Source organism: Schistocerca serialis, chromosome 5 (genome assembly GCF_023864345.2).
Source record: "Schistocerca serialis cubense isolate TAMUIC-IGC-003099 chromosome 5, iqSchSeri2.2, whole genome shotgun sequence".
Classification (NCBI taxonomy): domain Eukaryota; kingdom Metazoa; phylum Arthropoda; class Insecta; order Orthoptera; family Acrididae; genus Schistocerca; species Schistocerca serialis.
Genome location: NC_064642.1, coordinates 267,532,361 through 267,676,539, shown reverse-complemented (window position 1 = coordinate 267,676,539; position 144,179 = coordinate 267,532,361). Strand labels below are relative to the sequence as shown.

Sequence of the window (144,179 nt, the reverse complement as noted above, 5' to 3'; positions counted from 1 at the left end):
ATATATACAGCACAGAGAATATCTTTCATGTAACAATAACATCGTTGGTGTGAGTGAACGCAATTGTAGAGCTAAAGGCAAAGAATTAATTGAAAAGTACGTGTTGACCCGCAAATGCCAGAGTATTTTGGATCGAAAATGTTGTAATATGTGGCTAGGCAAATTATAAGTGGACGAGCAAGTATGTGGGCACAGCATATGGTCGTAAGAAAGTTTTGGTAGTAATGAAGACTACTATATGGCCCAAAATTTCTCAAAACCACTCGCTAATCAAGAAGAGCCTGTTGCCAGTAATGGATGTCATAATAAGCACTACTTCACACTAAAAGCAATGCACTGCAAAGCGAGATCCAGCTAGTGTTTCGTAGCTGTGTAAAAGGCATGCTAGCGTCTTGGTAAAGACAAAGAACAAATTTTATCGAGATAAACTTCATTGAACTGAGTCATTAGCCATCATATCTTTTAGCTATAAATTCCGAGAAAGTTACAAGTGAAAGAAATAGTAAAAATAAGGCAAATATACTTAAATTTACAGTTGACTTCGAATCAACTAATTATTGTGTTCAAAATCAGAAGTAACTACAGTGGTTCAGATAATAATGCATTGCTACAGCAAACAATCTACTTAAATTAAAAATCATTTGACTGAAATTCATTTTTTGTGAAAAAAGTGTGCTGGCTTTGATGTGGTCAATGTAGGTTTTTGAATTATGTTACACTCTGTCAATGATATTACATGTATAAGTCTACATAACTTTAGTACCGAAAAATAGTTGTTGTCATAGATGAGTTATTACGGCATTAATATGTGATGCAATCATTTGCAAAGTCATAAATAAAGAACAATAATCAGTTTTTGTCACGATTGAGCATATTTTCAGACAGACAGCATTATAGTGAGCTACATAACATATTATGGTTTTCGTAAAGCGCTTTTAATCAGTGATTATCATTGGTGATCGTTATGGTAACTAGCACCATCACATTCCAAAGTAATGTCTTTTTTGTTCGTCTCATGTGTGTCTTTTACATGTAAGCTAGCATGTGCGCATTTTGTCAAGTTGCTAGTTGCTGCTTCGTCTTTGCCGTGTATGTGCATGATTTCGAACTCTTTACCATCGTTCACCAAATTTAACTTTTGTTTATTTTTGGTGGTGACTACAGTTTTATTCTGCAATCTAATTTCATGTTAACTAAAATCTGGTATTCAAAATTATGGCTAACTACAGTGAAACCTAACCTTAGTTTATTACCCCTCTTTTTTACGTTTTGGTTGTTGTTCACAGTAACAAGCACTTGTGTGACAGCAATCAGATTGTAACTATCTGTATTCTATCGATAAGTATTGATCTCCAGATTTGATGCTTTGTGTCAACTGACAGAAAAACATAATGTACACGTGTCACAATAAAATCTTACATATACATTAGAGTACAGGTAAGTTATAAACTCCATTATCGCAAATTTTGCTGTGCAATATGGGGGTTGTGCCACCCTGTGCTTCTATGATGATGTAGGAAAAATTAATACAGCAGTTTTTAAGTGTTTGCGTCAGACAACATAAATATTCTCCCTCTTATATTCATAATAGCATTTCGTGGAGTAATGTAGTGACCTTGATCAGATGCAGAAAGAATAGTATTTGTCGGTGGTTTTATCTAGCGTGAGGGAGCTTTATGGGCTACAGAGCTACCAGAATATTGCAGGACACGTAACGAATTTGAAAGTAGATTTCTAGTCAAAAATTGGTCTACTGAGGTACAGAAACAACTACAAAAAGAGCTTTTAAACCTAGAACCAATTCAGGCATGCCAGCACAAGATTTGGTATTGGGGTAACCCTTTGTCGACCCCAGATGTGTTGAGAATAAAGGGAAAACCAGCCTCACTCATCTAGGAAGAATTGACCAATGTGTAGGAATTCATGTTTATTGTAGAGTCTATCGACTTAATATGCGAAGGCGTGAGATGTAACGACAATAACAACAATCACAGTACAGAGCAAAACCACCGAGCAAATCATACTTGTCATCGTAATGCGCCAGGAGAGCAGCGCTGTAATAACCAGAATAATGATAACGATCAGTTCCATAGTAATAATTTCCACATGTGTAAAACAGAAACATCATAATAACAAATATAATATGGATTGCTCGAATTACAGTAATAAAAATAGGTGGCATGCTCATTCACAGTGGTACCACGCAAACCAAAATTGGCATGGTCTCAGCCCAGATACGTACGTCGCAGATGATGGGAACTGACCAAGGAAACTAATTGTGATCACATTAAGCCCCAAAATGGTGGCCGAGTGATGGAGTAGGGGTACTAGCCAACCAATGCAACTGATTATTTGTGATGAAGGATGTAACAATTGAGACGAGCTATACTCTGACACAGCTGACTGCGGCAGTCGACACAAGACAATGTCACAGTCCGCATTAGAGGGAATGTACCAACCACGATTGTTTTACACACGGGTGCTGTGGTCGGCGTGATCTCGATTGACTTAACTAAAAAGTGTGTTTGAAGATCTAGATGTGCCTACCCTTTCCATTGGTAAACTGTTGGATTCTAGAAGCAACAGGCTAAGATAGCTAAGTGTGAATTGCCAAACCTATATCGCTATTAAAATAGCAGATTATCGACTTCAGACACATAATACATTTCTGGTTGCAGACTGCATTTTAGGGATGGAGTCCCTTCATCGGAGAAAGGGAAATATTGACCTCACCTCAGGGCCATGTAAATTAGTAATTGATAGAATGGAGATGGAAGTGGGCGTAATAAAAACAGAAGCCAATGATGGTAAATACTTCCCCTGCCTTAAGGTGGAATTTACAAGCAGAGTGACACATGGCTAAATTAGGCAGCAACCTGAGGCAACTAATGCCATCACTATGAACGAGTAAGTAGTAAATAAGGTAAAGAAATCCCTGATCTGAGGGATGAAAAATGCACAAACTTGATGGAAAAGCAGCAGTGCCATTGGGGGCTAGGGAGGATTCTTGTAAGAGACCAGGATCAGTTGTTACGATATTTATAGTGGTAAATGTCGTATGAAAATCAAATTATCAGTTTAAGTGCAAGAAGGACTATAAAAAATAACTGAAATCGGCAACGATTTATAGCCGTTTTCCAAGTTACATCGTGGTTCGGAATGGACGTTTAGCTGTAGGTCTCCCTATAATTGCGTGGCTACCTCAGTTCAAAAGTTGAAGGATGGGAATGGCATACCACGTCCAACAGAACCACGTCTAGTAGAGCACTGTGGTGTTCAAAACAATCTTCGGACTGATGACTGCTTGACTTATATTCTGAGAGAGACCAAACTGACTCACTCCAATGCATAGAACATGGGAAAACCGATTTTTAAGTTAAGTGCATATTGAGAATTAAGCTTCAATTATAATTCAAATTTCTATTCATCATAATGTTACTGTGGTGTTTATAGTTTAGCTGAAACAGAGAACAATGTAACATTTGTGCTTTTTCAGGAGTTAGTCACATTGTCAACTGAAAAATGTCATTTTTTATTTCACACTAACTTCTTATGTGGCTAATAATCACAATAAATGACATCATAGCTCTCTGACACTTGATATGGCGTCTTCAAAGATCTTTCTGGACAAAAAAATCATTATGACTCATTTCAACTACTTCTTTGCTTCTCAGCAATGAATTATATTGTATCAATCTTGTGGTGAGAAGACGTTTTTTGTCTTTCTCACTTTAGATTCAGTTACACTTCAGTCGGAGTCATTTGGCAGATTGTATCGAGGTATAAAAATTTTTAAGTCAGTAACATTCGCTTTTATTGCATAACTTTGTAGTAGCTTCATCATGGTTAACACAGTTTTTATGTCTCGATTCTGACCCGTGCAATTATTTGAGTAGGTCAGAATATGTCTGTAATCTTTTGTTGTTTGTTATTTGTTGTTTGAGGGATTATATTTTCATTTACACGAAGCGTGTTCATAGTTGCGAATGTGAACAACGGTCAACTGTGTAAGGGAATGACGACAACGAAAATTTGTGCCAGAAAGGGACACGAACTCGCATTTACACGAGTGGTTGCCTTAATCGCTTTGGCTATCCGTGCACGATTCACGGTCAGTCGCAAACTTCCATACGTCGTTCCTGCATCACAACCTGTACGTATACACACATTATATAATTTCTGTTCAGGAGAAGATTTTTTAATTGAAAGCTGCTGTCTAGTATCGGCAGATAAATACGATATTGCGGTGCCCGTGTTGTTAAGAAGGAGACCGGCACTGCAATATTGTTTATAGCTCTTTTTTGCGACACCAAAGAACCTTCTGTTTCTGGTCAAACATACACGGACCCTTTGTTGGTACTGAAATCATGACACCCGAAGTCGTATCTATATTATTCTCGTTTATAACGCGCAATGCGTATAAGCATTTAGAGGTAATACTAAAAGCGGTATGAAATGAGGCGATCACGCAAAGTCAGTATTAAGGAGGGCGAATGGAATATTTAAATACGGAGATGCAAACGCTGTGAAGTTACATATAAGAAAATTGGTGTTAGACACTTTGACCTCCAAAAGCTGTAATAAAATGGTCAGTTTCCGTGGCAACTCAACGTTTTGTTATCTATTGGTGCAAGAATTAATGAATGGAGTTAAACGCTTTGGTCTCTGAAAATATATGTTTCTGAGTTTTCCGTAATCAAAAGTAGCAAAATTTAAAAAAAAAAAATGGATTTAGTCGGTTTGGCTTCTGAGTGGCAATCTAACAACGGCCTTACAGATTTTTTTCTGAGGACAATGAGGATATTACATAATACGTATGTGAACAAATATAGCTACATCTGCCAGGAAGTTCCATACAGTTAAATCTAACTACTATGACCTGTTGATGACTTGCTAAGTCGAAACAGATTATGACACCGTTTGTGTTTAAAGAGGCTGATTAATATAACAAAATAATTAGAACCCAAAGTGTAAGATCAGCAAATAATGCGAGTTCCGTGTGTCCTTCGCTTGTGGCACTGCAGGGAGAGCTTTCTTCAAGTATTACGTATAAGTTGCGCCGATAGTTGCATATTGTGGTCGTTACTTCGAAGAATAATTTGATGTAGACTCTGCGTGAGATGTGTCAATAGTTGTATCAATTCGTTGTGGTCTTTACGTCGAAGAATAGTTCGATTTAGTTCTCCACGGATGTGTACCCCGTCGCATAACTAATGTAACCTACAGCCACTTCAGCCTTTTTACGATACCCTCTCTCTCTCTCTCTCTCTCTCTCTCTCTCTCTCTCTCTTTCTTACACACACACACACACACACACACACAGACACACACATTTCCTTCCATTACCAAATTAACTATTCCTTCACGTCAATTTATCCCTTCTCCAACCAAGTCGTACCATAAAGTTTTCTCCCCAGTTCGATTCAGTACTTCATTAGTTACTCTACCTCCAGCCTAATCTTCAACGCTCTTGCGTAAAACTACATTTCAGAAGACTGGTTAGGCGCGCATAGACGATTTTTCAGTTGGCGCGACTGAATAACCGCTGTCGTGGAAGTGCATTATGTTGAGCACACAGCGACGGGAAAATGACAACCACTTTCAGTACAGCCACCTACTTCATCGAAACAGATTGTTCGGTGGTTCTTTTACTACAAAGAAGAACGAGAAAACAGCGCAGATATCTTTACAGGGTGCATCTAATTGTAAGTCAAAGACTGTGAAAAGCCAGTTTTACAAATAACATAAGGACTTACAAAATCGCCGAAATAAATGCTTTCAATACTATCGAATGAGTAAGAATAGTTTTGACGCACTGCCTCAAGTAATACGACCGAAGTAAGAAAACAAGAAACGAGATGGAGTAAGTCTGTACCACCTGAGGAGCGCTTGGCAGTGACCTTGAGGTTAGCACGCATTATTTCATTTAACAGTTTTTATTGCCCTTTTACATAACTGTTAAGTTACATCAAGAAAATAACTACTACAAGTCGAAATTGGTGAGCTTGTTCCCTGTGAAAACAGCAAAACCAAGCTGCGCATAGAAGTTTCTGATTTCCTGTTGCGGTTGTCAGCAGAGAGGAACAAAAACATGGTTTGTGAAGGCTCCGTTTCATTTAGCGTATTTGACGACCACGGCTGAACGAAGGAAGTCGCAGGTGAACAATGGCGGATTTACATATAGGCCCACAAGGCACGGACCTAGGGGCGGCACCTTAAGGGGGGCGGCATTTTTTGCTCCGTACTCATTTTAACATTTTACTTTTTAATATAACTGCGCTTACAAACGACAAAAATTTTTAATATTGTTAAACAACTTGCTAAATAAGCCAAGAATGAAATTCGACAATACACGCTTGGAAATATATATAGTTTACTTGGTAACTGAATGGAAATTAAACATTGGGCTTCTGTCTGGTATCATCTTCATGACTGTTCAAAATATTTTGAAGTAAGCTGTCAGGACGGCAATCTACAATACAATGTCTGAAACGTTATTATTACGAGAATGTTGTCGGCATCTATTTAACCCTATCATATTTTCCCCGTGAAAATACCGGGACCCCTGAAAAGCTGTGATAAACTAATCATCAGTTCCTTAAATACTGTAACATGTGTGGGCCTCAGTATGTGAGACCCGGCTCTACTTACATTTCTTGTAGAAATTACGGGGAAGTATCAAGTCAACCCTCCATTATTGTAATTAATGTGAAAGCTCTGTGGTCTTCAATACCTGAGCTTTGATTTAATGACATCCGTTCAACAAAACATGTTGCTACTGGGAATGTTTTACATTTTTGAACATATGTTTATGCGGAAAGAACATAAGCACAATATCTAATAATGTGTGAAATACACTTCACAACAGTTTTAATTTTTTTATTTATCTACCTAGTTACCTTTTTTGGCGAAAAAAGAGGAAGAAACCAACTTTTGTTTGTCTCATTTATTGTGCTGCTGCCTGCACGGTATCAAGGTTCCCACTCTGCAATTGAATAGTACGTGTCACTGCAAATTTTATATTAAACTTCTTAGCTAATCTATTTTTCTTCGAGGAAAGGTTATTTTTATTTGAAGTTGGAACAAAAGGTGTACTTGCGTGTAGACATAACAGCAGTGTTCACACAAATGACAACACACCGCATCAACTGCCAACAAGACTACTTAAACTTTGTAGTTTGTCTTCTCTGCCCACAGAAACCGCTAAAATGCTATAAGAATAAGTGGGATAAGAGTCTATCCAGAATACCTTACTGCAATAAGTTGAAAAATTAGTACAGATGATATTTATGGCACTGCGGCTGTTGTAAAAGAGGTACATACAGACGAAACAAAAGTTAAAAATGAAGAAAAGCAAATTGTTCCTGATTTAGAGTTTCAGGAAAAACTAAGTATCGAGTCAGACATTACAAAAAGAAATAACCTCGTTAGTGATGATCCTGCAGTACGGTGTGTCAATGAATCAAAAGTCGACATTCTCTTGCAACGTGGCATTAATCAAAATTGTAACGGTGATTTTTCTAATTGAAGAAGATCAATAGGCGATAAAACCAGATATTTGAACAAAAATGTATTTTACCGTAAGCAACATGGAGTGATTTTCTAGTGTACTCCTGTAGCACCGGTGTTGTTGTTTGTGCACCATGTAAATTGTTCGGAGGTAAGGCCACGATTGCTACTAACGGTACTGCAGAGTGGAAAAATATTTATAATATTTTATCTCATTATGAGAATTCACTTGAACACAAAAATTCTGAGTTATCACTCTTAACAAGAAAAAAGTCACCTGGAACAATAGATAACCATTTCGAGTCATATGTTGAGACAGAAAAACTGTACTGGCGCAGTGTGTTGAAAAGGGTGTTCGCAGCAGTGAAGAAGCTAACAAGTCGTGGACTTCCTCCACGTGGACACGTTTAAAGATTCCATTCATTACATAATGGTCAATTTATGATGTCTCTTGAACTTGTAGCCGAGTTTGAATCTTTTCTCGCAGAGCACATTGAACGATATGGAAATCCAGGGCAGGGACATACAAGTTATTTTTCTTCAATAATCTGTGATGAAATAATAGAGCTTCTTTCTGAACGAATAAAAAGAATTATCATAAGTGAAACAAAACAGGCCAAATATTTCTCTATAACATTAGATTGTACTGTGGACATTTCACATACTGGTCAATTATCTTTCATATTAGGATATGTGAACGAGAATGGTGAACCTGTTGAACGTTTCCTTCTGTTTTTACCAAATCCGGGACACAAGTCCGAAAACTTAGCTGAGGACGTACTAAAAGTCTTGTCTATAAATTCCACTGATATTACTGAGTGTAGAGGCCAGTCATGTGACAACGCAAGCAAAATGTCAGGAACCTACACTGGTTTGCAGGCACGCGTTACAGAACGAAATCCGAAAGCGCATTGTGTGCCTTGTGCAGCACATCCTTTGAATTTAGTTGGCCCCTGTGCTGCTTGTCGGGAAGCGTGTTCATTTTTCAATGTAGTGCAAACCCTTTATAATTTTTTCTCTGCTTCTACACAGTGTTGGGATTAACTTCTTTCTTTCATGAAACCAGGAAGCAAAATGGTAAAAAGTTGATCAAAAACACTTTGCTCAGCAAGAGAGGAAGCGTGTGTAAGTCTATATGCCCTCGCACATATTGCCAATAATACGTTTGAAAAACCCCTTGTGCGAAATGAGACTTCAGCTTTATTGAATCAACTCAGCAGACTAGACATGCTCCAGAGATTTAATAGTGTAAATCTGAAATTTTGAAGCGTAAATATTGAGTACTTTCAACATTGCAGCCCAGTCAGAAATCGTGATAATGTAATATATAAGAAACTATCAGCCTCCATTGTGTTAATGAAAACAGCCTTTACCTAGGTTCAACCCAAGTAATTGAGCCTTCTTCAGAAGATAAACCTGATTCTATAATATGTCTACGAGGGTATGGTCTAGAAATAAAACTCAAACAGCCTGAATAGGCGTAGGCACATTTTAAAAATGCAGTACGCGTGCGGTGAGTTTCACGTGAGCTCCCGAAGCCCACCGCACGGCGTCCATGGAGACGAGGCGCTCGCCGGAGTTTAAGTCTTGGTGGTGACTTAGTACCTATGTACCGCATTTTTAAAATGTGACTGCCTATTCAGGCTGTTCTAGTTTCATTTCTAGACCATACCCTCATAGACATATTATAGAATCAGGTTCATCTTCTGAAGAAGGCTCAATTACTTGGACTGAAACCTAGGTAAAGATTGGTTTCATTAGCGCAATCGAGGCTGATAGTTTCTTATGTATTGTAAATTCTGATACTGAAATAGTGCATGTATTACGTGAATCACGTGTAGGATTTATTGCATCTCTTAGTGGCATGTTCGACTATTATGAAAATAAATCCATAGAGATTGTGACTGATATGGACTATGAATGCACCTATAAAAGATCATGAAAACGTAAACTTCATGATGACGAAGAAGAGGACTCTGAAGAAGTTTTTCGAACTGGAAGGGAAAACTTAGGAGTCGATACATTTCTCTCAGTACTCGACAACTTGTACACCGAATTAGTGAGGAGGAAGGAAAGCTATACGAGTAGAACACTGTTGGACTCCTTCACAGTTTTCAGTAACCTTAAGAACAGTTCACCTGACGATATTGCTGAACGTGTAACAAAACTCCAAGGGTCATATGACACAGATTAAGAGTCTTCCTTCCCTAGTGAATGTGTACATTTTGTGGAACTTTTGAAATCTTTACATATTAATGATATACCAGTCGAAATAAATAAATTTTTACGAAAAGAGAGGTTACAGTCCGTGTTTCCGAATGTTGACATTGCCCTTTGATTATTTCTATGTATGGCACTTACAAATTGTTCAGCAGAACCCTAGTTTTCGGCTCTTAAAAGACTGAAATCATACCCACGTTCTATGTTGTCTGAGCTGAGATTGAACGCCTTGTCTATTTTTCACATCGAAGCCGACCTCCTAACTGATAACCGTCTCAACTAAGAAGATATGATCAACGAGTTTTCTGCCGCCAAAGCCAGATGCAAACTTTGCTGACTGGTGAATTGTTTATTTGTTCATATTAGTTTCAAAAATTTAAGATTATAATGTGATTTTTATTATAACTTAGAGCACATTCATTGGATTTACAAACTACGTATTACCTGTTTATTTTACAATTGCCAATGGCAGAACGCGGAACTAAACCTCGTTTACGTGCAGACGTGACCGAAGGCGCCCGACTATACTAAACAGTACCCGAATGACCCAGGCCGCTCGGCGCTGTACAGGGTGCACATAAAGTCCGAGAACACTTTCAATTATTTATTGCACAAGAACCAAACATTGTACAGATATCATACATATGTCATTTTGAAGAGAAACCGTGATAGTATTTCTTCATGTATACCGCCACAGCGTATTTTGGTAATCTGCCAACAGTCAGCGCTAGTCGCAAACATTTCGAGTTCAGGTGCTGACCGAGCTTTCTGTGTGTTGGAATTTGACAAAAACAAGTGTGCTGCAGCTGTTCAACAGGTGTTTAGAATCAAGTACGGTAAGAAGCCACCAACAAGGAAGGCCATTTACCACTGGCACAACAAATTCGTTACGACGGGTTGCTTGTGCCCGTCATAGAGAAACGGATGTCCAGTGTGAGTGAAGTGAATGTGGAGTGCGCTCGAGAGACATTCGTAAGGAATCCAAAGAAATCGGTGCGTCGTGCATTCCGTGAATTCGAAATGGCTCCAATGACAGTGTGGAAAGTCCTGCAACAGGAGCTGTCTATGAAACCGTTCGAATTGGATCTAGTGCAGAAGCTTAATGACGGCGACAAACGCAAGCATTTTGAGTTTTCAGAATGAGATTTTCACTCTGCAGCGGAGTGTGCGCTGATATGAAACTTCCTGGCAGATTAAAACTGTGTGCCCGACCGAGACTCGAACTCGGGACCTTTGCCTCACGCGGGCAAGTGCTCTACCAACTGAGCTACCGAAGCACGACTCACGCCCGGTACTCACAGCTTTACTTCTGCCAGTATCTCGTCTCCTACCTTCCAAACTTTACAGAAGTTCTCCTGCGAGGCAAAGGTGCCGAGTTCGAGTCTCGGTCGGGCACACAGTTTTAATCTGCCAAGAAGTTTCATTTTGAGTTTTGTTTGCAGTTGCAACAATTGAATGAGGATGGGAATGGCATTGTTGATCGCTTAAGTTTTAGTGATGAAGCCACTTTTCAGACTAATGGAAAAGTGAACAGGCATAATTGTCGAATAAGGGGTACAAAGCATCCACGCAAAAGGTAAATGTTTTTTTGTGCCTTGTCAAAACTGTACGAGCCATTTTTCTTCGCCGAGAGCACTGTCACTGGATATTAATATTTGGACATGTTGCAGCAGTGGCTGATGCCTCAAATGCAATCGGACTCTCCGTTCATCTTTCAACAGAATGAGGCTCCACCCATTTTCGTCGTGAAGTTCGTGGGTACCTGAACACGGAGCTGCCGCATCGATGGATCGGCTTTGCTACCGAAGGGGATAGATGTTTCATGAAATGGCCTCCCGAATCACTATATCTCTCCCCGTGCTACTTTTTTCTGTGGAAACACATTAAAGATCTAGTGTGTGTACCGCCTCTACTACGTGATGTAGCAGAGCTCCGGGAGAGAATACGAGAAACGACTACCACAGTCGACGATGCCATGCTGGGTCGGGTATGGCAAGAATTCGATTACTGTATTGACGTCTGCCGAGTCACTCATGGTTCGCATATCGAATGTTTGTAAAAAAAAGTTTCTGAGTTTCTCTTCAAAATGCAAAGTGTATGACATCTTTACAGTGTTAAGTTCTTGTGCTATAAATAATTGAAAGTGTTCCCGGAATTTATGTACACCCAGTACAGTCAAGTCATGCTGATAGTGTAGTATATTACAATTTATGTGTATTCTTGACATCTGCTGAAATCTATAGTTATCACGGAAATATACGTTATCGGAGAGCACACTCAGATGAAAAAGTGTTAATAAATAACGTAATTCAATTCTGTCGATAAATACGAAAAGCGTTGCTAATACCGTTAGAAAGAGCTATGGTGAGAGCAGTAGCTGCAGTACAAAACTGTTCAGCCCTTACATGGATTAAAGATATTGTTACTCTTATTGTGCAGCATTTAGCTACACAGACCCCCTTGCTTTATAAGTTTATTAATTTATAAAACAAATTAGATTTTCCGCGTACTAGTCTTTAAAATTTTGTAATAGCAAATCCAGTCCTGTATTTGTTCGTCCGTATTTAGTTATTAGTTCGTGCACCGAAATCTCTATTTCATTTTCATTTCTTACGCTTTCCAATAGATTCACGTATTAATACAGAACGTGCTTTTTTTATCTGCTACTCATTCAAGTTATTAGATCGTAAAACGAAAGTTTAATTTTAATTTTGAACGCATCTCTGTAAAAATGCTTATTAATTTCTAATTTATGACACGTTCGCTTCAGTTTTTAGATCGTAACACAACATTTTTATTTTGATTTTAAACGGTTTCGTGTAAAAGAACATATGAAAAGTGTATATATAACTAAATCCGCTGTCTCCTACACGATCTGCTGAATTTTTAGGCCATTGTGTTGGTTTTTATTGTCTTTCAACAGAATAATGTGTTAACACAACGCAGTGTTAAGTTTGTTTCATCCGCTACCGTACACCAAGTACAGTTTAAGAACCATATTACATTTTATTGAACGCGACTAGACCACTGACGCATCCTTCAGAACAACGAACAACTCCCAGCGCTCCCACCCAAAACGGCAATTGTGAAGTGATCGGGTGATAGTTATTATTTAAAAGATTTTTTTTTTTTGGGGGGGGGGGGGGGGGCGAGGGGTGTGTCTAGGGACGCAAAACTTTTAAATCCGCCACTGCTGGTGAATAAGTTACTTGAGTGGTGGTGTTATGACGCATGTACGGATGCTGTGGAAAAATTGGTAGGAGCTGATAATATCTGGAATTCCTCATCACGTTCAGCATTTCTACCTTCGCATAATGTTTTTGTTCTTCGTTTAATTTCGCCAGCAATAGGACAAGCTCCAAAGCAAAATTTTTGCCCTCGCTAACTTCTTCGTTTTGTTTCTCTGTTAAAATGTTGAAGAGAGAGCCCTCGTATGAAGTAACCTCCTTGGCTTGTCTTTTAGTAGTACGTCTTACTTTTGTGCTCTGTGCTGCATCGTTGTTGCTTTGTGAAGACGACCTGGGGGCGAACATCTTTCATTATTTCCTCTGCTACTTTCCAGAATTTCGATGTTGCTGTTGATTGATCTGCCTTCCATTTGAAGAAGCGGAAACAACATTGCTTAGAAGTACTGATATTTTCCTCGTTTTTTTTGCAGCCTCGCCAGATGGAGACTTATTCTGTGGTGCCACTTCCCGCAACCGAATCCTTCAGGTTCTTTCACTTCTTTTGAATTTCTTTACCTGTCGTGAGTGAGATTAACTGTGTATGTAGCCTAATACTCCTATGGATAAATATCACGCTTCCCACGCCCGGGTTCCCGGGTTCGATTCCCGGCGGGGTCAGGGATTTTCTCTGCCTCGTGATGGCTGGGTGTTGTGTGCTGTCCTTAGGTTAGTTAGGTTTAAGTAGTTCTAAGTTCTAGGGGACTGATGACCATAGATGTTAAGTCCCATCGTGCTCAGAGCCATTTGAACCATTTGATAAATATCAATGCTGTTACAGAACATTAATTCTGGGAAAACCTTTCGCTTGTTACACTACGAATGTCCGGTAGGAGCCATTACTATAAAAGAAATTGTGAAGGTTGCATGCGAGCAGTTGTGGAGATGTCTACAGACTCTTCATATGCCAGAAAAATCTCAAGATGACTGGATAATTACTGACATACAGTTTTTAAACGGAAATGACTTTCCAAATTGCATTGGTGTTGTTGACGGAAAACATGCCTGACGGTGAGAAACCTGTTAACAGTGGCTCAGAGTTTCATAATCAAAAGAATTTTGGCTGAAAAGGTCAAGAATATTTCATCGACCTATCGATGTGGATGTCAATTTTTCAGACATACTATAAAAGCACAATTTCGTAAGAAAAAATGAAAGTGTACGGATCGAGGACGAATACAAATGCTGTCTGCAACACTGTGAGTCTATAGGAATAAGAGCTGATACGTGTAGTACGCAGATAAGGGATTATTCGGCAGACTACTTTGTGACATCACAAAGGTCGGTACCTTGGCAATATGACAAAATTTGGATGGTAGTACGGTGATGTCTACAAGAATGAATAAAATTAGTGAACTGTGATATACCTGTGTTATACTTTTCTGGTTCGGACAATTCAATCCGATTCCGAATAATGCTGCGGCACACTTCTCCCCACAGTTTCTGTTTCAAATTGCTATCACTGTGTTCATTTATTTTCCTGCTGTAGGAAGCTGGCCTCTTTTCTACATATGCAGTTAGCCTTATTGAATAGACAACACGACATACAATGTCATCCGTAGCGTAACTTTCGTTATCAGATATGCTGCTGGCGCACAGAACGTGATTGCCTGTAATACAATGCGAGAGCGACTGTTAAGTCAGCGCAGCTAGTGCGCGCGGGCCCATGCCAGTGGGTGTGATTGATTCAACATTGGCGAGTATCGTCTCACTTGCAATAGGGCAGGGTGTGTCTTTTAAATCGACAGTGCTGTTTTATCGCAGGTGCGCGCGCTCGTATTCCAACCACCGTGTTTCATTCTTACGACAAAGAAATTGCGTGACGAAAACACGCCAGTGCACGCCTAGCCGTATCCCCTCCTCCTGTATGAACTTTTTATCACCCATCTTTCGCTTCCACGTAATGCTACGAACCAAGCAAGTAAATTCAGAAAGAATTTTCGAACACTTAAACTGGGCTCGTGACCATATCGGTTGGAACCTAGACGACTGGTGAACCGTTGACCGGTCAGATGAGCCCCGATTTCAGTTTGTAAGAGCTGATGGTAGAGTTCGTGTATGGCGCAGACACAACGAAGCCATAGAACCAAGTTTCAAGAAGGCATTGTGCGAGCTGGTGGTGGCCCCATAATGGTGTGGGCTGTGTTTACATGGAATGGACAGTGTCCTCTGGTCCAACTGAGTCGATAATTGGCTGGAAATGGTTATGTTCGGCTAGTTGGAGACCATCTGCAGCCATTCATGGACTTCATGTTACCAAACAACGATGGATTTTTTATGGATGGCAATGCACCATGTCACTGGGCCACAATGTTTCTCCGTTGGTTTGAAGGACATACTGAACAATTCGAGAGAATTGTTTGGCCACCCAGATCGCTCGACATGAATCCCAAAGGACATTTATGAGACACAATCGAGACGTCAGTTCGTCCACAAAATCCTGGACCAGCAACAGTTTCTCAACGATGGACGGCTGCAGGAGCAGCATAACTTGGTATTTCTGGAGGAGATTTCCTATGACTTATTGAGTCCATAACCATCGATTTCTTGCACTACGACGGGCAAAAGGAAGTCCGACAAGATATTAGGACGTATCCTATGACTTGTCATCTCCGTGTAGTAAATTGGTGACGAGTCTGATTCACGTGTGCAACGGTCGGGATGCATCGATATGGATGACCGCTTTATGGATTTATAGCAACAGGTGCTCCTATTACAACGGCAGCAGCAACGGCATCAACAGCATGCTGGGCCTCTGTAGCTGTTGGCATCTCGAGAGCAACCCCGGGAACAGGCGCCGCCGACTCCTGCCGCCCTCCAGCTTTCGGACCCTTGGCATAGATACAGATGTGGGATAACTACCTGAGACGTTCCTTGCTCTACTACAAGGTAGGGGAAGTGGTTGACCTTGTAGATATGACTACACTCCTCCTCTCTTAGAGATCCTTTCTTCAAAATGTGGTGCAAAAGTTTTTTGCGCTCATGGACTCAGTTGTTGACTGCACATTTTGAGCGTAAATTGTATATTGTGGCAGTACGCCCTACGTTAAATCAGCGACAAAAGCGTGTTAACGAGTCATACACGGAACGGATAACGGAATTACAGGGTTTGTCCCGATGATTGTAGTCAATATGGCGTACTTTACGCGGACTCCAGTATACGCAATGAAATTATTCGCTTGGCTCTAGATAAGTCTTTTCAGGTGAAGGACATAGAGTCGTTTGACCCTTCCGTAGCTGACGTGGCACTGTTAGTATGGTCATAAGAGCTTTCGACGGCGTCTCAGGAAGCTTTTATTGATGAATGCCGCATAGTGGAAATGGATTATAGTTATTCCCGTTGTACGTCGTCGGAATAACAGCAGGGTCTCGTTCCCGGGGTCGGACGTGCTTGGGTCACTTTTACTCTCGCACCTGTCCGATTAAACACCTTAATACGATGGATGCAGAGATCAGGTTTTCCCCGCCGTCGGCCCGGGTTCCTAGTGGTCGTCCCAGTTCTTGCTCCAGTACGGTAGACACTAATGGCCGTCCTCCTTACGTGTCGGGCGGTTCCTTAAATTCTAGGGCATGCCGCGGTTGCCGCCTCCAGCAGAAGTGGCAGAGATGTCCACATTTAACGACAGTTTTTTTAATGTTCAACCGCAGGGGCTAAATTGCTGCAGTGTTGACCACTTCTATACTAACTTGCTTTCCGCACCATACTCAGACATCCAGGAACGGCTCGTAAGCTTGTGCTGCAACTGTCTGTTTTGGTATGCTACGATAAGTTTCACCCTGATGCTGGGGCTGCGGCCTCGTTAGTGTATGTGGCTACATATATGGAGATAGGTAGCTCAACAGTACACTCAGTTACCAGAACAGTGGTTTCTTGCAGCTGCTAACGCATTGCGTTGAGGGGTTGGTTGTGGCGGCAAAATATAAGAACGTGGAGCGCCAAGTTGGTTCAAATGGCTCTGAGCACTATGGGACTTAACTACTGTGGTCATCAGTCCCCTAGAACTTAGAACTACTTAAACCTAACTAACCTAAGGACATCACACACATCCATGCCCGAGGCAGGATTCGAACCTGCTACCGTAGCAGTCGCGCGGTTCGGGACTGCGAGCCTAGAACCGCTAGACCACCGCGGCCGGCAGGAGCGCCAAGTAACATTATTAGTTCTCGATTCTACCTTGGCATCGAATATTTTTGTGTCAGTCGCTTTTGCAGCATTTGATTTACGAGCTGTTGATCACGTTAATTTTGTGCCTCCAGTCATTTCTCTTCACGACCTTGAGTGGGTTTTGCAGCCAGATAAACAGTTATTTGAGTCAACGTTGGGTAATGCAAGAGATTTTATTGCTCACATTCAGCTTAAGCCGTCCATAACCCCTAAATTTCGCAGTGCTCGACCTTCGCAGTTTTCCCTGAGAGATTTCATTAAAGCTAAATTAAACAGGCTCCAGGACTTACGAATTATTTCATCTGCAGAACTGAGTCATTGGGCAACGCTGTTAGCTGTGGTTAAAAAGCCCGATGGCGCAAACTGGCGAGGTTGGCTGGTGGACACTAGTCTTCGAAGTCTGATTTGTGAGATACCTATCTGCGGTTGCCCGTCAATCATGAGTCACAGCAGTTGCTCGTTATTAATATGCCGTTTGGCCTCTAAAGGTTTACCAAGTTACGTTTTGGTGTTGCGTCAGCACCAGGAATTTTTAGCGTTTTATTGAGCAGAAAGTTCGCCGTTTCCCAAATGTGCAACTTACCGCTGGCCGGTGTGGCCAAGCGGTTAAAGGCGCTACAGTCTGGAACCGCGTGGCCGGTACGGTCGCAGGTTCGAATCCTGCCTCGGGCATGGATGTGTGTGCTGTCCTTAGGTTAGTTAGGTTTAAGTAGTTCTAAGTTCTAGGGGACTGATGACCTTAGAAGTTAAGTCTCATAGTGCTTAGAGCCATTTGAACCATTTTTTTTTTTTTTTTTTTTTTTGCAACTTACCTGGCTGATTTAATTGTCATGGGAGCAATCTGGAAAGAACATTTGCAAAACTTACAGGCAGTGTTTCAAGCGCTAGAGGACAGTGGTCTGTGTCGTAAGTGTAGAAAGTGTACGTTTTTTGCACCCGGTCTCAGTTACTTAGGGCGTGTCATTAGTAGGGAAAGCATTAAACCATTCCACAACCACATCAAAATGACTGACAAATTTTCCTTCCTTAGAACTTGAAGAAGCTTCAGTCATACCTTGGAAAGGTAAATTACTGTAAGAAATACATACCATACACATTGATGGTCTCACAACCTTTGAATCAGCTTCGTAAGAAAGTTGTGAAATTTGTTTGGTTCGACATTTGTCAATTAGCTTTTTTCTGACTAAAAAATTGTTAATGCACTGCTCTGTAGATGTAAGTTGGACGAGGATGTTAACTGTCAGGATGCGCCATACTAAAACTCGACCGAGTTTCCAAAGTGATTTATTATTTTCAGCTACAGTGCCCCCATTGCTCTCAGTCTGTGTCACCAGGTCCTGCAATGCTGAGGACACCACTTTGCTGTCTGTGAAATGGCTTGGCATGGAATGGCTGCCTCAGCAACCCCTGCAACGTACTGCGGCGTGCCGGCCATGTACAGCCGTGGAGTTTTGACGACGTCAAGATGCACCGGCAGCTGACTCAGGGCCTTCGACCCCATTACCTCAGCGCCACTCGCTGGGAGCTGCAGGGAGGCCCGCTATGTGCTTCTTTGCCGTCGTGGTTAACAACAAGCGCCTGAAATCGGACAGCCAAATCTGTGGCCCTCACTTTGGGATGCCTCCGGCATGTGATGGGAGCCGACAGGATTGCCCGCGGTAGCACGCCATCGAGTGGCCCGCTGCTGGCGGGCTATGGACCCCACATTGGCCTCAGAGGGACTGGAACGCTGGCGCCCCATCTGATGCTGCATGTAGCCAGTGGTATGACACGCCCCACCATCCAGGAAAGCTGCCACACTTGAATCCCCTAATACGTGGCTGTGTGCCTCTGTTTCGCTAACGCACTGCTCCGAGTCATGTACTGATAAAACCTAGGTTGGGCCAGTGGGATCCTTCTGCCTGTAACTTGCGCCATACAAACCCATGCGTTTACTCTTTTCAGTGGTTCTATGGCCCTGTGGCCTCCATTCTACTTCACAACCGCTGGTAAGTGTAACTTACTTTTAATAGGCCTGCGCCTGGCTGTGACTTGTGCGCTTAGATATATTGCACCGAATCTAACTTTTTCCTATGTTAAACGGTGGTGTCACTACAGTGCTAACAACTGCCCCACCTTGCTCGAGGCTTGGCCACGTTGGTGATAAGGGACTACACACTGTGACACTGCCAGTCTCTTCGAAATATTGGTCGCTGAATAAAAAGTACGTTCAGAAACGACGAAAGCGCGTTATCGCGTACGGGGGTGGATATCAGATAGGACTGTTCAATTTTCTGGGCGAGTGTTTCCGTTCGTATCTAGCTGGATGGTGCGTTTTCACACAAATTTGAGTGTGGTGTTTTGGGATCAGTCTTTCCCTGATGGCTTTGAGCTGCAGTCCTGTTTTTGTTGCTGTGGTGACTGTCGGTGGAAGCTGCTAGGAGCCAGTGGGAGGCAGCAGTTTGGTTAGCGGGGAATATATTCCAGGCCAGTTGTCGCAGTTGGGAATCTTTCTAGAGGCGACTGGGTTGTGCACGGCTTTTAACTATTCACTTTTCTCGTGGGTTAAAGCGACCCTTATTTAAACTGACTGGGTAGAGTGGTACTGCAGAGAACTAATGGAGGCCTATCAACAAACGCTTTCGTTTAAGTCACGTGGAATATGATGCAATGGTATGGACGGTGTGAAGAACGAACGAAAGGAACGTTTCAGTTTGTGTACTGTTCACAATAAAAAATGTAACCAACGCAAATTAGTGAAACTTCCGTTCGGTGACCGTATAAACCATTTTCCTATATGTCTGTACTTATATACCCGCCTTGGAGTTGCGCTGCGTTGGATATGTGCTACAACTACGCCCTCAAATGGAATTTTTTTTTCTCGGGACCTGCCATTACGGCAGTTTCAGTTGTGGACTGTCAATTATGACGATAGCACTACACCCAGTCCCCGAGCGGAGAAAATCTCCGCCTGCCGTGGAATCGAGCCTGGGCCTCCTCGGTTAGCAGTCTGTCCACTGACCACGCAGCTGCCGAGGCTTACCAGAAATCTTCTCGATCACCCCAAATAAGTTCTTCATTAAAAATGCCTTGTCCTAAGAGCACCTAAAAAGAGATACCACATGGAAATAGCGTTCAAACGCGGGGTTAACAAATTTTTTTCGACACAGTATAGTGTGGGAGCAGGTCCCCTCATCGTCAGTAAACTGCGAGTCGAAAATATTGATTGTATTATTTGTTAGAGTAAATACTACATCACAAAGTTGTGCGGGTATTTTGGTCATATATTTGTCAGTTTCAACTAAAAACTCGACGCCATCTGTGAGATATCAGAGTTTTGAAAAGCGAACTCACCGTCGATTGCGGCGACGCACAGCATCTGTATTAGGTCGCACACAGGAGCTCCACCTGAAAGGAAGAAATACACCATGTGTGTCTCCCTGACATACAATTATCGTGTACCGACTGGTCAGAAAAGTTGGAATGCTTCACAGTCGTATCTGTCGAAGAAAAGCCTTATCTCTATAGTGTTGTAAATAGTTAAATACGTAAAGAGCAAGACATTTACTCATCTGATTACGTGAAAAACGATGAATGCGATCAAATCTATGTAATGAACAACGTTTGTAAAATTCTAACGTCATAAATAACAAATTCAAAGCAACCTCGAGAATGTAAAAATGTTAAACAACATTGTGCAAACGCTGCATATTATTGTTCATTATTTACCGAGAAAATTCTATACAGATTGTTGACAAAAAATACGATTGACAAGAATGTGGAGTGAAGTTGATGAACGATTATTATGCATAAATTACTTCAAGCGCTTGTTAAATGCTACATATCATTACTGTTACTGTTTAACTTTAGTAGTAAGCATCGTAAATACATATTGGATTACTGTTGGGATTCCTACTGCGAGAAACCTCTTTTTTTTCTTCTTCCTCTTCTTCTTCTAACGTGGCTCTACAGCCCATTGTGTATCTTCGCCTCTTGTAAGATATTCCACCAAATGTTTCAATTCCATGCAGTGCTTTCCAATTCCTGTATCCCATTCAACATAAGTCTTCTTTGACACTATTTATCTACTTGGTTTTCATCGGTGACGTCGCCGTTGCGCTCTGGGATTTCGCGTCGGTATCTTCTCGGCATCTCTTCATCACCCATCCGTGCCACTTTGCCGACCCACCTCAGTATTGCTGACCTTACTATTTTTGTGACAAGTGGCTCTTTATATTTGGCATAAAGCTCATTGTCGTATCGTTTTCTTCACCTCCAACTTTCGCAGCAGGGGGCTACCATTCTGAAGAGTACATCTCTTCTAAAGCTATACAGGATGTTGTTATCACCTACTGTTAGTGGCCGCATTTCTTGTTAATATAGTAGTGCGAACTAAGAACTTGAAAAAACTAGTACTATTCGAGCAAAATAATCTCTATTGGCTGCCATTACCCATTGTTTAACTTCGCACGAGATATTGTTGTTGTACGTCACATCGATCATGATATTTAAACTCTTCGATTTTCTCAAATGTACAATCCGATAAAGTTATTCACTTTGCCATGTTTCTGACGTGTGCTCTTCCAAAAGCCGTATACTCTGTCTTGACTGGCTGGCGGTCAGTTCCGTGTCCTTAGCAACCTGTTATAGTGCAACAAATGACTCCTATTTCCGAGGTCTTGCGACTACATGTCATCGGCGAATAATAATATTTGCAACGGTTTCTGGAAGACAGCCCACCTTGCCAGCATGTTAACGTCTCTCGCCGCATGTTACACTGCTGCATCAGAAAGAAAACATGCCAGTGAATCCCGTTGGTGCAAATCATTGTGAATATTCTCAGGCATTCCCTTTTCTCTCAGCGCAGCATATGATTTGTCTCTATTCACACTCTCATGTCAGGCATAAAAGTCGATACGAGGAACATTAGGACAGCAGCTTGGTTGAGTGAATACGGCCATCAGCTAGACGCTTACTGACACCTTGCGTTACTATTGTGGGTCAAGTTGCTGCTTCTGCTGCCATTTGTAGTTGAGCTGCTTTGCGAGTCATGCCAGATTACAGTCTAGCATGGTATTTGTAACTTCACGTCGGATCTGCCCACCTCATTGTACAAAACGCTTGTTATGTCGCAGACCGTGTGAAAATACTCACGTATCGAATGCGAGCATACGAGTATACTGGTTCTGGAGCTCTTGTACTTGAGTAGCATAGTGTTAAGTACCCAGCTGACACGTACTGTGGCTTGGCAAGATACTTTTCTGCTCCGTAAAACAATACTGATCTGCCTTAGACACAGGAAAATTTTAGTCTGTTACGGTAAATAAGCGGTAGGTAGAACCGGAAACATTTGGTTTCTCTGGCATATACAAAAGAGCACTACAGCTTTCCAAGAGATAAATTCATTTTGCTACAATGTTAACAGTGTATTTTCAGTATCCGAACTTATATGACAATTTCTATTATTATACTTTTTACATTTGTACGCTATTGGAACTGAGACGTTATCATTTTTTTCTGTTTTCGCTACGCTCTTGCACTCTGACTCGTACTTTTGTATTGTACATTCATCCTATTTTGATGCCTGGAGTCGATTACTTGTAACTTGTTTTGCAACTTTCAACGCTGGATGCATGAAGCAGAACAAGCTGTAGTTTTGCTTTGGTTTATTTTTATAGCACTTCTATGGTCCTCTACTCTTTGTTTACAATTAGCTGGTGCCCCAGTGTCGTTAATTAACACCTTAAACTGCTGTTCTACTTATTCTTTATTGTGCGACCATTTTAGGTCAGAAACCATTTCCCAGCACAGATCTTTGTTAAGGGGCTCCGGAAAGGCTCAAAATCATGAAAAGTTCAATTTTTACTTTTTTGCGTTTTCTGAATCTGCAGACTATTACCTTTTAATAGATATATAATTTATTCAATTCCGAAGACTACAACTATTTTTAAATTTTTTTTGAAATGTGTTCTACATGGGCGTGACCCACTGTGGCGCTGTTAAACTGCTGTCAAATGGTGTTATTATTAACGTCCGTGTTCATCAGGTACATTTTAGTGATGTGAGATAAAGTAAGTGTTGTGGCTAACCTGTGATGGTTCAATGTATATCGCTGGTGTGATTGTCGATTGTTTCATTCTTATTTACTCTGTCGTTATCTCGAAAATATACGTAATTAATTCTGTTTCTTGAGTCTCTGTTTTGTTGAAGTATAATAATGAGTAAAAGTAAAGTTATTAGAAATCCTCTGAAGGCTTTTAAGAAAAGGAGAAATGTTGGAAAGCCAAATGTATGTGTTATTACTGTAAACAATAAAGACGATAACCAAGTGAGTGAATCTAACCTCTCAAGTACACCTGCCCATAGCAGTCAAAGTGGGAAAGAAAATACTTCACAGAAGAAGCTTGGTTCAATGAGTGAAAACTATGAATGTTTTATGGGCGAATCGGATGTGAATGAAATATTTGATATGTCGGTTCTCAAAGGAATTTTTTCAAACTGTGTAAGATGTATTCATTGTAGTGAAGTTGGTCTGGAACTCTCCATAATAAAGCACGTAGGACTTGCTAGTGAAATACAACTGAAATGTGATAAGTGTTCATACATGACCACCTTTTGGAACAGTGTTGCAGTAACTGCAACTGAAGAAAATGGTAGCAAAATCTACGAATACGACAACGAGCGATGCTTGCTTTAGACAAGGAACGCCTTCGGGCTGCAGACAGGGCTGTAAAAGTCTAGAAATACAAGCAAGAGTAAACAGGAGGAGGAACAAGAGGAAGCTGGAGGAGGAGTTTGCAGAGGATGAAGATAATCCATCCTATGGACCTGGAATGCACTAAAAAGTTAATCCAATCTTTGTCGCTCGATTCCCAAAACTTTTATTTTCTCATACTAATTACATGTTTTCTAAGGATCTTCCAAACATATTTGTTTCAAACTTTCAGTAAATGTTACACAGTACCTTCTGCATAATTTAACACAGCCTTTTTCCAAAAAACTGTATATTTTTGAATATATAAATAAAAAGTTGCAAAAAAATGTTGTGAATTTTCATTACAATTGAAAAAAAATCATCTTTAATAACTGAACTAAAATTTTGTAAAATCCCTGTGTTAAGTTGTAGCCCATATTCCAATAAATAATCTGTAAAATGTTCAACTTCCTACCTCAAATACTTTGTGAGGAAAGATGTAATTTATAAGCGTTATTTTAACATTGCAGGTATAGGACGTTCCGGAGCCCTTTAAAACAAAAATTACATACATTACAGATATGAAACAAGTTTCAGTGTCAAATATATATTATTTATTAGCAGATGTTTAATGAATCAGAGGTAGTTGCATGACTAAACGTTATTTATGAATAATACATTTTTGAGACTGTGGTTTTTTCGATGTATAAACAGCGCAAGTTGACTTAAGTTTCACGTGCCGTTACGAAAGTTTTGTGTCTTTGTGAGGTTAGTAACTGTGAGGCTTGGTACAGAATCTGACTTTACACACTTAATCCGAAGTATTACAGTCGATTCATTATTGTCGATTCACTCTCACAATCATTTTAGCTTATTAAATGTTTTGTGTCGTGCACGGAAACTTTGTACGGAAGACCAGGACGTATTTGCATTTTACTTAACATGTGTCGTTTGTGCACTCGGAGGGCATGTGTTATTTTGTTCAATTGACTTCTCAAATCAGTTGCATGAAGTAGTATCTCAAAATGTTGTCCCTGATTTGGATTTCCTTCGTTATTTGTTTGTTATTTAAGTGCATTACCTGATGACTCGCGGCCATCACATGGTACTTCACATCGAAGATAGCACTCCCCGTCTTGAAAATTAAGTGGCCCGTTCTATGCATATATTTTTCAGTAAATGGGGTATATGTGACTACGGTGCAACTTGCAGAGATGCAGTACTTGATTCTACAGAAGTGTATATGTTTGACGATTCAAATTCGATTGTTATAATTACAAATCGATGTTCAGATCCACAATGCACAGTAACGAACAAGAAGTCGAGTTGCTAAAATACATTAGCAGTTGTTGGAATATTAGAGATGATTTTTCATATTCATTTATTCCTGTCGCTCGGCCTGCTGTTTACCATTGAATTACTAAAGTGTGAACTGTTCTGGTAACTTTCGTTCATCGTATTGTAGTGAGACTGCAATCACCTTAAAAGATGCATATTATAATTAAGAACGTAATGAAGTGCAGTAGCTACGTTTGCAGCGCTAACAGACATTTACAAATCTCGCATTTCCTTTGCGAGATTTTTGACAGCCATGAAAATTTTTGCCAGATCATGCCATAATCAGTGTTATCCAGTGTCCCACTTATGAAACGATTGCTTGCGCTACATTATATGGTTGGTCCATTACATGTTACTCTTTTCTTCTTCTTCTTCTTCTTCTTATCCTTCTTTCAAAAATGGTTTAAATGGCTCTGAGCACTATGGGACTTAACTACTGAGGTCATCAGTCCCCTAGAACTTAGAACTAATTAAACCTAACTAACCTAAGGACATCACACACATCCATGCCCGAGGCAGGATTCGAACCTGCGACTGTAGCGGTCGCGCGGTTCCAGACTGTAGCGCCTAGAACCGCTCGGCCACCCCGGCCGGCATCCTTCTTTCCCCTTGCATCTATACTACCAATATGTCTTTTACAGAATGATGAGCCTCACCAGTCCTTGTTTCCTAAATATCTTCTTCCATTTGTTTCATAGTAGGATATTTTTAGAGTTTTGTTTCCTTTGTTTCTACACGTTGAACACTTTTTTCTTACTTTCTTGGACTTTGAAATTAAGGCCTTCTATTTTCAGTCCTCTTTAGCCTTCACTTATGAAACCAGTTAACTCAATTGAAAATCTCACCTCTGCAATCTAAGGTGTCATGCATCACATTTTTGTTTGTAATCAACTGTCATTACCATGCATGACATTGACATGTTCAAAAAATGGCTCTGAGCACTACGGGACTTAACATCTCAGGTCATCAGTCCCCTAGAACTTAAAACTACTTAAACCTAACTAACCTAAGGACATCACACACATCCATGCCCGAGCGCCTAGAACCGCTCGGCCACCAGCGGCCGGCACATTGACATGTACATCAGCTTTTAAATTTTTATTCATACTGTATATCTAGTTTTTATTTTATTTTAAAAGTACAACCCAAACAAAATTTGGTGTCTCGAAGAGAATGACCTCCTGCATGCCAGCCACTATGGATTCTGCGGACACTGATCGTGCAAAAACCACACTAGCACTTTTCTTATCTGGATGTCAGGAATCATGGCAGTCAGGTAGATGCAGTATGTCTTGATTTACGAAAACCATCTGACTCAATAACACACCAATGCTTCTTAACGAAATTACGATGAACAGGGTATGAAACCAATTTTATAACTGGATGGAGGATTCCTTGGTAGGGAGGATGCAGCATGATATCTTGGATGGAGAGTAGTCAACGGATGTACATGGAACATCACGTGTGCTGGAATCCTTGCTGTTCATGTTGTATGTTAATGACATGGCAGACGTATTAACTGTAACCCAAAACTTTTTACGCTGAATACTGTTCGATGAAGTACTGTCAGAAAAGAAGCTGCCCAAGTATTCAGACAGATCTCGATAAGATTTCGGAATGTGCAGAAACATAAAACTGTTCACTTCACAAAACGCAAAAACGCTGTGGTCTGCTATAATATCAGTGAAGCGCAACTCTAATCAATAAATTCATGCAAATATCTGGGTCTGGGAAATTAGTTACTTAACCAGTTTGTGCCTGACAGGGAGCGGGCAGTGTTTTGTTTGGAAGAGCACGGTTGATGGATCCAATAACTGCTGTTTTTTGTTTAATTATTTATTACTGAAGATACAGTGAGGCCAAAGAGTAGGTAAACTGAAAGAATGAAAAGTTTTCCATTATTAATACAACGCCATCATTTCAATACGTCAACCATCAGTGTATTCTAAACTTTTACCACTATTATTCTTTATTTAAAACTGTCCTGAATGGTAGTTCTTTCGTTGGTCTCCTTTTTGTTTAGAACTAGTTTAGCGCACGCTGCTTCGCTCGCGTAGACTGTATGATTTGAAGGTATTTTTTTTTATTTAATCGAATTTTTATGTTGTTCCCAAAATGCAACACCATCTAAACTTTTCACACTAATTAAGGCCAAATAAGCATGATCATTTCCGAATGTACTTCTGGCCAAAAAGCGATTATGGTATATAGAGTCCAAAGTTTTTATTAATTATGCCTTTTGCGTTGTCGTGCAGATATTTCCATAGCAACTTTCATCCCATAACAAATACTCCTTTACGTACACACACACGCACACACACGCACACACACACACACACACACACACACACACACACGCACACACACAAATATATATGGAAGTGTTCAACCACATGAGAAACGTTATCCACGACCTGCAACAAATGATACCCAAGTAGGTGTTTTAGCTGCTGTCGCGCATAATCCGCACATCAGCAGCAGGCTAACTGTGCGAGAATCGGGAATCTCAAAAACGCGTCTGTGCTGAGAATGCTACATCAACATCGATTGCACCCGTACCGTATTTCTATGTACCAGGCATTGCATGGCGACGACTTTGTACGACGTGACAGTTCTGCCACTGAGCATGGGAGAAATTACTGGACGATGACAGATTTTTTGCACGCATTCTATTTAGTGACGAAGCGTCATTCAAAAAACAGCAGTAATGTAAACCGGCATAATATGCACTACTGGGCAACGGAATATCCATGATGGCTGCGACAAGTGGAACATCAGCGATCTTGGCGGGTTAATGTATGGTGCGGCATTTAGGGAGGAAGGATAATTGGCCCCCATTTTATCGACGGCAGTCTAAATGGTGCAATGTATGCTGGTTTCCTACGTAATGTTCTACCGATGTTACTACAAGATGCACGACAGAGTGGCGATGTACTTACAACATGATGGATGTCCGGCACATAGCTCGTGTACTGTTGGAGCGGTATTGAATAGCATATTTCATGACAGGTGGATTGGTCATCGAAGCACGTTCACCGGATCTGACGTCTCCGGATTTCTTTCTAAGGGGAAAATTGAAGAATATTTGCTATCGTGATCCATCGACAACGCCTGACAACATGCGTCAGCGCATTGTCAATGCATGTGCGAACATTACGGAAGGCGAACTACTCGCTCTTGAGAGGAATGTCGTTACACGTATTGCCAAATGCATTGAGGTTGACGGACGTCATTTTGAGCATTTATTGCATTAATGTGGTATTTACAGGTAATCACGCTGTAACAGCATGCGTTCTCAGAAATGGTAAGTTCACAAAGGTACATGTATCACATTGGAACAACCGAAATAAAATGTTCAAACGTACCCACGTTCTGTATTTTAATTTAAAAAACCTACCCGATACCAACTGTTCGTCTAAAATTGTGAACCATATGTTTGTGACTATTACAACTAAAATATTCACATTTCTTTACGTACTACACGAATATGTAATAAAAATGGGGGTTCCTATTTTAAAAAACGCTGTTGATATCCGTTTAACCTATGGCAGCGCTATCTAGGGGGCCAACCATAGCGCCATCTGGTTTCCACCTTCAAGCTATACGAGTTTCATTCTTTGTAGGTTTTTCGTTTGACGCTTATTTCGTGATATATATATATATATATATATATATATATATATATATATATATATATATATATGAATGAAATACCAATTTTAATAAATTTAGGTTTAAAATTTTTTAATGTAACGAAACATTTTCTTAAAAATTTTCATCCCCTATTGCACTCTCTTAGAGTTTTAATTTCCACAAACACAGTAATACGTACTTTTTCTTCATTTCTGACCGAGAAGTCAAATACCGGTTATCACAGATGTAGCCTTCAAAATCGTTTAGAATTTCTTTAGTAATTGTTTATTTTAATAAATCTTTCAGCCATTATTTTACCCCCTTAGTGGTCGAATTTCCAAAAAACTCTAAACCAAGTATTTTTTACTTTCTGACAGAGAGACCATCTACTGGATTTCGTACTTCTAACTTCAGAATTCCCTTAAAAGTGACATACTTTCAAAAATATGAGAACGCAGGTTTCCTCGGCGAATCTTGATTATAAAATCGTCTTGGGTTGACAGCCGACTTAATGCCTTGTTCTCTATCTGGAGAATAACGCATTAGCTGGAGAACAACGCATCGGCTGTCAACCCGAGAATATTTTATCATACTTTCAAAAAGCCTTTCGTCCCCTACTTCACCCCCTAAGGTGCGGAATTCCGGACTATCCCTTCTTAAACGATCCCTACAGTGTAAGATCCACACCCTCTCCAAACTCCAATTTTCTGTCGTTAGCAGCTTGGGCTGGTCGATGATGAGTCAGTGAAACAGTCTGACCCTATTTCATCCCCTTAGCGGTTGAATTTCCAAAAACAGAGAAACCCTTATTTTTTCATCTCTAACCGAGAAGCCAATTTTCAATAAATTAGTTTTAAAATGCTTTCGCAATGAAATATTTTCATAAAACGTTTGGCCCTCTGTTTCACCCGCTTAGGCGTTGCATTTCAAAAACAGTGATGTGCGCATGTTTTATTTCTAACTGAAAAGCCAAATCGAAATTTTCATAGATTTAGCTTTAAAAAAGCTTTCATAATAAAACATTTTCAGAAAAAAATCTCTTCTCTTATATTGGGGGTTCAGTTTTTAAAAACACTGAAACATGTATTGTTTTATTTGTAACCGAGAAGTCAAATAGCAATGTTCGTAGACGTAGCTTTAAAATACTTTCGTATTTCTTAAATAATGACATATTTTCAAAAAGGCTTTCACTCGCTATTTCAACCCCTTAAGGTTAAATTTCAAAAAAATGCTGAAACATGTATTTCTTTGATTTCTGACCGAGTAATCAAATGTCAATTTTCGTAGGCCTACCTTCAAAATTGTCTTAATAGCGACATGTTCAAAATAAATAAATAAATAAATAAAAAACAACCTTCATCCCCTATTTCACCCTCTTAGGGATGGAATTTTCAAAAAATCCGTTTTTAAACCACACCTACAGCACCAGATCGACGCCTTACAAGTTTCATTCTTAGCGATTTGGGCTGGGCGATGCTCAGCCAGTCAGTCAGTACATTGCCTTTAATACGAGGGTTGGAACGTAAATAGTGGCAACTATTTATTCACAACCGATACATGTTTGCACCTGTTACTGTCCTTCAAAGAAGTCAACAGCTTTGTGGAGAACCTGTTACCAGCGATGTGGAAGGCGTAGTACACCGTTAGCAGAGCCTGTTCTGTTGATGGTGCGAAAGGAGCGGTCTAAAGTTATGGTGATTCTCGTGTATGACTGTGATGGTGTTATGCTAACGCATTATGTTCCTCCACGGCAGACCGTCAATGCACAGTATTACTGTTCGTGTTTGAGCACCTGCTACGAACAGCTTTGCGAAAGAAGCGGCGACACTTTCTGTGCAACCCCCCATCATTTTGCACGACAATGCGCGAGCGCATACAGCGCAAGCTTTGGCTGCTCTTTTCGGTCGATGGGACTGGGAAGCACTATACCATCCACCATACTCCCCGGACTTAAGTCCTTGTGACTCTGATTTGATTCCGAAGATGAAGGAACCACTTCGTGGCATTCGCTTCACAACTGTTCCAGAGATTCGACAGGCAGTAGACCGCTCCATTCGCACCATCAACAGAACAGGCTCTGCTAACGGTATACTACGCTTCCACATTGCTGGCAACGGGTTCTACACAACGCTGTTGACTACTTTACAGGACAGTAACAGGTGCAAACATGTAACTCTTTTGTATCGGATGTGAAAAAATAATTGCCATTATTTAAGTTCCAACCCTGGTATATAGACATAAAACCAAGAGAATAACTACGTTTATTGCACAAAGACTGTTTATGCGAAATGTCTGGTATTGGACGAGCAGCTATTTTGTGGCTGAGAACTTTAAAATAAGAATTTGTCAGTCTATGGCGATTCTAGAAGCAAGGCTTTGTATAGACTTCACAACGGGTCATAAAGCGACTAACACCAAGTCGAAATTATAACATATGTGGATGTGATTCAGATGTGTCTATTACTGACTCATATATTATTGACGGTACGTTCTGCATCGTAAGAGCAGAAATCTGTTGTAAATTTAAAATTCTCAGCGCTTTCTGAACCATTAAACTTTTGCTTTCGTCATTAGGCAGCGATATGAAGCTAGAATTATTCGTGTCATGTACCACATTTCTGGCAGTGTTCTGCCCGTAAAAGGACCGGCTCTGCAGCTCTCAATCACAAGGGTTTATCGTCAGCTGACACGGGAACACTGCACACATGTTGCAGATTATCGACCTTACCTGTACACACATAAACAAAAGCATTTTCACCTATACATTGGGCATCCAGTTTTTTTATCTGTGACAGATGGCCCCAGAATCAAATGAAAGGTAGTTCCCATGCCATGGTTCCGACCAGGGTTACGGGTAATATCCCTGGTAGTAAGGTAAATACTGCAACTGGAAACCCCCTTACAAATTTCCGCAATTGCGAATCCTTTTGCCACACTACCGGATCGCTTGGTGTTGATTGAAATGTCGTTTACACTTCAACGAATCGTTACTGGAGCAGTCAGCTATAGACAATGAAAAACAGGCAAGAAAAATGAAAATAAAAATAAGTAAAAAATCACAAACAATGTGTCTTTTTATGCAATCTTAAGTTTTCCCGGCGTATTTCCAATTTAAACAGTTCCCGGTCGGATACCCGATAGCTGTTCAAATGTCTTTTTCTTCTGGGTTCACAGTTAGCCGGTAGATGTTACGGACTTGTTTTCTCTTGGACGACACTGTGACTGTTCATTTATAAGCCTGATATCGGAACATGTTTTACGGACTGATCTTGGAACGTCTCTACATCAATTTTATCTTAAGCCAATGACGGCTGTACTGCTGTAGGCTTATGACTGTATCTATCTGTACCTACGGAGTATCTACTGTGCTTTAATAGTTAAGTTGATTTTTTTTAATTCACTTGCTTCCGGACCGTATCACTGCAGCTGTGTCAAAATAGTAACGTAAATTATGACAATGCAAATGTAAGGACAACACAACACTCAGTCCCCGAGCGGAGAAAAATCATCGCCCCAAGCTTTCACTTTGTAATTAATAATTCGAATGATCGATGTGACACATTTTTCTTAAATTTTTCTTTAAATTATTCTCAACGAATTTTCATGCTGGATAAGTTACACTTGGCAGTTAATGATTCTATGAGCGCAGTGGCGCGTTTCTTTTAAATACAAAATTTTATTTAAATGGTACTGGACAGATTTCATGTGGCTAAGCTTTCGCTGAATAATTAGTAATTCTGTGAATCATGCAGCCTTTTTTTAAATATTTTACTTTGATATAAATCGCTGTTAATACTAAAATTCTGGGTAATTTCGATGTTGGTTAAACTTTTGCATAAAGTCAGCAATTTCTTAAATAATATGATGTGAGCCTGTAGACTTCTTGTTGCTTCTTATTCACGTAAAAATTGCTTAATTTTGCCCATTTGGTAATTGATGAAAATTTATGTTAGTAAATTTGTTATTATAATGAAAGCTGTGAAGGATGTGGCTGTTCTGGGCTAACCCCTCGACTCCACAGCCTTGTGTGCTGACCTGTATCACTTGTCCTTATTGAGGTCATTTCAGTGACGTACATATACAGACGAACAAATTATTACAGTTTCATGCAAATTGGATAACTTATTCAGGAGAAAGAGCTTTACAAATTGAGGAAGTCAGTAACACGTCGGTCCACCTCTGGCCCTTATGCAAGCAATTGTTCGGCCTGGCATTGACTGACCGACGTGCATGTCCTTCTGAGGGACATAGTGGCAAATTCTGTCCAATTGACGCGTCAGATCGTCAAACATCCCGAGCTGGTTGGAGGGTCCTGCCCATAATACTCCAACCTTTCCCAATTGGAGAAAGATATAGAGACCTTGCTCACCAAGGTAGGGTTTGGCAAGCATGAGGGCAAGCAGTAGAAACTCTCGCAGTGTGTGGGCGAGCATTATCTTACTGAAGTGTAAGCTGAGTATGGCTTGTCATGAAGGGCAACAAAACGAGGCGTAGACTATCGTCGATATACTGCTGTGCTGTGAGGGTTCCGCGGATGACAACTTAAGAGATCCAGCTGTGAAATGAAATGGTACTGCAGACCATCAGTCCCGGTATTGGGCCGTATGGCGGGCGACAATCAGGTTGGTTCTCTGGTGAGACTCATCACTGAAGACAGTTATACTCCACTCAATGAGAGTCCAGGCCAAAAGTGCCTGACACCACTCCAAACGGGCTTGTCGGCGTGCGCCGGCCGTGGTGGTCTAGCGGTTCTAGGCGCTCAGTCCGGAGCCGCGCGACTGCTACGGTCGCAGGTTCGATTCCTGCCTCGGGCATGGATGTGTGTGATGTCCTTAGGTTAGTTAGGTTTAAGTAGTTCTAAGTTCTAGGGGACTGATGAGCATAGATGTTAAGTCCCATAGTGCTCAGAGCCATTTGAACCATTTTTTGTCGGCGTGCAGAGATCAATGGCAGTCGGCGCAAGAGGCACTGTGAGCTCAGACACCTATCTGTGAGCTGCCCATTAATGGACCTTGTGGTCGCTGAAGCACCAGTTGCACGTCGGTTAAATGATAATGGTGAATCTGGATCTGTGAGTGCCTCTCTGACGATTGCTCGGTGCTTACATTCTGTCGTCTCTCATGGTCGATCACTACCTTCTTGATGATATGCTCGGCCGTAGTTCACCCATTCCCGCCAAAATAATCGAATGGTGGCATAATTCCTATTCAGACGTCGAGTAATTCACCAATTACTGCAACTGTTTTTTTTGAGCTAAACTACTTGTCGTCTCTGAAATGCTCACATGTGCGTGCGTTGCTTACGTGCTTATGCATAGTTACTACCCAAGTGAGGACACGAAATGAAATTCGCATATTCTTTATGCCTTGGACTCTGTGTGTACCCCGTTTACTATCCCTGCCAGCTGCCTGGTGAAATTGGACTGACCCTATTTCATCCCCTTACCGGTTGAATTTCCAAAAACGGAGAAACCCTTAATTTTTCATCTCTAACCGAGAAGCCAATTTTCAATAAATTAGTTTTAAAATGCTTTCGCAATGAAATATTTTCATAAAACGTTTGGCCCTCTGTTTCACCCGCTTAGGAGTTGCATTTCAAAAACAGTGATGTTCGTATGTTTTATTTCTAACTGAAAAGCCAAATCGAAATTTTCATAGATTTAGCTTTAAAAAAACTTTCATAATAAAACATTTTCAGAAAAAAATCCCTTCTCTTATATTGGGGGTTCAGTTTTTAAAAACACTGAAACATGTATTGTTTTATTTGTAACCGAGAAGTCAAATAGCAATGTTCGTAGACATAGCTTTAAAATACTTTCGTATTTCTTAAATAATGATATATTTTCAAAAAGGCTTTCACTCACTATTTCAACCCCTTAGGGTTAAATTTCAAAAAATGCTGAAACATGTATTTCTTTGATTTCTGACCGAGAAATCAAATGTCAATTTTCGTAGGTCCACCTTCAAAATTGTCTTAATAGCGACATGTTCAAAATAAATGAATAAATTAAAAAAACAACCTTCGTCCCCTATTTCACCCTCCTAGGGATGGAATTTTCAAAAAATCCGTTTTTAAACCACACCTACAGCACGAGATCGACGCCTTACAAGTTTCATTCTTAGCGATTTGGGCTGGGCGATGCTCAGCCAGTCAGTCAGTACATTGCCTTTAATACGAGGGTTGGAACTTAAATAGTGGCAACTATTTATTCACAACCGATACAAAAGAGTTACATGTTTGCACCTGTTGCTGTCCTTCAATGAAGTCAACAGCTTTGTGCAGAACCCGTTACCAGCGATGTGGAAGGCGTAGTACACCGTTAGCAGAGCCTGTTCTGTTGATGGTGCGAAAGGAGCGGTCTAAAGTTATTGTGATTCTCGTGTATGACTGTGATGGTGTTATCCTAACGCATTATGTTCCTCCGCAGCAGACCGTCAATGCACAGTATTACTGTTCGTGTTTGGAGCACCACCTACGAACAGCTTTGCGAAAGAAGCGGCGACACTTTCTGCGCAACCCCCCGTCATTTTGCACGACAATGCGCGTGCCCGCATCTCGTGGTCGTGCGGTAGCGTTCTCGCTTCCCACGCCCGGGTTCCCAGGTTCGATTCCCGGCGGGGTTAGGGATTTTCTCTGCCTCGTGATGGCTGGGTGTTGTGTGACGTCCTTAGGTTAGTTAGGTTTAAGTAGTTCTAAGTTCTAGGGGACTGATGACCATAGATGTTAAGTCGCATAGTGCTCAGAGCCAATTGAACTATTTTTGAACGACAATGCGCGAGCGCATACAGCGCAAGCTTTGGCTGCTCTGTTCGGTCGATGCCTACTGCCTATTGCTGTAGGCTTATGACTGTATCTATCTGTACCTACGGAGTATCTACTGTGCTTTAATAGTTAAGTTGATTTTTTTTAATTCACTTGCTTCCGGACCGTATCACTGCAGCTGTGTCAAAATAGTAACGTAAATTATGACAATGCAAATGTAAGGACAACACAACACTCAGTCCCCGAGCGGAGAAAAATCATCGCCCCAATCTTTCACTTTGTAATTAATAATTCGAATGACCGATGTGACACATTTTTCTTAAATTTTTCTTTAAATTATTCTCAACGAGTTTTCATGCTGGATAAGTTACACTTGGCAGTTAATGATTCTATGAGCGCAGTGGCGCGTTTCTTTTAAATACAAAATTTTATTTAAATGGTACTGGACGGATTTCATGTGGCTAAGCTTTCGCTGAATAATTAGTAATTCTGTGAATCATGCAGCCTTTTTTTAAATATTTTACTTTGATATAAATCGCTGTTAATACTAAAATTCTGGGTAATTTCGATGTTGGTTAAACTTTTGCTATATATTCAGCAATTTCTTGAATAATATGATGTGAGTCTGTAGACTTCTTGTTGCTTCTTATTCACGTAAAAATTGCTTAATTTTGCCCATTTGGTAATTGATGAAAATTTATGTTAGTAAATTTGTTATTATAATCAAAGCTGTGAAGGATGTGGCTGTTCTGGGCTAACCCCTCGACTCCACAGCCTTGTGTGCTGACCTGTATCACCTGTCCTTGTTGAGGTCATTTCAGTGACGTACATATACAGACGAACAAATTATTACAGTTTCATGCAAATTGGATAACTTATTCAGGAGAAAGAGCTTTACAAATTGAGGAAGTCAGTAACACGTCGGTCCACCTCTGGCCCTTATGCAAGCAATTGTTCGGCCTGGCATTGACTGATCGACGTGCATGTCCTTCTGAGGGATATCGTGGCAAATTCTGTCCAATTGACGCGTCAGATCGTCAAACATCCCGAGCTGGTTGGAGGGTCCTGCCCATAATACTCCAACCTTTCCCAATTGGAGAGAGATATAGAGACCTTGCTCACCAAGGTAGGGTTTGGCAAGCATGAGGGCAAGCAGTAGAAACTCTCGCAGTGTGTGGGCGAGCATTATCTTACTGAAGTGTAAGCTGAGCATGGCTTGTCATGAAGGGCAACAAAACGAGGCGTAGACTATCGTCGATATACTGCTGTGCTGTGAGGGTTCCGCGGATGACAACTTAAGAGATCCAGCTGTGAAATGAAATGGTACTGCAGACCATCAGTCCCGGTATTGGGCCGTATGGCGGGCGACAATCAGGTTGGTTCTCTGGTGAGACTCATCACTGAAGACAGTTATACTCCACTCAATGAGAGTCCAGGCCAAAAGTGCCTGACACCACTCCAAACGGGCTTGTCGGCGTGCGCCGGCCGTGGTGGTCTAGCGGTTCTAGGCGCTCAGTCCGGAGCCGCGCGACTGCTACGGTCGCAGGTTCGATTCCTGCCTCGGGCATGGATGTGTGTGATGTCCTTAGGTTAGTTAGGTTTAAGTAGTTCTAAGTTCTAGGGGACTGATGAGCATAGATGTTAAGTCCCATAGTGCTCAGAGCCATTTGAACCATTTTTTGTCGGCGTGCAGAGATCAATGGCAGTCGGCGCAAGAGGCACTGTGAGCTCAGACACCTATCTGTGAGCTGCCCATTAATGGACCTTGTGGTCGCTGAAGCACCAGTTGCACGTCGGTTAAATGATAATGGTGAATCTGGATCTGTGAGTGCCTCTCTGACGATTGCTCGGTGCTTACATTCTGTCGTCTCTCATGGTCGATCACTACCTTCTTGATGATATGCTCGGCCGTAGTTCACCCATTCCCGCCAAAATAATCGAATGGTGGCATAATTCCTATTCAGACGTCGAGTAATTCACCAATTACTGCAACTGTTTTTTTTGAGCTAAACTACTTGTCGTCTCTGAAATGCTCACATGTGCGTGCGTTGCTTACGTGCTTATGCATAGTTACTACCCAAGTGAGGACACGAAATGAAATTCGCATATTCTTTATGCCTTGGACTCTGTGTGTACCCTGCCAGCTGCATGGTGAAATTGGACTGCAGCGTTACACATTCATCCATCAGCCGTCAAAGTTTACAATTTTCCATTTTCCGTCCATATTTGTATGAAAATCAATTTGTGACCAATTTGAATAACTCTTTCGCATTGCGTCTCGTTCTTTGTAGGGTCATCGGGATTCTGATTGGTCTGACGTAATGTACCTTGAAATCCTCTCCTGTACCAACCTTTTCATCTAAGAGTAGCACTTGCAAGCTATGTCCCCAATTATTTTCTGGATGTATTCCAATCTGTTTTCCTCTACTGTCTTAGCCTCCAGTACCACGGAAGTTAGTCCCTGATGTCTTCACACATGTCCTACCATTCTGTCCCTTCTTCTGTTAGTTTTTCCCATATATTCTTTTCTTCACCAATTCTTCAGAGAACCTCCTCACACCTTACCATATCAGTCAACATAACCGCTGGTTATAAATAATATGTCCCTTAAAAATTCTTTTATTTTCAACCCCATCAACCAATAACAGCACATATTTACTGTTTATAAAGTGCTAGCACTTGAACTTGCAGCTGCAGAATCTTGTAACTGTCAGCTGTATTACAGAATGTGCCCACCAATATACACACACAGTGCCACAGAGTTGAACTTCTAAAGATAAATGAATAGAATACGTACTTGAGAGTTGTTGCTATAGTCGATCCACATACTCATGTGTTAAGATCTGAAGCAAGAAACGTCATGATGAACCCACCTGATCCTAGACAGTCATCACGTGAGCACTGAGAATGCTGGATGTGTGCTCTGACCAATCTAGCTTTGAGATGTGAATGATCCCCTAACCAGAGGACCTACAAATCACGTATTTTCCACACATGAACTTTTTCATTTTGCTACAACAAGACGCCACGTCATAGAGATATACATTTGCCCCATATACGCCACAAAATAAACCACAATTACGCCGCAGCTACGCCACAATTACACCACGTATACGCCTCAGTTACGCTACAGTTACGCCACACACCTCAATTATGACACAATTACACAGTTATTCAAGAAATACATTATGTATATACACCATACATACATCATACATGCACTGTGCATACACCATATATACACTGAACAGATGTCGCGCCACACATGACATGAGCGCATTGCTTTCACTTTGCTTTTGAGACATAGAGACTGTTTCCAAGTTCACGACAGCCACCTTTTGCTTCCCACTAAGTGATGCGCTTCTCGCTAAAACAGGCACAGCAGTGCATTCCTGTGGGGCACGAACCAGTAGCTGGCCACAGCACTTCACGGCTTACACAAGTCGCCTAGAACACTGAAAACTTGAAATATGTAACACTAATGCTACTGCATAATTTACTGACCGGTGGCCTTTGTAGTCTGGTCCCTTAACACTCCTCCCCCCCCCCCCCCCCCGCACTATTGGTTTAGCTGCTTGAGCATACACTCATTCTAAGATATAAATGACCACTGTATTTAGTGTCAAAAATAATGACGTCATTCCTTATATCGAAATCTACTCGTATCCCCCCCCCCCCCCCATGAACCATAGACCTTGCCATTGGTGGGGAGGCTTGCGTGCCTCAGCGATACAGATAGCCGTACCGTAGGTGCAACCACAACGGAGGGGTATCTGTTGAGAGGCCAGACAAACGTATGGTTCCTAAAGAGGGACAGCAGCCTTTTCAGTAGTTTCAGGTTCAACAGTCTGGATGATTGACTGATCTGGCCTTGTAACACTAACCAAAACGGCCTTGCTGTGCTGGTACTGCGAACGCCTGAAAGCAAGGGGAAACTACAGCCGTAATTTTTCCCGAGGGCATGCAGCTTTACTGTATGGATAAATGATGATGGCGTCCTCTTGGGTAAAATATTCCTGTGGTAAAATAGTCCCCCATTCGGATCTCCGGGCGGGGACTACTCAGGAGGACGTCGTTATCAGGAGAAAGAAAACTGGCGTTCTACGGATCGGAGCGTGGAATGTCAGATCCCTTAATCGGGCAGGTAGGATAGAAAATTTAAAAAGGGAAATGGATAGGTTCAAGTTAGATATAGTGGGGATTAGCGAAGTTCGGTGGCAGGAAGAACAAGACTTTTGGTCAGGTGAATACAGGGCTATAAATACAAAATCAAATAGGGCTAATGCATCAGTAGGTTTAATAATGAATAAAAAAAAGTAGGAGTTCGGGTAAGCTACTACAAACAACGTAGTAAACGAATTATTGTGGCCAAGATAGACACGAAGCCCACGCCTACGACAGTAGTACAAGTCTATATGCCAACTAGCTCTGTAGATGACGAAGAAATTGAAGAAATGTATGATGAGATAAAAGAATTTATTCAGATAGTGAAAGGAGACGAAAATTTAATAGTCATGGGTGACTGGAATTCGATAGTAGGAAAAAGAAGAGAAGGAAACGTAGTAGGTGAATATGTATTGGGGGAAGAAATGAAAGAGGAAGCCACCTGGTAGAATTTTGCACAGAGCACAACTTAATCATAGCTGACACTCAGTTCCAGAATCATTAAGAAGGTTGTATGCATGGAAGAAACCTGGAGATACTGACCGGTTTCAGATAGATTATATAGTGGTAAGACAGAGATTTAGGAACCAGGTTTTAAATTGCAAGACATTTCCAGGGGCAGATGTGGACTCTGACCACAATCTGTAGGTTATGAGCTGTAGATTAAAACTGAAGAAACTGAAAAAAGGTGAGAATTTAAGGAGATGGGACCTGGATAAACTGACTAAACCAGAGGTTGTACAGAGTTTCAGGGAGAGCATAAGGGAACAATTGACAAGAATGGGGGAAAGAAATACAGTAGAAGAAGAATGGGTAGCTCTGAGGGATGAAGTAGTGAAGGCAGCAGAGGATCAAGTAGGTAAAAAGACGAGGGGTACCAGAAATCCTTGGGTAACAGAAGAAATATTGAATTTAATTGATGAAAGGAGAAAATATAAAAACGCAGTAAATGAAGCTGCAAAAAGGAATACAAACGTCTCAAAAATGAGATCGACAGGAAGTGCAAAATGGCTAAGCAGGCATGGCTAGAGGGCAAATGTAAGGATGTAGAGGCTTATCTCACTAGGGGTTAGATAGATACTTCCTACAGGAAAATTAAAGAGACTTTTGGAGAGGACAGAACGACTTGTATGAATATCAAGAGCTCAGATGGAAAACCAGTTCTAAGCAAAGAAGGGAAAGCAGAAAGGTGGAAGGAGTATATAGAGAAACTATAAAAGGGCGATGTACTTGAGGGCAATGTTATAGAAAGGGAAGAGGATGTAGATGAAGATGAAATGGGAGATATGATACTGCGTGAAGAATTTGATAGAGCACTTAAAGACCAAAGTCGAAACAAGGCCACAGGAGTAGACAACATTCCATTAGAACTACTGACAGCCTTGGGAGAGCCAGTCCTGACAAAACTCTACCATCTGGTGAGCCAAATGTATGAGACAGGCGAAAAACCCTCAGACTTCAAGAAGAATATAATAATTCCAATCCCAAAGAAAGACGGCGTTGACAGATGTGAAAATTATCGAAATATCAGTTTAATAAGTCACGGATGCAAAATACCAACGCGAATTCTTTACAGACGAATGGAAAAACTGGTAGAAGCGGACCTCGGGGAAGATCAGTTTGGATTCCGTAGAAATATGGGAACACGTGAGGCAATACTAACCCTACGACTTATCTTAGAAGCTAGATTAAGAAAAGGCAAACCTACGTTTCTAGCAATTATAGACTTGGATAAAGCTTTTGACAATGTTGACTGGAATACTCTCTTTCAAATTCTGAAGGTGGCAAGGGTAAACTACAGGGAGCGAAAGGCTATTTACAATTTGTCCAGAAACCAAATGGCAGTTTTAAGAGTCGAGGGACATGAAACGGAAGCAGTGGTTGGGAAGGGAGTGAGACAGGGTTGTAGCCTCTCCCCGATGTTATTCAATCTGTATATTGAGCAAGCAGTAAAGGAAACAAAAGAACTATTCGGAGTAGGTATTAAAATCCATGGAGAAGAAATAAAAACTTTGAGGTTCGCCGATGACATTGTAATTCTGTCAGAGACAGCAAAGGACTTGGAAGAGAAGTTGAACGGAATGGACAGTGTCTTGAAGGGAGGATATAAGATGAACATCAACAAAAGCAAAACGAGGATAATGGAATGTAGTCGAATTAAGTCAGGTGATGCTGAGGGAATTAGAGTAGGAAATGAGACACTTAAAGTAGTAAAGGAGTTTTGCTATTTGGGGAGCAAAATAACTGATGATGGTCGATGTAGAGAGGATATAAAATGTATACTGGCAACGGCAAGGAAAGCGTTTATGAAGAAGAAAAATTTGTTAACATCGAGCATAGATATATGTGTCAGGAAGTCATTTCTGAAAGTATTTGTATGGAGTGTAGCCATGTATGGAAGTGAAACATGGACGATTAATAGTTTGGAGAAGAAGAGAACAGAAGCTTTCGAAATGTGGTTCTACAGAAGAATGCTGAAGATTAGATGGGTAGATCACATAACTAATTAGGAGGTACTGAATAGGATTGGGGAGAAGAGGAGTTTGTGGCCCAACTTGACAAGAAGAAGGGATCGGTTGTAGGACATGTTCTGAGGCATCAAGGAATCACCAATTTAGTATTGGAGGGCAGCGTGGAGGGTAAAAATCGTAGAGGGAGATCAAGAGATGAATACACTAAACAGATTCAGAAGGATGTAGGCTGCAGTATGTGTTGAAGAAGCTTGCACTGGATAGAGTAGCATGGAGAGCTGCTTCAAACCAGTCTGAGGACTGAAGACCACAACAACAACATACTCGTATTTACAGTTCTTGATAAACTATTGGCCGGCCTCGGTGGCCGAGCGGTTCTAGGCGCTTCAGTCCGGAGCCGCGCTACTGCTACGGTCGCAGGTTTGAATCCTGCCTCGGGCGTGGGTGTGTGTGATGTCCTTAGGTTAGTTAGGTTTTAGTGGTCCTAAGTTCTAGGGGACTGATGACCTTAGAAGTTAAGCCCCATAGTGCTCAGAGCCATTTGAACCATTTGATAAACTGTCCAACCAGTCATGTGAGAACTTCCACACAATAAACATGTCAAAGTGTACAATAGCAAGACAGTTATCTTGTAAGTATTAGGTTCGATGATGAATAAAAAATGGTGTTGATCGTATATAATATGTTTAACTATAACATTTTTTTCGTACAGATGAGGTGCCACCATCGCAACAGCAGCATCAGCAGCAGCAGTCGCTTGCCGTGGAAACAATGTTAAATAACCATACCTACAGATTAACAAATATGGTACTAATTACGTCAATGTGGGTATGAAGTTGAAGCGTGCATTCTACCCAGTGATGGTATTTGAAAAACCACGATTTAGTAATGCCAAAGTAATATTACCCTTGGGTGAGTTGATTTGTCTATGTGGTATTTCAATTCACATTTCTGCATTGTTCCATGGACTTCCTCTTTGTGATACTACGTGAACGGACAATCTCTGCAAAAAACTTCCCATAAAAAGTTAACAGGGAGTGCACACATCTACAGGAGCATGCCTTTACAAATCTAATGCTTGAAATAGCTACACTCAACAGCAAGATCTAGAGTATTGGGTAAGTTGGCAGCCATATGTTTACTGGTTCTCTGGGAAACTGTGAAGCAATCTGTTGGAGAACTTGCTGACCATCAGAAGAAATCACACTTCAACTCTGCGATACATGCTGTGCATCAGTACATGTGGAAATGCATGAAACAACTGTGCCAGGTAGAAGCACAGAACCATGATCTTACGTAATTAGTTTCGTATACTCTGCTATCTGTACGAATTTATAAATAACAAAACTGTGTAAGAGCTAAACATGTGTTACATATTTCTCTACGAAACCTCCTATACACGAATGTAAACAAATAGTCATCACCACCATTAGGTGGATGAAACAACATTGTCACAAAGGTCTGGTAGTAAGCGACTAGTCCTGTAATGATACTGGAAACAACGAGAAGAAGATTAATGACTCATAGCTACGTGATAATATACATGCTTTGGGGGTCAGACCCTCTGACTGTGGGAAAACTAATCGTACTCCATTGCTGTTTGCACATTACGAGGGAATTTGCTTTAAGCAAGTCTATATATTTTCAAAAACTCTGTTTCAGCATTTACATCACTTACTACAGGAGATTTTGCACGCATTGATGGAGTTACCAACAGACATTCAGTGAAAGTAGTGAACTCCATCACCTGAGATGAGAAAGAAAACGCAAACATTATGTTCGTATAAGAGAAGACTAACTACGCCGACTACAGCGCCCTCTGTCCGACGCTGTGGAGCTCAGGCAGTGCCGTCTGGATTTCGGCTATCTTTCATCAAGAGCAGACGGCCTGGAAACTACTTCTACTACCGAATGGGCTAGCTTGCTATTGAGACTTTGTATTAGTTACTTTCAGTTGAAGTTTGGACAGCAACGAATATTTGATACTTTTGAGATTATACAGAACAGTCATCCTAACTTCATAGGATTAGACATGGACTATAGCTTCGCACCTACGTGCTCATCCTAGCCAAAGTTATGTATGCGATTGATATTTACTTGTGTTTTTGACTCTATTAAAAGAGTTACAGTTACATGCAGTACTGAAGTGCTTCACCTACCCTGCTTCTTCTCGCTTCCTCCACTCTCGGACTATATTACAGAAGCAGTTCACAGGAGCAGACCCACGCACCGCCTACCCAGGCGGGAATCAAATGATAGGTAAATATTTTTATTTTGGCCATTGTATGAAAGCCTATGTCTTTTATTTAAGCCAGACATATTCCGGGATTTCAGAACAATTGGTACTGGATCATGCAAACTTTGTTATCGCATTTAAACAGGGTAATATGAATATAAAACATATTTACCAAGTGCATGCAGGAACTGAAATGACATTCAATGAATTTATAGCCATGTGCGTGGACTGCCGTAATCATGCACAGTGTCGGTTTCTGGTTATCAAAAAAACCAGAAAACTGAATATGGACGATGTAGACGAAACTTTCAGGAGATACTTTTTGAACGATTGTGTACCAGTACACAACTGGGTAAGTAAATTTTTTACAATGGACAAATTCGCACACATGCCATGCACTCATTCTGAGGGGGTGGTGTGCAGACCAAACATGAGTTTTTACATTGATGCAAACATTTAAGCAGTTAACACAAAATTAAAAGAACTGGACAGCCTTATCAAGGTAGTAACTACAAAAGGTGAGATGTTAAATCATAGAATCCAATGACATGAACTGTACGTCGACGGAAAAATTGATGATGTCAACACAAGACTAATGGATATGCACGCCTTTATCAAGGCAGTTGACTCCCATTACCACTAGCAGTTTCAGAGTATATATAAGTTGTGTGCTATCTCTCAACCACTTTAGTATACAATAACACGTCAGTAACAGGTAAACTTGCTAAGACACAGAAAGTTTTCGGCATAAATTACGACTGTTGAAATTCGAGCAGTTGCAGCAAGACCTTCTCTGTGAATCCTTTAAACCGGTAACTGAAGGTCAGAAAAAAATCCCACACACAAAAGTAGGCGGCAGAAGAGGTGAAGAAGAAGAAGAATGTGCTATTACCGATTTGTGACGCTGGCGCCGTGGCAGAGCATTGCATGAGAGGGCGCGAATCTCTAGTCTTCCAGGGGAACAGCCCTTTGACACACATTCTGCAGGATGGAAACAAGCTGGCAGTGGCTTCTTTATAATCTGGGTAACATTCACATGCTCATCCATGGGTCCAGTAGAGCTCGTGGAAGGCGGCATGACACCCAAGGAGTATTGTACACTGGTTGCAGACCACGTACGCCCTTTCATGATGAACATGTTTCCCTTGCGTTTTTTCAACAAGATAATGCCCCATGTCACAAGGCCAGGAGTGTGATGGACTGGTTTGAGGAGCACAGTGGCGAGTTACAATTGATGTGCTGGCGTCTCAGCTCGCCAGGTATGAACCTGATGAATACATCTGGGATGTGAGTGAACATGGCATCAGTTCCACACCCCCTTCCCCGTAATTTATGAGAATCAGATGTCTTGTGTGTGCAGATGTAATGCTAACTCCCTCGAGCGATCTAACAAAGTCTCATTGCTTCCGTGTCATGAGGAATTGCTGCTGTCATTCGTGCAACGGCAGTTGCATTTTCCAACAAGATAATGTGCCATGTCAGAAGGTCAGGAGCGTGGTGGAGTGGTTTGAGAAACATAGTGCCTAGTTCCAATCGATGTTGTGGTCTGTCAACTCGCAAGGCGTAGACTTGATGAACACATTTGGGATGTGACTGAATGTGGAGTCAGAGCTCATCACCTCCCCCCCCCCCCCACCCCTTGCCAGAATTTACGGAAATTAGGTGACTTGTATATGCAAATGTGGTATCAATTCCCTCCAGCAACCTAGAAAAGCCTCATTGCTTCCATGCCGTAGTATGTTGCTGCTGTTACCCATTTCATGACACATTGCTTACGTTATCCATAGTGGCTATTAAGTAGGGGGTCATAATATTTTGGCTGATCAGTGTACCAGTTTCGCTTCTTCCATTGCAAGAGTATTAGAACGAGTCAGAGGTGAACTTGTGGCAACAATGATAACACCATGGGCAGGTCCGACTATAATGCATTTGTAGCCTCAGCTTGGTCCCTCGACAATTGTGCATTCACAATGAGTGGGTCCATCATAGAGGATGCATTTGCCCCAGCCTGGTTTGTCACGTTCTAGACCATACCGACATTTACATCGGTCTGTACATAGCAGCAGTATCCCATGGCCAACTGTGTTACAGATCACTGAGTAAATCACACAGCTTAATTGGACTACTCATGTTTGCTGGCGCTTTTCGGGACAGGATCTTATAAGCTTACATTGACGACACTAATGCAGGCAACTGAAGTCCTGCCATTTTTCTCAATGTCTGTCAAGCAATTTTGAGTAGGGGGCTCCCTGAAATCGTTAACAGCACACATTACCCTGCCATTTGGTACAAGGCAGTTCTGTACTGTAAACTCATGAACCCCACCGACCCCCCCCCCCCTCCCTCACCCCACCTCCAAAGATTGTAGAGTCATAGACCATTTTTCAGGAAAACGGAAAAGAGACTCAGACAAGGTGCTCAGCTGTGAACTCCATGTCGATGTGTCCTCGCATATTTTTGACCCAGTCAATGCACATTCCAGTTTTATTCCACTCCTGAAAGATATTGCCACTAAACAGGAATCTATTAATATACAGAATCTAGATGAGGGGTATTAATTTCGCTTCACATGGTTCCCTCGCACTAGTGACATAAATTACACAAAATATGCACATATTATGGATACATACAAAATATCTAATGTCTTCAGGCATCACAACTTCAACGGCATCTCAATCCCCATGAAAATCGATGGCATACCAATATTCTAGAGATAGAGCAAAGATTATCCAATTCATATTTAATGCCTGGAGGTAGATAAAACAAAGCCAGAAGAAGATGTCGAGAAGCACACTGTGCAGAAAGAAGTAAAGCATAAAGTAGTTGGAACCACTTTACTTTCCCGAAGTAGCCAGTCAGTGCCCCTAACACGTTGATTTGTTGATATTCCCCAATGGTGAAAAGCAACACTATGTCTGGATGAAAAACATGCCCCATCTACGTTCAGCACATCTATCAAATCATGATGGTTCCTTCAACAATCTATCCCATTTGGAGTGTCCTAATTGTAGTAAAAAAGGGAAATCGACAGGAAAAAAGAACCTACATGTGGCTGCAGATTCTGGTGAAGGACATGTGTCAGAGGCAGACCGGACATGTCCAGCCCATATATATGACACACACACACAGCAGAACACCTATAGTTCCATTCCCGAGCTGATGACAACACTGTGAAGATTTATTCTGCACTACAGAATCCTTCAGCAAAGACTCGCTTGTGGATGAAACGTATTAGAAACACTCATGGAAATTCCTTCAGGCAGTGTCCGCAGGTGGGCTACATTGATTTAAATACCGAAAAAGGGGCTCTCACAACGTGTGATTTTGAAAACGATTTTTGTAAATTAATGAATAATTTTGTTTTTGGCAAAACCATGGATAAAGTTAGAAACCACAGCACACTTCCCTCCAGCACTAAATTGGTGATCCCTTGATTCCTCAGAATGTATCCTACCAGCTGATCCTTTCTTTTAGTCAGGTTGTACCAAAAATTTGTCTTCTTCCTAATTCTCTTCAGTATCTCCCCATTAGTTACGTGGTCGACCCATCTAATCTTCAGCATTCTTCTGAAGCACATTTCATAAGCTTCTACTCTCTTCTTGTCTAAACTATTTATCGTCCATGTTTCACTTCCATAAATAGCATCACTCCATACAAATACTTTCAGAAAGGACTTCCTGACACTTAAATCTACACTTGATGTTAACAAACACCTCTTCTTCAGAAACGCTTTTCTTGCCATTGCCATTCTACGTTTTATATGCTCCCTGCTTCAATCATCATCCGTTATTCTTCTTCCCAAATAGCAAAACTCATTTACTACTTTTAGTGTCTCATTTTCTAATTTAATTCCCTCAGCATCAGCTGATTTAATTCAACTAAATTCCATTATCCTCGTTTTGCTTTTGTTGATCTTCATCTTGTATCCTTCTTTCAAGACACTGTCCATTCCGTTCAACTGCTATTCCGTGTCATTTGCTGTCTCTGACAGAATTACAATGTCATCGGCAAGCCTCAAAGTTTTTATTTCTTCTCCCTGGACCTTAATTCCTACTCCAAATTTTTCTTTTGTTTCCGTTACTTTTTGCGTAATATATAGAATGAATAACATCGGTGACAGGCTACAACCCTGTCTCACTCCCTTTTCAACCAGCGCTTCCAGGCCGCGCTGGGTGGCCGCGCGGTCTTAGGCGCCTTACCACGGTTCGCACAGCTCCCCTTGTCAGAGGTTCGAGTCCTCCCTCGGGCATGGGTGTGTGTGTTGTCCTTAGCGTATGTAAGATTAAGTTAGGTTCAATAGTGTATAATCCAAGGGACCGATGACCTCAGCAGTTTGGTCCCATAGGAACTTATCACAAACTTCCAATTCTCACTACTTCCCTTTCGTGCCCCTCGACTCTAACAACTGCAAATAGCATTTCGTTCCCTGTATTTTAACCCTGCCACCATTACAATTTGAAGGAGAGAGTTCCAGTCAACATTGACAAAAGCTTACTCTAAGTCTACAAATGCTATAACGTTGGTTTGCCTTCCCTAAATCTATCTTCTATGAGAAGTCGTATGGCCAGTATTGCCTCTCATTTACCTATGTTCTCTGGAATTCAAACAGATCTTCCGCGAGGTCGGCTTCAGCCAGTTTCCCATGTTCTATAAAGGATTCGTGTTACTATTGTTGCAGAAGCAGCTGAGTAGCATAGTCACCGCGGTGGAGTGGTTATGACACTAAACTGTTACTTGGCGGGTCGTGAGTTCAAAACTCACCTAACATGCAAAATGTTTATTTCCGTATTCGGTTTGAGTACATTCTAAAACTATCCACAAATGTCAGGAATCATTGTACTGGAATGTTCTGTAATTGCATATAGACCGTATGTGTTCTGGCCGGAGTCAGTTCGCTCCGCGCTCTTGTATGTGCATGTGCTGAATAAACCTCCGTTAAGTGAAGTTAGTGTTCGTCATTCATCTAATTACACCTTCTTCTACTTGACAATATTTTGCAGCCGTTACTTGTTAAACTGATAGTTCGGTAATTTTCACACCTGTCAGCACCTGCTTGCTTTGTAATTGGGATTGTTATATTCTTCTTGAAGTCTGAGGGTATTTCGCCTGTCTCATACATGTTGCTCACCAGATGGAAGAGTTTCGTCGTGGATGGCTCTCCCAAGGCTACCAGTAATTCTAACAGAATGTTGTCTACTCCCGGTCCCTTGTTTAGACTTAAGTCTTTCAGTGCTTTGTCAACTTCTTCACGCTGTATCGTATCTCCCTCCTCATCTTCCTCTACGTCTTTTCCATTTCCATAATATTGCCCTTAAGTAAATTTCCCTTGCATAGACTTCCTTCCACCTTTCTGATTTCCCTTCTTTGTTTAAAACTGATTCGCCATATTAGCTCTTCCTGTTCGTACAGGTGATTCTCTTTTCTCCAAAGGTCTCTTTAATTTTCCTGTAGGCAGTATCTATCCTACCCCTAGTGATATATGCTTCTACATCTTTACATCTGTACACTAGCCATTTCTGCTCTGTCTCCTCCTCATCTGCGGAGCTAGTTGTCATATAAACTTACACTGCTGTTGTGGATGTGGGCTTCGTTTCTATCTTGGCTACAACAATGCATTCACTGTGCTGTTCATAGTAGCTATATTTTTACTCATTATTAACCCTATGCCTGCATTACCTCTGTTTGATTTCGTATTTATAACCCTGTGTTCACCAGGCCAGAAGCCGTGTTCCTCCTACCACCGAACTTCACTAATTCCCATTATATCTAACTTTAACCTATCCATTTCCCTTTTTAAGTTTTCTAACCTACCTGCCTGATTAAGGGATCGTACATTCCACGCTCCGATCCATAGAATGACAGTTTTGTTTTTCCTGAGTAGTCCCCACTCGGAGATCCGATTGGGTGACTATTTTACCTCCGGAATATTTTACCCAAGAGGATGCCATCATCACATAACTACACAGTAGAGCTGCAGGCCCTCGGAAAAAGTTCATTAGTTACTCTATTTTGTTATATCATTGTTATTATTTATAAATCACTAAAGAGTACGAATGACGAGACTGACGCAATTCTCCAAAAGGAATTTATTATATCTAATTGTTGGTGTTGAGATGTGAGGATCTGCACTTAATGTCAGCTGATTATTTACAATGTGTATTTACATCTGCACTGCTTGCTTCTTTTCCTACAAGAATAGACACTTTGAGACATCGATTTACAGTAGGTGGGTTCACATCTGAATAAAGTGCTAGGTGTCTGGATAGGTATGTCAGCATTTTGGTCTATCCTTCCAATTTGCCAGTTTTGTACACAACTTGATAAATGACATAATAAATTATGGTCCTTTCACTACTGAGCACAGACCTTGAATGATCCCTGTTGCCGGCCGGAGTGGCCGTGCGGTTCTGGGCGCTACAGTCTGGAGCCGAGCGACCGCAACGGTCGCAGGTTCGAATCCTGCTTCGGGCATGGATGTGTATGATGTCCTTAGGTTAGTTAGGTTTAATTAGTTCTAAGTTCTAGGCGACTGATGACCTTCGAAGTTAAGTCGCATAGTGCACAGAGCCATTTGAACCATTTTTTTTATCCCTGTTGACTGATATAGTGGACCCGTCACAGGCGATTGGGCGAGAGCATGATGTTGTTTATCATGAACAAAGTGGGGGAGGGGAAGGGAAGGGGAGGGGAGAGGGAGGGGAAGAGAAAGGAGGGGAGGATAGGATGGGGTGACCTTGAATATAACAAGTGCAACTGCCTCAGCTGTAGCCGGATACTGGATGCTGACAATGGAAAAAAAGTGCTGATGTCAGCAATTTTTACTCATGTGCCCACTGAACTCCTACTACAACAACAATTGAAAGCTGTCATTGAATAAAACGAATATTTGCAATAAGAGACAGGTTGGTTTTCACATACTTATTATTCTAGTGTTATTGCAGATTGCAGCAATTCCCCTACAATTCACTAGTCGTTCTATATTGCGAACAATAAAACCTTCCTTTGTTAAGATTGCAGTTCCCAAGTCAGAGCCGCTTCCCGGATTTGCTATGATATTATAGCCAGGTACTTTTACTAAATTGATTTCTGCTACCTCTTGAAGCAGGACATTTATGTCGTCGGCGTATAAAAGGTCTTTGATGTTGCTTAGCTGGAGTGAATTGTGGATCTGATTTATATTTAAGATGGCAGTTTTATAAACTCATCTGTGGTTGTGGTGTAATGGAATTAATATTCTTATTTTTAACAAGTGTCAGAGTCCTCCTGTTTGTCTGTTTCCTATATACCCATGATCTTGCATCCCTTTTCCTCTTCTGTTACTGTCGAAGGATGTCCATTGCTTCTGGAAGTCCCTGGAACGTCCCTCATTTCAGCGTCCATGTCTCTGTCTTACACTTCCGCTGCCCACTCATTTGCGTTGAGAGCCTTTGGTGCCACGTTGAGCCGTTGTTCTTGTTTCTGTGAAATATGTTCAATATCGTCGGTATTGTTTGCAGACGTCTTCGTGCTGACTTCTTGCCTTTTCTTAACCGTCATTACTGAAACCTCCTCAGTCTGATATAGTTGCATTTAGTTTTTGTGTATTTGTTTTGCGCTTTCCCGAAGCAAAGCCGCTCTTGTTGTTCCTTGGAGCTTTACCATATTTTTTACTCTCATTGGTGTTCAAAATTTCGTGTTAGGTTCGTGGTGATCTTGTTCGTCAGTTATTCCCCTTTCTGTTTGCATAAGCAAGTTTGTTCTGTAGATGTCGTTTGAGAGGTTCCCACTACTTTAGGGCCAGTTAACGGCTCGTCCATCCTCTTAGGAATTCCCATAGGAGTCTCAGTTTCTTTCTGAACATTACCTTGAGGACTATGTTCTACACAAGGATCCCTGTTCAGTTGTTCTGTCAACTGACCAGGTACAGCAGCTACATCAGTAGCAGGCAAAGCTATACCCTCCGGTCGTTTCACTGTTTCTCCTGTCAGCAGCTGCGCAAGTCGTCTCCGGGTGCACTCGGAATGAAGATGACCTGTCTAATTGCAAATTTCGCAAGTCCTTGGTTGTCTGTCAAAGACTGCGATTCTTCCAAAATGAAAAACGTTAATACGAGGGTATATGAGGGTACATGTTGTTACGGGTTCACCTTCATCTGCGTAGCACCGTCCAGAACTGGAAAATCCATCGTTTTTCGGCAAAATTGTTTAGAGCTTTCCCACAGGGACAGTTACTAGATTTATCTTGTCTGCAAGTACTTCAAAAGATAACTCAAACGTCCTAATTGTTTTAATTCCGAGAGCCACAGGATCGACAGTTACTTCACCAATTAAGTAAGAACTTCAGCGAACCGCCGGTTGAACCCACAATTTCCTCGAGTAACTAGGCATTTCTCAATTTCAAATATATGACACTACTCGCAGTCCACAAGTAATTTCTAATTTTATCTTTAGATCGAATTTTAACAACTTTTTCCAGCCAACACTAGACTTTGAATGACTGAGGTAGGGGAAAACTCCGAACGAAAGTAAATTTCAGTGTACCTTTTCTTATAATTTTGGCCATTACTGCGTGTTCTACCGTTTACAGAATATTCAGGATACAGCAAAGCGATGTTGGAAGTTCATCGACTTACCCTGTGGATGTAAAAATGCTGCCGCAGCGCGAATTACGCCGGCTCGTCCCCAAGTCACCACCACTGCCGGCAGACTGCCGTCCATTAGCTCTCGAGTTACGAAATTCTTTTGGCCTATTTAAAAATTACAGACTTGAGGGTACTGTTACGTCACAGAATAAGTTTGTTGTCCATGCTTAAATTATTTAAAGTCCTATCCGACGAGCTGACAACCGAGGAAGGTAGCTGTGTGGGCTAGCGTATCATCGTAATGCCAGTAAGACGTACCACTGATGTAACAGACTTCAGGGCACTAGGCGAGCTTTGCCACACAACATCCGTGTGAAGGAAGCAGAAACGCAACGCCGCACTGCTACATAATGAGGTATTATGAAGCAACACTTCTTAACTTCAGCCGCAGTACTTAGCACACTGGAATCGCATTCGGGTTCACTCCCGCGTCCGGCCATCCTGATTTAGGTTTTCCGTGATTTCTCTAAATCGCTCCAGGCAAATGCTGGAATGGTTCCTTTGAAAGGGCACGGCCGACATCCTTCCCCATCCTTCCCTAATCCGATGAGTCCGATGACCGCGCTGTCCGGTCTCCTACCCCAGACAACCCAAACCCCTTAACTTCAGCGCCAGAACGCTGCAGCATTAATCAAACATTGAGAAAAACCCGAACTCAGCAATCCAGAATTATTACTGAATTACGACAGCCAGGCAAGGAGCGCCGACGAGACTGATAAATGGGGACAAATGCGATCTTGCACCCAGAACCAACACGTCATAGGCGTCGGACTGGCCCTTTAAATAACGGGGCTTTCAGAGCTTAAATACACATACAGTCGCGGTGCCAATCTGTCTGTGTCACTGTAACAGAGAGAACGATAGTCTGTTGAGCTTCAGTGACCCCGCATCAAGGTGACTGATGATGGTGCGGCTGCTACACACTAGCTGACTATAACACAGGATAATAGTCAACCTGCCGCATACCACAGCGGCGATCTGCCGTTGCTGCTTACTGGGACATAGCAGACATCTTCCACTGAGGGTAAATTGCGGATGATTTGCACACCGATCAGGTGCAGTGCATTCGCACAGCCCCATGACCGGCCCATGAACATTTGCTTCAGTTCTGTCGAACCGTAGTGGATGACGAGAGCCTAGTCTTCACGACAACTGACATTTTAGACCACACAGTCTATTGTTTTCACCTGAGCAAGTGATGGGCTGTCTACGGTAGCAATGAGGTGAGGGCCACACTGTACTGCAGAACACGTGGGCGGGCAACGCCTTCCCGTCCCCATATCACCGAGAGCACAGCCCGCGGCGGTGCCTTACTGACCTGTGCGAGGTCCACGAGAAAAAAAAAATAGCTCTGAGCACTATGGGACTTAACATCTATTGTCATCAGTCCGCTAGAACTTAGAACTACTTAAGCCGAACTAACCTAAGGACAGCACACAACACCCAGTCATCACGAGGCAGAGAAAATCTCTGACCCCGCCGGGAATCGAACCCGGGAACCCGGGCGTGGGAAGCGTCCACGAGAAAGACAGGCCGTGGCATGTACGTCACGAAGGTAGTCCTGAACTCGCTCGCTCGCTCAGCTCAGAAGACAAAATGCGTTGCTAAACCTGTTAACTCGCAGCTGAGCGTGTAAGTACTAAAGAGAATTGCATCTTCCACTGGAATCTGCTATTATGAAGTCTTACTGATTAACAGTACTACAGAAAAATTTAATTTAAGATCAATACTGCATATAAATGTTATAACGGCTTGTTTATAGCATTTAGTCTCTTCTGCTTAACAGTACTCATTACATGCTGGAAGTGGTGCCTTATGCAACTGATAATAATTTCAGCATGATTTCATTTTATTGTACGCCAGTACAGCCGTAACAGATTATAAGTAAGCCCACGTACTTCCCATCATTATAGGACTAATCACAGTAAGATTCCATAATAGCGGATTCCAGTAGAAGATTCAGTTTTCGTCTGTACGGACACGCCTAGTTACGAGTTAACAGGTGTAGAAACGTAGTTTGCTGATTTGAGCGAGCGAGCGAGCGCAGGACTACCTTCGTGACGTACGCGCCGCGGCCTTTCTCGTAGGCCTCGGACCAGTGATGGTGACGCCACGATTCAGTGACGAGACTTGAGCACTTCTTCATGGTATGTGCTTACGCCCGACGACTTTCCGACACCCTGAGACATTTATAACATTGTAAACTCAACCTGAGAAATATTAGGTTGGTGTATAATTGGTAGAGTTTTTGTTTTGCATGTTGCCACTCCCTTTGGTATGGGTTTATTTACCAATTCTCACTTTTATTTGTAGTTCACTGTAACTATTTGAGTTTACATAAAGTCGTTTTGTGATTTGGAGATAGTGAGTGGAGCTGTGGATGCTAGAAAGTGCAGTGCGAAGTGGAGGGATCGCAACATTTCCAACATAATCTTCTTTTTGTGTTGAATAGAAGGGTGAGGGCAGCGGAGGCAGCCAGAAAAAATTGCGTCATGGGGTAGTTTCACTGAAGAAAGCACGGCAAGGAAATGGTTTTCTCGTTCTAGACTGGATAGTTTTGACAGTAGTGATTCTCCACATGCTTGAGTCCTTCGGGGTTTCATGGAGATCGTTTGAAATCATTAATCAAAAATAATCCGCGTCAGTGTATTCCAGATCTGCAGATCTGGCAAATGTGACGAACTGTGATCATTCAACCATCGTGCAACATTTGCATGCAATGGGGAAGATTAAAAAATTAGGTGTATGTGCACCGCATGCTCTAAGCCAAAATCACAAACATAAGCAGGTGGCGATACAGTATCTCTGCTTAATCGTCATCGATTGGCTCCTGACCTACACGGATCGTTACTGGCGACGGGAAATGGTGTCTTTATGCTAAAATAAGGAAAAGAAAGGAGTAGTTGAGCCCAAAAAAATCAGAAGCTCCCAGTACAAAGAACTGCGCAGATCGACAAAAGATAATGTTACACATCTGGTGGAACAGCGACGGTGAAGCTATTATTGCTGCCATTCATTGTAAACAGCCTGGAACCGCGAGGCTGCTACTGTCGCAGGTTCGAAGCCTGCCTCGGGCATGGATGTGTGTGATGTCCTTAGGTTTAAGTAGTTAAAAGTTCTTGGGGACTGATGACCTGAGATGTGAAGTCCCATAGTGCTCAGAGCCATTTGAAACATTTTCTTTTTTTTTGTTGGCAGACTATTTTAAGTATTGAAGGAGAATATATTATTGATGACTGAAACCCCTGTTATGTATATATGCTGTGTCTATTAAACTCATAGAAATACGGTACGGACTTGTGCACCAACGCAATGAATGCTAGTGCAGATGCCACTATGTCACTGACGCCTTCTATGCCCCGCCTCCCGTCTGCAAGGTGGCCCCAGCTTTCTGGGTCACAACACTGCTGTCAGGAAATGGTCGAAACATACAGTAGGCAAACTATGTGTACTTGTGGCGTTTTGTTGCATCACCACGTTGGGGTGTCCAATTACCATACGATAAAAATTATGTGCAGGAAAGGTGTTTGAATAGTAAAACCAGACAGTGGATCACAGTCTGCATTGTTACAAAGAGAGACGGCGGTATCTGAGTGAAAAAAACAAAGAAATAATGATCATCGTTGCGCTAGTGTTGGCTGGGCTGAAATATGTCTCAGTTCTTTCGGGTCTTCGGAATAAAGGCTCCGGTGAGTTTAAAAAAAAAGCATCGGAAGTCACACTACAGAAGGACACCGCATCTGTTGGTTACCGTTCACTGGCGCTTACGTTCTAAAAGTGAGCCTAAAATGTCCACGTGAATAGATGAACAAGGGCTGTCGTACCGTAGAAGTAAGGCATACAGCCGCAGCGGCGCCGGATGTGCTGGCCGCGGCAGATCGCGAGGCAGAGGCGCACGTCGTAGGCGCGGCGGCCGCCGTCACCGTCGCCGCCGCCAGCGGCCTCTTCGTGCGGCTGCGGCCACTCGTCGGAGAGCAGGCAGCCGCGCCGGCGCCACGACACGCCGCGCACGCCGTCCGCCGCGTGCGTCACCTGCGGCGTGACGCTGAAGCGCAGCACGGGGCCGCCGGCTGCGGGCGACAGCAGCGCGCCGCGCGCGCCCGGGTCCGGGTACGACAGCGGCGAGTGCACCACCACCTGCCGGACAGAGCGGGGTCGCATCCACGACTGTGAGGGCAGCTGTTGGATAGGTCAGCGCGTCAATAGGCGAGAACAATAAAATTCCAGACGTCTTCTGTGACGTCACAAGGGGAGCATACAACCAGTGCGCCACCCAGAAGCCTTTTCTGCACGACTGTATCTTATCAACACTATCTGCAGATCTGTTAGTGGACGCTAATATGTGGAGTGTCAACACTTGAACTTCATGATGGCATGAACTCCGCCGGGGACATTTTCTATCAGGTGTTTGATTGTCAGCGGAGTAATGGCAACCTATTTTTCCTCCAGGGCCCAAACACTACCGGCCATTAAAATTGCTACACCAAGAAGAAATGCAGATCATAAACGGGTATTCATTGGAAACTCTTTTGTCAATTAACACCATAGGAGAAATACGAAATGACTGGAAGTAAGATGAATTAATTGCTTCCTTCTTGTTGATTCTGCATTTCCCTTCCTCATCACTTGATTGAGTTTAACAGTGTTGGCACTTGCAGTTGTATTATATTTCAAAGACAGACAGCTTCACTCCTCCTACTTCAGAACCTGTTGAAATTTGAATATAACTATAGTTTAGTGGGTTATTTACTCACCCCTCCTTGGGGCGCCAGAAGAAACGTCTTCACTGGTCACCGGGGCTTAATTCAAAGTCTGGAGACTTCCCGGACCGTGGTGAGATACCAACCTGACTATCTACCGCCATAAGGCCCGACAACCAGGAACAATAGTCTGGAGTGCCATTTCTTTTCATAGCAGGACGCCTTTGGTTGTCATCCGCTGCACTTTATAGCACAGCGGTAGGTCGATGATTCTCTAAGTCCCGTTCTGTTGCCCTTCACAGCAAGCCATATCCTTGGCTTACATTGCAGCAAGATAACGCCCTCTCACACGGCGAGGGTTTCTACTGCCTGTCTCCATGCTTGCGAAACCGTACCTTGGCCAGCAAGGTCGATGGATCTCTCCCAAACGAAAAACGTTCGAAGTGTTAAAGGCAAGGCCCTCCAAACAGCTCGGGATTTTGATGCTCTAATTCGCCAGTTGGACAGAATTTGGCACGAAACCCTTCAGCAGGACATTCAACGACACTGTCAACGTAAATCCGAACTCCTTGCATAAGTGCCAGAAGTGGACCTATTGACTTGCTCTGTTTGTGAAGCTCTTTCTCTTGAATAAATCATCTGATTTTTCTGAAACTCATAAATTTTTTTTGTCTGTTCATGTACATCACAGCTACCGATTTCCGTTTCATTTTAATAATTCTTTCATGATGCGTCTTTCTTTTATTGTTATACGGGGTGTAAATTTTAAGTTAACAAACCAGAATATCTCGAAAATAAGCTTCAACGAAAAAATGTGTAGAATCCAAAGTTAATTTTTTTCGAGGGGGATATCTGCTGGTGCTAAAATTAGCCCGCCACCCCAGCCCCCTGGGAGTGAGGGGAGGCCAGTTCAAAATTTCGAATGGAAACTCCCATTTTTTATTGCAGAATCAGATCCTACATTAAAAGAACTACGTAAATTTTGTCTGAAACATTTGTTTTGATTCTTGCTAGTGGGCGCTGTAATTCAAGAAAATCTATGTTCTCATTTTTGCGTGGGAAGGGGTTACGGATAAATAAAAATACTTATTTACTTTGTAAATTTTGATTCGCTAAAACTAAAATTCTCCCTCTCTCCCCAAAGTTCGGGGTCTGAGAGAGAAGAATTAGAGTTTTACAAATGTTGACCCAAATATGAATTTGTTCCGCAGATTCGGATAAGCTTTGTTTGTTTCGTGGTCGTGAGGCCACACAATTATCAATCTAATCATATGACTAGCTAACTAACCAGACATCCTACTTACTAACGAGTAAACTCATTAACTAAATAAACTGACTCCATAACCATTTTGGACGCAAAAATGAGAAGATGGATTTTATTGAATTACAGCGCCAACTACCAAGAATCAAAACATATGTTTCAGACAAAATGTACGTAGTTTTTTTATGTAGAATCTGATTCTGCAATAAAAAAATGGGGTTTCCGATTTGAAATTTTAAACTTGCCTCCCACCCCACCCCCAGAGGGCTGGGGTGGCGGACTAATTTTAGCGGCACCAGATGTCCCCCTCGAAAATAATCAAGTTTGGATTCTACACATTTTTTCTTGTGAAGCTTATTTTTCGAGTTATTCTGGTTTGTCAACTTAAAATTTACACCCTGTATAGTGAATTTTACACCATGACATTAATGTTGGACAGGTGGACTTTTTTTATGTTTGATTGACATTTGGTGTACGTACCATGCAGCTAGCTCGTTATTACGAAAGTGGTAGCTTGGGTGAAGCTGAAGTGATATTCGAGAAAGATTAGATGGTGAATATGTATTTCAGTGTGTCAATGTAGTGGAATAGGTGGGGAGGTGGGTTTCTCATATGAGCTGTCTAAATAAGGTATTGCAGTTGTGTTATAGCGGATCTCTGGGGCCATTTATGTACAAAGACTCCTCACATGCAACAATGACTACGGATATAGGTAATGCGCTATTTTAATAGTTTCAGGTATTTGTGAGTGTTGGGCGCTTGAAACAGAGGAAGAGTACAGCATAAATGGTAAGATAGGACTCGTTTTCTGTAGACTGGTGGTTGAAATCATCATCCAGCCATCGAGATTCCTCGTGATTTCTTTAAGTTATTAAATGCAAGTCCCCTGACCTTAGGGTGTGCTCCGTCGATGAGAAGACGTACCCTGACGCCGACGCCGGCGTCGCGCTGCATGCCGTCGGGCAGGGCGTCGCCTGGGTCCTGCGCCGCCAGCGCCACCAGCAGCGCCGACCGCACCCCGGCAGTCGCCGCCGACAGCAGCCGGCACGAGGGGTCGCCCCGACGCCACGCGTCGATGTCGCTGCAAGCGGGGGGAGAGGGGGGGGGGGTGAGGTAAGTGACAGTGATGGACCGCAGTAGGCCTCTCTCAACTACGCCTTCCACATCGCTACGGGTTCTACACAACGCTGGTGACTACTTTGAAGGACAGTAACAGGTGCAAACATGTAACTCTTTTGTGTCGGTTGTGAATATATACACTCCTGGAAATTGAAATAAGAACACCGTGAATTCATTGTCCCAGGAAGGGGAAACTTTAATGACACATTCCTGGGGTCAGATACATCACATGATCACACTGACAGAACCACAGGCACATAGACACAGGCAACAGAGCATGCACAATGTCGGCACTAGTGCAGTGTATATCCACCTTTCGCAGCAATGCAGGCTGCTATTCTCCCGTGGAGACGATCGTAGAGATGCTGGATGTAGTCCTGTGGAACGGCTTGCCATGCCATTTCCACCTGGCGCCTCGGTTGGACCAGCGTTCGTGCTGGACGTGCAGACCGCGTGAGACGACGCTTCATCCAGTCCCAAACATGCTCAATGGGGGACAGATCCGGAGATCTTGCTGGCCAGGGTAGTTGACTTACACCTTCTAGAGCACGTTGGGTGGCACGGGATACATGCGGACGTGCATTGTCCTGTTGGAACAGCAAGTTCCCTTGCCGGTCTAGGAATGGTAGAACGATGGGTTCGATGACGGTTTGGATGTACCGTGCACTATTCAGTGTCCCCTCGACGATCACCAGTGGTGTACGGCCAGTGTAGGAGATCGCTCCCCACACCATGATGCCGGGTGTTGGCCCTGTGTGCCTCGGTCGTATGCAGTCCTGATTGTGGCGCTCACCTGCACGGCGCCAAACACGCATACGACCATCATTGGCACCAAGGCAGAAGCGACTCTCATCGCTGAAGACGACACGTCTCCATTCGTCCCTCCATTCACGCCTGTCGCGACACCACTGGAGGCGGGCTGCACGATGTTGGGGCGTGAGCGGAAGACGGCCTAACGGTGTGCGGGACCGTAGCCCAGCTTCATGGAGACGGTTGCGAATGGTCCTCGCCGATACCCCAGGAGCAACAGTGTACCTAATTTGCTGGGAAGTGGTGGTGCGGTCCCCTACGGCACTGCGTAGGATCCTACGGTCTTGGCGTGCATCCGTGCGTCACTGCGGTCCGGTCCCAGGTCGACGGGCACGTGCACCTTCCGCCGACCACTGGCGATAACATCGATGTACTGTGGAGACCTCACGCCCCACGTGTTGAGCAATTCGGCGGTACGTCCACCCGGCCTCCCGCATGCCCACTATACGCCCTCGCTCAAAGTCCGTCAACTGCACATACGGTTCACGTCCGCGCTGTCGCGGCATGCTACCAGTGTTGAAGACTGCGATGGAGCTCCGTATGCCACGGCAAACTGGCTGACACTGACGGCGGCGGTGCACAAATGCTGCGCAGCTAGCGCCATTCGACGGCCAACACCGCGGTTCCTGGTGTGTCCGCTGTGCCGTGCGTGTGATCATTGCTTGTACAGCCCTCTCGCAGTGTCCGGAGCAAGTATGGTGGGTCTGACACACCGGTGTCAATGTGTTCTTTTTTCCATTTCCAGGAGTGTAGTTGCCACTATTTATGTTCCAACCTATGCTTATATGTGTGTATGTGTGGTGAACTAAACTTGCAATAGAATTTAACTTGGTGTATTTTAGTAACTATCTGATGGCATTAAACCTTCCGATCCGCACAATTTTAAGGGTTGATTCAGGGAGGAGAAAATAGGCAACTGTAATGTCAAAAAAAGTTTTGCATCACCTCGGTTCCGAGAGTTCCTGAACCTGTACAGAAAATTGAAACAGAGATCAAGATAAACATCATTTCCGCCCTTTTTGTTGAACATGAAAACCACACATTGCGTGCTGTACCACCACACAGCGAGACCTTTAGAGGTGGTGGTCCAGATTGCTGTATACACCGGTACCGCTAATACCCAGGAGCACGTCCTCTTGCTCTGAAGCATGCCTGTATTCATCGTGGTATACTATCCACAAGTTCATCAAGGCAATGTCGGTCCAGATTGTCCCATTCCTCAATGGCGATTCAGTGTAGATCCCTCAGAGTGGTGAGTGGGTCACGTCGTCCATAAACAGCCCTTTTCAATATCTCCGAGGTGTTTTCGATAGGGTTCATGTCTGGAGAACACGCTGGCCACTCTAGCGACGTCGTTATCCTGAAGGAAGGCATTCACAAGAAGTGCACGATGGGAGCGCGAATTATCGTCCACGAAGACGAATGCCTCGCCAAAATGCTGCTGATATGGTTGCACTATCGATCGGAGGATGACATTCACGAATCGTACAGCCGCTACGGTGCCTTCCATGACCACCAGCGATGTGCGTCGGCCCCAAATAATGCCACCCCAAAAGCGCAGGGAACCTCCACCTTGCTACACTCGCTGGATAGTGTGTCTAAGGCGCTCAGACTGACGGGGTTGCCTCCAAACATGTCTCCGACGATTGTCTGGTTGAAGGCATATGCGACAGTCATCGGTGAAGAGAACGTGATGCCTATCCTGACCGGTCCGTTCGGCATGTTTTTGGGCCCATCTGTACCGCGTTGCATGGTGTCTTGGTTGCAAAGATAGACCTCGCCATCGACGTCCGTAGTGAAGTTGCGCGTCATGCTGCCGATTGCGCACAGTTTGAGTCGTAACACGACGTCCTGTGACTGCACTAAAACCATTATTCAACATGTTGGCGTTGCTGTCAGGGCTCCTCCGAGCCATAATCCGTAGGCAGCGGTCATTCACAGCAGTAGTAGCCCTTGGGCGGCCTGAGCGAGGCATGTCATCGCGCAGTGGTTAGCACACTGGACTCGCATTCGGGAGGACGACGGTTCAATCCCGTCTCCGGCCATCCTGATTTAGGTTTTCCGTGATTTCCCTAAATCGTTTCAGGCAATTGCCGGGATGGTTCCTTTGAAAGGACACGGCCGATTTCCATCCCAATCCTTCCCGAACCCGAGCTTGCGCTCCGTCTCTAATGACCTCGATGTCGACGGGACGTTAAACACTAACCACCACCACCGCATGTCATCGACAGTTCCTGTCTCTCTGTATCTCTTCCATGTCCGAATAACATCGCTTTGGTTCACTCCGAGACGCTTGGACTATTCCCTTGTTGAGAGCCCTTCCTGGCACAAAGTAACAATGCGGACTCGATCGAACCACGCGATTGACCGTCTATGCATGGTTGAACTACAGACAACACGAGCCGTGTACCTCCTTCCTGGTGGAATGACTGGAACTGATCGGCTGTTGGACCCCCTCCGTCTAATAGACGCTGCTCTTGCATGGTTGTTTACATCTTTGAGCGGGTTTAGTGACAACTCAGAACAGTCAGAGGGACTGTGACTATGATACAATATCCACTGTCAACGTCTATCTTCAGGAATTCTGGGAACCGGGGTGACGCAAAACTTTTTTTGATATTTGGAATTGTTTCGAATTTACAAAACGTTTGAGTCCCTACAGGCCTGCTTCCTGTCACTGTTTTTACATTTGTTGTACTCCTGGTAGCCACCAGTTGTTTTGAAGCGAGGCATTTACTCTGATTATTTTAGTAGAATTGTGAAATATCTTTATCTATTTCTGTTGGTGTTCTTTTTATTTTCTTTGTGGAAATATTGGTTCAAATGGCTCTGAGGACTATGGGACTTAACTTCTGTGGTCATCAGTCTCCTAGAACTTAGAACTACTTAAACCTAACTAACCTAAGGACATCGCACACATCCATGCCCGAGGCAAGATTCGAACCTGCGACCGTAGCAGTCGCACGGTTCCGGACTGAGCGCCTTAACCGCGAGACCATATGGAAATATTTCTATGCCTTCTGAGGCTCTGTATTGATCTTGACCTTGAGCAGTACTTAAAAATTTAAAGCAATTCCTAAGCCTTCTGGTACTTGGTGATTATTGATTTTGATCTTGTTGTAAATTTTTTAAGAGAGTTTTAAAGTAAGTTCTAAACCCCCTGTTTGACTATTGATGTTGATCTTATCGTAAAGTGTTTTTTAAATGAGATGAACTTCAAAGCAAATTTTCAAACCCTTCTGGCGCTCTGTGATTTTTGGCTGTTGTTAACTGGCTTTTCGATTCATTCTATTGCAAAGGGAAAGTTTAAATATTTCCAAGAAATAAATCTAGATGTTGTCAACCACAACTGAAGTTGAACCTAGTGCTTGGCCCTTCTGTGAATTCCTGCCGCACCAATAAAAGAACGTTTCAGTTTTGTGTACCATGGCGAATCTGTTCCTTTTGTTATTAATTTTCTTGGTATGAAGCTCATCAATACCATCAATGCTATTTCTTTGAGTCACATCTGATCCATCATAACATAGTTTTAAAGGATTGGAGCTTGTCTCTTAGAAAGACGTCAAAGAAATTTTTGTCTGCTGTTTTAAATAGGTATATTTTGTGTTTATCTTTGGTGAATTATGAGGTTGTTGTCTCGCTACAGCGGGCTTGTGGTAACTAATCCCTGTACCCATCGTGACGCTCTCTGTCTGCTCAGGATGCGTGTGGCTAGAAGGTCTGGTATGCTGTAACGTTCTCTCCCCCTGCCTGGATCCTTCCGATGATTGTTGCGAGATGTTTGCTTTCAGACTTCCCATGCCGTAGACGCCGATGGAACATAAAACGTGATTCAGCTGTAAAGGCCACCTGTCGCAACTCACTGGACGTCCATTAGCGGCATTGGCGTGCAGAATGCAACCTTCGTCGCCAATGAACAGTAGTCAGCATTGGTACACGAACAAGGTGCTTTCTGCAGAGGCCCATACGAGTACTTAGCAGCTTTCGCTGAACCATCGTTGAGGGGACACTGTCGGTAGCCACTTGGTTCATCTGATCAGTCAGTTGCTCAACAGTTGCACGTCTATTCGCCCATATACATCTCCGGAGCTGTCCTTCACCCCTGTCTTCTATGACACATAGTGTACCACAGTTGCCTCGGTGCCGGTTTTGGATAACGCGGTTTTTTCACGCAACGTGAACCTTAACCACGGTGCCACGCGAACAATTTACAGACTCAGCTGTTTCGGGAATGCTGTCACCCTTGGCCCAAAAGCCGATGACCATGATAAGTCACGCAGTTTCCGCATTGTGACGACGACTGCACTGTTTTCCGTGTACCTCCGACACGCTTTATGTACCTTCCATTGCTGCCACTGCTGCCACCTATCGTCTGTACGTGGTTATTGCACGTTGACGTCGAATGCGGCGGTGGTTACATTAATGCGTCTGCACCGTGTAACAGACTGCAGTTTTGTGTGTGTGTGTGTGTGTGTGTGTGTGTGTGTGTGTGTGGTAGCTTTAAAACTCCACAATGCGGATGTGATGAAAGACGAGTCAGTAAATCCAGATATATTGAGAGCATTAATGAATTTTGCATCTAAACTAGCTTCAGATTTGAAGACACGCTTAGAAAACAGTGTAGCCTACAAAGGTGCTTCTAAGGCCATTCTGAGTTAGATTCTTGACAGCCTACTACAAATATACCATAAAGAGGTAAGGACGGAAATTAGAAAAGCTTCCTTTGTAGGTGTCATGTCTGATGACATAACTGCTTCGGAATGCACTCAAATGACCCCTGCTGCCGGCCGAGATGGCCGAGCGGTTCTAGGCGATACAGTCTGGAACGCCGCGACCGCTACGGTCGCAGATTAGAATCCTGCCTCGGGCATGGGTGTGTGTCATGTCCTTAGGTTAGTTAAGTTTAAGTAGTTCTAAGTTCTAGGGGACTGATGACCTCAGGCCGGCCGGTGTGGCCGTGCGGTTAAAGGCGCTTCAGTCTGGAACCGCGTGACCGCTACGGTCGCAGGTTCGAATCCTGCCTCGGGCATGGATGTGTGTGATGTCCTTAGGTTAGTTAGGTTTAATTAGTTCTAAGTTCTAGGCGACAGATGACCTCAGAAGTTAAGTCCCATAGTGCTCAGAGCCATTTCAATCATTTTTTTTACCCCTGTTTTGCGGTGTGTATTGAACCGAAAAATATTCGAGCGTTTTTTCCTTATTCCAAAAAATCAAACTACATATGACATATAAAACAACATTTTAGAATAACTGGACATACTCCTTCGAGGAAATGGACAAAAACTAGTAGTTCAAACTTTTCAGGGTACAAATTTCATCAAAGAAGAAAAAGTATAAGTTCAAGCAAAAATAAAATCAGGTTATAGTAATGAACACTTAATGCTTCTTATGCATGTCAACTTAATCAAATAACGAGAAAAACAGCAAGTTTTACACGAAGGGGAATAATATTTCTCTCTCACCTTCTGGCTATTCCAGCATTCTTAAGATATCACAACGCCTGTCAATTTTCAAGAAGCATATGGACATCAGTACTCCACATCTATACTCTAAAAGGTTTTCTAACATGAGTGCTTCTCAGGAGTCTGTGATTTTGAGTGCTGGAAGCGAACTGGGAAAATCACCAGTGTTGTACCTGATTATCAGATACGTTTATCATACAAACGTGTTCAACAATTCAGACGTTTTACTATATTTCATTTGCATAGCTTCCCGTGGTCTCTTTTCTTTTTTTTCTTTTTTTTTTAATTGCTCGGTCAAAAAAATGGTTCAAATGGCTCTGAGCACTATGGGACTCAACTGCTGTGGTCATAAGTCCCCTAGAACTTAGAACTACTTAAACCTAACTAACCTAAGGACAGCACACAACACCCAGCCATCACGAGGCAGAGAAAATCCCTGACCCCGCCGGGAATCGAACCCGGGAACCCGGGCGTGGGAAGCGAGAACGCTACCGCACGACCACGAGATGCGGGCTTAATTGCTCGGTCGATCAGTACACAAGATACAATACAAGTGCAAGAGTTCATGAGTTTTCAGGGTCGTATCATGTAGCTTCTTTTATATGTGCAGGTATTTTCAAAACAAAAGCACTAAACAAAAAGAAATATTTAGCGGCCATAAAAAGAGAGAAGCGTTGAAAATCTAGAACATGGTGTGTAACGGTATAGATACAGATATTGTGATAATTAGTACCTTAATGTACGCACTTCAGATTGCTAGTCGTTTTTCTCTAGGTCCAGTAGTCTTAGAGCAAACACGTCACGTAATCTACTATCTGATGTTTTCTGTACTGTCGTAACTGCGTTACGAAGTGGACTTTGCGTGTTAGTGTAGACTGTTTTGTGTCCACGAGTCCACACTTCAGTACCTGATAGGCTACCCAGTGGAAAATAAGCATTAATGGCTTGCTTGAGCCACCCGTACTTGGAGGTACTAACCAACCTAAAAATACACTGTTCATAATAGCTATAATTATCAGTCTGCAAATGAGGTAAATAATCGAGTAATGTTGTTCAATACAGGGTGCTCAGTCATCAGTAGAAATATCTGCCCTTATGCCTCTAACACCTTGTATAACGCATGCACATAAGTGAAAATCCGTCCTCTACCGTGCAGCTGCTGTTTATTTACCACTGTCCAAAACTTTTGGCGGGGACCGTATTGAATGAGTAGCAGTAGCCATTCTCAGTGGGCAAGAGCCGGAACATCTCGCAGCAGTTCATCCGCTGCCGCAACCAGGAGCACAAGTGGAAGAAAGACCTGCAGCTGGGCAGAACCTGCATCGGAAAAGGAAAGAGGCGCAGTTATCAGCAGCGACTGCCAATGTAAGCTCCTCACAAGACCTTTTTAAACACTCTGATCTTAGTGTTACCAGAGAGTTGATGCAAGATGCAGTCACAATTGCAAAAATGTTTTAGTTTACATGTAATAGTTTTGCACATATTGAGGGGCACTCAAATGAAAAACAAACTCCCGCTACAACGTAACCATGGAATGGTTTCATTCAACAGTAATTACCGCACGCTTTAAGATGTTTATACCTCTGGGGTTCCTGTTTCATAGAATGTGCCAGTCGCTGATGCATCCACGACCGCGCCAACTCTTGGACTTCCTCGTGCGACTGAAACTGACGTCTACTGATGTCTTTCTTCAGGTTGCCGAGGATGTGAAAATCACACGGTGAAAGATCCGCGCTATACGGAGGATGTTACTGCGTTTCTCAACCAAATCGCTAAAGTATAGCCTTCGTCCGACCGGCAGTTTGCGAGTCGACTGTTATCATGCAAACCATGCAACAGCATTATTCCGTACGACAGCATTCCGAGAGACAGAGGGTAAAAGGTAGAGCCAACAGTGGGTGCATCCCACATCCCCACCACAAAAGAAATCCCGAGCTGTTCACACAAGCTCCGGTAAGGTCACGATAACCTTCTTCGACGGCAGGGATCTTTGCACGAGAGTGGAAGAACAAGCAGAGCACAGCGCCATGAAGACACTTTCCAAAAACTGATTCACTATGAAATCAAATCGCCCAGGAACAATGTTGGGCGGAGTCATCGTGTTGCATGATAACCACTATTCACACATCCTCTAATTTTCACTTCTTCTGTGACCTGAAGAAAGACATGCGTGGCTTCGGTTCAGTCGGACGAGGAAGTGCAAGAGTAGGCTGTGGTTATGATCTGTCAGCGGCTGACGCATTCTATGAAACAAGAATTGGCCGTCTCGTCGCCTAGTGGGATAAAAGTCTTAGCTTGTGTAATGACTATTTTTCAATGGAACCATTCCTTTGGTTCATTGTGGTGGGTGTTCGGTTTTTATTTGACTTCCCCTTTTAAATCACAAGTTTGCACATAGTATTTGCTTTCATCAACTACATTGCACTTTTTTAATCGTTTGTATGTTCAGTCATGGAGGTAAAAAGAAATGGACTGTTGGTAGTTCCTGAAAAATGGGCATGATCATGTCCATAATGTATAATATGCTGGAAGCAGAAATACTTATCACAGTAGGCACACCTTATTAATAGCTGCATTGTCTTCTAAGTCACACTGATTATCAACATAAAAAAAAACGTTCGGACAATGTTTTAAACCTCTCTGGCCTGACGTATTCATATCGACCTCGTTGCGTTACTAGTACGTAGGTGAGTTATTTGTCCACCTAGGCCTAGTACTGAGGAGAGATGAATTCGTTGCACGGCTGAACACTAACGGGGACAGGGCGCGGCGTGGCCAGTCTGGCCAGCTGGCAATTTCTGGCCAGCCACATCCAGAGGCGAGCAGTGTCACCGGTAACGGCTAAACCACAACACTGGGAAATTGGACGGCTGACGCTCGCAGCCTCTGTGCAACAGGTAATGCTCCAGGAAATGGCGGAGTGTCAGACGATCTTAAAGATGGGCAACTCTGATAGTCAGTCCCAGTTGCACATTAAAGCGAATCTGAATACTTGTACGATCTCAGAAGAATCGGGAACAGCCAGTGGCACAACAACATTTCAGTTTCTATAAAACAACAGAAGTTCATATTTCATAATGAATAAATACTTACACAACGAACCTCTGAACCGCTTCATGCGATTTTGCGATTTCAACATACCATGTCTCAGATGATAGCATTGCACTGTAGCTATTATTCCAGGAAGTTACTCATCCGTAACTATTTTATGTATGATTTACGACGTCTTTTGTATCTTTTTCATTACTATGCAGATGATTGTCAGAACATCAGATTCTCCATTTTTACACAGCAAATGAAAACAGAACCGTTACCTCATGTTCCATCATGTTTGTGTTTTTATTTAATGAACAGTTTACTATTTGCCAGTAACTTTATTTAAATATTGATTCCAAGTGCTATTAAAAAACTGCGCAAATCCGAGAGTCGTCAGTCACATGTGTTAGCGCACACTACAATTGGAAAGAGAACCAAAAGACGCTTCCACAAAGAAGGAGTGAATAATTGTTTAAACAATGCTTAATGACAATCTGTATTATTTAACATTAGCATATTTATTTATGCACAGGACTTTATTTATAATTCTTGTAAACTGCATCAGTGAGACAGAATGTTTATAACACTTCTTTATTTAAATAGTTGTAATATGACAGAAAGTTTATAACATTTCATTATTTAAGTATTGTTGTAATATATTAGTTTAATGTGGGAAAGTGGTCAAGATGAATCATATCATGTCTGTAGCACATAAGAACGATGTATTATTGATAGTGACGGCCTACAGGCAGTAGAAAAGTCTACAGTAGCGGAACACTACGGGAGTCAAGCGTAGACTGGCATTTTCTCGAGTTAGGAGTTCAAGGAAGCGATTCTGCACACTTTGTGTTGAGTCTGGAAGGAGGCAGACCTGCCTGTAGTAACGAGGGATATTTGATCGTGGAGGTGTTTGATTCTGGGCAGTGAATGACCGCTACCAAACTTTAGCTTTTGAAGGTACTACATTTCGAGTGGTCTAAATATGCTCCGTAGCAGGACTTCAAATTTCATTACTTGATTGATTTACAGATCTTAGAACTGATAGAGTGTGAGTCACTGCTCTTTGCATCATATGTATTAGTTTGTGATTGATCATGTTGAACTCTGAACTGTTTTGAGCTGGTGAATCATTCGCGTATTAGGATCACGAAATTAACTTAGTTTTCGCGTACTTTTGATGACTACTCAGTTTGAGGATTTTGCTACCATTTTCGTAAGGCTCTCAGCGTAACGTTACAGCATTTGGTAAAGGTATTTTCTGTCTATATTTTAACTGAATATCGCAGGACCACTTCCCGTTTATTTAAGATGCCTTTTCTCAAATAAACTTTATTCAACACAATTCTCTGTCGTCTACAACAATTACAGTTGTTTATATAGAATCCCTTTATTAAATTATTCAGTTATCTTTTATTTTACAGTTACGTGTATTTTATTAACTCGCAATTCTAGTCACTGCACAGACTATTGGATTGCAGTATCAAAGTTACAGGTTATTTTTTGCAGCGTATTAGCTGCGGGGTATGAAAGCAGATGTGCGCAGCTCAACTCTATGACCATATTGAGCTATTATTTTTCAGACAAAACCCTGCGTAATCCAGGTACCTAAGGTATGAGCGATATCAAGCAAAGTCGCAAATGATTTGCTGTTTGGATGTGCAACTGCATAGCTGTAACCGTTGGGTATCGTCGCAAGCGTCCATACTGCCACCAATAAGAAGACCGAGAGCACTGCAAAACGCTTTGTTCGCGCTGGCAGCATGTTTAAATTACACTGATGGCTTAAAAAAAACAGGAATTTTGTGAGATAAGCGAAAGTTGGTGGGCGTGTTTTTATATCTGAATGATGACGTCTCTTCAAATTTCGCGTCAGTCGGATACGAGTGACGCTAGTAGCCCACTATGAGAATGCAAATCAGGTTTGCTTTAAATATGCACTGTAACGGTCGTGAGCGTTAGTTACCTTTGAAATTGGACGTCGTGGGTTGACGTCAATCAAGTTAGTCAAGTTTAAAGCGACAATGACGCTATTATCAGAACCTCATTTAGTCTGAACGAGAATGTGCAGCCGCAAGAGGCCTACAGTTCGGACGGCCACGTGGCACTACCGACAGGAAAGACCATCGTTTTCTGAATGTGGTTCTGGTGCAACGCACTGCATCTGTTGAAGCGATCCGAGTAGCAGTTGACACCACAGTGACGCAACGAACTGTTACAATTCTGTTACTGCAAGGACAGCTTCGAGCCAGACGCCTGTAGGGTGCGTTCCTCTGACCCCAAACCATCGCCATATGCGACTTCAGGGGTGTCAAGCGAGTGTTCATAGGAGGGCAGGATGGAGGTCTGATGAAATCTGGTTCTGTGATGACCATGTATTGGCTAGGAAGCCAGCTGAGGGCCTGCATTAACTTGACTGCATGGTAGACACACTGGACCTACACCTGGAGTTATGGTCTGGAGTGCTACATGACAGCAGGAGCATTCTACTGGTTAGTCCACTGCATATTTGTTCGTCAATCTGTTGATTCGACATGTTGTGCTGCCTTTCGTGAACAGCTTTCCAGGGGGTGTTTTCCATCAGGATAAAGCTCGTCCATGCCGTTGTTGTGACACAACATTCTTTACAGTGTGTCGACATGTTTCTTTGGCCTGCTCGATCACGAGAGCAGCCTCCCGTCGAGCACATATGGAACATCATCGGACTACAACACCAGCGTCACTCACAAACAGTATTAAATGTCAATGTGTTGATCGACCAAATGCAACACGTATGGCACTCCATCCCACAAACTGACTTCCTGCACCTGCACAACACAATATATGCATGTTTGCATGTTTACATTCAACATTCTGGCAGTTACACCTGTTATTATTGTACCAGCATTTCACATCTGCAATGACTTCTCGCGGTTACATCAGCTACTGATCTTGCAGTGTTAACGTCTTAAATATGTTGCCTGGAAAAATGTATTTCTGGAGGTTCATTACTGTAGAATAATTATTTTTGGTCTTGCGAATTTTTTTCGTAGGTGTATTTTCTTACTTGGAGATGTGTGCCACGCGCGGGATGCCGTGCGTGGTTGACAAAATCATAGACGATACCGCAATTATAGCCTTCTGCTGGTGGTGTGATTGAAGTGGAAACGCGATGGAACAACCACACCTAAACCAATACCAGGCAGACCGAGTGTACTGACGGACGTTGGGGAAGAGTTGGAATGTCGGATTCGTTCCAGACCCCAATACCGAGAACACTGACCTGTCTCGCTTCGGCACTTGAGGAAGAATGGACTGCCAATCCTCGACAGACATTCATACACCTCATTGAAAGTGTCCCCAGCAGAGTTAGACCTGTCGTAAAGACGAAGAATGGCTACAACCCACATAAATGTGCACTAATAGATGTCCGCATTCTTGTGATCAGATAATATATTCTACATCTGTACTTCGCAGGCCACCTTCTGATGTGCGGCGGATGATACTTTGTGTAGCACTGTTCCAGTCGCAAATGGTTCTCAGGAAGAGTGATTGTTGATTTAATCATCTAGTTTTTTATAATGCTACCACCTAACAACTTCCAACGAACTTTACAGATAATTTCAAATCCCTACGAAACCTTTTCTTGCTGACATATCTCCCAAAATTACAAAGTAAAAAATTTTACCGCTTACTACATTTTCACCGTTCATACAGTAAAACTGACGCATCAGACATGACGGTTTAATTAATTACTGCTTTATTACTAACTTTATTCGTAACACATTTGCGGACAGTATTCGCATAATCCACTGAACAAAAAAAAAAAAAAAAAAAAGGCTCTGAGCACTATGGGACTGAACTGCTGTGGTCATAAGTCCCCTAGAACTTAGAACTACTTAAACCTAACTAACCTAAGGACATCACACACATCCATACCCGAGGCAGGATTCGAACCTGCGACCGTAGCGGTCGTGCGGTTCCAGACTGTAGCGCCTTTAACCGCTCGGCCACTCCGGCCGGCAATCCACTGAACATACTTGCAAAATTATGTAATTGTGCGGCACGTACTTCAGGAGATATGGAGTAATAAATAAATGTTGACATGTTTGGAAAACTATCTTTTGCTTAAAACTGACTACAAATTATCCAGAGTATTGTTAATGATAAGAGCACTTCGCAATTCAAACATTTTCAAAGCTTGGTCGTTCTTATGTGCTTAACGTCACCTATTTAAGACAGTAACTCTTTTGTAGTCAGACATTTGACGCTGTTTCGTAAATGGGGTTTCTCTAAAGAATAGGGGGTGGGAGTTTTAAGGGCTGCAGCTCTAAACCGATTATAGCTAGCTTTGATGTCATTATCTTTAAGGCATACAGAAAAATAAAGAAAGTGAGCCGCGTGCGCTTTCGATAGGCAGTCAACGGCGCAATGTAACTTCCCTGCCAGTTGCCAAGCAACGCTCTGCTCAGTGTACCAGTGCGCTGTTGCGTTGTTTTATCTTCTCTCTGGCGCTGCTCAGCTCAGTTGCTGCTCAGCACGGACCATAGGAAGGCCATCGAGCAGCTGTGAATGTTAGTTACGTTCATCTTGAAAACTGTGAGCACCTGCCTGAAACGGTCGTACTTTGAGTGGAGGTCTGCGTTGCCAAATTTAGTTGGCTGGAAAATACGGCACTCAAATTGCAAGACAGCCGTGCTTCGCCACTGCTGTTTGTCCCTGTGAAAACACAGGCTGAATCGAGCAATTGCATTGCGCTTCTGTGCGATTGTGGTGTTTGCCCCTTTGCATTCTAGATAATTAATAAAGACTGCGAGTTGTGTCTGACACATGCGTTAAGCATATCGACAAGATCAATAACCTTGCCTTAGCTGAGGCCACTGAAGTATTATGCTTCTAATTGTATTTATACACCCTTTTTTATCGAATTTCTAAGAGTGCAAGTTATACTTTATTATGAGTTTTATCGTTTGGTGATATAAACATTCTGTATTGATTGGCGCTCGATTGCGATGTGTAATTTGGAGTATTGCTGGCGCTGGCTTGGGTAAAATATTCCGTTACTGGGAGCCATCTGGGCCTTTTGGTTCTAATTTATTGATACATTCTTCATTGTTTCTCATTTTTAAGTTCAAAATGGTTCAAATGGCTCTGAGCACTATGGGACTCAACTGCTGAGGTCATTAGTCCCCTAGAACTTAGAACTAGTTAAACCTAACTAACCTAAGGACATCACAAACATCCATGCCCGAGGCAGGATTCGAACCTGCGCCGTAGCGGTCTTGCGGTTCCAGACTGCAGCGCCTTTAACCGCACGGCCACTTCGGCCGGCCTCATTTTTAAGTCGAAAGTTGATTGGAAAATCAGTCGTAAAGTGAACTGTCATTGTTCACTAATGGATATCAGTTGGGCGCCATGCCTTGAAATTTTCTTGTACAACAAGTTAATTATTCGTGCCCAGACGCGTTACTGTAACCGGTGGGGTCTCTTTTCTTGATCTGCACTTGTACATATTTGTACTATTGTCCACTGTTTTTATAATGTTTTGTAATTATGGCTCACTGCTTGACCTGAGCCGATGACCGAACCTTCTCTTCCATTAGCATGTAATTTGGCTAATGAATACTCTTTTTTTCTGTTTTAGTATATATCTGTGTGTCCAATACAGTTGGGAGCTGAGACGCTCGGGAGCTTGAGGCTAACTGATGTAATATTGTACAAGTTAAATCCCTATTGATTGTACACGTTGAAGCTCTAATGTGCCAAACAATAAATGATTTATACAGTAATTGCCCTGATTCGTTTTTATGAATAAATGTATTTTCTGGTACAGATGCTCGTTACACAGCACCTTAGCGCTACCAGCTAGTTCAGAAACTAATTACTCATTGATTACCATTCCTTATTATCTCAAAATGCTCAGTTTAGGATCCTCTGCCATCTGTCTGGTTTTGAATCCACATGAGCACGAGTCTTAAATATTTAACTGCCATCTCCGAAAAGCAAAGTTCCTTAACAAGTTCTTTTTTGTTTCCAGGTACATTTATGCAGTCCTGGTACACACTGAATTCCCGTGTCACAGTACCATAGAACGTCAATAGAGTGTTGTGCGATAATTCGTTTTCGGCGGTAGCGTAAACCTAGACGATTTCTTTATCCGTCAGAAATGTGCCCTCACACAGCTGTAACCTTTCTTCTGCTGCAAACAAATTATCGTACGATACTCCATACTATCAATGGACTGTGCCATTTTATTTTGGCCCTATGGTGGCCTGCAACAGTACTGTACCGAGAGGATTCCAATTTATACAATGACTGCAAACTTATGTCTGTAAACAAACAAAAAAATTACTTACATGTCTTTACATTCTCGAGATGGTAATTAAAACTTTATGAGTAACAATCGCGTATTACCGTACGTTCACTGCTTGACTGAAAAAGTGAAGCACCCAGAAGATATCGTCGGACGTCAATGTAATTTCATACATGCACATAGCATTGATGGGAACGTACGTAAATGAATAGAGTCGCTATTCTCTATGAGAGACAGAACGACCAGGAGAGTGCATTAGTATTGTTAGCATTTAGTGTTATTGCCAGACCTTGGGTGTGTAAGGGGACTTGAGAAGCATCATATGTTGAGTGATCAATGAAAGGACGGAGAGGTGCCACATGCTCGTATGCTGTGAACGTCTGACAGAGATGGACACGTCAGTGTGGGTCTCCGTTTGACCATCAGATCGAATTATGCAATGTCTAGATTTATGGGGCATTCAGATGTGGCAGCAGCCCAATGTTGGCATTTTGTGAGTGAATTCCTAAGGGACCAAACTGCTGAGGTCATCGGTCCCTAGACTTACATACTACTTAAACTAACTAATGCTAAGAACAACACACACACACATGCCTGAGAGAGGACTCTAACGTCCTGCTGGAGGGGCCCCGCAATCGGTGAAATAGCGCCTAGAACCACGCGGCCACTCCACTCGGCCCAATGTTGGCATTCATGGGGACATGAGGGCATGCATATTCGTCGTCAAGGTTCCATTCAACCACATCTGACAATCACAAGGGAGGATAGTCAGGTTGTGCACCAAGCACATCGTAACCACTTCATAACTGAACCTGTCAGTAACAGGTAATGGACTCCCTGAAAGTTTCTCTGTCATGCCACGCCATGGTTCTGAAACTAGCAGCAGTCGGAGTAGGGAGTTACTGCCCTATGTGAAGTCTGCCAAGAGGACAACACAAATGGCTGCTGATGAACGGCATCCCATTATATTCAGCTACGGATCACGGTTTCTAGTATGATAACAGAAGAAAAATAAATTAAGTGTATTTCAATTTATCCAATTTTAATCTGATAATTATATATACTAGAATGTCGTGTTCCCAGTTTGCCACAACTTTGCCACAGGAAACACGAAAGCGGTGGAAGACGTCCGTCTTCTGGTCGGCTCCTGATCGTTGTCAGAATGAGGCTAGTTTTTGATTACGCAAACAAAGAACAACCCGGATTTCTTTACGTAATTGGTATGAATTTTATAATTACCTAAGGGACCCTTAACAATGAACAATACACAAATTGCATTTGCAAATGAAATCATTAATAAATGGGGCAGCTGTGAGTTGTATAGAGAGAAGGAGCGCCCTTCTGTCTACGACCAGGATGCCGCAGTATTCTCTGCTGTAGTAAAGGCTGTTTGACATTTATAAAAATAATATGACATGGAGGTAAAAAAATAAAGAAAAAGTATAGTATAAGAAATCTGGTAAAAACTAAATATATTCAAATAATTCTCACAAGCAATTAGGGCTTATTTATAAACAGCATAACTTACATAAGTAATTTTCTGACTGTATGGTGCGATCAGATTTCAGCCTGTCCTGTGCTAACTTCTTGGTTCACGTTTTTGTCACAAATTACAGTCATTACTTTTCTCCTTCCTTCGAGACAATTATTTATTAATCAATAACTGTTGTCTGCACGCTGGCAAGACCGCTCACTTTTATGGCTTAAAGACGACCTTCTTTACGCTTTCGCATTACAAGCAGAAGTACGATAAAATCTGAAGATCTACAAAGGATTTTTACCGTCATATTTTTTATTTAAGTTGAAGCGGAACGCACAGTTCAGCTTCTGTAAAATGTTTCTTTGACTGCACAATCGATATATTAGCGTTCGCGTTAGATGCGCATCTTTACAGTTACGTGATTATGTACAACAAATGTCTTTCAAAGAATAGGTCTCATCTCATAAGTTGATCATTTAATACACAGCTAGGTGAATGCCTTCCCAAGGGTACTCACAGCTTTCATACGACGGGAAGCCCAATAATATTACAGGTTCTGTACTACCGCAGATGACCATTGCAGCAAGTATGGCGGAGACCTACGTTTTGTTTTGTTTTGTTTTACGGCGCAAAAACAACTAGGGTCATACGCACCCATGTCAAAACTGTAGAACATGAAGACAAATAGTGGAGCTAGAAACGACTAAACGTCAATCCCAATCGATGGAAGAGAAGACAGCTAAAAGCAGGGACGTGGAGAAACGAAGATCCAGAGCTAAAAATTAAATTGCCTTCGCCATATTGCTTCGACCGATAGAAACTAAAACGCGGTCAACAGCCCGCGCGTCGTTCGCTAAAACACAAACGAGAACGTAAGCGGTCAAAAAAAGGGCATTCCGACAGGAAATGCCGGACTACCAAAAGTTGAGTGCAATGTGTACAAAGTGGTGGGTGATCACCACCTAACAAATGGCGATGGCTAGCAAGACAGAGCCCAATACGCAAGCTAGAGGGCCAAGAGGAGGTCGTCCAAGGCCCTCGGAGAGGCTTAATATTCCGGAGGTTGTCTGATGACGGAAGGATAAGTGGTGATGCCAAAGCGACACCACCTGCTGACAGACAGCAACACAGATATCATCGAAGGGAATATAGGCACCCGCGGGCTGAGGACTAGGACTGCAGCCTTGGCAGCAACGTCAGCGGCCTCGTTTCCCGTCAGGCCGACGTGACCAGGAACCACATAAACATCCTTCAAGAGTGAGGAAGTGACAGATTTCCTGGAATCGTTGCACAAGGGAAGGACGGTGTACAGGACACAGAGGCTTCGAAGGGCACTCAGAGACTGAGCAGATGACACAAGTGAAAAGCCTGTGTCGCCGGATGTACTGCATCGCCTGATACAGGGCGAAGAGCTCTGCTGTAAATATTGAGCAGTGCTTCGGAAGCCGATACCGAAAAACGTCGTTGCGAATGACGGAGGCACACCCGACGCCACGGTCAGTGTATACACAGGTGCTATCGCGAAGTTCCATATGAAGGTCGTGAAACTGAAGGCCATAGAGCGAGGCTGGAGTAGTGTCCTTAGGAAGCGAATGAAGACCAAGTTGAACAAGGGCCGCCGCACGAAGCCAAGGTGGTGAAGGGTTCACACCCACCAGGACCTGGCTAGAGGCCTTATTCTTCCCATGTTTTGTAGAGGCAGAGAAGTGGCGTCACGGTGTGAGGACCGACTGGGTGTGACCTCAGGTGATGGCTGCTACTGATCAAGTGAGCTCTGACGGCAGAACGGCATGGCGAGGACATCCTGCATCTTGATGTGTTACCTCCCATGCGACAGTACCGTGGTGTAATGTATTGCGAATACATAGAAAGAAGGATCCTTCATTGTATGATTATATGATAGCGGAACAAACACTGGTAGCAGTTACTTCTGTAAAATATCTGGGAGTATGCGTGCGGAACGATTTGAAGTGGAATGATCATATAAAATTAATTGTTGGTAAGGCGGGTACCAGGTTGAGATTCATTGGGAGAGTGCTTAGAAAATGTAGTCCATCAACAAAGGAGGTGGCTTACAAAACTCTCGTTCGACCTATACTTGAGTATTGCTCATCAGTGTGGGATCCGTACCAGATCGGGTTGACGGAGGAGATATAGAAGATCCAAAGAAAAGCGGCGCGTTTCGTCACAGGGTTATTTGGTAACCGTGATAGCGTTACGGAGATGTTTAATAAACTCAAGTGGCAGACTCTGCAAGAGAGGCGCTCAGCATCGCGGTGTAGATTGCTTGCCAGGTATCGAGAGGGTGCGTTTCTGGATGAGGTATCGAATATATTGCTTCCCCCTACTTATTCCTCCCGAGGAGATCACGAATGTAAAATTAGAGAGATTAGAGCGCGCACGGAGGCTTTCAGACAGTCGTTCTTCCCGCGAACCATACGCGACTGGAACAGGAAAGGGAGGTAATGACAGTGGCACGTAAAATGCCCTCCGCCACACACCTTTGGGTGGCTTGCGGAGTATAAATGTAGATGTAGATGTAGATGTTATTTTTTAACTGTGCAGTGTTCGTCCGCACAGGACACTTGTTGCTAAAAACTGTCCTCCTGATACTGAAATACCCCCCCACCCTGGCCTGTAAGATACCCAGTTCAGTGCCCAATAGACCATGTCTAGGACCAGCTCGAACCTCAGTTCTATCCTAGAGACAGTATCGAGGATATCAAGTTAAAACAGTTGTGGACCAGCTTGCCGTAGGAGTGGATACAACGGAAACCCAAAGGAGTCAGTGCACACATCCAGTCCAGAGAGGTCATACTGATAAGTCGGCTCATACTGTCAAGTTATTTCTAAGTTTGTCTCGACATTGCAATCACTGAACATCACATACCCACTCAAGCTATGAAGTTAAATTTCGTTTCCTCATCCCTTTATGCGTGCTTCATATTTTTTGTCAGGTACTGCATTTATACTGGTATCGATTGTTATTGCCTAACGTAGCATTGCACAGTGCCGGTAGCTGCAGTGACACGCTCACCTTGAGCATGAAGTCTGTGACGTTGAGGTCGCGCAGGTGGTAGGCGAGTGGGCCGGCGGCGCGCACGAACGGCGCCAGCCTCTTGAAGTAGGGGAACTGTTGCAGCGACAGCGCCGCCAGCGCCGCCTCCACGCGCGCCGTGCTCGCCTCCTCCGCCAGGCCTCTTTCCTCCAACCACCTGCACAGGAGGCTGGCTGCCCACCTGCTGCTAGTAGACAGCGAAACGCCATGTGATCCAGGACAACCTCAGCCGCCTATCGCTACCTGAATCTTTCTGTAGTTTGATACGTTCTCAATGGTGGTTAAATGATCTTGTGACTTTGGAACACTTGCGTATAGCCTGGGAACTTGAAGGCAGAAGCCTAGCCACGATGGTTTGATACCATAAAAAAGACACCTGCAGCAATGTGCTGGCTGGTTGGAGCCCACCTTACGCAGCACTGCTGGGGGCGTCTACCACGCAAGTTCGCTCTGTGCTCGGGTTATGCTGGGGACAGCAGCGCAACACAACTCCTTGCCGCCAAGGTCCGTGAGCTCGAATCCTGACCATGCCCATGGAACACGGACGCCGTGATGCAGCGTCAGGTTGTTCGTCTTGCTAAGCTACCCTACCCAACCGACATCTTATAGTCCTTGCCAAACTATCGAGAAAATACTCCCCATTTGGGAAAGGCAGCCGGCCGCGGTAGCCGAGCGGTACTAGGCGCTGCAGTCTGGAACCGCGTGACTGCTACGGTCACGGATTCGATTCCTGCCTCGGGCATGGATGTGTGTGATGTCCTTAGGTTAGTTAGGTTTAAGTAGTTGTAAGTTCTAGGGGACTGATGACCTCAGATGTTAAGTCCCATAGTGCTCAGAGCCATTTGGGAAAGGAAAAAGCCATCCGACAACTTAAAAACGGCTCTTCCAACAGTCTGTAGCAGTCACTGCACACGAGGCCGCCACAAAACTGTGAGTTCGATTAATTTGAAAAAATGTTAGTCCGGAACCACGCGGCTGCTACGGTCACAGGTTTGAATCCTGCCTCGGGCATGGATGTGTGTGATGTCCTTAGGTTAATTAGGTTTACGTAGTTCTAAGTCTAAGGGACTTATCATCTCAGATGTTAAGTCTCATTTGAACCATTTGAACATAATGTTACAAACCCTGTCAGGTGAACGAACTGGCGGCATCCTACTGCTGGAATATTAAAGATGTTGCCTGATTACCTAACTGTCGCTTCCTTTCCTACCCTCAGATTAACAATTTCTTACTTTAAGAGAATTTTTCCTGTCACCATGAACATGGCAGCGTCACGCTTCTCGTCGCACTACAGATACTTCTACTGAAACGTTCTGTATGAGTGTAATAGCACAGATGGAATGGTTAAACACAAGAAACAGTTAACGTAAATTTTAAAGTAATTCATATTCTACAACGGAAATGAAATTTGAGGCAGCCTTTAGATTATGGGAGCTACTAATCCACAATGCTGAATTATCCACAGAACTAACCCTTTCAGACACAAGAGATTATTTAAACTGAAAAGTTTCAAAAAGAAGGAGAACTTCGCTTACTGTAGTCCGTAGCATCTTAACGCGGAATGACAAGATTCCAGCAGACAAAGTAACTGCCATACTTGTATAGAAAACGAAGGAAATTAATCGAATTTGAAATGTACTCACGAGAAAATTACACAAAGAGATATAATGGAAGTTATTGACTAGCCACTAGGGTCCTAGAGATTCGTTGTAAGGTACAACGTAGACGGTAGTACATACTGGCTTGGCGACTGCATGTACTCCTACATTGTCAGCAACTCATGGCGTCGACCACACACATACGTGCCCTCAATTCTGGCGTCGTCAATGCTGCATTTTCATGATGTGACTGAATTAATAGCAAGCCTGGACTCAGCTAGTCTTACTTCAAGGTAACGAACATCGCAGCATGCGCCAATGTACATGTTAACAAAGAACTAATGAGCAACTGCTTCATGAAAAACGAATGAGACATGTCTGAGTATTGAATGAGGTGGAGTGTGGTGTCTCCGCCAATTTTATAGCCTAGCCTTATGTTTCCACAGCTAAAAACATTACATTTCCGACATTATAGAGAGGCTCCATTGTTCTAATCCTGTTACACTACTGGCCATTAAAATTGCTACACCAAGAAGAAATGCAGATGATAAACGGGTATTCATTGGACAAATATGCTAGAACTGACATGTGATTACATTTTCACGCAATTTGGGTGCATAGATCCTGAGAAATCAGTACCCAGAACAACCACCTCTGGCCGTAATAACGGCCTTCATACGCCTGGGCATTAAGTCAAACAGAGCTTGGATGGCATGTACAGGTATAGCTACCCATGCAGCTTCAACACGATACCACAATTCATCAAGAGTAGTGACTGGCGTATTCTGACGAGCCAGGTGCTCGGCCACCATTGACTAGACGTTTACAATTGGTGAGAGATCTGGAGAATGTGCTGGCCAGGGCAGCAGTCTAACATTTTCTGTATCCAGAAAGGCCCGTACAGGGTCTCAAACATGCGGTCGTGCATTATCCTGCTGAAATGTATGGTTTCGCAGGGATCGAATGAAGGGTAGAGCCACGGGTCGTAACGCATCTGAAATGTAACGTCCACTGTTCAAAGTGCCGTCAATGTGAACAAGAGGTGACCGAGACGTGTAACCAATGGCACCCCATGCCATTACGCCGGATGATACGCCAGTATGGCGATGACGAATACATGCTTCCAATGTGCGTTCACCGCGATGTCGCCAAACTCGGATACGACCATCATGATGCTGTAAACAGAACCTGGATTCATCCGAAAAAATGACGTTTTGCCACTCGTGCACCCAGGTTCGTCGTTGAGTACACCACCGCAGGCGCTCTTGTCTGTGATGCAGCGTTGAGGGTAACCGCAGCCATTGTCTCCGAGCTGGTAGTCCATGCTGCTTCAAACGTCGTCGAACTGTTCGTGCAGATGGTTGTTGTCTTACAAACGTCCCCATCTGTTGACCCAGGGATCGAGACGTGGCTGCACGATACGTTACAGCCATGAGGATAAGATGCCTGTCATCTCGACTGCTATTGATACGAGGTCGTTAGGATCCAGCACGGCGTTGCGTATTACCCTCCTGAACCCACCGATGCCATATTCTGCTAAGAGTCATTGGATCTCGACCAGCGCGAGCAGCAATGTTGCGATACGATAAAACGCAATTGCGATAGGCTACAATCCGACATTTGTCAAAGTCGGAAACGTGATGGTACGCATTTCCCCTTCTTACACGAGGCATCACAACAACGTTTCACCAGGCAACGCCGGTCAACTGCTATTTGTGTATGAGAAATCGGCTGGTAACTTTCCTCGTGTCAGCACGTTGTAGGTGTCGCCACCGGCGCCAACGTTGTGTGAATGCTCTGAAAAGCTAATGATTTGCATATCACAGCATCATCTTCCTGTCGGCTAAATTTCTCGTCTATAGCACGCCATCTTCGTGGTGCAAAAATTTTAATGGCCAGTAGTGTATATCTTTATGGCGAATTAGGATTCGCTGTTTTCGAGTATGAAACATATGTAGCGCTGGGTCATTCTGCAATTTTTCTGTTGCGGTAGTAAGAACAAAAGAAAGTTGGCTGTTGTAGAAGTACACCTTCAGATAATCATTACCAAGTAAAGTTCATACACTGCACTCTATGTGCCCGTAGTTTTAGTTATTTGTATGTAAACGATATGGATGTTGCTCATCGGATTTCATTGCTCTACTGGAATACTGGCAATCCTTTGTAAGTAAATAGCATATAAAATTTGGATGGGGCGTATATGCTATAGAGGATTGTAGTTTTTGTTGAAAATTTATTAGTGGCAATAGGCAGTATCAAACAGCAACACTCTACTAAAAATTAGAACTGAGTGGCGTACTGTAGACTTCCTCTTGATGGAAATCTAAGTTGCACATCTGATCCCATTGTTCTACCGGAATAGTTGCTATTCTTCAATTTGCATTTCAAAATCAGGAGGGTGTGTAAATGCTGTAGAAGACTGCCGTCTCTAGTGAGACATTTGTTAATGGTAGGGGAGGCAGTACCACACAGAAATATTCTGCTAAAGAAAGGAGACTAACAGTTGCAGGATACTTTACTAAAAACGGGGGCTGACAGGTGTCAAGTAGATGATCTTTGTTAGCACAGACTTGAACACAGGCGACATGGGTATTATTCGTAACTGCTATATTAAGGATGGCGCAACACACGTTTCCTCAATCCACGAACTTGTTAAAATGATATACCATGCATCGAATTCTATATTGAGACTTACATTCTGGAGGACGATAACTGAAATCTGCATATGGCCATCTAGCTTTAGGCCCTCTGTGATATCCTTAAATCGCTCCAGGTAGATGCCAGGACAGTTCCTTCGAAAGGGTACGGTCGATTTCCTTCCACACCCTTGAAACAATCTGAGCTTGATGACATGTTGAAACCTAAACTCCTTTCTTTTAAAAGACAGTTGTGTATAAAGTGCTATATGGGAAATATTTTGTAACTCATTAATGAGACTTCCAGGACTGAAGCTGAATTATCATAATAAGCTCACTAAAGATTTGCTTGTAATTTTAATGAAATATTCTGAACAGTTCGTGCGTATTAATTGACAGTGAGTTGGAACATTTAAGTTTTCGATTGCAAGAAGGTTATTTTACACGTGAGTTACAATGTCCCTCACCGTTTACTTTGTGGGAAAACTGCTACTTTTTGCCCTAGCCTCTACTACAACAATGAAGAGTGTTCAAATTCTCGATGCCTCTCTAGCTGAGTGCTACTGAAACTGTGGCTGTGATTCAAATTCCACTGGAGAAGTATGTTTAAAGCATAAATAAGTGACGGAGTCCCACGATACCCCTCAGTTCGGATTGCAGTGCTGTGGGCAAAGAAGTAGCTTTTCATAATGGTCAGATGACTGGTGGAGTTCGCCAATCTTCACTTATTATTAATTGTTAGTTCTTAGGTGCTTCTCTGTCGCTTTTTCCCACTATTTTTGGATGGCGGAACTGGAAGAATGGAAACACTGATTTTTCAGTACAGAATATTGGTATTTACAAAAGGTAATCTTCACAGTAACAGCATAATAGACAGCCAAAATGCTATCAACAAGAAGCTGGTGAGTGTAGATGTAAATCTGCGGATATGGGACACTGCGGTGGGTGGAGGAAGAAGTGGGCGTGAACCATGGTGTGGTGTAAAGTAACACTTGTTTATCAAATTTACAACGATGTCACAGTCTGCTTCGAAAGAAATTAAGTTGTTGGCAGAAAGATACAAGCATAGACGTTTTGCTGTGATTAACTGGCATATAATGGGTCGGAGTTGTGCTTGGGGTGTGGTGTTTCTCATGCTGCTCACCTATTGTTGAGCAATTCTTTCGCAGGCAAAATTTAAGTCTGGGCTATATAATTTGACGTTGTGGTAACTTGGCGTTATGAATCATCAGCGTATGCATAGTCTCTGCATATTATTCTAAAACCATCCGCCCATCTGTGCCGTCGCACTACAGCTCTGTCATATGAGTATTACGGTAGCCCAAACGTGTCGTTCATAAGAAAACAACAAGCTCTAAATTAATAACACTCCGTGAAGGTGCTGCGTAAAATCTCTGCACCACGCTCAGCTTAATGAAACTGTTTCTTCCTCTCTTAAGTGTACTGAACGTTGGAAAGCTCCTTAATAAAGGCACTTTTCACTTTTCTCGACAAACCAGCAGCAGAGAATACATTGTAATCATAACGAGTACATGTACAGATTGAATGTCAGTTTTGCTTAAGCAAGATTTATTTTAGACATTACTGTCAGCGTTTTGTGTTCCTTGTTGCACGTTCCGATAACAACTGCTTATTCTTTCATGTCAGGCGAAGATGGAATACCGTCACTGGTTTCATATTCAAAGCCTTTTCGACCTGCATCTTCTGTCACTGCATTTGGTTTCTGGACAGTAGCCTTTCGTTAGTTAGAACTTAAAGTTGTTCACAGCTGACGAAGTGTCCCTGTGGATATTCATGTTTTGCAATCAGTGCTCTGTTGTTTGGGGCTGGAACCTATGACAGCGATTTGAAGAAAAATATTCCCTAAGTCTATATAATAAAGATGTGTTGCCTACTCAAGATGTTCACAGTACAACCACTCGAGATACTCGAAAAATATGAACCGCGTCTGATGAATGAGTGTTTGAGTTTTAAGGATGCTGAAGACATAAAAACACAAATAATTGTGACAGTTGTCGACTTATGATGGTTCAAAATGGTTCAAATGGCTCTGAGCACTATGGGACTTAACATCTGTGGTCATCAGTCCCCTAGAACTTAGAACTACTTAAACCTAAGTAACCTAAGGACATCACACACATCCATGCCCAAGGCAGGATTCGAACCTGCGACCGTAGCGGTCGCTCGGTTCCAGACTGTAGCGCCTAGAACCGCATGGCCACACCGGCCGGCGCTTATGATGTTTAGTATGCAGTTGATGCAATGTGAGTATTATTAGTAAAGATGTTCTAGGCCTTAAATCTAGTTACAGGAATGCTAATAACATCCATTGGGATTTACTTTGGGCATTTCCGTCCTCAGCAGCTGCATCTTAGACACCCCAGCTGTAGTTACTACCAAGCCCGCTGAGTGAACATTCTGTTGCTATTCTTGTTACTGGTAGTATAACTGAATCTGGACAACAGCATAGAATATGCTTGACAACTTTGTATCGACGAATTATTTTCTGGATGGCACAGAATCATCGTGCTAAATTAGCTTGATTTTTTGTGGCACTTCCATGGAATACTTTGAGTTATTTTCACTTAACATGTGATATCGGGTCCTCAATGTATGGTTTAGAGACCAGAAAGTTGTTCTGTGTGGAATTATGAACTAACCTTATCTTTCACGTTCCGATTTATCTGTTGCAGCCACCACTCGGCTATCAGGGCAGATTCTGCTCTTTGCTGACTCTGAGAAAACACATTTCCCTATTAAGTGAAGGCTGAGTTCGCTCATGATTCCAAATTTTTTGCCTTTCTATGACAGAGCTACAAGGAGTCTGATCGAAAATCATTAAGGAAATCTTAAGACAATTTCTCCATCAAAAGTGTCCCGATACTTCCAGTACTACATAGTGTAAGGACGAAAAACTTACGATACGGTACAGTTGATACTGACCGTTTCCGCTTTTAGTGACACAATTTCTGGTTTTTGTGAATACACAATTTTATTTTCCATACTATTTTGGTATGACACAGGGCAGCAAATAAACACAGACCGCTTGGGAGTACAAAGTGAATAATATCGTACTAATTCATGTCGATATAAGCACGCTCGTTTTACAGATGAAATGAAGTCCCATGCTTCTTTACAGAGCGTAGGGGAACGATGCGGGAGACCCGCACCGCTTTACTAGGCAGGGTCCTACTGGAAGTGGTTTGCCTTTCACCGACCGTGATGGGGATAAATGATGATGATGGTGAAGACGACAGAACAACACCCAGTCATCTCGAGGCGGGAAAAATCACTAACCCCACCGGGAATCGAACCCGGGACCTCGTGCTCGGGAAGCGAGAACGCTACCGCGAGACCACGAGCAGCGGACCGTTTTACAGCTACTTTATGTTTTACTGAAACAGACTTTTGTTGTAAGGTTATCATGGTTGTATTTCATTTGTATTAGTACAGTGCTTATTTTAATAGCGTTTTCATTAGTTTGTTGAACACATGTTCTTTCACGTTAACTATAACTATCTGACAACGCTGACATAGTTTACAGAATCCACATCTGTAGATTGGTTCAAATGGATCTGAGCACTATGGGACTTAACTGATGAGGTCATCGGTCTCCTAGAACTCAGAAATACTTAAACCTAACTAACCTAAGGACATCACACACATACATGCCCGAGGCAGGATTCGAACCTGCGACCGTAGCGGTCGCGCGGTTCCAGACTGTAACTCCTAGAACCGCTCGGCCACTCCGGCCGGCCACGCCTGTAGAAGTGGCAGCTAAGCGACTATTCATGTTGGTATGTAGAATGTATGGGTCTGGCGATGTACCATTTGCCTTTCGAAAAAACATCACTTACGTAATTCCGACAATTTGCAAGAGCCGACAAGTGCGAGAATTATCGCACAAACAGCTTAACAGCCCATACATCCAGATTGCTTACAAGAATAATATACAGAAGAATGGAAAAGAAAATCAAGAAACGTTCATTGAGTTTGTCAACCTGGAAACAGCGTTCGGCAATGTAAAATGGAGCAAGATGTTAGAAATTCTGTGAAAAATAGGGGTAAGCTGTAGGGAGAGACGGGTAATATACAATATGTACAAGAGCCAAGAGGGAATAATAAGAGTGGACGACCAAGATGTAGCCTTTCACCTCTACTGTTAACTCTGTACATCGAAGAAGCAAAGAAGCAATAATATAAATAAAAGGAGTGGAATTAAAATTCAAGGTGAAAGAATATCAATGATCCGATTCGCTGATGACATTGCTGTCCGGAGTGAAAGTTAAGAAGAATTACATGATCTGCTGAACGGAATGAACAGTCTAATTAGTACAGAAAATAGGCTGAGTTTAAACCAAAGAGAGACGTAAGTAATGAAAAGTAGCAGAATGAGAACAGCGACATCGTGATTGCTGATCACAAAGCAGATGAAGTTAAGGAATTCTGCTACCTAGGTAGCATAATAACCCGTAACGGACAATGTAAGGACATGAAAAGTAGACTAGCACTGGTAAAAAAGCCATTCCTCGCCAAGAGAGTCTACTAGTGTCAAACTTTGGTTTTAATTTGAGGCAGAAATTTTTGCGAACCTTCTTTTGGAGCACAGTAGTGTATGGTAGTGAAATATGGACTATGGGAAAACTGGAACACAAGATAATCGAATCATTTAAGATATTTTTCTACAGAAGAATGTTGAAAATGAGGTGGACTGATAATGTGAGGAGTGAGGAATTTCTCCGGAGAATCGACTAGGAAAAGAATACATGGAGAACACTGACAAGAAAAAGGCACTGGATGGTGGCCTGTCTGTTAAGGTATCACGGAATAACTTCCATAACACTAGAGGAAGCTGTAGAGGGTAAAAAATGTAGAAGAAAACAGATATAGGAACACAACCCGCAAATAAATGAGGACGTAGATTGCAAGTGCTACTGAGAGTAAGAGGTTGGCTCGGAAGTGGAATTCATGGCGGGCCGCATCCAACCCGACAGAAGACGGTGACGCAAAAACACACCTATTGGTTGTGAGTTAAAGATGTCATCCAACCAGGTTTGAAATGCATTTTCGTCCGGATAGGATTTCTCGCGACGGTTGTATGATAAGCCGCGGGAAAGGTGAAGACCTCAGACCATCTTCAGGCTTTTTCCCACCATTATGGCTGCTGGTGACAGCAGGGTGAGCGAGATCCGTAGAAGTAAGGTTGCTAGTGATAACTTTACTTCTACGCATCTCGCTCCGTCTGACGCCACCATAATGGTTGGGAAAAGCCTGACTATGGTCTGAGGAAAGGGCCGAAACCGGTTGCTGACAAATAAAAAATCTGGAAACGCGATCGAGGCTGTTTTTATTTTATTTTTAGCATAAAAATTTGTGTACTAACTTCGGCGCGTGTTCAAACAGGCAAACAGACACGACAGTTTTACAGATTTATTATTAGTATGGATTTCCCTTTGCTTAAAATAATTACGGAATCTGAAGAACAAACTTTTAGTACTGATTTGATAGCGTTGCTCAGCTAATCAGTCTACAGAGAGCTTGTGTGGGATTTTAATGACAATACGCATACCTCAAGAAAGCCAGTTTTCTCATCCAAGGGTACGTTTGCACTGAAGCTGTCCAATATCAAACACCAAATTACTTTTAAAAACGATGGGATGAACAGACCATGTCGTAACCTGCATATTGCGATATAGGCTTGTACTTCAGTGCAAAAACTCTATTGAAATATGGCGATGGAATGACAGTCTTGTACTGGTGGTTTCTCACAATGTAATCTTACAAACTCAACGATCCTTCTCAAGTGGAGCAATACACATTATGACGTTAGCAATGTGTTTTTCTGGTCTTACTATACTCGTCTTAGTCACTTGCTCGTTCTCTAGGCGAGTGTTGCAGTTCAGTGGCCGTACACTTAGTAGATAGGAATAAGATGAAAAGCAGAGGGTGGAGGCCTTGGCTAGATGGGAGCTTGTTTAGTGAACGAGGCGGACTAGGTGAGATCTAATAGAGAACAATGAATACCTCTTCTTCCAGCGGAAACTTGAAGTGTCGCGTTTTTCGTATGTCTTTCTCCTTTCTAACTTTTGATTGTTACCCTGTATTGTTTATGGAGATCCTATTTTGTTTATGGAGACTATTACCTGCGGAAGCTACTAGAAAGCAATTAGAGATGGTGTACTGCCGGTCTGAAGTGCTTGTTTTCCAATTTACTCTTCGGATCTGAGAGCTTTTGGAAGTTTGAGAAATTTTATTGTATGTGCGACAGCCGTACTTGTTTTTTTATTATTATTCAGGAACGCATTTCGTCTTTATAGCTTGAAGATGGTACAATATAGAGCGAAATCTATTGCTGAATATATACATCTACACATATTACTAAATTCGTGTTTTCTCTGTCTGCAAGTGACGGCTAATGTGAGTAACTACTGTAGAGGTTTTGATACGATTTTCCCTAGCAGACAGAGTGATTCTCGAGGATGGTTTGCGCATATAATTGATAGTAATAAAGAGTATTTAATTCTTGTAGTGATATTTGCTCGAAGTTTAACTGGTATCTGACGTGACATCTCGTGGCAATGGTGGGCGCGAAGGCGATACCTGGCGGGAAAAACATAAAGTAAAAGGCCGCCAGAGGGAAGTGCAGAGAACGGCGAAGCTTGACCTGTTTTCTAAAAGTCTCGAGTTCACTGACATACACAGCCGCAAAAAATAAATTAGTACACCCTTTAAAAGTTTCAAATTCACTCAAGATTTATTATTGCAACAGTGCGTATGAGGTACATCAAATGCTTCCATTTACAGATCAGCGGCACAACTGATTCTGAGGTAGCAGGTATCGAGGCATGTCGAAACACCCATATTAGTATGTGGGTGTCGCCTCCTCGGGCGCTTATTCTGGAATCCAGTCGATCGTACCGATTGCGAATGCTCGACCTGTTCACGTAGTTCTATAAGAGTTATTGGGCGACGAGCCGAATGAGCCTTTCCTCGACCCATCAATCGCACAAGTGCACGGCTGGAGACAAGTGCAAAAATGGTTCAAATGGCTCTGAGCACTATGGGACTCAACTGCTGAGGTCATTAGTCCCCTAGAACTTAGAACTAGCTAAACCTAACTAACCTAAGGACATCACAAACATCCATGCCCGAGGCAGGATTCGAACCTGCGACCGTAGCGGTCACGCGGTTCCAGACTGAAGCGTCTAGAACCGCACGGCCACACCGGCCGGCGGCGTCTAACATTCTGCACGTACCGAACGCTGGTTAGCTTCCTCTGCACAAAACACCAAAAGTGAACGAGATTTGTGGCTTATGGCATCCCATGTTATAAGGCCTACGAGACAGCGCTCACCAGGCGTAAGTCACTCGTTTGTGTGCAGGCAGAATCTGCTTTCATCGCTTGGGACAACGGAGCGGCATTCCATCTTCCAAGTGATCCTCTGACGGCACCAGTCGATTCGTACACATCGATGCCGTGATGTGAGTGGAAGACGGCCTAGAGGTATGTTTGCCCGTAGTCCCTCTGCTAATAACCGGTTCGCAACAATTCGTATTGACACGTCTGCGCTCACAAGCCTGTGCTATGGTAGCTGTACGATCTGCAACTGCTGCCTTTAGGATAGGACAATGCTAGAGGCCGTCTATGCTGCGTGGACGTCTAGAACGTCAACAACTGGTGTGAGAATGTTCACCTTAACACTGGTACCAGCATCATTGCACAACTGACGCAGCACGTGCAAATCGTGTGACAATTCTCCGAAAGGACCATCCCGCCACTAGCATCGTCCTTTCAAATCTGCTCAGTTGGCTGTAGGAAGAACGAAAGAAGGGCTCTAAAATGCATACATTACGAAGTCTGAGCACTTGTTCATCTTCGATACCACGAAACAGATCTCCTCCATTTTAAGGTCTTTGCTTTCCTTATCTTCGGAGGAGGAAGCATTGACAAAAACAAGAAAAAATGTCTAGTGAACATTGGGTCTAAAATACATACTTTACGAGCTATGAGAACTTGTTATCTTCGCTAGTGTGAAACACATCTCTTCCACTGAATAAGTGCTCATAGCTGTAAAGTATGCACTTTAGGGCCCATATTTATCAACAATCTTTTTCTTGTTTTGGTCCATACACTCCAAAATATGAAAAGCAGAGAGCTTCTTGCAGAAGAGATGTGTTTCATAGTATCGAAAACGATCAATTGCTCATTCCCTTAAGATATGAGCTTTAGAGCCATTGTTTACTTCTTTTGGTGTAAGGCACCTCCTCCTTAACTTTTTCTGAGTTTCTTGGGACACCCCATATATGCGAGGGCGCGGTGGAAAGTAATGCCACCGAATTTATTATGTGAAATTTCTTAAAGCTTTTTAAATAAAACAAACGTTAATAACATTGTAAATCTTTAATTTTCATATCTACATACTCGTATTTATTTGTCAATACATTCACCCCGCCGACGAACACATTTCTCCCAACGAGAGACCAGTTTGTTGATACGGTCACAGAAGAATGTTTGACTTTGTTGACGGTGCCACTACCTTAGCTCCACTTGAACCGCATCAACATATCAAGGTAAATTACTCGAAAGTTTTCTTTAAGTTTTGGAAACAGATGTAGATCAGATGGAGCCAAGTCGGGACCGTATGGAGAATGATCATCGATGGCAGAGAACCTAAGGCTCTGGATTGTTGCAGATTTCGCAGCGCTTGTGTGAGTTCTGGCATTGTGAGGCTGAAGGTGAGGGTGCACCGTGTGTTGACGAACTCTTCAGGTTCGTGATTTCAGTTTTGTGAGGGTCTCGCAGTACACCGAGATAACTACATTTCACGCCCCCGCCGGCTGGAGTGGCCGAGCGGTTCTAGGCGCTACAGTCTGGAACGGCGTTACCGCTACGGTCGCAGGTTCGAATCCTGCCTCAGGCATGGATGTGTGTGATGTCCTCAGGTTAGTTAGGTTTAAGCAGTTCTAAGTTCTAGGGGACTGATGACCTCAGAAATTAAGTCCCATAGTGGTCAGAGCCATTTGAACCATTTTTTCACGCCCCCACGTTACATGTTACAATTCGGAGTCCTCTGGCGGCAGAGAACTGCAACTTGCTTCAGTGAAGCGGCAAACACGACCGATTAATGTGTGTTACATGTAATACACCAACTGATTCTGATAACAGAATGAAAACTCGGAGGCATTTCTTTTCAGCACGCCCTCGTAATTTATTACCTCTACGCCAGCCGAGTCTTCCGGCGCCGATGCTTAGAGCTACCCATAGAAGCTTGGTCATGAGGTTAGTAATGAATAAACAAGTCCAGATTTCGGACATACAACGAAATTTGTTAAATATCTCGTGGACGAGCCCTGTCATGAAATATTCCGTTTGTAAGGAATTATATCTATTGTTGTGTGGGGATAGTGACAATCTTAAATCTGTCTCGCGATTCAAGGCTTTTTTTAGTGAACTGTCGGATGCCACTTTAGGACCAGGTTTATCCAGAATTATATTATGGGGCAGAATTTGACACTTAGTTGGAGGCTTTTTGAACCAGACCATTCCAATTCCTTCCAGTGATATAATCTTCCACAAAGTTGTCATTAGTTACTATTGCATCATCACTACGAATGACGTCATCTTCATTACTTACGTCTTCCATTACGTCACTGCCTTTCTCTTCTTCACTACCTAAGGGCACGTATTCATCATCATTCAGGTCAGAAATACTTTCATTATCGACATGAGTATCATCCCATATTTGAAGAAGAATCTTATTAGCCTCTTCAGCCAGAACACGTTTTCGATCAAGAACGGTAAGTTACGAAGTGCAAAAAGTGGTATGTGGTCTCAATTGACTTCACGCTTCCAGGGGAGGATTAAAACGTGCATTTAGTTCTTGATATTAACCAAGGCTGATTTAATTGCTTGCAAATGCAGTGGATTAATGGAGGCCCGCGAAAAAACGTTTCTGAGTAAATCTGCGGAGCGATCTGCCGCGTAATTTGATTCACGTGCTGCACACCGGCGGGTGGTTCTGGCCGCTGCCGCGAATAGGACTTCGAGCGCCACCGCAGGAGCTCGGAGGGTGATACAAAAGCAACGGTTTCAAATTTTCTCGGTAGCTAACATGCGCAACAGGTCCAAGAGGCGCGAAAGATCTAATAAGAATAGCCGTCCGTGGAGAAGGTACTTAGGCACCTCGTGAGCAGCTGTGAGGCCAGCGTCCTGTTGGTCTTGACGGCTGGACACAGCGTGACGGCGGGGAAGGGCAGGCTACCGACGGGCAGGTGCCTCGCCTGGAGCAGGGTGCGCGTCGGGCTGCGCGAGAACTCGGCCAGCTGGTCGGCCGCCAGCACCGCCGCGCCCACCGCCGCCGCCAGCACCAGCAGCGCCCAGCAAGTCCTGCGGAAGAAGACACACACCTGTCTCTCACCGTTTACTTCGTGGGAGAACTGCTACCTTCTGCCGTAGCCTCTACTACAGCAGTGAGAGAGTGTTCATATTCTCGATGCCTCTATAGCTGTGTGCTACTGAAACTGTGGCTGTGATTCAAATTCTACTGGAAAAGTATGTTTAAAGTTTAAATAAGTAACGCAGTCCTACGATACCCTTCAGAATAATACCCACGTCGCCTGTGTTCGAGTTTGTGCTAACAAAGATCATCTACTTTACACCTGTCAGCCCCCGTTTTCAGTAAAGTATCCTACAAGTACCATTATTTACAACTGTCAGTCTTCTTTGTTTTAGCAGAATATTTCTCTGTGGTACTGCCTCCCCTACCATTAACAAATGTCTCATTAGAGACGGCAGTCTTCTACAGCATTTACACACCCTCCTGATTATGAAATGCAATATGGAGAATACCAAGTACTCCAGTAGAACAATGGGATCAGATGTGCAACTTGGATTTCCATCAAGAGAAAGTCTACAGTACGCCACTCAGTTCTAATTTTTAATGGAGTGTTGCTGTTCGATACTGCGTAATGCCACTAATAAATGTTAAAGAAAACTACAATCCTCTATGGCATATACGCCCCATCCAAATTTTATATGAAATTTACTTACAAAGGATTGCCAGTATCCAGTAGAGCAATGAAATCAGATGAGCAACATCCATATCGTTTACATACAAATAACTAAAACTACGGGCACATAGAGTGTAATTTATAAACTTTACTTGGTCATGATTATCTGAAGGTGTACTTCTACAATAGCCAACTTTCTTTTTTTCTTACTACCGCAACTGACAAATCGCAGAATGTCTCTAGAGCTACATATGTTTTATACTCTAAAACAGCGAATCCTAATTCGCCATAAAGATATAACAGGAGTAGAACAATGGAGTCTCTCTATAGCGTCGGAAATGTAATGTTTTTAGCTGTGGAAACATAAGGCTAGGCTATAAAATGGGCAGAGACACCACACTCCGCCTCATTCAATACTCAGGCTTGTGTCATTCGTTTTCCATGAAGCAGTTGCTCATTAGTTCTTTGTTAACATGTAAATTGGCGCATTCTGCGATGTTCATTACCTTAAAGTAAGACTAGCTGAGTCCAGGCTTGCTATTAATTTAGTCGCATCATGAAAATGTCGCTCTGACGACGCCAGAGTTGAGGGCACGTATGCGTGTGGTCGACGCCACGAGTTCCTGACAATGTACATGCAGTCGCCAAGCCAGTATGTGCTACCGTCTACGCTATCCCTTGTAAGGAATCTCTAGGACCCTGGTGGCTAGTCAATAACTTCCATTATCTCTCTTTGTGTAATTTTCTCGTGAGTACATTTCAAATTCGATTAATTTCCTTCGTTTTCTTTGTCTACTGGAATCATGTCATTCCGCGTCAACATGCTACGGACTACGGTAAGCGAAGTTCTCCTTCTTTTTGAACATTTTCTGTTTAAATATTATCTTGTGTCTAAAGGGGTTAGTTCTGTGGATAATTCAGCATTGTGGATTAGTGGCTCCCATAATGGAAAGGCTGCCTCAAATTTCACTTCCGTTGAAGAATATGTGGCCTGGGGCAATGTTAGTCGCAGTGGATGGTCTGAAGCCTTACCTGACGGCAACACTCATCCAGGGGTGGAATCAGTGTACCCCATTTGTCTGCGTCATGAGTACATCTCATGTTAAATTACGAGGACGCTTTCTAAACGTCTGCGTAGCGTCTGCCTGAGGAGCAGCAATTGACACTGCACACTGTTGCCGAAAGTACGAGCATACAGAATAGGTTCCCATGTGCGTGAGTGGCCCAAAGGTTGATTAACGCTTTGCATGACACGTAGGCTTTTGTGGTTCATGGGAGAAGTTAAAGAGGTTCTGCTGTCAACACTGGAGGTCATAAGAACCCGAAGCACCAATGTAAATACATTTCAGTTAGTTGTAGAGTGTCTGATGTAGTGGATGCGGTCTCAACTGTTTCAAAGTAAAGTATAACTCTGTTTTTCCTATAATACTGTGGCCCATTCAGACGGTTAAGTACGGTTAAGTACGAGGGTGAGTCAAATGAAAACCTTAAATATTTTTTAAAAATATTATTTATTGTGCAGAAGTGGTACACTTGTTCGCTCTCTTCGTTTCCGGTTGGTGGAAGTGAACCCATGTTTCGTCCCCAGTAACGATTCTTGCAAGGAAGCCATCACCTTCTCGTTCAAAACGCCGAAGAAGTTCTTCACAAGCATCAACACGTCTTTCTCTCATTTCAGGAGTCAGCTGCCGTGGCACCCACCTTGCAGACATTTTGTGAAACTGGAGCACATCATGCACAATGTGATGTGCTGACCCATGACTAATCTGTAAACATGCTGAAATGTCATTCAGTGTCACTCGGCGGTTCTCCTTCACTATGGCATCAACTGCTGCAATGTTCTGTGGAGTCACAACTCTTTGTGCCTGACCTGGACGAGGAGCATCTTCCACTGAAGTCACACCATTTGCGAACTTTCTACTCCATTCGTAGACTTGCTGCTGTGACTAACATGCATCACCGTACTGAACCTTCATTCGTCGATCAATTTCAATAGGTTTCCCACCTTCACTACGCAAAAACCGAATAACAGAACGCTGTTCTTGCCTGGTGCAAGTCGCAAGTGGGGCGGTCATCTTTATACTGATACTGCGACGGCATATGTGCATCTGCACTATGCTACCACCTACAGGCCATTCTGCACGCTGTTTGTAGCACGCTTACCAACTTACAGGATAACGGCGCGAAATTTCTATTTGTTATTACAAATTTAAGGTTTTCATTTGGCTCACCCTCGTAACAGTATATTGTCCTCGACGGCGTGCTTTAGTCAGAGACAGAGGTCTCGTCAAGACTCCCCTTGAAAGTGAAATAGGAACACTGTTATTGTCTTATGATAGGCGTTTTCTAAAAATATTGTCCGGTGACTAGTATTTAACTGACGGTGGCTTGAATGAAGTTTCTCGCATGCAACGCTCTCTACAGACTCTGTAGGTAACTACTGCAGTGTTAGTTTGATTCAGTAGCCGTTATTCAGTCGCTGAGAGTAAATTTTTGCTGGCAAAAGAATTTTCAGCTCCTCAGATCCATTGTAAGTTATGCCTAGTCTATCGACTTGAAATAATGACTGACGAACAAGTTCGAAAATGGCCTCGAGAATTTCAAAATGACCATACAAATGTGTAGTTAATGAATTCCGAAATATTGCTAAAACCTCAGTTTACAGAATTGTCACTGAACAGCTTGCATATCAAAAACTGTGTGCGAGTTGAGTACCAAAAATACTCACTGATGAGCACAAACAGCAAAGAACGCGAAGTGCACGACAGTTTTTGGAGCGCTACAGAGAATATGGAGGTGATCAGTTTAGCCCATCATTACAGTCGACGAGACGACACCAAAGCACAATCTAAACAACAGTCAATGCAGAGGCGCCATTCAAGTTTAACCAAACAAAAATTTTTTGAACAATCTCCGTTCTCTAATCGATAAATAATGGCTACCGGTCTTTGGCACGAAAAGGGCGTCCATTCGATTCATTTCATGGACCGTGGGACAACAATTACAGCTGTGGAACGCTGACCAAACTGAGATGTGCGGTCCAAGACCGACGACGTGGGAAACTATCGTGTGGCATAATCCTCATTCACGATAACGCACCCCCTCATGCCGCTGCCAAAACCAAGGAGAAGATTCAATATTTTCGCTGGGAACTTTTGAGCACTGTCCCTGCAGTCCCAACCTTTCACTAAGCGACTATTTCCTGTTCTTGCATTTGAAAAAGTGGCTGGATGGACAACGATTTCAAAACGGCAATAAACTCAACACTGGCTTTACTAACTGGTTCAATCATCAGGCGGCAGACTTTCATACAGAAGGATTAAAAAAGCTGGTGCAGCTTTGCAGAAAAAGTGTAGTTGTGAACAACGGTTATGCGGAAAACTAGCGCAGGTATGTACTAAAATATCAGTTCCAATAAAAACCTGTTCTCATGAGCTTACTTTTTTATGACCAAACGGACCTTTATTTTGGAATATGCCTCGTACATAAATTATGTCGGGACAAGGTGAGAGCAATTTGCGGCTCTTTGCTGGTGAGGCTGTGGTGTACGGCAAGGTGTCGAAGTTGAGTGACTGTAGGAGGATACAAGACGACATACAATTTCTAGTTGGATGTGATGAAAGGCAGTTAACTATAAATATAAAAAGCAGAAAAAGTAAATTTATGCGGACGAATAGAAAAAAACAAATCCGTAATTTTCGAATACAGCATTAGTAATGCTTCGATTAAATATCCAAGCGTAACTGTAGGGAAGACGAATGGTCGACTTCGGTTATTGGAAAAGTTTTAGGGAAGTTTGGTTCGTCTGTAAAGGAGATCACTTATAGGGCACTAGGTCGACCAATTCTTGGGTACTTCTCGACTGTTTGTAATCTGTGCCAGTAGGAAAGAACAAAGACATAGAACGAGTTCAAACGCTGGCTGCTAGGTTTGTTACCGGTAGGGTCGAGCGACGCGCAAGTATTACGGAGATGCTTTGGGAACTCAAATGGGAATCCCTGGAAGGAAGATGACGTTCCTTCGGAGGAACACCACTGAGAAAATTTAGAGAACCGGCGTTTGAAGCTGACTGCAGAACTATTCTACTGCCGCCAACGTACATTTCGCGTAAGGACCAAGAAGATAAAATACAATAAATTAAGGCTCGTATAGAGGTGTACAGACAGTCGTTATTCCCTCACTCTATTTGCGAGTGGAACAGTAAAGGAAATGAGTGGTATGATACAGGGTACCCTCCACCACGCACCGTACACTTGCATGGAGAGCATGTATGTAAATGTAGAAGTAGATGTACAAGTCCGGTATTTTCCACCTCGGTCGTGGGAAACCGCCTAAAAACTACATCCAGGCAGGCCGGATCACCAGCTCTCGTCGGTAAAGCGCGAGGCGGATTCCATCTGGGAAAGCCTCGCCAGTCTGATACTGGGCACAATCATGCAAGTTATGTTTCACCACTTGAGTTAATGAGATGCAAAACAAAAAGAAGAACCGGATGGAACAATGCAGTTATGGAAGATTTTATTTGGTTGGTAGCTGAAAATGGGAAGAGCGCAAAGGACAATGTTCCTCGACATTATATTATGCACCAAGAAAAGCTGGAAGAGACTGATAACTAAAAACTGATGACACAAACTAAGTGCGACAGTGAAACTATTGAAGTAGTCTTGGCGAAAACCCAAAATAATTGTATACATATATGTGATCGTGTGTCTGTGTGACTAAGTGACGAGATATAACTAACAACTTAAAGTTTTCGTTGTTTAGACACAAAATTAAGACTAAGTCCATAGTACAAAACGATAAAAGAAGTAATAAACATTATTATTTTAAAAAAAATTCCCGTAAGCGGCGCCTTAAAGCACTTCGCTATCCAGGCGGGTTTTCACACTCCATTTGAATACTAGTATAATATATAACCACATACAAAAATTACATCCTCAATAAAGATTATTATTTATTTACACTCTCTTGTTTCGTAACATGAGTGGTCTGCAGCGATCTGTTAGTACAATACTTCAAGCGTAGTGAATTTAATATATGAATCAGTACCATTTGAGTTAATAGCTTACATAGGCAGAGGCTGTTACTACTGACTGACTGACAGATAAATTACTTTTCATATCCGGTGCCACAGCCACAAATTCATTGGAAGACAATTCCATTTGTTGCGTTCGCTGTATTATGATCATTCATATGTTTTACATGTGAGCCGTGGCGGGGTTGCTGGCGTCGCCTTCCGAATTTCTGGTGCCAGTAGCCCGATCTGTCGTGTGATGTCCTGTTATTATCTCTTTTGGCAGTCTGTGCCCAACGAAAAGAGCCTTAGAAGACCGGTCCCCTCGTTGTAACCTTTTTTGTGTAAGTGGGCTGCTTCTGTGTTGGCAACGCTGTGTAGCGCTTTGCATTGTATCTCTGATTGCGCTTTCTTCGTAAGCGACTCTGTGGCTGGTTGGACTCGTTGGAAGTTAATCGCCATTAGTGTTGGGCAGCTGGAAGTTAGTCACCAGCAGTGATGGAAGTACTGTTGAGCAGTTGGAAGTGAACAGCCAGTGGTGATGGATGTTAGATGTGAGAAGTTAGCATTCATGGAGGTTAGAGGTCTGAAGTGTTAGCGCAGGCTAACGATCTGTACATGTACAGTCGAGCTCAAAAGTATCCGAACGACCTGAATTGCATTTCGCCTGATTCGAATGCAACCCACATAGCGCAGCTGTCTAGCAGGTCCTCTAATCGCCCCTCGGTACAGTCGTTTGACTATTGAAAATGGTTCCAACAAGTCACCACTAGAAAAAACTGCTCTATATCGTAATAACTCAAGATGTTAAGTAATATCAAGGTACTACAAATATCAGGGAACATTTCATCACAGATAAGACGGTTCTTCAGGCTTGTAAGTTTACATTTATTACAGTAAATGACATACATGAAACGTTACCACTCTTATTATTACGTCAGATAGGTAATTCACGTAGTAAGTTCGTCGTATTCATGATTTCCTCTTCAAAATAACATGCCGTACTTATTATATAACACAATATGACATTAAAAATTTAAGTTATTCACGAGCAGCTAGTTGAGAATATGTATGAACAAATGACACGACGAACCGTCTCGTTCTGCAAATGGATTCAAACCCAGGTCATGCAGACTAAGCAAAGACTTCGTGACTGACGGAAACTAACAGTCATTCCTGACTAGGCATACAGAGAGTGATATGCCTCGATTTTAGACAGTATCAGTTAGCAAATATCAGCTTTAAATTACATAGCGTAAACATTGTTAAGGGACGCGAATTCCTACCCAGCATCTATTGTCCTTGTTAACGAACTACGAGAGATGTTAAATATTGCTTCTTCACAAGTAGATTACTTGAAATACCGTGAGGTAAAGCTTTGTGTTGGACAGGGATTCGAACCCAGAACCTAATTGGATTGTCATCGAAGCACAATCAACTGTGACATATCGGATTTTCTCGGCAGTAGCTAGATGTTTTAACTGGAATTACGAGACGAAACATTAATTTTTTCTTTCCCAGAACTCCAACCTGGCACCTATCGCTGTTATATTCTAGAGAAAACGAACGTTAAAAATGGGTTTGTTACACCAGCAGCGACATGTGAGCATGTTCGAACTAGAAATAATATGACGAAGAGTTCAGTGGTGACTGGGAATAGAGCCCCACACATATCGTTGTTGACTGCACACAAAGAGACGTCAGCTACGGAATTTTTCTCCACCAGCAGCTCGGAATAACATCCTTGAATTTTCAATGAATTCGCAAACAGTTCTGTGTCTCACTGGGGCTCAAAACGTCAGATACCGTTAGTGTTGACAACGAATGAAAATACATTAAAAATCAAAATTATTACCCACCAGCGGATAGCTGTTCTCATGCTAGAGCTTGATAATACATAATGAAAGCTTTAGTGCCGGGCCAGGATTCGAACCCTTTCACGCGCAATATGTGGAGATGTTGAGGAATCTGCAGTTTTGAACAAACAACAAATTGCAGTCGAGCTGTATTGTCACGAAGGGATCAAATTCCGCGTTAAGGGCGGTCTGAGTTGCATTCCCAGATCTGAACCAATTTTATCGACATACAGAAGCTCAAATAAAAGATGGAATAAGTGTCCTGTGACGCTACATAGCGTTTGTTTCGTCATTAGAAATAAATAACTAGTATAAGAAAGGTTACTGTTGATAGAGTTTCTACGTGTCGCGACTCCTGTCTTTATTGTGGTTCAACCCAACGTCTACTTGGTAGAGAAGGAATATCATGATTAATATGAATGTCAGACCACAATGCCATTATACCTTCTTCACTCGGCGTAGCCAGAAGAGAACAGAATCTGTCTCTCCTTATCAAAAATCATCAGCAGAAGTTGAAATCGAACCCAGACCGCAAGTATATGAACATAGCATCAATCCAAGAAACCACCAAATTCTCTCCTTTGTAACTCATTTTTCTATCATAACAATGTTGCGCCACACTGGATGAGAATTCTGACACACAGACTCCCTGTAGTGGTTTGCAGCATGTTCAGTACATTCATTTACTTGGTTGACCGAATCGCCATGAACTAGCTGCCTCGGCTACCCAGTGCATACATTCGACTCTATTTTGTAATGACCGAAATAAAATCACGCAGCTTTCACCTACGGAGAACTGCCAACAGTGTAGGATGCATAAATTTAAACAGGAGGTGTTCCTTTCGACTTGAGCTACTCTATTGCGCTATCTGTTTGTTAAAAAAGTCGTGCAGTGCAAAAGAAATACTGTAACTGTCTGTCTCTCAGAAGTCTAGATCCGGCCACATGCATTATCTCACAGCACTGTGCAATGCGCAAGTTCTGGAGGAATTGTTGTTGAGTTTTGGAGGTGTTGTAGCTCTGTGTCAGCTAGTCAGTCTGCTTTCGGCCGGTGAACGGCGAGGACGTCTTGTTTACGTCCCGTCCGCAGAGTTGCGGTCTCGTCCGCAGAGTCGCGAGCGCGCGTAGTTTGTTTACTTCCTCGCCGCAGCTAATACTCGCGTCCGTTAACACTGAGTCGCCATGGCTCATTCGTACAGAAAAGCCACCATCAAGATCAGCTTCCAGCCCGACTACGCACGACCACGAGCCTTTGAAGTCGAACGATTCATCCGTGACGAGGTTCAAATACCAACACAGCACATCATCGGTATCCACCTATCCATCACAAGCAGCGTCGTTTATGTCAAGATGGTCGATGACGAGTTATGTCACGCAGTTGCGAACAGATGCGCGAACACTCTCAAGTTCAAACACTCCGATGGTCACATCGGAGAGGTTACTGTTGACCATGCTGGACTAGGATTACGCACACTAAGAGTCTTCGAACTCCCTTTCGAAGTACCACCGGACGTCGTCACCTCAGCTTTCCGCCCTTATGGGACGGTAATTAGCCACGTGGCCGAAAAATGGAACACCTTCGAGACGTACCAAGTCCTCAACGGCGTCCGACAAGTGAAAATTGAATTAAAGAAACATGTGCTGTCCTACTTAGTCATAGGTGGCTGTCGAGCAATAATAATGTACGACGGCCAACCTCGTACTTGTTTTGGTTGCGGCCAGGAGGGTCATGTGCGCTCGGCGTGTATTCAACGTCGGGTTACACAACTTCCATTGCATGACACGACACCACCTCCTACGCTCACGGCCCTCCCCCTCAGGTGACACGATCGACCGTCATGACAGACGACAACCCCCCCGGAAGACAGGAAGCGTTAGAATGCGCACCTGTCGCCGGTCCTGGATTGACCAACACCATTACGGTGTCTGCAGGGGTTGAAGAACTCCGCCCATCGACTCCACATGAAGATTCGGACGAGAGAATGGAACTCGACGCTAGGGTTGTACCGACCTCTGCCTTTCTCCCTGAGGGGGATGCTATACGGGAACCACAAACTCTTTCGGACACAGCAACCCACGTCCGCAAACAAAGGTCACCGAGAAAACATAAAAAGCGACGTCGCACACCCTCAGACGATTGCCTCCAGCGGACGTCTTCTCCAGTTGACGACCGGACGGCCGACGAAACGACGAGGAGAATGGATGACACGAGATCGTCCTCACCTGTCACTTTGTCTGATTTTGACAAACCCGATTCCGCTCCCTCGGACAAACGGATGGTCAGCACAGCGCCCGCCGTTGGTACACAACCGGAAACGACTGCGGATTCACCCTTAGTCACTCAGCCCACAAGTGTTCTACCGCAGCCACCGTTAACTTACGGACCTTGGGCGGATGACATTGAAGACGATTATACGGCCGCTGTGGTGGATGAGGAGAGGGGTCTCTCCTCCCACACCTCGGCCCCTCTCGAGTAGCAACAGATGACGGAGCGGACGCGGCCAGCAGATCACAGGCCCCATATTTTACGGCGACACTGACGGCAGCCCCCACCTCAGGAGACGATCTACAAACCTATCGCTTAACGACCATCAACATTAACACCATTCGGACACGTACGAAGTTGTCGCTGCTCCAAGACATGCTCAATGCAGCAGACGTTGACATTGTCTTTCTCCAAGAAGTCTTCGTCGCCGATTTCCCGGGTATGTATGGTTATACGGCTCATGTGTCCCACGTCTCGCCAACTAACAGTGGAGTCGCCATTCTCCTCAGAGAGGGCCTCGAGGTGGACGAAGTCCGATATCTCCCCGACGCTGGAGGAATGGCCGTAACGGCGCAAGGCGTCCGGTTTATCAATGTGTACGCCCCTTCCGGGACGAATCGCCGTCGTGACCGATCGCTCTTCTTCGCAGAAGGAATAGCACCGCTTTTTCAGGGCAGGCACGATGACTTGATATTAGGGGGCGATTTCAATTGCACCCAAGCACCTAAAGATCAGCTGCCACGCCATTCACCGTGCCCCGAACTTGGGACACTCATCGGCGATCTCCAACTAGTAGATACATGGGAACATGTCCGAGGAAATAGACCGGGATACACCCATTTCACGAGTCACTCGTCTAGTCGCATCGATAGGATTTACGTCTCCCGTTCTCTCGCGGCAACGGTGAGTGACGCGGAGGTGTGGCCAGTAGCCTTTTCTGATCACGAGGCCTATATATGTGCCGTCACCCTTCGTCGCCAACGGGTGTGGCACAGCCGACATCCCTGGAAATTAAACCTTGCTCATCTCGCTTCTCCGGATTGTCGACGCGCCATCGAAGACACGTGGAGTTTGTGCGTCCGCCGCCTCCCAACGTATCCTACGTCGATTAGTTGATGGTTAACCTGCGCCAAGCCGGCCCTACGGCGAACCTTTATTACGTATGGTCGTGAGACTGCTGCTTGGAGGCGGCAGACCCTTGATTTTTATTTCACCGTCCTTCGCGAATGCGCCTCCTTGCAACCCACACCGGAACGACAGCTGACAGTTCAGCGTGCGAAAGCACAGATCGTAGCCCATATGCGCAGACACCTCGAAGGGACGATCGTCCGAGCGCGGACAAAAGACAGAGTCGCAACGGAACGACCCACCATGTACCACGTCATCCGAGAACGTACACTGCGAAGACGGGCGCTGATACATGCCATCACCACTGAGGACGGCCATCATCACACCACACAACGCGATATTGCTGCAGCCTTCTTCGACCATTACGCACGACTTTATTCTGCTCAATGTTCCGACCCGACGACGGTGACAGTAGTCTCACAACTGGTTTACGGCATCGTCCCACAGGATTTACAAACTGAATTATTGAACGACATTACGGAAGACGAAGTTATCTACGCCATCGGTAAAGGAGCGGCGAATAAGTCTCCTGGCCCCGACGGGCTCCCTGTGGAGTTTTATAGAACTTTCCAGTATTTACTGGCTCCCAAGTTAACAGACATCTGTCGGGAGCTTATGTCCCCCGCGGTGCCGCTCCCTGCGACCTTCGTAGAAGGAATAATTATACCTGTTCACAAGCCTTAAGGTGGGGCTCGAATACAAGATTACCGCCCGCTAACACTCGTCACCTGCGACATGAAGATATTCACCAGACTATTAGCAAACCGTCTACGACCGACCCTACCTTACGTCATCTCGCCAGATCAGACTTCCCTAGGGGGTATCAACAACATCCACACAGCACTGTGTCGATACCGTGACTTAATAGCCCTAGCCAGGGCACGCCGCATCCCGGGAGCGCTGGCATCACTAGATTTTAGCCAAGCTTTTGATCGAGTGGATCACGCATACCTATCGTCCGTTCTCCAGCACATGCAGTACCCACGGCAATTCACAGACGTCGTGATGCGCCTACTCCGAGGGGCGACTTCCAAAGTGCTCGTTAACGGGCGTCTCTCGCAGTCCCTCCCGATTTTCCGCTCCGTCCGTCAAGGCTGCCCCTTGTCGACGTTACTATATGCTCTGGCACTGGAACCGCTCCTCTGTGGTCTCCGTCAACGCCTCACCGGTCTTACCCTACGTGACGTCACATTTCGCTGTACAGCATATGCAGACGACCTGGTTCTCGTGTTCCGCAATCGCGACGATGTCAACAGAGCACTAGAATGGATTACCAGGTACGGTGTGGCTTCCGTCAGCTGTCTCAACGTCGCCAAATCGGTCGCCATGGCCATAGGAGACGGGTTGACCCCAGCGTGTGTCGAACCCCTACAGCTTCGTGGCACTATCAAATGCCTCGGAATAGAGTTTCACGACGACATACGGCGCACCGCGGCTCTTAACTACCGCCGCTTATTACAACAAATTCGGGTCCAGATCTTCAACCTTCGTCTGCGGACCCTCGATATTCTCCAAAGGACACACTTCGTCAATGTTTACCTCGCATCGCGCCTTCCACACATAGCGCGTGTTCTCCCAATACCGTTACTGATGGATCGACGTCTATTAGCGGCATTCGGAGCCTACGTCAGTACAGGCATGCTCTTCAAAGTCAGTTATGAGTCACTGACTCTTCCCCCAGAAAGGGGAGGTCTTGGTCTAGTCCATGTCCACGACAGAGCTGTGGCCCTGTATGTCAGCTCACACATCAAGCTGTGGCGCCACCACCCGGAAAGTTTGACAGGTTTGCTGTTGGAGTCCTTAGCTCCGCCCTCCATTATGCCCCCACTGACGACGCAAGACATACCCCCACCCTTCTACTACTTCGGGAACTTTTACATTGAACACAGCTATGTCCGTATCGCAGTACCACCGACGAAACAGGCGTCGGCACGGAATATACATCATGTCCTACAGCAGAGGCGCCCACCAAACATCGTGGAGACCAAAAGCCCTCAGGTTAATTGGAAGGTGGTGTGGAAGACGATTCACGCGATTCCACTGGACACAGCCGTCCGATCCACATGGTACATCACAGTCAATGGTAAACAGATCACCCGATCACGCCTCCACAAGATAAACATGGCGGAATCGCCTCTCTGCGTAGACTGCGGGATACCAGACACGGACGAACACCGTCTCACATGTGGCGCGGCAGAAGACGTATGGCGCTTGGTGCGACAAATTTTGTCGTATTTTTTACGAGTGACTCCGGAACACATTACACCTCGGTTTCTACTATTTCCGGATCAACAGTATTTCCCGCGCGCCAAGACCAACGCTGTCACGTGGATCCGTGCGCATGCGGTACACTACTTATTTCACCATGGACCTACAGATGTATTAGACTTTTGGAACTACCGACAAGAACGTCATTGCAAGATCGTACGAAACCCAAAATACAGACAGTATTTTTCTAATTACTTAGGGAGTGCCCTGCGCGACCCTCCACGCAGCTGGATCATCAACAGGTAGGAGAAGATACCCATTGAGTGAGCTGACATGACTAAGTTCGATTCTCGGTGGAACAACATGATACACGTGAAGACGTACCTGGATGATGAAGCGTAAGGAGAGTAGCGACACACCCTTCTGCATCCTGTATGAAGCACTTTTTTTTCGTTTTCCCCATATACATTACCTCGGTGTAGGAACGTGCCGAGATATTGTTTTCTTTTTCTCAGAGCACGATGCGGTGCTAGATACATTTATTTAAAAAAAAAAAAAAAGTTGCGTAACGGTAAGCGTCGCGCACTGTTGATAAGCCGTCGCGAGTTTGGGTACATTCACTGCTACATTTTTTAAAACGCCATACTGCTGTCTGCTGAAGTTATCGATCTAATGGAACTTTGAACATAATTCCCTTCACTTCTCAACCCAAAATAGTCGGATGTGGAAAAAAGGCTAACTTCTGCGAGATTTTGTTCTTTTCAGGTTTGATAGATGGCCAAACTGCAGATGCATCTCGAATAATTTTGTATTATGTATGGGGAGAGCGCATCGCGCCAAAATACGTCAGAAAGGTATTTTCTACATTAGTTGTCGTGTGGCAGTGGCATTTTATTCTTTATAAAATTTTGTTTGACAGCTTTAACTCAGAACAAGTTTTCTACGTGCATGTAATCAATAAACTGCATGTGTATTGTCAGACTGTTACAGATAACATTAGAGAATTCGCTTATACCGTTGATGATTAATTTCTCTCTCGTGTTAACTAATGTTTTAACAACACTAAAAGAAACCGTACGAAAATTGTGCACTGTATTATAAGAAATGAAATAAAACTACCCACGATAACCTTACGACGAAAGCCTGTTTCAATAAAACTGAGTATCTGTACACAAGCGTGCCTCTATCGGAACGAATCACTTAGATTTCGATTGGGTCTGTGTTTGATTGGGATGCTGTATCATACTCAAGTGGTATGCAAACGTGGCATTTCATAAATAAAGTTATGTATTCCTAGAAACCCAAAATTTGTTTGTCAGCAGCGGAAAGAGGCGTTACCTGTTGTGCAGCATTGTAAGTTTTTCATCACTGCACTATGAGCCGAAAGTATTTTCTTGCGATTTCCTTATCGATTGTGATCTGACTGCTTGTAGCTCTTTCACAGAAGGGATAAAAACGTTACAGTCAGCAAGGCTGGAACCGGAAACCATAACAGACGCGTTCTCTCAAGTTAGCACGTTTCCACAGAGCTAGGGAAGAAGCATGCGTCCACTTTTGCTCTTACGAGACCGGTAGTGGCTAGAACTCGTAAACCGCTATTTAAAGGACGAGATTAGATGCGATTTTCACGTGCAACGACTTTCCTGGGCTGAAAACCGTAAATTTACAATTTTATGTTACAGCTCAAGCGTTAATAATAACTCAGATTATTCAATGGAAATGACAGGAAAAATCAAGTGAACTTTGAGGCTTAATTCCGAGCACACCAGGAAGTAACTTGTCGATCACAGAGTTGCCAAATATACCTTGCCTTGTTGCCAAATCTCAGTTACATTACCAGCAGGAAGAAGACGAACCGATGTGATTCTACAGTGGGCTGGGAAGTGACCATAGCTGACGTCTTAAAGACGCGGCTGCTGCGGCCTGGAATACGTAATCCGTCTGATTCACAGTTCTGTAACTGGGCTTAGGGACTGGAGCGTAGTTACCAATAATACTCAGAACTGACTGCAAACTAAGCTTCATAAATCAGTAACTCTCATAGTTGTTTTTATATATCTTTCGTAAGTGTACTCAAAACTAAGAAAATCATTGATGAACGTTTTCGTGCCTCGCCGATAGTCGAGCACAACAAACAAATGAAAATAATAAAAGACTGTTTGCGTATGTGTGTGTGTGTGTGTGTGTGTGTGTGTGTGTGTGAGAGAGAGAGAGAGAGAGAGAGAGAGAGAGAGAGAGAGAGAGAGAGAAAGAGAGAGAGAGAGAGAGAGAAGAGAGAGAGAGAGTGAGGGAGAGAGATAAAAATAAAAAAGAATGAGAGAGAGAGAGAGAGTAAAAAATTGTTGCAAAGAAACTGAATCATGGTATGTAAAAAAATCTTTCATTAAAATGAAGTGTTCTACATCATTACGAAATGTCGTATTCATGATCTACGGAACAAGTATTAATCTAATCTAATCTAACCATATCATATTGCTGACTAGTCATGAAGAGGCACGAATTACAGAAATTTTCGCCAATATCAGTAACTAAATCTGAACTTGAAAAGAAAAAAAAAAAAAAAAAACAAGACGACAGTTTTTGTAATAAACTCTGGCTCCTTCAAAGACTCTTTCGTCCCTGTTACTAACCACGAAATATGTGTGATATACCTCCATTCAGAAGGAACAAAGTGTTCATGCATTTAAAGATGAAGCGCATGATATGAAGTTCTGTGACGGAGATACGAACCCAGCACGCAATCGGATTGTTAACTAAGTAAAATCAAATGTTACGTATCGGCTTTTCTTACCAGCTGCTAGATGTTTGAATCTAAAATAAGGATACAAATTTTTGTGCCTGAGCGACACTCGAACCGCACACCTACCGTCCTTCTTTATCATCCACGAACATAGCTTAAGTAACATTTGCTTACTCACCATGAGTAAGATGTGTGCGTGTTTGACCAGAAATAACGACACCTATTGAGATTGTTGGCAACACATGAACAGACATTAAAAATACACGTTAATTTCCACTAGCAGACTGGTATGCACGTGATAGGGCTTGAAATGAAATAATGAATATTTTTGTACTGGATCAGAATTCGAACCCACATACTTGCCTTTGGAGGAGACCTAGAAAAGATGGCAGTCTTGGGAAAAGGAACGAAATGATTGAACTATCCTGTTCCGAGAGATTCAGATCCTCGAAAGATGAGATATGAATTCGAATCACAGTCCAGCACCAAATTTTTCAAGAAAAATAGGAGCCCTGTTTCTTTAAATGGCTATCGTTTCATCAAATAAAATAAAATTTTCTAATGTAAGTAAGTTTACTGGAGACAGTATATCTGTTTACCATGACTTCCGCCTACGTCGTTTCCCAACGTAAACCGGCTCTGCCCAATTGGTAATGAAGGAACGTGATGTTTAATGCGGATTCTGGATTATAACGTCTTTCTCTTGAGGTTACCAGAGGTAAAGTAAACCTTTTTGTGCCTCTTAAAAGTAAATGCCTGAACCCACGCATAGCACCTGTGATAGTTCGTTACTCCAGACCATTGTAGCCACATTTCCCAGCCACAGGAGTGTGCTGTAACGGATGATATGCTTAGCTTACAAAATTAGTCACGGTGGGTGGAAAAAATGCGAGTCTATTAAATGGTTACGTAGAAGCAATCTTCTAACGTGAAGATTATGCTATTCTCATGTCAGCAGCATGTAAAGACTCTTCTAGGCATCATAGCCTCGATGTAAAGCCATTTTGAAATATTCATTAATTCAGCAAATTTCTTAGTTCGAGAAACTCCAGTGTGAAGTGTGAAGTTACCGGATAATTCGATTATTACCGTCATTGTTACTATCGTTTTCTTCATACCGTTGCTGGAACACATGTGCTTGAAGATCATTTAATGCCGTTTGGTCATTATAGAAACAGTTGCCCTAGCAGAGGTTCTTTCCCTGTCTACGGAGTCCTTTTGATGTTAATATCAAACATCAGCAATTACTTGCAGATACATTAAAACTAAAGTAATTGATGAAGACGTTACTTGATAACAAAAACGCTCTGCCTTTCTTAATTTACTTGCGCCTAGAAATGGCTGTCGAATACTGCCAAACCAAAAGCCAAGGGATCTTACTGCCTTCCGCTGTACGTCACTGTCAGTTCTTCCACAAGATTTGGTCGACGTGACCTGTTTCAAGTTGTGTATGGCAGAGAATGTTTTAGAAAATCAATTGTTTTCCTTTGCAATAAACAGAAAGATTTTCATTGTAAGCTATCCAAGTTCAAAATTTTCGCATTATTAGTTCAGATTTAATATTCATTTCTATAATGTAGGAAAGTATTTCTCAGCTGCAAAACCCGCATCCGACTCATTGACCTTATACTTAATCGCTGACCATGAATTCTAGCTCAGAATGACACCAGTTTAAGTAACTTAATGTAGCGAAGACTGTTTGCCAGTGCTTTTTTTCACCGGAAAATAAGCAATTCACTCATTGCACTCCAATAGTAGACTGTAACAGTAATTTCTGTCTGTATGCAATGCATGCGGATTGTGGAATTTAGTGGTGCTCTCTCTTCCACTTCTGTATACAGTATGCCTGACCTAAACGGGCCCTTTATCATTACAGGTCCTGGGCAGTGCAACATTATACTGACAACAGTAATGTGCTTATACTGACAGCCTCACTGTTCGTTTTAGGTGATTTTGTAATCATTTAAATAGAACAACATGACCTTCCAGTGGGAGACATTTCGTACCCCTTTTCCTTGTGTGAAATTTGTCAGTAAGCTTTTTGCCTTCCAACCAGCGAAATGCGGCAGAGTACAGCCAGTAAACGATTCACATAACACGATTTAGTGCCGTTAAGACGATTTTTTTAAACATTGTCGTAGCTGAAGGAATTTAGTTTCTTCTTAAATCGTCTTATGCAGCAACGTTCACAGATATCTCAAATAGGAAAATCTCTTTATCCAGGTACGAAGGTTGTGAGACAGACTTCAAACAGTTTGTGTCAGGTTGATCTTTTCGTCTGGTAACACTGCATAAGTATTTTGTCTAAGAGGTATCACAAGTAGTGTTCCTGTAGCCGTGGGAATCATTGGTTTTATAAAGAATAAAATGCCACTGCCACACGACAGCTGATGTAGAAAATACTTTTCTGACGTATTTTGGCGCGATGCGCTCTCCCCATACATAATACAAAAGTTTCGAGATGCATCTGCAGCCTGGCCATCGATCAAACATGAAAAGAAAAAAATCTGGCAGAAGTTAGCCCTTTTTCCACATCCGACTATTTTGGGTTGAGAAGTGAAGGGAATTATGTTCAAAGTTCCATTAGGTCGATAACTTCAGCAGACAGCAGTATGGCGTTTTAAAAAATGTAGCAGTGAATGTACCCAAACTCGCTACGCTTACCGTTACGCTACTAGCTAACACAGAGCTACAACACCTCCAAAACTCAACAACAATTCCTCCAGAACTTGCGCATTGCACAGTGCTGTGAGATAATGCATGTGGCCGGATCTAGACTTCTGAGAGACAGACAGTTACAGCTTTTCTTTTGCTCTGCACGACTTTTTTAACAAACAGATAGCGCAATAGAGTAGCTCAAGTCGAAAGGAACACCTCCTGTTTAAATTTATGCATCCTACACTGTTGGCAGTTCTCCGTAGGTGAAAGCTGCGTGATTTTATTTCGGTCATTACAAAATAGAGTCGAATGTATGCACTGGGTAGCCGAGGCAGCTAGTTCATGGCGATTCGGTCAACCAAGTAAATGAATGTACTGAACATGCTGCAAACCACTACAGGGAGTCTGTGTGTCAGAATTCTCATCCAGTGTGGCGCAACATTGTTATGATAGAAAAATGAGTTACAAAGGAGAGAATTTGGTGGTTTCTTGGATTGATGCTATGTTCATATACTTGCGGTCTGGGTTCGATTCCAACTTCTGCTGATGATTTTTGATAAGGAAAGACAGATTCTGTTCTCTTCTGGCTACGCCGAGTGAAGAAAGTATAATGGCATTGTGGTCTGACATTTATATTAAACATGATATTCCTTCTCTACCAAGTAGACGTTGGGTTGAACCACAAAAAAGTCAGGAGTCGCGACACGTAGAAACTCTATCAACAAAAAAATCAAATGGCTCTGAGCATTATGGGACTTAACATCCATGGTCATCAGTCCCCTAGTACTTAGAACTACACTCCTGGAAATGGAAAAAAGAACACATTGACACCGGTGTGTCAGACCCACCATACTTGCTCCGGACACTGCGAGAGGGCTGTACAAGCAATGATCACACGCACGGCACAGCGGACACACCAGGAACCGCGGTGTTGGCCGTCGAATGGCGCTAGCTGCGCAGCATTTGTGCACCGCCGCCGTCAGTGTCAGCCAGTTTGCCGCGGCATACGGAGCTCCATCGCAGTCTTTAACACTGGTAGCATGTCGCGACAGCGTGGACGTGAACCGTTTGTGCAGTTGACGGACTTTGAGCGAGGGCGTATAGTGGGCATGCGGGAGGCCGGGTGGACGTACCGCCGAATTGCTCAACACGTGGGGCGTGAGGTCTCCACAGTACATCGACGTTGTCGCCAGTGGTCGGTGGAAGGTGCACGTGCCCGTCGACCTGGGACCGGACCGCAGCGACGCACGGATGCACGCCAAGACCGTAGGATCCTACGCAGTGCCGTAGGGGACCGCACCGCCACTTCCCAGCAAATTAGGGACACTGTTGCTCCTGGGGTATCGGCGAGGACCATTCGCAACCGTCTCCATGAAGCTGGGCTACGGTCCCGCGCACCGTTAGGCCGTCTTCCGCTCACGCCCCAACATCGTGCAGCCCGCCTCCAGTGGTGTCGCGACAGGCGTGAATGGAGGGACGAATGGAGACGTGTCGTCTTCAGCGATGAGAGTCGCTTCTGCCTTGGTGCCAATGATGGTCGTATGCTTGTTTGGCGCCGTGCAGGTGAGCGCCACAATCAGGACTGCATACGACCGAGGCCCACAGGGCCAACACCCAGCATCATGGTGTGGGGAGCGATCTCCTACACTGGCCGTACACCACTGGTGATCGTCGAGGGGACACTGAATAGTGCACGGTACATCCAAACCGTCATCGAACCCATCGTTCTACCATTCCTAGACCGGCAAGGGAACTTGCTGTTCCAACAGGACAATGCACGTCCGCATGTATCCCGTGCCATCCAACGTGCTCTAGAAGGTGTAAGTCAACTATCCTGGCCAGCAAGATCTCCTGATCTGTCCCCCATTGAGCATGTTTGGGACTGGATGAAGCGTCGTCTCACGCGGTCTGCACGTCCAGCACGAACGCTGGTCCAACTGAGGCGCCAGGTGGAAATGGCATGGCAAGCTGTTCCACAGGACTACATCCAGCATCTCTACGATCGTCTCCATGGGAGAATAGCAGCCTGCATTGCTGCGAAAGGTGGATGTACACTGTACTAGTGCCGACATTGTGCATGCTCTGTTGCCTGTGTCTATGTGCCTGTGGTTCTGTCAGTGTGATCATGTGATGTATCTGACCCCAGGAATGTGTCAATAAAGTTTCCCCTTCCTGGGACAATGAATTCAAGGTGTTCTTATTTCACTTTCCAGGAGTGTACCTAAACCTAACTAACCTAAGGACATCACACAACACCCAGCCATGACCAAGCAGAGAAAATCCCTGACCCCACCGGGAATCGAACACCGGAACCCGTGCGTGGGAAGCGAGAACGCTACCGCACGACCACGAGATGCGCGCAAACTCTACCAACAGTAACCTTTCTTATACTAGTTATTTATTTCTAATGACGAAACAAACGCTATGTAGCGTCACAGGACACTTATTCCATCTTTTATTTGAGCTTCTGTATGTCGATAAAATTGGTTCAGATCTGGGAATGCAACTCAGACCGCCCTTAACGCGGAATTTGATCCCTTCGTGACAATACAGCTCGACTGCAATTTGTTGTTTGTTCAAAACTGCAGATTCCTCAACATCTCCACATATTGCGCGTGAAAGGGTTCGAATCCTGGCCCGGCACTAAAGCTTTCATTATGTATTATCAAGCTCTAGCATGAGAACAGCTATCCGCTGGTGGGTAATAATTTTGATTTTTAATGTATTTTCATTCGTTGTCAACACTAACGGTATCTGACGTTTTGAGCCCCAGTGAGACACAGAACTGTTTGCGAATTCATTGAAAATTCAAGGATGTTATTCCGAGCTGCTGGTGGAGAAAAATTCCGTAGCTGACGTCTCTTTGTGTGCAGTCAACAACGATATGTGTGGGGCTCGATTCCCAGTCACCACTGAACTCTTCGTCATATTATTTCTAATTCGAACATGCTCACATGTCGCTGCTGGTGTAACAAACCCACTTTTAACGTTCGTTTTCTCTAGAATATAACAGCGATAGGTGCCAGGTTGGAGTTCTGGGAAAGAAAAAATTAATGTTTCGTCTCGTAATTCCAGTTAAAACATCTAGCTACTGCCGAGAAAATCCGATATGTCACAGTTGATTGTGCTTCGATGACAATCCAATTAGGTTCTGGGTTCGAATCCCTGTCCAACACAAAGCTTTACCTCACGGTATTTCAAGTAATCTACTTGTGAAGAAGCAATATTTAACATCTCTCGTAGTTCGTTAACAAGGACAATAGATGCTGGGTAGGAATTCGCGTCCCTTAACAATGTTTACGTTATGTAATTTAAAGCTGATATTTGCTAACTGATACTGTCTAAAATCGAGGCATATCACTCTCTGTATGCCTAGTCAGGAATGACTGTTAGTTCCCGTCAGTCACGAAGTCTTTGCTTAGTCTGCATGACCTGGGTTTGAATCCATTTGCAGAACGAGACGGTTCGTCGTGTCATTTGTTCATACATATTCTCAACTAGCTGCTCGTGAATAACTTAAATTTTTAATATCATATTGTGTTATATAATAAGTACGGTATGTTATTTTGAAGAGGAAATCATGAATACGACGAACTTACTACGTGAATTACCTATCTGACGTAATAATAAGTGTGGTAACGTTTCATGTGTGTCATTTACTGTAATAAATGTAAACTTTCAAGCCTGAAGAACCGTCTTATCTGTGATGAAATGTTCCCTCATATTTGTAGTACCTTGATATTACTTAACATCTTGAGTTATTGCGACACAGAGCAGCGTTTTCTAGTGGTGACTTGTTGGAATCATTTTCAATAGTCAAACGACTGTACCGAGGGGCGATTAGAGGACCTGCTAGACAGCTGCGCTATGTGGGTTGCATTCGAATCAGGCGAAATGCAATTCAGGTCGTTCTTATACTTTTGAGCACGACTGTACATGTTGAATACTATTGATGATTATATACCTTTGTACTAGATGTAAATGACGATTTATATTTGTGTTTGAACTGGATGTAACATTATTAAGGTAAAAAAAATACATTGTTTGCTTTGCAACAAAATCTTTCCTTTGGTAACCACATGCCTATTAGTAGTTTGTTGCTTTAGTAATTAGGATCTTTTATTTAGCTGGCAGTATTGACGCCCGCTGTATTGCAGTAGTTCGCGTAATGAAGATTTTTGTGAGGTAAGTGCTTGATGAAATGTATAGGTTATTGTTCAGATTTCTTTTTAGACAGGGCCATGCTTTTGAATTAATTATTTGAAGTCAGATTGTAATTTTTTTGAGCTGTCAGAATGGGTTGCGCTAGAATATTGTCGGTCAGTGTTGACATGTTAAGGATAAGTAAAGAGAAAGTGGGATCAGTACGTTCAGTTTTACTTAGCTGTCGCAGAATCAAATAATGTAGAAGTTACATCTTTTCAGTCACTCAGCAGTTTAAGTACAGACACACAAATTTAAATAAAGAAGTCTCGCTTGGTCTTCCTATTTGGTGTAGTCTTGTCCTTGCGTATAAGCCTTCTGGTGCAGCCCTTGTGAGGAGACAATTTCAACTCTTGGTTACTTAATTGAAGCAGTTATTCTTGAGCGTCTACCTGTTTTCTATTTGGTAATCTTATTTAACTGAAGCTACACTACTGGCCATTAAAACTGCTACAGCAAGAAGAAATGCAGATGATAAACGGGTATTCATTGGACAAATATATTATACTAGAACTGACATGAGATTATATTTTCACGTAATTTGGATGCATAGATACTGAGAAATCAGTACCCAGATCAACCACCTCTGGCCGTAATAACGGTCTTGATACGCCTGGACATTGAGTCAAACAGAGCTTGGATGGCGTGTACAGGTACAGCTGCCCGTGCAGCTTCAACACGATACCGCAGTTCATCAAGAGTAGTTGGTTGGGTTGATTTCGGGGGAAGACACCAAACTGCGATGTCATCAGTCTCATCAGATTAGCGAAGAATGGGGAAGGAAGTCGGCCGTGCCCTTTCAAAGGAACCATCCCGACATTTGCCTGAAGCGATTTAGGGAAATCACGGTAAACCTAAATCAGGATGGACGGACGCGGAATTGAACCGTCGTCCTCCAGAATGCGAGTCCAGTGTGCTAACCACTGCGCCACCTCGCTCGGTATCAGGAGTAGTGACTGGCGTCTTGTGACGAGCTAGTTGCTAGGCCACCATTGACCAGACGTTTTCAGTTGGTGAGAGATCTGGAGAATGTGCTGGCCAGGGCAGCAGTCGAACATTTTCTGTATCCAGAAAGGCCCATATAGGACCTGCAACATGCGATGGTGCATTATCCTGCTGAAATGTAGGGTTTCGCAGGGATCGAATGAAGGGTAGAGCCACGGGTCGTAACACATCTGAAATGTAACGTCCGCTGTTCAAAGTGCCGTCAATGCGAACAAAAGCTCAGCGAGACGTGTAACCAATGGCACCCCATACCATGACACCTGGTGATACGCCAGTATGGCTATGACGAATACAAGCTTCCAATGTGCGTTCACCGCGATGTCGCCAAACACGGATGCGAGAATCATGCTGCTGCAAACGTCGTCGAACTGTTCGTGCAGATGGTTGTTGTCTCGCAAACGTCCCCATTTGTTGACTCAGGGATCGAGACGTGGCTGCACGATACATTACAGCCATGCAGATAAGATGCCTGTCATCTGGACTGCTAGTGATACGAGGCCGTTGGGATCCAGCATCGCGTTCCGTATTAACCTCCTGAAGCCACCGATTCCATATTCTGTTAGCAGTCATTGGATCTCGACCAACGCGAGCAGCAATGTCACGATGCGATAAACCGCAATCGCGAAAGGCTACAATCCGACATTTGTCAAAGTCGGAAACGTGATGGTACGCATTTTTCCTCCTTACACGAGGCACCACAAAAACGTTGTTCGCAGCTCGTGTTCGTGCGGTAGCGTTCTCGCTTCCCGCGCCCGGGTTTCGGGGTTCGATTCCCAGCGGGGTCAGGGATTTTCTCTGCCTCGTGATGACTGGGTGTTGTGTGATGTCCTTAGGTTAGTTAGGTTTAAGTAGTTCTAAGTTCTAGGGGACTGATGACCATAGATGTTAAGTCCCCTAGTGCTCAGAGCCATTTTTTGAACAAAAACGTTTCACCAGGAAACGCCGCTCAACTGGTGTTTGTGTATGAGAAATCGGTTGGAAACGTTCCTCATGTCAGCACGTTGTAGGTGTCGCCACCGGCTCCAACCTTGTGTGAATGCACTGAAAAGCTAATCATTTGCGTATTACAGCATCTTCTTCCTGTCGGTTAAATTTCGCGTCTCTAGCACGTCATCTTCGTGGTGTAGCAATTTAAATGGCCAATACTGTATTATCATTGAAGGCCTGCCTGTTTTTTGTTTGCTAGTGTTACTTAATTGACAGTGTTATTACAGAAGGCCTGCCTGCTTTCTACTTGGTAATTTCACTTAACTGACACTGTTATCATTGGATGCCTGCCTGGTTTCCTTTTGGTAAGTTTACTTAACTGAAGGTGTTGTCATCTGTGATGTAACGGGCGAGTTGTGGCGCCCTGGAAATATTCTAAGTTCGGTGTTGTCGTGGCCTCACGGGCCACTCAGCAAACCGGGGCCCGGCAGCAACTACGCGGTGCCGAACGTTAGCTGAGCACGAGGGGTAGCCCCAGCACGTTGTTCAGCCGACGCATGGCTGGGAGTTCCATGGTGACGCAGTGTCGATGAAGGAGACAAGCCGGGAGTGCCGAAGATGGCGGACTTTGTGAAACCTCAATGACAGACATTTCACAGTTCATATATACACTCCTGGAAATTGAAATAAGAACACCGTGAATTCATTGTCCCAGGAAGGGTAAACTTTATTGACACATTCCTGGGGTCAGATACATCACATGATCACACTGACAGAACCACAGGCACATAGACACAGGCAACAGAGCATGCACAATGTCGGCACTAGTACAGTGTATATCCACCTTTCGCAGCAATGCAGGCTGCTATTCTCCCATGGAGACGATCGTAGAGATGCTGGATGTAGTCCTGTGGAACGGCTTGCCATGCCATTTCCACCTGGCGCCTCAGTTGGACCAGCGTTCGTGCTGGACGTGCAGACCGCGTGAGACGACGCTTCATCCAGTCCCAAACATGCTCAATGGGGGACAGATCCGGAGATCTTGCTGGCCAGGGTAGTTGACTTACACCTTCTAGAGCACGTTGGGTGGCACGGCATACATGCGGACGTGCATTGTCCTGTTGGAACAGCAAGTTCCCTTGCCGGTCTAGGAATGGTAGAACGATGGGTTCGATGACGGTTTGGATGTACCGTGCACTATTCAGTGTCCCCTCGACGATCACCAGTGGTGTACGGCCAGTGTAGGAGATCGCTCCCCACACCATGATGCCGGGTGTTGGCCCTGTGTGCCTCGGTCGTATGCAGTCCTGATTGTGGCGCTCACCTGCACGGCGCCAAACACGCATACGACCATCATTGGCACCAAGGCAGAAGCGACTCTCATCGCTGAAGACGACACGTCTCCATTCGTCCCTCCATTCACGCCTGTTGCGACACCACTGGAGGCGGGCTGCACGATGTTGGGGCGTGAGCGGAAGACGGCCTAACGGTGTGCGGGACCGTAGCCCAGCTTCATGGAGACGGTTGCGAATGGTCCTCGCCGATACCCCAGGAGCAACAGTGTCCCTAATTTGCTGGGAAGTGGCGGTGCGGTCCCCTACGGCACTGCGTAGGATCCTACGGTCTTGGCGTGCATCCGTGCGTCGCTGCGGTCCGGTCCCAGGTCGACGGGCACGTGCACCTTCCGCCGACCACTGGCGACAGCATCGATGTACTGTGGAGACCTCACGCCCCACGTGTTGAGCAATTCGGCGGTGCGTCCACCCGGCCTCCCGCATGCCCACTATACGCCCTCGCTCAAAGTCCGTCAACTGCACATACGGTTCACGTCCACGCTGTCGCGGCATGCTACCAGTGTTAAAGACTGCGATGGAGCTCCGTATGCCACGGCAAACTGGCTGACACTGACGGCGGCGGTGCACAAATGCTGCGCAGCTAGCGCCATTCGACGGCCAACACCGCGGTTCCTGGTGTGTCCGCTGTGCCGTGCGTGTGATCATTGCTTGTACAGCCCACTCGCAGTGTCCGGAGCAAGTATGGTGGGTCTGACACACCTGTGTCAATGTGTTCTTTTTTCCATTTCCAGGAGTGTAAATTAATAGTAGCCAGACGAATAATGATATCTCAAAAAGAAATATGTACATTACCATTACTTGCACGACGATTCTTTGGTATAATCAGATTTTCTATATCATTATTATTTTAAAGTTTCGTGTCTGACGATAAATTATAGAAGTAACACCCAGCAACGAATTTCTAAAATCTAAACGGTTCATCCGATTTTGTCGATCGATGTGTCTTTAGAAAGCTATTAGTGTAAACCTAAATTGCTATAAATTACACGTATGTAACTTGAACAGTACATGAGTTATTGGATGTCAAAGTGACCGATTACTATCGATGGGGTCTGGCCGTAAGTACTCCGTAGTTACATGATAAAACGGTAGCAGCATGATTATAAATATATTTATTCATCTATGTCTTTGTTTATATCCCATATATGCTATTCATGAAGAAATTTGTCAATTATTTACTGCGTTTTAGAAAGCTCAGAGACATTAGGCTACTCGCTTACATCTGTTATATTCCTTTGATACATATTTAATTTGTTTATGTATTTAATAATGTATGTTAGAGCATGTTTGTGGTCCAGCCATAGAAATATTTATTTAATTTCAAGTTATTTAAAGGTAAATCCAGTATTTCGAATGTGTTTCATTATGTTTGTGAATATGCGTTGGCTTGAAGACATGTCGGGAGTCCTCTAGCCAGTCACAGCGCTCGTTATTAAAGCAGGCGACTACCAAAGTGCGGGAGGTGTATCGTTCAGAGAGAGGACGGGAGAGTTCTGAACAGGGCGGCGCGAGGGACAGTCGCACAGGACACGGAGAGTTCTGGAGAGTACGGGAGAGGACACACAGAGTGCTAGACAGTACGGCGCGACGAACGGACAGCTGCGGGAAAGACTTGGAGAGTGGAGCAGTTTTTGCGTGGTCGTGAGAGATAGTAATATTTCGGAGTACCGACTTGTGTACTTGTGAGATTTCTGTTGCTTCTGCAGTGAAGATGTAGTATGCGTTTAGAAGCGAATATCTCGCGAGCTATGTTGTTGCTCATAACTATCATTCAACTTATCTTTAATTGCTGGACCATCGACACCAATAAGTGTTTTACAGTAATAAAGGATATTCTGAAAGGTACTTCTGCTATCGTACTCATCTTTTAAAGTCGTTAAAAAGTACCTGCAGAATTTATTTAATTGCAATCTTTCATGTTTAAATGTTTATGTTACGTTCAAAATTCGCAATTCCCGAGTGATAGGATCCTTCGATCATTCGATTCTTGTGTATGTTCATATTGTATACAGTAGACTCAGCAGTATTTGGCTTGTAATGTGGCAACTACGTATCCCAGCCCCTAGACAACGAAACAAGCCAAAACTTTCAATATTTCAACGCTGAGTCCCTGGGTACGTTGTGGAGGGCCACCACATTATTTCGTTTATTTTTGAAAGCCCGCACATTGAAGGCCTGCTCGTTTTTTGTTTGGTAATTTTACTTAACTGAAGGTGTCATTAAAGAAGGCCTGTTTGTTTCTATTTGGTAATTTCACTTAACTGAAGCTGTTATCATTGGAGGCCCACCTGTTTTCTATTTGGTAATTTTACTTAGTGGAAGGTGCCATTAAAAAAGTCTGTCTGCTCTCTATTTTGTAATTTTACTTAACTGAAGCTGTTGTCATTAGAGGCCTGCCTTTTTCCTATTTGGTAATTTTACTTAACTGATGCTGTCATTAAAGAAGGCTTATCTGCTTTCTATTTGGTACTTTTACTTAACTGAAGCTGTTGTTATCGAAGGCCTGCCCATTTTCTGTTTGGTAATTTTACTTAACTGAAGGTATCATTAAAAAAGGCCTATCTGCTTTCTATTTAATAATTTTTCTTAACTGAAGTTTTTATCATGGAAGGTCTACCCGTTCCCTTTTAATTAAATTGAGATCTATTTCACAATTTAGGTTAGCTGAAACTCTTATTAATCAAGGCCTGCCTGTTTTTATTGCCCTATTACTGAAATCTGATATCTTACTCAATCTGTATTACAATTAACTGGAATTGTGACCGCCAAAGACCTACCTGTTTCAGAGGTATTTATACCAATAAAGTAGTAACCAGAAATGGCACATTATGGTACATGGGGCCTAATCTTTAGCCTTACATCCCTTCATCCATAATTGTAGGTTTCAATATGGTAAGCTAATTTTTTCAGTATGCTACTGTTCAGTGCCTACTCATAATCTGGCATTTTTACACAGACACCCCGTGGGAATGTAAAATATGGAAGTTGAGTGGCATAAACGGAAGTTGGTTGGCGTGTTTCTACATCTGGGAGATATCTATTCAACCTTCGCGCCAGTTGCACCATTGGTGCGTATCAGTTTTCCTTTAAATACATGCTGCAACGGTCGAGAACGTTAGTTGCCTTTGAGGCTGGACATGGTGAGCTGATGTTAGTCAAGAATGCCCCTAAATGTGACAAAGACGCCATTATCAACAACTCGCCGAATTTTAACGAAGTCATGTAATGGGTTCACGAGAAGCTAGATGTTCCTTCTGCAGTATTACAGAAAGACTTGGCAGGAGTGTAGCCACTGTGTATGATTACATGACTGTTGGCAGCGGTGGTCACGAAATGTACGGTCGCAAGAAGACCGGCCTCAGAACGGCCACGTGGCACTACCGAGAGAGAAGACAATCGTGTCGGCTCTGGCGCAACGTACTGCATCTGCAGCAGCAGTATGAGCAGCTGTTGGCATTAGAGTGGCACAGCTAACTGTGACAGATTCATCACTTGTAGGACACCTCTGGGTCAGACGCCCAGTAGCATGCATTCTACTGATCCCTAACCACCGCCGTTTGCGACTTCAGTGGTATCACATGAGAGCTCATTGGAGGTCCGTTGTGTCTTCCTGAGGAAAGCTGGTTCTGCCTCGGTACCACTGATGGCAGGGTTTGGGTAGAATGAGGCCAGCTGGGGCGCTGTCTGCCTGCTAGCCTCCATGGACCTACACCTGGAGTTATAGCCTTGGGTGCGATTTCATATAACAGCACGAGCACTCTCGTAGTTGTCTCAAACATCCTGACTGCAAATTTGTACGGCAATTACTTGATTTGTCCTGTTGTATTGCCATTCATAAACAGCGTTCGAGGGGTTTCTCCAACAGGATAACGCTCGTTCTTATAGCGCTGCTGTAGATCAGTATGCCCTGCAGAGGTCAACTTGTTGCCCTGGCCTGATCAATCACCAGATCTGTCTCCAATCGAGCACATATTGGACATCATCAGACGACAACTGTAGCATCATCCACAAGCAGCATCAGCCATCCCTATATTGACCGACTAAGTGCAACAGGCATGAAGCTTCATCCCACAAACTGACATCCGCCGCCTGAACAACACAACGCATGCACGTTCGCATACTTCCATTTTACATTCTGGCCGTTACACTGGTTGTTAATGTACTACCACTTCACATTTTAAATGGCTTGTCTCGCTCTTATACTAATTTTTGATCTTTCAGTGTTAATCACTTAAACATATTACCTGCACAAAAGTATTCTCGATATTTCATTAATCTATATCAATGATTTTTTGGTGTGAAATTTTTTGTCAGTGTATATGACTGCTGTCATAGTAGACTGGAACGAAAACAATTTCCCTTACTCGTCAACGATTTAAATACCACGACTGCAGTAGGGACATGTGTACGTAAACATAAAGCCGAGCGGGGTAGCCGCGCAGTCTAGGGCGTTTCGGCATGGTCCGTGCGCCTGCCCCCGTCGGAGGTTCGAGTCCTCCCTCAGGCATGGGTATGTGTGTTGTCCTTAGCGTAAGTTAGTTAGATTAAGTAGCGTGTAAGCGTAGGGACCGATGACCTCAGCAGGTTGGTCCCATAGGAACCTACCAAGAATTTCCAAATTTCCAGTAAACATAAGACTCAAGATATATCAGATAAAACATTATCCTCCAAGGATTCTTTTGATTCGAATAAACCCGTGGAGACCGATGTTTTCTGTGATACTTCTGGAGTCTTTATGTTTACATGCGTGTGCCAGTACGGAGGTAGTGTTGTTTAAATCGTTGACAAGTATGGAACGTCGTTCTCTTTCGAGTCTGTTACTACACGTGTTATATACAGTATAAGGGGCGATCAAAAGGTTCCCGACCAATCAACAAAATCGCCATGAGCAATGAGGAAATCATCCTACCATACCGATGCACGAGGTTAAAGATATTAGTTTGGTAAACATCGTGTCCAGCTGCGTGATGAAGTCCGTAACTGCAAATGGTTCAAATGGCTCTAAGCACTAAGGGACTTAACATCTGAGGCCATCAGTCCCCTAGACTTAGAACTACTTAAATCTAACTAACCTAAGGGCATCACACATATGCACGCCCGAGGCAGGATTCGAACCTGCGACCGTAGCAGCAGCGCGGTTCCAGACTAAAGCGCGTACACCCGCTCGGCCACAGCGGCCGGCCATAACTGCATGCTGAACATCCTTGTCCAACTAGATTCATTGTCCCTTCAAGGCGTATTTTTTAAGGGGCCGAAGGCGTGGTAATCGCATGGGGAGGAATCAGGACTAGAGGGCAGGTGCTCGAGTGTCTGCCACTTCAGTCGGCGTAACTGCAGCGTTTCGTCATTTGCTGTACGGGGACGTGTGTTATCACGAAGCAGCAGCACGCCTTGACACACCATTCCACGACGGTGGTTTTCAACAGACATGCAGCCCCATACACGTTATTGATTCTCCAATGGATGTCTACTGGCGTTTGTCCTCCGGCGCGTATTTCGTAATAACGTCGCCGAAGTTCATGTTTTCGCTTTTACTGCACGCACGTCGCAAGACACGAGTGCCATGCCTTGCCTACATGTCGGTGCTTATACTCCTACAACCGCATTAGGGTCGCGCTACGTTACGTATGCGCTGCAGCAACGCGTACAAACGGAAGTTTTTTGATCGCCTCTTATATTTAAATGACAGAGGTGCAACGTATAGACCCGATTAGACCGGAAAGCAGAGGGCGTTTACGGGTCACTTTTGTATTTCGAGTAGGTGAAGCCTCCCAGGATCAAATCCGCCTCGAGGATTAACGACGAGGAAGGATGAGGGACCCAGTCTGGATGTCGTTTTTAGGCTGTTTCCCACATCCCAGTAGGTGTATACCGGACTGGTACCCACGTCCCGCCAGGGACCACGCCAAGCAAACACATAGAAAACGTCCTCACATTTGAAAATGATATTTACTGTAGACACATCATATGGCGTACACAGATTCCGTCCCGGGAGTAGTGATGGCGTCAGAAAGGGTATCAGGCGACGCACTCTTCTTAACACTGCCACAAACCCTATAATAGTGCGGAACCCACTGAAAAACGGGGAAAAGCAAGGAAGAATACGAATAAGAAGAAAAAGAAACAGTGTACTATATAAATCTTCCTGGCAGATTAAAACTGTGTGCCTGACCGAGACTCGAACTCGGGACCTTTGCCTTTCGCGGGCAAGTGCTCTACCATCTGAGCTACCGAAGCACTACTCACGGCCGGTACTCACAACTTTACTTCTGCCAGTATCTCGTCTCCTACCTTCCAAACTTTACAGAAGTGCTAGTTCTGCAAGTTTCGCAGGAGAACTTCTGTAAAGTTTGGAAAGTAGGAGACGAGATACTGGCAGAAGTAAAGTTGTGAGTACCGGCCGTGAGTCGTGCTTCGGTAGCTCAGATGGTAGAGCACTTGCCCGCGAAAGGCAAAGGTCCCGAGTTCGAGTCTCGGTCGGGCACACAGTTTTAACCTGCCAGGAAGTTTCATATCAGCGCACACTCCGCTGCAGAGTGAAACTCTCATTCTGGAAACGTCCCCCAGGCTGTGGCTAAGCCATGTCTCCGCTATATCCTTTCTATCAGGAGTGCTAGTTCTGCAAGGTTCGCAGGAGAACTTCTGTAAAGTTTGGAAGGTAGGAGACGAGATACTGGCAGAAGTAAAGTTGTGAGTACCGACCGTGAGTCGTGCTTCGGTAGCTCAGATGGTAGAGCACTTGCCCGCGAAATGCAAAGGTCCCGAGTTCGAGTCTCGGTCGGGTACACAGTTTTAATCTGCCAGGAAGTTTCATATCAGCGCACACTCCGCTGCAGAGTGAAAATCTCATTCTGGAAGTGTACTATATACATCCACGCGGAGTGAGCGTGAAGAACTGCAAGGTTATGAGTAAGTGATTGATAACGGCACATCGCCGAAATCACCTGATTGTGTTAAGTAAATGAGATCGCATAACAACCAGGGTGGGAAATGGAATTGTCCTTCAGTGATTTACACAAGGGGCTAACTACGCTAAATGTTTTAACTGTTGATTCGAGACTGCAGAACGTTTCTAGACTGTGTTCAAACTCTTTACAAAATTACAGAAAAATCCGGCAGATCAAACTTACTAAGTCTTGTACATACAAATAGCTTAACAAAATGGCTACAAACAATTCCTGTCATCAAAAAGTCTTTATGTATGCTCTATTGCCTTTTTTAATGATAATATCCTTCAAGATGAAATAAGTTTCATTCTAAAGACACAGCCAAGCAGGGAGTGGACTACCGACGACAGCAAGACATCTATCCAGAATGAGATTTTCACTCTGCAGCGGAGTGTACGCTGGTATGAAACTTCTTGACAGATTAAAACTGTATGCCGGACCGAGACTCGTGCTCGGGACCTTTGCCTTTCGCGCGCAAGTGCTCTACCAACTGAGCTACCTAAGAGCGACTCACGACTTCCCCTCACAGCTTCAAGTCTGCCAGTACTTCGTCTCCTACCTTCCAAACTTCGCAGACGTTGCAAGACATGCAGTTCCTCGGCCATCTGTGACTGTCAGACTGACTGCGAGCAGAGCTATGAGTTCCAATTTTCAAATGAAATTCCTGCAGCATCAGCTGCTGCGCAGTAGACGTGGTCCGTAATTTTGTTTCTGGACGAGCTTCTGCAACTATTAACGCTCCTTTTGAGAAGTGAAAGAAGTTCATTAATGCTAAAAGAGAGCACTGCGAAAAATTTCAACGTCTTTTTCAAGAAATTTAGTCGCTTGAAAACAAGTTTTTAGTAACTTATGTTATCTTCGTGCACATTTCAAAACGATACGCGCAATTATGGGAATTGGTATCCCAAGCAATAAGCGAGTCAGAGAAATTTTAGTTGATCAGGAAAAAGAATGTATCTTCGGTGAGCATATTATTCACAAACATCATTCAATCTATTTTGTGTTTTATTGCAAATTGGTTTTGTATCCTCGTCAGACCGGTGTATTGCGTTCCAAACTATTTACACAATCCGCCTCGGTAGCTGCATGCTCAGCACGGTGGACTGCTTCGAAATGGAGGCCCAGGTGCGATTCCTGGCCGGGTTGGATATTTTCTTCGCTCGGGGCTGGGTGTTCTGTTGTCTTTACGTACGTATCGTCATAATTGAGATTAAACTGCTGACATGCTTGAAAGGGTAGGGACCGAAAGGAAACAAATTACAGAAAAACAAACCTATTCGCGCATCACCGACGACGCTGCCTGTGTGCGAGACAACAGACACCGTCTTAAGCACCTATCACATCCCATCTCATGGATGTCTCCTCCGTAGGTGGTCTGTACATAAAGAGGCCAGCTTGTACTGCCTTTAAAAAATAGTCTGCTTGTAACTCAGGTATTGATACTAGTGCTACAGACTGCTCTTGATTGAACGATCCTTCCTTCTTTTTTTCCTCTCTTATATGTGTTATTAGTCTTCTGGCTGGTTTCATGCAGCTCGCCACGAATTCCTCTCCTGTGCTAACCCCTTCACCATAGATTAGTAGTACTTCCAAGCCACGTCCTCAATGACTTGCCGATGTATTCCGATCTCTCTCTTCCCCTGTATTTTTTACCCTCTACAACTCTCTATACTACCATGGTGATTACTCCCTGATGTCTTAACAAACGTCCTATCATAATGTCCCTTCGCGAGTTCTGCGAAGAAAGTTCTAATTCCTTATAAGTCTACTTAATTTTCAACATGCTTCTATAGCACGACATCTGAAATGCTTCGATTCTCTTCTGCTCCAGTTTTCTCACTGTCCACGATCCACTACCATACGATGCTGTGTTCTAAAAGTATAGTCTCAGAAATTTCTTCCTAAAATTAAGACCAATGTTTGGTAGTAGATTTATCTTGAGTAGGAATGCCCTTTTTCTTAGTGCTAGCCTGCTTTTTATATCATTGCTTCGTCAGTTTTTGGTTATTTTGCTGAAAAAGTAACATAATTCCTTGCATTCGACTACTTTGTGGTTACCAGTTTGTGTGTTCAATTTCTCTGTATTCTCATTTCTGCTGTTTCTAATTATTTTCGTATTTTTCCAGGTTACTATCAATCCATATTCTACACTCATTAGACTGTTCATTTCATTCAACACTTCCTGTAATTCTCCTTCACTTTTACTAAGGATAGCAATGTCATCAGCATATCTTATCATTGATATCCATTCACCCTGAATTTTAATCCCACTCTTCAACCTCCGTTTTATTTCCTTCATTGCTTCTTCAATGTATAGATTGAGCAATAGGGGCGAAAGAATGCATCCCTGTCTTGCACTCTTTTTAATCTAAGCACTTCGTTCTTGGTCTTGTCCATATTATGTGCTACTCGTTTTTTCGTATAGCCTATTTTCCTCAGAATTTCGAGGATTTTCCACCATTTGACACTGCTGACCGCTTTTTTATGAGTTGACAAATCCTATGAGCGTGTCTTCATATTTCTTCACTCTTGCTTTCCCTACAAAGTGCAACGTCAGAACCATATCTCTGTTGCCGTAGGAGAGCCAAACTTATAATCATCTAACATACCCCTAGTTTTCTTTTCCATTCTTCTGCATACTATTCTTGGCAGTAGCTTGGATGCATGAGCTGTTTAGCTGACTGTGCAGTGGTTCTAGCACTTATCTGCCCCTGCTATCTTCAGAATTGTATGGATGAAATTTCCCGGGAGTCTGACAGTACGTTGCCACATTCCACACACCAACTTGAATAGTCGCTTTTTTCCACTCTCTCCATTGATTTTAGAAATTGCAATGGAATGTTGTCTATCCCTTCTGTCTTATTTGATCTGAAGTCGCCCACGGTTCTTTTGAATTGTTATTCTAATACTGGATCCCATAACTCTTCCCTTTCTACTCCTTTTTCTGCTTCTGTCACGTCATCAGACGAGTTCTCGCCCTCACAGAGGCCTCCAGTGCTCCTTTCCCAATTATCTGCTCTCCTCTGCGTTTAACATTGAAATTCCCATTGCATTCTTAATGTTATCGCCCTTGATATTGACTTCACCGAAGGTTGGTTTGAATTTTCTATATATGCATTAGTCCTCCAGACGATAATTTCATTTTCTTTCGTGCAGCAATTTCGCGTTGGCTGCCCAGTATTTTCTATTTATTTCATTCCTAAGGGATTTATATTCTTGTTCAATGACTTTCCCTGAATATTTTTGCACTGCTTCCTTCTTCGATCAATTGAAGTATTTTTTCCGTTGTCCAAGCTTCTTCGTGGTTACGGCACGTGTGCCTCCTTTTGTCTGTGCAACGTCTGTTATTGCCTGTTTTAGAAATGTCCACTCCCTTTCAACTGAATTGTTTACTTTGCTGTTACTTGTCACTGTATCCATATCCTTCTCGAAACTCAAACTTTCTCATCCTTCCTCAGTACTTCGGTATCCCACTTCCATCCATCATGATTCTTCCGGGCGATTCTCGTAAACTTCAATCTCGTCTTCATCATTACTAAATTGTAATCTGAATCTAAGCTGCACGTGGATACGTTTTACAATCCTTTATTTGAATTCTGAATCTATGTCCGAGCTTGAAGTAATCCAGGTGGAATCTTCCCGTGGCTCTATGTCTTTTCCAAGTATACCTCCTTCTTTCATGATTCTTGAACAGAGTATTCTCTATTACCATGTGACATTTATTGCAGAGCTGAGTCTTTCTTCTCTCTCATTCCTACGAACAAACCCATATTCACCTGAAACCCCTCCTTCTACTCCTTCCTCTATAGCCGCATTCTAATTCTCGATGATCAGTAGATTTTTGTCTGCTGAATTACCCATTCAGTATCCTCATATACTTTCTCTATCTCATTTACTGCTTGTGACCTCGGTACGTATATGTGAACTATTGTTGTCGGCATTGGTCTGCTTTCGAATCTGATGGGAACAACCATATCGCTGGAGCGTTCGTAATAACTCGCTGCATGCCCTACCTTCCTATTCATAACGAATCCTACTCGCATTATACCACTGTCTTTTCGTATCTCATTTCTTAATCTAATTCTTTCAGCATCGCCTGTTTAAATTCGAATAAATTCCATTCCCCCCCTTGTTTTACTTTTGTTTATAGAAGTTTTTATTTCTTCGCCATATTTTTTAAATCTTTTTTCCAAATTTATCTTAGTTTTTTTTACTGCCTGTTCAATATACATATCTCTGTATCACTCCTTCATGCGCTTCGACTCTTACAACTGGAGTCTGGTTTCTGTACAAGCTGTAAATAACGTTTCGCTCTCTGTATTTTATCACTACTACTTACAGAATTTAAAAGAGTTTATTCCAGTCAGCATTGTCAAAAGCTATTTATAAATCTACAAAAGCTAGAAATGTAAGATTGTCTTTCTTCAGTCTGTCTGCTAAGAAATGCCTTAGAGCCAGTGTGCCCTTGTGGGCTCCTACATTTCTCAGAATCCAAATGAACTTCTTCGAGGTCAGTTTCTACCAATCTATTATTTTCAGTTAAACATTATCGAAATATTAGGCTTTAGAGGAAGTAAAGATTATATGGCGTGTTACAGCCTTAGATAGACGCACCACAGGTTTTCTCTTGTGCAATAATGAATGTAAATAATATGGAAACGACAGTAAAAATCCGATGAAGCTTTGCACAGATATGTTGGACAGTGTCTCTAGTAAGCTTGTAGATCGAATCATGTAGCTCTTTCCAGTTATGATCACTCAGTGAGCAAGTAAAGATGCCTAGAACAATAGCGTCACCCGCTAAGTATGGGTGTTGGCTGAGAGGTTTCGCTTGATATCATATTCCATGCAACCCCACATAACGAAACAGTCATGCATTACCTACTTCATAATAGTTCTTGGCCGCAAACTGCAGCGCTATCATAGCAAGGTCACCAACCCTACAGCCCGGACTTGGTTCCCTCTGATGTTCATCTCTGCTCACATGAACCGCTGCCTATAAAGACAACATTTTGACGCAGACAACGAACTGCAGAGCAGCGTAGAGACTCGGCGGAAATCACAGGAGTCCATCTTCTATGAGGAGGGCATTGGATAGTTGGTACAACGTTATGACAGATTTATGTGTCGGAGAGGCGATTGTATAGATACGTAGCTGGTATGTGTAACTAAATGTTGCAAATGAAACATTTTTGATTTTCACTGTTCCCTTTTGGGGACCGATCGGACCTTACTTTCTGAATAGCCCTTGTATAAATGCGTAGACTTCCACATACAGTGTCAGACTACATGACTTTGTTCTGAGTACTAGGTAACGTTATTTTAAAAGACAAAAATAGCTAAAAGGAAACCGATCTGTTGACTTCTTTGTCGTCGTTCTCTTTAGGGCGAGGAAACTGATGGGAACCGACGATGGTCTTCTCTAAGTACTGCGCCATGTCCAACGCCACGTTCGATTTCCCTGCCTCCACAGGTTCCTGCAACTCATGTTTCGCGATAGTGCCACGAGATGGCAGACGGAGTGAGTCGTAGGGTAAAGCTCTGTATAAGGAAGTACGTCCATCCTTTTAGCATACGTTTGCCGCCGTCCACCGTTCAGGATTGGCTGAAACCGCGTCACGTGACATTGGAAGACATTGTGGGCCCAAGCGTTAATAGTATAGGAAGTGTTGTGTATTTTAGAATTTTTAAGTACAGTAATGTCTCAGTGCTGTGCTTTTGGCTGTTCGTTTCGAGGCGAAAAGGGAGGAAAACTGTACAGTATTCCTTCAGAAGGGAGAGATACAACAAGAAGGAGAAGATGGCTGATGAAAATCAGCAAAGCCAACTGGCAGCCCACAATAGACTCTCGCTCGTGCAAGGTTTGAAATTCGCTGTGTAACAGACTTGCTGTATTTTGACTGACTTCGTGATCAGATTTGGTGCATCATTATACGTGATTAGCCTAAAGCCAGTCAAGTTTGTTTTTAAAAAGTACATCGTTTTCAAGCCTATTTTTTTTGGACAAACCCCAGTAAAAATGATGTGTTTCTAGTAAATCTGTAATGTACCGAATGCTATAAAGGCGTATTTTTTGCAGCACCAAAGATGAAGTAGGTAAACATTGTTTTTTGTTTGGTAGTTAGTGTCTAGGTCTAACTGTTAAAGATGAAAAGTGCGGTATTTGAACGTTTTAGTGTAGCGTCCTCCGAAAAATACGCTATTATGGCTATCTCCACTTTAATGAGTGATTAACAAACCGTTGTTATCAGTAAGTTTAGCGAAAATAATTGGTGTGATGATGACTTGCCTCTTTAAAGTACCTATTACTTACATGTAATAGTGTAGGCCTACCGTTTCGAAAAACACTGAAATAAATGAAAAGAAAAGCATAGTTGAATTGCAACTTTATACTTAACAGTACAGTATAATTTTAATTACTTCTTTTAATACAGGTTGTTGTACACTCAGCAATCTCAGATGCAAATATGCCTAGAATATGTGCTTCATAAAACATTTGTTGTTACACAGGAAACAACCATTGAGTTAATTTTATTCATTTCCGGCCGTTTGTCTTTGCCTCCTTTGCACATTTCTGGTACTTAGTTTCCAATCCATTCTAACAGCAAAAAAAAAAAAAAAGTCAGAATAGCTAATAGGATGGTTTAATAGTAATTTAATTACAAAATATAAATTTTAGAGATAAAACTGCCACTGTTAGCACATAAAACGAAAAATAGTGAGTGGTCCCGTACAAAGTTATCATGATTGGTAAAAAATTTGATCCAATTGACTGTACAGTATGATTCAGACTTATAGTTAGGATGCTCGCAGTAATAAATTGTACTGTGTTCCATACAATATAATGTACAAAAAGAAAAAAAATTGCTCCATGCAAGTTCCGAATCTACTACCTTTCACTCAGTAACCACTAATGTTATCAGAAAACTATTATTACTGTGGCAATGTGGTTGATACTGTACATTGTATTCAGACAAATACAGTTGTTACTGTTTCCTACAGCTTAGTTTCGATCGTAGGCCTAACTTTATTTCAACAGATTTTAAAAGTATTGTATTCTCTTATACTTTCGTAATCATTCCCCTATTGTCATAAAACAATTTGCAGACGAAATTTTATTGACTGGATCTGACAAAAATATGATGCATGCATAATCATAAAGACACGTTTATCAATTCTGTTTACTAAGGTAGCTCGCATATATATTTGAGTCAAATAATTTATTTCGTATAACAAAGGAGACATTGGGGATACCGAGTATCAGGAACAAGAAGTAAGTCCATACAGAACTTTAAATTAGCGATGGATTTTTCTTTGCAGTTGCGAACTAATATTGGTTCCCTTTCGTCTGGCTGACTATTGATCGGGCCAATTTAACTCTAATTACGAAAACAGGTTTTATAACTCAATACTGCAGAAAGAACTGCGAAATCTGCTTTCGCTATTAATAAAGGATATCACGAAAAGAAAAACTATGTTTCATGCTCGCCACAACAAATGATTTTCGATTAATTCAGCTTAAATTTGTTGAGATTTTTTGTTGTTAAATATCTGACATGTTCCGTTAGAAGCCACTGACCAGTCTTAGCAGTTCATTAGACGTCTGAGTACACTTCTTTAATATACACTGCTAAATATGCTGCGGAAGTCAACGTATCACCAGCAGCGCAGTGGGCCCAAAATGGCGGCCACTGGCAAGTTGGCTGTACTGTCCCTACACAAAGCTTTAGTAGTAGGGTGGATGCCAGCGCCACCGCGGCCGAGCTGGTGATAGGGGCGGGCGGCAGTGCAGGAATCAGCTGGACCCGCCGTAACGAGCGGCATCTCCGAGAAACAGTGCTGTGTCCACGACCAGCGCGGCGCGTGAAGGTTGTGAAGGCGGCCGAGGCTATTAGTTCAGGCTGTGCTTGGTGGTGGACGGACGGTGACAAAGTCTTTTCCGGGAGTGAGACGGGAAAAGACAGTTCTGGGTAGAGCTACATCCGAGGGCCTCAAGGAGCTGGTGTGCGGGACTGTACCAGGCGAGACGACAGTCAGCATGGGCGGGGCTCTCATGTGGAGTGGTTGCTGTCTTCTGTGGCCGGACATACAGCACTGCATTTGGAGGCAAAGAGGCGGCTTCGCCGATCGTTAAGTGTAGCCACTTGCAAGTCACTTGCTGAACAGAAGTCTGTGAATGCTGAGTAATGGCGTGCTTGTGTTTACACGGAGAGGATAAGAGTTACGGGATAGCGGTACGTACTGTCAGAGAACAACCGTCATGCAGCTACTTCCTTGTTTCCTGTAGCATTACGAGTGACACACTTGCTTAGTGATGCCTGGCTCCTGATACACATGGAAACAACACGGCGTCGACAGAGACTTCTGAGGACAGCTAGGCCACGTGTACAACGAACAAGGGCTCCACAATAAATGCGCCAAGTAAATCTAGTACTCTTTTGGCACTGGTGAGGCGGAGGATGGCGGTAATGTGCCGCGGAAACTAGTATTGTGAGACAATAGACATTCTCAAGATACAGCTGCAGTGATATTTTTTCTCATAAGTAATGAAAGTTTTACTGATCTGAAGATGGCTCTTCAATAAGCTGATAATTGTCATCAAATGAAGGAATTTTAGCGATTCTGGCCTAGGATTTTTATCCAGATATTCTATTTGAATTAATTCACACTGTCGGTGTGATTAAGCAAAACCAATTATTCGTCAGTGTTAGGAGCTGAATGTGTATCGAAATTCTTGTGATTGAACCAGTGATACACTCATGTGCATTTATATATTTTTTTACTGCCTTATGTGAATGAATTGTCATATAAATAACTGGACAACTATTTAGTTAGACATAAGCAGGGCTATATCGGTAATGTTGTTGGTAGGTAGGGTCCTAGTTCCGGGTGTCTGTTGTAATAGTAGACGAATGTGTTGTTAGAGGTTGTATGTCTGACCCTAAATGAGGGTACGTATTATCTGGCTTTGTATGTTTTTTAATTGTCATGCGTGATGACTGCTGAGTGCCCACCATTATGGACTGTTATGTCATTACCTGGTTGCTATCGTAGGGACGGACTGAATTGGTTCTATATTTGACCTCGTTCTGTTGTCGTAAAACATGTCCGATAAGCAAGTGCCGTGTGCGCGGTCAACACGGGGCGTTGACGGTTGTGGCGGCGGCCAGGGCTGTTGTTCAGGCTGTACTTGGAGGTGGACCGGCGGTGGAAAAGTCATTTTCTGGGGTGACTCTGGAAAAGACAGTTCTGGGTAGAGCCACATCCGAGGGCCTCAAGGAGCTGGTGTGCGGGGCAGCGATATTTGGCATTTGATTATTCTAGCCCTACCTAAGTACCTTGCTACTGTACAGTTTTATTGCAGTTGCCACAAAGCAATCGAATTTGCTATTCTGGAACGTCATTGGACAGTTGAAAGGTTATATCACGCGCTATCCTAGTAGGTGATTTACAATAATTGACAGGCAACAGTGAATTGGCAGCTTTTACGCATGTGTTTTCTGCAGCAAGACATCGATGCTGCACATCAGTTCTCTGACTTCGCTTGTTTGAACTACAGAACCTGGGTCTTGAGGTGCCGCAGTGTGGCGAACGTGTGTGGCCTGATGGACAGGTGTCGCTAGCAGTCAGGTCGTTGGGGACCTGTAGCCGCTCTAATTTACATACTGGCAAAGTGGTTTTCCATCACACCACAATATTATTGACATCTCATGGGAATATAGCCGGATCGGACAGCTGAAGAACAACCTGTACTCGAAGAGTAACGTGTACTATATTAGACGAAGTAATTCACATTATACTGAACAGTACATGCCGTCACCTCAGCGTCCTTGCAACCAACAATGATCCGACGCACTACCCAGTTCGACTCCACAATGTATCGGGAGAGAGAGAGAGAGAAACTTAAAGAAGATCGGATCCTCCGAGGAAAGACAGCTGAAGCAACCTGTTAATAGATTTAGCAGACTACCGGACAGTGCCTACTTGAGAAACCGCTTTGTCCATCTATACCTCTCCATTGTGGTGGCGAGGGGAGGGGGGGGGGGTAGGAGAAGGAAGGAGGTTAGTTTTGAATTTAAGACACATAGGACAAGAATCGTAAATCTTCAGCAACTAAAGCGACGCCATTGGAAGCTTTAGACTTCTAATTGATAAACCAAAGCCAGAAACCCAGTACGGCCACCGCGGTCACGGTAGACAATAATGAGAAACTGCTTAATATCTTCAGATTTATTCATTATGTAAATGAACTGCTCGTATTTCGATTTAGGTTGACAACGATTTATCTAGGTAACTTCGTCAAAAAACAGGGATGGCTCTTGGTTCTTTTTGTAGAACTGAACTCTAATGACATCAATATCGATTGCACTGAGATCCAAAACTTTGTTGGTATGTTTTGAAAAGCGAATTCCTAACTTACTGGTTTACTTTGTTCTTTTAATGTTTATTTTCCTGTACTAGGAGAAAGACTGAAGGACACTTATTCTAGAAAAAGTAATTGCTCAAAAATTAATCTGAAAATAGACGAAAATACTTCACCTCTCAACTATGTTTGCCCCAGGCTGGACGATGTAACGGACCCCATGCAATGACGATACGTTCAAATATTCTTTCAAAACATCCAGCGCAGTTTCATTCTCCGTGGCTTCTCCTAAAAGCAGAAATATTAAACAGAAAGTTTAAGATACAAAATATTGTATGGCACATGTTATATTGTTAATACCTATAAGCACATATGAGAAGGGATGATTATGAAGTATGTTACTATATAGCCCTCGTCAGCAACAGTAAAATATTATTGTTGTTACTGAAGAAGTTGCAACTGGAGAGAACAAAATGTACGTGTTCTAACATTCTGCGTGGTGTCTGTTTGTTCTATATCGTGTCTCCCTACCACTTTCGCGCAACGACGCTCTGAGCGTGTTTCTTGGGAATTGACTAGTTTGAACCTGGGACCTGTTGCTGGTAAGAAGACGCCAGACCACATATGACATGTAGAATTCAGAAGAGTTCAGTGAGACTAGCGATGATATAACCAAATACTTGATGATTTCAGCATCAGCTCCAATGCACTCCCTGTAAAAGAATCTTAATACTAACTAAATTTAGTGGAAGGGGTTCAAGGCTTTCCTATTTTTAGTTATCTGGTAAAATAACGTCGAAAAAGCAGTTAAGTTTACCATTGGAAATTTTATTCTACTCACTAAACATTGTTTATAAATTGCACTATTGATAAAAGGAAATGTTTTAATACAGGATGGTAAAAACCAACTGCGTTCAACAAAAATGTGAACGAATATTCCCTGTGTGGGTTTCCAAGTTCTACAATGGATCGAAGGATGACCTATGCCATATCACATCTATAATCTAGGTTTAAATTAAGTTTCACAAGAGAGAAAACAATCAAAATGGTCTACAGTGACCCACAATTATCTTTAATTACTTGTCGTAAATTACAGTGGCTGATGTGGCTTCTCAATAACTATATAACAGAAAAATCATCGCGTTTCAGATTTTTACTTCAAGTGGAAAATGTGAACACCACGAGCTTTAATTGACGATCGACACTAGTATTACGCAAAAAGGGGGTGTAACAGATGAGACTTCTGCAGTTCTGAGTGAAGCTTTATGCGCTGTTATGTGGCATCGCGTGCGTTCATTACCTTGTCGGTGTTCGTCAGGGGGCGGCGGGCAGCACACCTCCGCTCACCTCGCCGTCTCGGAAGCAACTCTCTTCTAACTTCTCCTTACTACAATTTACCGAAGTTGGTTTAAAAAACTATCTGGCTGTGTTTTCATCTGACCAATCAGGGTCTCAATGTTAACCTTAAGCTCCGACTACAAAAATTCTGTCTATCCAATGAGAAACGTTATACTTTTCATGGTGGAGCAATGTTTTTAAAGTTTGCAACATAACAGAGACGCGAAAAAGTCTCACGCTAAAACTTGCAGCTGGTGTGGTCCTTTTTGCGTTATCGTAAGATCTATACTGTTCTTCTGGAGGGCTCTATCTTTTAACATGGGCTGGGGGGATGGTGCTGACGTAACAGAGACGCGAAAAAGTTTCACGCTAAAACTTGCGGCTGGGGTGTGGTCCTAGCGGTTAGCTGGCGACGTGGGTGTCCGTCCCTTATCGTAGGGCCTTCCAGCTTAACACGGTTCTGCTCTCGGCTTCTGTTCTCGTTTCTCCCCTCGGAACTGGGTCTGTCTCATGGTGGGAAGGTATGACATGCATTTAGGCATTCTTGTGTTAGTCTGTGGTATTCCATTTGCTCACTCGTTACTCGTATTACTTTGGTTAATTTAATGTCACGATTTATTCGGAGCTATGTGACATACTACTGGATTTGCTTATCATGTCAGGGTTTTCATGGGAGGTGTTGGATTTGCCTGACACCTTACAGTGTGAGTGTAGAAAGGTGAATTGCGTCTAGGCGACATCGAGGTATTGATGATCCAGCTCAGTAGACAAGGAGGCGTGACGATATCAGCCATGACTCTGTTGAAGAGATCATGCGGGCATTCATCTGAAACAACATGGGGAAAAGTAAGTTCAGAACACCAGTTAGGTTTACGGCCAGTCTGCTCCCAAATCAAGTCCCAATGCCTTGAAAATGTTTGCGCCATATCACTCTGAAACTGTGATATATTTAATGATGGAGGGTGTAGTATATGGTTGAAGTAATGTTGGTTAGTAATACTTAACGATACCAGCTGATGGTTGTCTATGTACTGTAGACAACAAAGGCTCAATAATATTGAAATCTGTTGACTGTGGTAGCCAGGGAAGATGCGAGAGTTCACTCTGTTGCTCACAAAACCAGTCCTGGACGATGCGAACTGTGCATACGGGGCCCTGTCGTCCTGGACCACAGCTTCACCATTGGGTAACAAATACTGCTTCATGGGATGGACCTGACCAGCCAGTGTGATCTCATACTCCTTGTTAATTAAGCGGCCCTGCAGAGAGACCAAGGAGCCCATGTAATATCGCGATATGGTTGTCCAAATCATTATCGAACCCCTGCCAAGTTTCATTATTGCGACTTAAACTCTGCCAGAAGTTGGCAACAATGTGAAATAAGACTCATGCAACCAAAATACTTTCTTAAATTTCTCCGTAGTACAGATTTTATGACTTCGGCATGACGTTTTCCTGTTACAGACATGTGCATCACTGATGAAAGATTTTGGAATTCGAGCTCACCCTACAATTCCGAGCTTATGGAACTCCCTTCGTGTTGTTTTAGTGGCGACAGGGTTCACAAGTGTGACATTCAGTTCTGCTGTGACTTTTGCAGCTGGCGTTCTCTTGTTTTTCGTCACAGTCCTCTTCAATGAGCATCTGTCACGATCACTCAACACACTCAGCTTCGTGAGGTGCACAGCGAACATGCACCGTTCTCTCCACAGTAATCCACAAAGGCTCAATAATACTGAGATCTGGTGATAGAAGATATTTTACATCTTTTCCTGTATGCGGTATGAATCTTTGATACAGTGCCTCTTGAAACACCAAGCACTTAGGCTACCTTGGTTACGGAAGCAGCCAACATACGAGCGCCAGCAATTTGCCCACGTTCGTATTCAATTAGCTCCGACTTAATGCACTCACAACTACACAGAACACTCTTGCAACGTGTCGAGAATGTTGTGCAAGTGCCGTTTCTAGTCAAATACGAGAGCGCAAGCTGTGGGGTTAGCATCTGCATTTGTGTTGAAGCAAGTATTTCTCATGGTCTTTCCATATTTTTGTGCAACCCTTGCAAATGAGTAAGGAGTTAGTCCAGTTGGCTGGTTCAATGGACCTTAAAAACTGTCTGAATGTTATGAACTTTTGTATGTTGTATGTAGATGGTGCGTAGAGTAGAATCTAAGTTTCCATCTTCGAGAGCCCTGTGCCAACATAGGGGAACCAAAAAACCGCGAAATTCTGGCACTTTTTTCCGTGCCTTCTCTATAATTTTTTCCGTTGCGTCCTAATAAAAAAAGTACTATGAGTTCCTTGTGGAACATAGAATTTTATACAACGTAAACTGCTTAAATATATTTTTATATCATATACTTACCTCTCATTAACCATGGAGTTGGGGTGATGCATGCCTCAAAGATACATATGGTTGTACCGTAGGCGCATGAACAGCGGAGAGCTATCTCTGGAGAAACCAGACCAACATTTATTTTTTGAAGAGGGACAGTAAGCTTTTCAGTTGACTGAGCTGATATTGTAATGTTACCTAAAATGGTGCTGTTACTGCGTACAGCTGAAAGCAAGGGGAAACTATAGCCGTTATATTTCTTGAGGCCTGTACCTCTACTGTGTTGTTAAATAATAAGGGAATGCTTTTGATAAATATTCTGGAGATAAAATAGTTTCCTATTCAACTTCCCGTGTGGGAATTATTCAAGATGATGTCGTCATAAGCAAAAACAAAACTTGCATTCAATACGTCAGAGCACGGAAAATTAGACCCTTAATCCGGTAGGTAAGCTAGAAAATTTTGAAAGGGACTAGTTGAAGTTAGATATTGTGGGAATTAGTAAAGTTGCGTCGAGAAGAAAGGATCTTCTGGACATAATTATAAACACAGAATTATATAGGGGTACTGCAGGAGTAGGCCTACTGATGAATAATAAAATAGGAATGCGGGTAAGCATCTATGAACAACATAGTGAACGCATTATAGTAGCCAAGACAGACATAATGGCTACACCCACCACAACAGCACAAGTCAGTTAGCTCTACAGATGTGCCGAAAGTGAAAGAACGTGTGATGAGACAAAAGAAATTATTCAGATAACTAAGACGAAAATTTAATTGTGACAGGGGGCTGGAATTCGATAGTAGAAAAAGGAAGAGAGGGAGAAATTGTAGGTGAACATGGACTAAGGGAAAGTAATGAAACAGGAAGACGCTTGGAAGACTTTTGCAGAAATTTAATCATCGCTGATACTTGGTTTAAAAATCATATGAGTAGACTGAATGTGTGGAAGAGACCTGGAGGCACAGGAAGGTTTCAAATACAACACATAATGGTGAAACAGAGATTTCGAAACCAGATTTTAAGCTGGTGAACTCTGATCATAATTTGTTGGTTACGAACTGAAGGTTAAAACTCAAGAGACTGTAAAAGGGTAGGAAATTAAGGAGATGGGATCTGCACAAATAGAAAGAACTAGAGTTAGTTGAGAGTTTCTTAAGGAGCATTAGACAATGACTAACTAAATGAGGGAAAAAAGCCGGCCGGTGTTGCCGAGCGGTTCTAGCCACTTCTGTCTGGAACCGCACGACCGTCACAGGCTCGAATCCTGCCTCGGGCGTGGATGTGTGTGAAGTCCTTAGGTTAGTTAGGTTTAAGTAGTTATAAGTTCTAGGGGACTGATGACCTCATATGTTAAATCCCATAGTGCTCAGAGCCATTTGAACCAAGGGGAAAAATGCAACAGAAGTCAAATGGTTAGTTTTGAAAGGCGAAATAGTGAAGGCAGCAGACAGACAAAGCCCACTAAAAATTTCGGATAACTCACGAAATACTGAATGTAACTGATGAAAGGAGAAAATATAAAAATGCGCAAGTGCTGCAGGCAACAGGGAATAGAGTCGTCTAAAAAAGGATGTTGACAGGAAGTGCAAAATGGCAAAGCAGGAATGGCTAGACGAGAAATATAAGAATGTAGAGGCATGCCTTACTAGGGCAAGACAGTTCCATATAACTGGGAAATTAAAGAAACTTTTGGAAAAAATAGAAGCAGCTGTATGAATATCAAGAGCTAAAATGGAAAGTCAGTATAATCAAAGAAGGGAAATCTGAAAGAAATATGTATGATGTCGTCCAAAAAACGAGTCCCCGTGGTTCCTCGCGGTGGAACCACAAGTAAGCTCAGTCGCTGCCACGCGTAACCACGAATGAGAGACGTCAGCGTACACGCTCCCTGAAGAGCTCCATACGTCACCGCTGCGGAAGGCGTACTTGGTACGTGAGAGTGGAGTGCCGCTCAGCCCCATCTGCAATCATCGCCACAGACGACAGCATCACCTCATCACAGAACTGGCAGTACGAGAGTTGTATTAGACAGAACTATGTAGCTAAGTTTACAGTCAGTTGTACTTTGAGAGACTATACTATTATCTTGTACTGTATCAAATGATAACATCAACTCGACCTCCTCGAGAAGCAAATCCAAGAACCCACCACAGTGCCGACGACTGTTCTTCGTTCGGCAGAACAACGTCTACAAGGACTATACAACCAAACGAACTTGAAGGCAATATTATATAAACGGAAGAGAAAGTAGATGAAGACAAACTGGGAAATATGATATTGAGAAAAGAATTCTACGGAGCACTGGAAGACTTCATTCGAAAAAACGCTGTTGGAGTCCTAGGCGGATCTAGAC

At 43.2% G+C, this 144,179-nt stretch overlaps 1 protein-coding gene across 1 annotated transcript; it reads right to left on the bottom strand.

The window, feature by feature from the left end:
- Positions 1 to 56,798: 56,798 nt before the first annotated feature.
- LOC126481894 (uncharacterized) lies at positions 56,799 to 141,882 on the bottom strand. The gene is made up of 6 exons (XM_050105852.1): positions 141,851 to 141,882; positions 94,648 to 94,851; positions 80,210 to 80,387; positions 67,539 to 67,684; positions 59,901 to 60,057; positions 56,799 to 57,194 (listed from the first exon to the last, which is right to left on the bottom strand). The coding sequence occupies exons 1-6, from the start codon at positions 141,880 to 141,882 to the stop codon at positions 56,799 to 56,801; spliced, it is 1,113 nt and encodes a 370-aa protein (XP_049961809.1).
- Positions 141,883 to 144,179: the final 2,297 nt, after the last annotated feature.

Bases quoted from the DNA above. Each gene is read 5' to 3' on its own strand.
- LOC126481894 (XM_050105852.1), bottom strand. From the start codon at position 141,882: ATGCATCACCCCAACTCCATGGTTAATGAGAG. The intron at 94,852-141,850 runs GTAAGTATATGA...CTTCTTCCGCAG, and splicing joins AACTCCATGGTTAATGAGAG to GACTTGCTGGGCGCTGCTGG. The intron at 80,388-94,647 runs GTGCCTAAGTAC...CCTCCTGTGCAG, and splicing joins GCCTCACAGCTGCTCACGAG to GTGGTTGGAGGAAAGAGGCC.